This window comes from Astyanax mexicanus, chromosome 16 (assembly GCF_023375975.1).
Source record: "Astyanax mexicanus isolate ESR-SI-001 chromosome 16, AstMex3_surface, whole genome shotgun sequence".
In the NCBI taxonomy this organism is placed as follows: Eukaryota; Metazoa; Chordata; class Actinopteri; order Characiformes; family Acestrorhamphidae; genus Astyanax; species Astyanax mexicanus.
Genome location: NC_064423.1, coordinates 13,156,514 through 13,264,505, shown reverse-complemented (window position 1 = coordinate 13,264,505; position 107,992 = coordinate 13,156,514). Strand labels below are relative to the sequence as shown.

Genomic DNA, 107,992 nt, shown 5'->3' with positions numbered 1-107,992 from the left:
TAAGCTTCTCCATAACGTTATCTCTGAATTGTCTGGTAAGTTCTTTGGTCTTTATGATGCTGTTTGTTCACTAGCGTTCTCTAACAATCCACTTAGGTCTTCACGGAACAGGTGTATTTATACTAAGACTAAATCACGCACACAGCTGAACAGCTGAATTAACCAATTAAGAGACTTCTGAAGGCAATTAATTGCACTGGATTTTGTTAGGTGGTTTCAGAGTAAAGAGGGCTGAATACTTTTGTACTTCACACTTTTCAGATTTTTATTTGATTTAAAAATTTAAAAAACATGCATCATTTTTGTTTCACTTCACAGTTATGTGCTACTTTGTGTTGGTATATCATTTAAAATTTCCATAAGGTACATTTAAGTTTGTGGTTGTAAGGTGACAATATGTGGAATACTTTTGTAACCCACTGTATATTCATCTATTCCTTGATGGTTGACATTGAAACTGACACTGACGTTATTTATGTCACCTGTCAGTGGTTTCAGTGAGGCTGTACTGTATATCGTCGCTGTCCTATGAAAAACACTTATCTCCATTTTTGTCGATTTTTAGTTTACTACATAATTTGTACAGACAATCTGTCTTATACACTGTGCCAAAATTTCTTGATGAACGGACCAATAGAAACTCTTCAAAATTACCTGAAACAAACTCTTTTTACATTGACTTCCATTGAAAGTTTACAAGGTTTTTTCTCTCTCCTGTAAAGTTGCTGCTGGACAGCGACAATATGCAGACTGATTATATTAACAGAAAAATAAAAGAAAGTGATGGCATGTGATTTTTCCAGTGATTTAGGTAACAGTGTGTCCTTAGCAACAACGAAACTGAATGGCAGTAAATGTGGCATAGAGAAGCCAGTCCAGGCAGTTTATTGCGCATCCGCTTCTCCGAAATTACACACTTAATTAAACAATTGACGTAAATCATAGGGCATCTAATGACACCCAGTACATTAAATTGTTAGTCTTCTGAATGCGAGAGGTGTCTGATGTTAATAACCGGGTGTCATAAACCACAATTGAGTTCATGCCACTGAAAAAATGTGTCACATGGTTGCACATGAATAAATTACGCTGCATCAACACAGCTGCTGTTTTTCTGTTTGCTTCTTTTGGCAGGAATTGTGTTGATGTAACACATTTTATTCCTTATTATTCAACCGTCACGTTTGAATTACATAAATTCTAAATGACATATTTGTTCTTTTTTTAACTTGGTTGAAAGAGCTTACCTTTGTCCACAGTAGAGAGAAGACAAGTAGACAGTCCACACATTTTAAGGGCAAAAATGAAACACTTTAAAGTTTTGAACTGAAATAAATTGAGCCTTTTTTATGTAAAATTGGATATTTTCAAACATTACTTAACTACTTTGAGTTGGGATGAACATACAAACGTCAATTTTGAGTTGAACCAACTTATAATAACTTTTGTTGTTGTTGTACAGTAAGTTGTAGGTTGGCATTGGCAACTTATGTTCCATTGACATTTGGCACCATTATATACTGAGTGTCCCCCCACCCCCCAATGAAACTAAAACACCTGTCATTTTTGTTTGGGAGGTTCATGGCTAAATTAGAGCAGCCTGGTGGCCAATCTTCATTAATTGCACATTGCACCAGTAAGAGCAGAGTGTGAAGGTTCAATTAGCAGGGTAAGAGCACAGTTTTGCTCAAAATATTGCAATGAACACAACATTATGGGTGACATACCAGAGTTCAAAAGAAGACAAATTGTTGGTGCACGTCTTGCTGGCGCATCTGTGACCAAGACAGCAAGTCTTTGTGATGCATCAAAAGCCACGGTATCCAGGGTAATTACAGCATACCACCAAGAAGGAGGAACCACATCCAACAGGATTAACTGTGGACGCTGTAAGAGGAAGCTGTCTGAAAGAGACGTTCGGGTGCTAACCCGGATTGTATCCAAAGAACATAAAACCACGCCTGCCCAAATCACGGCAGAATTCAATGTGCACCTCAACTAACTCTCTTCCAGCAGAACTGTCTGTCGCCACAATAAATTAATGTGGTCTAAAACCAGGTGTTTCAGTTTTATTGTCCAACCCCTGTATTTACAATATACTAAATTACTTTTACAGTTTTTCAGGTTTTAGTTCAGTTTTAGTGTTCTAAAACCTTTGACCAGTAGTGTACAGAAAGGATCTAAGGATTTAAGGATCTGCTGCTCATATTAGCATTAGTTCCAGGTACAACAGGACATCTTCAGAGGTCTTGTAGAGTCCAAGTCTTGACAGGTCCAGGTCAGAGCTGTTTTGGCAACACAAGGTGGGTCTGCACAATATGAGTCAGGTGGTTATAATGTTACGGCTGAGCTGTAAAAGTGTTTATTATGACCAAAGTGAAGATTATTGGGTGGTGCTGAAACAACTCATGCTTCTACAACATACAATATGCGTTTTTATTGACTGATTTACGTATAATCACCTCATAACACATTTCTGTTAACACATGTTGTGCCAGGTACACCCCAGACAGCTCTACTAAGCCTGGCTTAATCAACACCAACGCTTCCATTTAAGTCTGCGATGCTGAGAAGTGCTGTCAGAACTGACGCGCGTAGAATAATGACATGCAGACAATAGCAGTATTACGAGGTTTTGTCTGTACGATATCTTCATCACATTATGCTCCATTAATCTAATTACAAGTTCAATTAAGTCATCTGTGATTATTTTCATTCATTTTGTATTGGTTAACTCCCATCACAGACAACCAACCCTGCCTGCTAATTACTTTGCATACGTACTGTAGGTTACCACATACAGGTGCATCTCAAAAAAATAGAATATAATTGAAAAGTTACTTTATTTCAGTAATTCAGTTAAAAATTGGAAACGTATATATCATATAGATGTGCAACACACAGAGGGATCTATTTTAAACATTTATTTCTTTTACTGTTGATGATTATCGCTTATATCATTGATATATCAGAAAATGTTAATATCATATAAGACCAATTGGTACTTTTGGCAGTGTGGGCAGTGTGCCAAGTCCTGCTGGAAAATGAAATTCACATCTCCATAAAAGTTGTCAGCAGAGGGAAGCATGAAGTGCTGTAAGATTTTGTGTGAAAACACTGCACTGACTTTGGACTTGATAATAAAACACAGTGGATCAACACCAGCAGATGACAGACATGACTCTCCAAAACATCACTGACCATCAGTAAATTTTACATTTCATTTAGAAAACAAGGGAGCAGAGTCCGGAGGAAGAGTGAAGAGACACACAGTCCAAGCTGCTTGAGGTCTAGTGTGAAGTTTCCACCAATCAGTGATGGTTTGGAAAGATGCAAGATTTAATTTTCCAGCAGGACTTCGGATACTGACTTCTGGGTTTTCATTGGCTGTAAGACATAATCATTAACAATAAAATAAATAAACATTTAAAATAGATCACTCTGTGTGTAATACATCTATATAACCTGACTTTCACATTTTGAACTGAATTACTGAAATAAAATTACTTTTAATTGATATTCTATTTTTTATAGATATGCCTGTAAATATGTTAATTCACAATTTTATCTCTTATATAAGTCCTAAAAATATACTCAAATAACTGAAATATTGCTCTTTCAATACTTTCCTGTATACACTTCACACATACAGTCATCCACTTACAAAACACACACACACACACGGGCAACAACAAACAGTTTCACTGTTCACTGCTCCACACGGCCTACACAATACAGTGAGGTGAGGTCATAATTAAATGGCAATTGCAGCAGTATTATGTAGACCATATATATAAACTGTATTGAGCAAATCAATGTGCCCAAAACAATTATTGAAGACCTTTCATTGTGGTGATCTATCATCCTGGAGATCTGATATGTAGAGCATCTTGCTTTCTGGAGTCTGTTATCCTGAAGATCTACCATACTGAAGATCTATTATCCTGGGGATATATAAACCTGGATATCTTTCATTCTGGGGATATATAAATCCGGATATCTTTCATTCTGGGGATATATAAACCTATATATCTTTCATTCTGGGGATATATAAACCTATATATCTTTCATTCTGGGGATATATAAATCTGGACATCTATCATCTTGAGGATCTATCAATCTGAGGATCTATTCACCTGGAGATATATTATCTTGATGATCTTTTAACCTGGGGATCTATTAATCTATATTGGGGATCTGTCAATCTGAATCTTTAATCTCCAGAAGATCTAGCAAACTGGAGATCTATCATTGTGAAGATCTATCAACCTGGGGATCTTTTATCTTGATGATCTATCATATTTAGAATCTGTAATTCTGAATATTATATATTATATATATATTATCGTCCAGGAGATCTATCAACCAGTAGATCTATCTTCTTGATGATCTATAAACCTGGGAATCTATCATTCTGGGAATCTAACATTCTGAACAACTATCGTACTGCAGATTATTCGACCTATCGCCCGGAGATGTGTTATTTTGGGATTTATCATTCTGGGGATCTATCATCCTGAGAATATATCTATGTGGATATCCATCATCCTGGTGATCTAAAATCTTGAACATGTATCATCATGAGGATTCATCATCCTTCAAATATATCATCCTGCAGATTGACCATTTCCTGGAAATCTAAAATCCTAGATATCTATCTTAGTAGGGCTCTACAAAAGGTTCTCCACCATGTAAGCATTCTATTAATTCATTGAGGCGTTATGGATCCATCTAGAATCATAACCTTTCCTAAAGAACTCTTACAGAACCTCTTTTACAGTGTAACAACAATGAAATGTTAACAATATTTTTGCTGATATTAAATACAATATTGACACTAATAAACATAGCTTCATTTTGTGTGCTTTGCCATATACTGCAATTTTATACTGCATTTTCTAGCAATAAAAATCTCCAAATCTAACTGTAAAAATGTCGAACAACAAACTCAGCGATCAAAACGGCCTTGTGAACACCCGTTACCCAGGAATTCATCCGATACCAGTTCCTACTTCCCTGGCTAGTGCACTAAATAAGCTGTCACCAAGACAGCAAAACAAACAAACTACTAAGCATAAAGAGCAAGTGTGCAAAAACTGTGATTCGTAACACAACCTAAACAGTTCAACAATCAAAAGTAGAGGCACTTCCTCCAGGGCCAGGGCTGAGGGGTTCTGGCTCTGGTCAGCCAGCGGAGAGCAGCCTGCAGACAGGCAGCATAGCAGGGTCATCCGTGAATGTATAAACGTCTGTCTAAGTGTCCAGTGCAAGTGCATTCCTCAGTCCTCCACCGTCCGTGTCCTCCTGCACTCCTCCGTGCAGCAGGGTGGTCAGGCAGAGTCCAGACTCAGGTGGGACAGCAACAGAGGGAGGAGGAGAGAGAGGGAGCGGAGGAGAGAGGACGAGTCCAGACTGCAGGCTGCTGCTGTAAGCACCTTCTTCGGTTGGGCTTTCACAATCGGGGGCTGGACAACCAGTACTGGACAGTTTAAAGAGGAACAGAGAAAAACAGAAAATATAGAGAGTCAATAACAGAATATAAACATAATACAACATTAGAAAATCACATTAGAAAAGATTTAGGTTAACATTCTCATTTTAAAGACAATATTTTAATCTGCATTAAAAGTTCACAATTTTACCTTCAACACAAAATGCTAAGAATGCAACAGCTAATTGATTAAATCAATAAAAAATAATTGTTAAAATTAATAAAATGTAATAATCTATTATTTGGCAGTGAGTTTTGAGCATCGCTACAACTCAAAACTGTTTACTGTTTTGTTTTCCTGATCTTGCTAATTAATAATGGATTTGCATGAACAGAGAGTACTGAGCTGAGTTTTAATTTCTGCCTTTTTTGTGTCTGTTATATATTTGCTGCACAGATTACTGAAAATTCAGTTGAAGTGGACTTAGTTGAAGACGATGGCCTTTCCTCTTGTGAAGATGATCAGTGTGCTCAGTCCGTGATACACATACCTTGCAAAAAAATTTTCAACAGGTTTTAATGCATATCAGTGGCGGATGCTGGTCTTTCAAGGAGGGGAAGCTCAATTTCGGCCTACATCTTAAAATGTCGGTTTATTTATATACGTTAATTCTACCCTCCCTGAGATGGTTTCATCAAGAGGCCAACAGTACATTTTATTTGTTACAGCACTTCAAGTCAGCCAGCTCACTTTGTCACACCAGGACAGCTGAAAAGACCTGTTACTTTTCCCCACCTTTTACACCAAATTAATCTGAGCAGTTGATCTGCCCTGCTGTTTAACTCTTAAGTTTTTCTTTGTAAGGAAGACTATCAAATGGCCTTGCCAAAATCCGTGCACAACATTAAAAATGTCTGCCATTATTTGCAGCTTGCTACCTATAGGGACTGGTGAGAGGTTAGTGTGAAGTTTGGCCGCCTGTGAGTGCTTTGTGGCGGTGAAGGGGCTGAAACTACGATAGAAGTCAGTCTCCAAACACAAGCAGCTACAAAAAAAACACCAGAAATAGAAGCTCGATTTGTCGCTATTCGTTTTAACAAAAAATATGCCGCTAAGAGGATTAGGAAAGCCTCCGGTTCAACTAAGAACAGAATGAAAATGAAATGCTCCCAGCACGGATGTTTACACCAAATGATCGCTGATTCGCTCATTTCGCTGTCAATCAAAAAGGTCAATCAAATTCAGCCTTAGACAGATCATCCAATCATCATGCAGAAGCTGAGCGTCCGGGCCGGCCGAGGCCTGCCCACTGCCCCATAGACCCCCAGAGACGCTGAGCGTCCGATGGGCGGGACAAAGCCCAGCATTTATCCAATGACTCGTCTCATTTCGCTGCACGCTGGACTCAGCTCTTCTGGATGAGAGGTGAAAAGATACATCAGAGCAAGTCTAATGTAATTATAATGACAAATGTGCATCACACACACACACACGCACGCACGTGTGTTGTTTTTATTCATTGTGACAGGAATTGGTGTATGAGCGGTACGTAACGTCTGCCTAAGGCACCGCAGGTGATAAGGGCCATATATCACAGCAAAGCTTAGCTCGGGCTGGGAGCTCATGAGCGCACGCACACACACACACACACACACACTTGTTTGGCTGAGACAGACCTAAGCTATCTTTGGTTGTATCAGGAATTTAACTCATTCATTTAACTTCCAACCAGAATTTAACAATGAAATCAGAGCAATAATACAATACTACTTTTTAAATGCTGTATAATATACAGTTTCCAGAAATCACAATAAAACACAGAAATAACACATTCCCTAAAGGCCTAAAAGTAAAGGTGAAAATCACAGGGCATCTCACTTTATGTTGTCCACGATAACATTTAAATCACAACACTCTGATTCTGTCATATTTAATATATTACGAGACAATTTTGTTCCATACTTTAAGCCATCTGTGCTACTAAAGAGGATAATACACTTCTAAGCAAGCCAATACCCGGAAATTGATATTGGTTTCAAGTTCACAGAATTTAACAACCAATATTCTTTACTGCAGGTTTACCCTATTCATTTGATAGGTGCCACCACGTGAAGTAATGAAGCAATAATTTAATAAGTCAAATTGGGTGGTGAGTTTACAGCAGGTTAGGGATGCCTTAATAAAAATATTGATATTTGACAGCACATATCGATAACGAGCTGCAAACGAAAAGTATATGATATATCATAATTCTAATATCTTGAGCCACCTCTACCTAGGAGACCCTGAATATCCTAATCCTGAATTATAGCTCTGTTTAGGTCTACTTGCCAACCAGTGCTTGTGCATTGCCCACGCTTATCACTTATCATTGCACATAGGACACCAAAAATTGTGGCTTATAGTAAAATCATCATAACAATAGTAATTATAATAATGCATGTAAATAAATATATAAGCAACACAAAAGTAGAAAATTTACATGAGAAAAAGATGAATAAAGTTGTGCATGTCTAAACTGTTCACAGCATTCACAGCGGAGCTGAGGGCGAAGCTGCTCACACTTCGAATGCTGAAACTAATCATGAAAAAAAAAAACATTTTTTGCAGCTTGATAAACATAATTTAAACAGATATACACCAGAAAGGCAACAACTACCTATCTGTAGAACATGTGTACCATTCTGGAAATGCAGACCTTTCTCTAACTAAAAATTAAATTCACCTGTATCTAACGTTGGACCTGTTGCCAACCCTGGTTCTTAACACCCCAACACCTGACGTGCGTACTCATAGACATCCATTCCGCAAAATCAAGGAAGACTCATCTTGCCTCAGAGACAAAGAAAGAAAGAGTGGAGGGAGGGAAAAAGAAGAGAAAATAGCAGACACACCTCTACTGTATGCAACTCGACACCAGTATGTGCACAATGGCCACTGTGCCATCTGCACAAAGCACAAAGGAGCCATTTATCTCCGATCTGTGCGAGGGGAGCCGTGTACGCTGATGAAAACAGAAAGTTTATCCGAGCCATATCACAGCAGAGGTGCGACGCCTCAGGGTCTTCTCGGTACTGGAAGGAGAGGTGTGAGGGGGATAATACTCTGTGCAATTGTATGTGTGTGTGTAACTTTGTCTTCCAGTTGAAACGGGGAAATCATATACAGTATATGATATCTCACTTACGAAACCACTAAATTTGCCTACGTTGTAAAGCTATTCTCACGGATATTCAGATCGGCTCTGTGCGGTCCCGAGGTTTACTTTGGCTAAATGCCTGAAGGCATGTGCTGTGTACCAGTACTACCTCCCAACAACCCACACAACAGACATACACACACACACACACACACACTCAATTCCTACCCACAGATGATTTATCATCATCAAACTACTGTTTGACATTGTGGCATTTTAAGCAATGACGTCGATTTAAGCTCCCTGCTGCTGGCCAGAATAACGGTATTTGCCTGGGTGAGTCTGTGTAGGTGAAAATGTTTGTTTATTTGAATCAATATAAAATTAATAAAACTAAAGGATACACATTTATTACACTGGCTATGGACAGTGTGACATTTGCGTCTGAGAAAGCTAAAACATTGTTAGCAGCACAATAGGCTGTTATTTCCCCCTTTTTCCCACCAAAACAACTTCGCCCCTAACCTGTTGAGGCATGTGTTCAACAAGACCTCTAAAGGTGTCTTGTGGTATCAGGCACCAACACCTTAAAGGTCTCATTACAGCATTTTTTTATTCATTTTAAAATGTCTTGTTGTGGTTTCAAGTATGAATGAATGCCATGTGAGACGTTTTTTGTATTAAAAAAAAAAGTGCTCCAGTGATCTGGTATAATGCTGCTTCAGTCTGGTGATGGAGTTTGGGGAAAAAATTTGAATATTATCCCCCCCAGGGATAATTTTTCCAACTGCCCCAGGTTGTGTGTGTAACTAGGTTTACATAGGATCTCCGGTGGATTTTGCGTTTTACAGAAAAAATTAATACTGTTATTAGTGTAAAAATGTGTTTATTTTAAAATGTTTCTAAATGCTGTTTGTTTCGCTGCCTCTCAGTGCTGTTAGCCAATCAGATTAGATTGAGATCTGGGGAATTCAGACACTTTCTAGATCTCTTGGGCAGTTTGTGAAGTGTTGGCAAATTCAGGATTTGACCTGGATGTGAGCTAAAAATTGGGATCAGAATCAAACCTAGACTCAAATCGGAGCTGGTCTGATGTAACTCAGGCTCTGCGTGGTGCTGGATTGAATCTAGCAAGTGCCAACACCCCGTTTGCTGAGTATGATATGGGAACTGGCCAATGCCCTTTTTACAAACCACATTCCTCCCAATGGCCAATGCCGAGTCTCAGCCCATACTACATCAGCCGAGCTCAGGCTGATTATTCATGTTGTCAGTCTCGGTAGGGCAACAACTAAAACTCTTCATTATGTTCCTCAAGTCCTTATCAAACAGTATCTGCAAAAAAAAAAGGCTGTGGCCATTAAGGACTGCACCTGCTCTGCATATGCACAACAATCAGGTAGGTGGTATATGTCACGATGATGCCCATGTATTAATGCCTGCACCCACATACTGCCAGGAAAACATTGCCTCCACCGTAGCTTGTTTTCTTTCCACATTGAAGCACTCAATCTCCATTAGTGTTGCACACATAGACACATGTCCTCCACCTTGCACGCACACGCATATATTAGATGCCTGGAGTGGTGTCTGGGAAACAGTTGGAGTGAAGTGTCTTGTTTACTTCAGTCAGGGATCAAACCGGCTGAAAAGGCATCTGATCACAAAGCCACTTCTCTAACCTTCAGGCCACCAAGCACCAAGATATTAGCAGCAGATCCTTTTAGTCCTGTATGTTGTTCTTAATACTTAGTACCAGCCAATCCCACAGATGCGTCATCAAATTAAGATCTGTTGAATCTGGAGACCAGGAAAACACCTTAAACTCTTCATTATGTTCTTTAAAGGTTTGTGGAACAGTGTCTGTAGAAGAGGACACCTTCATCACAGAGCACCACTGAAATGAAGTGGAGCACATGGTAAGTAACAATGTTCAGGTAGGTATCACTTGTCCGGTTGATGCCTACATAAATGCCTGGACCCATGGTTTCCCAGCCTCCATCACTTTGGCTTCTTCCAACAATCCATCCTGGTACTGTCCCAACCTTATGTAAGCAACTGTCCCAACCTCATGGACATTCCCTGCTGTCCACATGATCAAATAACTGTCTTTCATTGCTTTGTGGTCTAGTTTAGCCAAGACAGGATAGTCTCTGTTGCCCTAAAAAAATCGTTGAGCTTCGGCCATCAAAAAAACTGTCGCTGGTTTGTAGCCTATCCCTCTTTACACCATCGTCGATAAATACTCATTAATGCTGAACAGATGTCCCTTACAATCCTTGCAGTTCTGGATCCAAAGACTAAGGTAAAATGATGAACTAGAGATGAACCGATCATATTTTTTGGGCTGATACCAACTACCAAACTTCTTTCGGATGATCAATGGTGGTGCAGGAATCCAGCACATTTAACATATTGTGCAACTTCCAGCCCCAGTTGAGAGAGCTCTACGTTTGTCTATGGAACGAGTTGGCAAGTTGGCAGATGTAGTTGAAAGATATAAGCACTCAAATAATGAGTTTAAGCATGTTTTGCCTATTAACTAACTTGTTTATCTGCAATCCCCCTATACAAGCCTGATCACTGGAAATGTCTCACCTCGCAACATTACCAGAAGGCAGTTTAATCACCTCCATTAGACGATGCATCAATGCACGCTCCTACAGATCAAAGTCAGGCTGCATTGACCATGCTGCTGAGTTATGAACCGAAAGGACATCACGACTGGTCATTCTTCACGTTCTCTCAGAGCCCCTGAGCCACAGCCAAAACAAGCAGCCACTAATCACACGACAAATCCTCAAAAGGAAAAAGATGACACAGCAGGGACAATGCAGAAGATCGATACTTCAGTGCACAAAGCCTATAGTTTGGATTATCGCTGGGTGATTAATGTGTTTGTGTTTTTCTTGGGTCTTTCGGAATGATATTAGTGGCTAAAAATCTTAGGTATGAAGTTTAGGACTTGAAGAATGGACTAATAAACAAGAATAAAAAAAAGATATTGGTCTAAAGGTAGATATACAAATAATCAGAATAATCATTGGTGGTCTGATTCTACACCGGGTCTTGCAACAAGAGGCTGCTTTTAGGTAGTGTACCTCTTGGTGAGAGATCACTTAGTGCTAGACATGCCACTGCAAGATGATACTCTAAGATATTGCCTTTTGCACTGACGTTTGCAGTGGTGTCATGAACAAGAAACTTGAATTGCTGTGGATTGGAACCATATCATCTTTAGCAATGAATCTAGGTTCTGTTGAGCATCTGATGATGGTCAACTTAGAGTTTGAAGGTCTCGAATCTTGCTTTTGCTGTGGAGCAAGGCCAAAGGAGTGGATTTGACATTGAGGGGACACATTTGCTAAAATTAATCAAAGCCCACCTTACAGTGACTTTGAACAACATTTGTGGAATTACAGTAAAAAAAAAAACTTTCTGTACTTTTGACAAATACACACATGACAAAAAACTCAACCCAAGTTCCTGAAAGCGTCTAAAAATCACACAAATCTCAAGATATATCACGATATATCAGCAGATTTTTAAGTTTAAATGTCTCCCAGCTTTTAAATGTCTTATTTTTAATGGTTTCCTCTGCTTTTTGGTGATTGAGTGAAAACAAAACACAGAACAATGACTCTTTTCTTGTTCTTTACTTGATTTTTTACTTGAGATTTTCTGGTTAGGAGGGGTCTCCTCTCAGACAGCTCACAGACAAAGTTATCTATCAAAGAAATTCAATCCACTTCTTATTTAAAATATTTAAAAAAATAAACAAACATCACATTGGTAATCTTTTGAGTTTTTTTATTATGAAAAGACAAATATTTTTAGTTCAATGTACGATCTTCTATAATTCCATTAATTTCTGTTGTTTCAGGTTTTTTTCTTTGATATCGATTCAGTATTGAGATAGGAAGCTATCACATTGAAAGTCATTATTTTGATATCATGGCAACACTACTGGGAATACGCCTTAAGTCCAGTGTTTTCTATAACAACATTAGCCTAGCATCTCCTGTTCTGAGCTAAAGTAGCACACCGCTATTTCAGATGCCAACCGTGTCTCAGATGATCGACTAAATCTGGGGTCAGTGATTATTCATCTAATTTAGATTTTTATCTGAACTTTTCCTTTAAGAGAGCAGGCGTTTAGATTGATGCTTAAGCCACAGCAAATAGGATGAATGTAAGCCCATCCACACCAAAGGATACAGTGAGCAAGACTTTAATTCATTTTACAAAGAGACTCACCGTGACAGACAGTGGTGCGGAGTGTCAGACAAAGGCCTTTTGTTCGTACGTCCACCCACCGCACACGGCTAAGCCTGGCGTGATGGGTTAATAACACGCTTTGATATTCAATTAGACAAGACAAAATCTCATCCATTCATTCATAGCCACAGCAACTGCAGCAGGTGTTGAAAGATGACACCATTTTATGGCATACCGGTAATGCCAGCGTGATGCCAACCCGCAGCCGGACTGCCAGGAATTACAGTGAATTCTTCCAGGGTTTATAATCCTGGTTATGAAGAACACCACAAAAGAGACAGAGATATTCACACACACACAAGAACTATACATACTTAAAGGGTCAACATCAACATAACAGGGCTTTTGTGTCTGCAGCATTGTTGTTTTAATATTTAAGGGTATTTTTGTGATAGTATTTTGGTAATATGACAGAATCCTAAAAAAATTAAATATTAATTTCCAGAATATACTACTGTAACAAAATAAATATTACAAACATTCATCAGAAACAAAAAAAAATCTTTAAACATTTGATTATTTTGTTAACAAGGCTGCTTTTGTATAGAATATTACTAATTATATTAACAATAAAATAAAATAGACCAAAATACTAACCTGCAGAATATGCAAAGCATGTAAAATACCCATAAAGTTTCAAAGTACATAATGTGTAAAGTCTGTATTGAAGTTAAAAAATCTGATTTTCTAAATTACAGGGGCTCCCGCAGGCTAAGCGTTGCCACTATGATCAGGAGATCGCCGGTTCGAATCCTGTTCATGTAGCTTTCTATCAGTTACCGGAGCCCTGAGAGAGCACAATTGGCAGTGCTTTTTCTGGGTGGGTAGATGGTGATCTCTCCCCTCATCACTTCAAAGGGTGATGACGATCAGCAGAAGACTGTGTCTGTGAGCTGATGTATCAGAACCGAGTCGCTGCGCTTTCCTCCGAGTGCGCTGTGATGCTACTCTGCAATACTGCATCATCAGCAGCAGTTTAAAAAGAGGCGGTGGCATGTGCTGGTTTTCACCCTACTAGTGATAGGGGGAGTTCTAATGAGTGGGTTGGGTAATTGGCCATGTAAATTGGGGAGAAAAAAGTATATATTTATATTCTGTACAATACCTTACTTACAATTGCACTTCTAGGAAGGACACTTACAATTAATTTCTACACACAATCATTTACACAAAGCACTCAACCAAGCAACATGCAAAAGGTCAGAAGCAGTAGCCAATCGCACACAGCATACTCTCAACCGGAAATGACTGTCCATCCATCGGGCACCGAGGATGGGCACACACTACAATATGGTGTTAAGCAATTAGTCATATTTTTTCCCATTAATATTTATCATATTTTCTCCAATTTTATTTGAGGTGAAGCTTAAGCTGTGCACCTTGTTGTAATAAATATCATAGCAATTAAAATGTATTCATTACAAAATAGTAGCTCAGTGGTTAGAGCACTGGGCCATCAATTTATTTCTCCATCCAATTAGGGTGGGCGTTTGTATGACTGGAAAAAAAAGTTGTTAGGCTTGGAAATCAAGGCCCTTAGTGGTCCAGTGGTCTAAGCACTGATCACAGGTTTGAATCCTGATCATGCAGCTTGCCATCAGCAGTCGGAGCCCTGAAAGAGCACAATTGTCCTTGCTCTCTTTGGGTGGGTAGATGGTGCTCTTTCCCCACATCACTCCTAGCGTAAAGTGTTAATTAGCACAAGGCATCTAAGAGCTGATGTATCGGAACCGAAAAGCTGCGCTTTCCTCCGAGCACACTGTTGTGATGCTACTTAAGAAAGCAGCTTTAGCAGCAGTTTAAAAAGAGGCAGTCCACTAGTGATGGGGAATATACAGCTAAATTGAGGAGAAAATTAGAAATCTATATAAAAAAAGCTTGGAAATCAGGATTGATATATAGACTGAATTTACTTGTATTTTTTTTAAGGTAACCTCCTGAGACCCACACTTTTGCTTGGTGTGCATTTTTAATTTCTCGTAGCTATTTGGTATTTGTAGGACCAGTAGAACCAGTAGGCAAACTTTGTCTTTGTACAGGAAGTTATTTATTATTTTAATTTACATTTAAAAATGATCCATTGCCATTTGGGATCAGAAGGACCCAGTTAGTCTAAAACATTTTTTTTTTTGCTTTCTACATTAGGTAAATAAACTAGTTTCAACAGTAAAATTGGATGAGAATTTCTGTCTGGACTGGCTATAAAAACGTTTAACTGGGATTCCCAGTTAATTGAGTGTAATGATGTCATGTGACCACTAGATGATACGGGCAGTGTCTCCATATGAGACCAAAGGGTTTAATGTTTTAAGAAAAGAAGCATCCTGGTGCAGAAAAGCAGAAATGTAAGGTCCCCATATGAGGACACTGGGTCTTAAGAGGTTAAGAGAAGCCAAAAGGCACAGTATTCTGATAATGACCCTTGGGTTCATTTAACTCCTCCTCCCTCCCACTGAGATGAAACGCTCAGTGCAGTTGGTGGTACTATAATATGGAGCACAGTACTACTAACTTCAGCACTTTACTGCCAAAAACAACCATCATATAACATATTTTGGAAGCAGCCGTGGATATTAATATGCAATCATCAAGCACTACAGGGGTGCAGCGCTGCGGCAGATCAGCCGCAAACGGTCTCTATCGTGCTGCGTGCGGCTTATGAGATATGAATTTTAATTTGATTTTTTGTAAATTCATGTTAATTTCTTTCCTCCTTCCTTTGTAATGATTAGCTGCTGTGATGATGAGCTGCGGAACGTAAAATAAAACCAAACAGATAACAAGGAAAATTAATTTGAACCTGTTTTATTACATTACTGAATACGTGTAGGCCAAACAAATGACACCAATCACGTCCCAAATAAAACAAAAAAAAAACAGACACAGACGACTGTGAAGAAACGTGTGTTCTGCGCACTGTGTGAACCTGTTGTTATAAAAAGAGCTGGATCTGTTAGAAAGACACCAGAGATTAATCAACACTAGCCAACCAGGCATCCCAACATTTTTGTCCATATAGTGTATATCTTGTATACCATATACTGTACCTATAGTACATTTTGTCGCTGTCCAGGGAAAAACTTCTCTCCAAAACAGCAACTTTACAGGAGAGAGAAAAAACCTTGTAAACTTTCAATGGAAGTCAATGTAAAAAGAGTTTATTTCAGGTCATTTTAAAGAATTTCATTAAGAAATTGTGGCACAGTGTAAGGGACAGTTTATCTGCTCAAATTATGTAGAAAACTAAAAATCCGCAAAAACGGAGATAAGTGTTTTTCATAGGACAGCGACGATTTGCTTAATAAAGGTATAGAAATAAGTGTATCAAACAGAGAATTCCACTGTTTTGTTACTTTTTTAATTATATTAATCTATAATAATGCTGCCAAGCCATTCAAAACTAATGTAATTCAACAATTTTTGCTAAGAAAGCAACTGTAAATACTGTATATCTCTTACAACACTAGACCAGTTTGTATCGTTTATTATTATTATATTATTATAATTTATTAACCTAAAAAGTACAAGAACATTTTATAGAAGATGTTCACAGATGCAAGAGGTTATTTTTTAGTAGATTCTAGGCTACTCTAATACGCCTCATGGAGTAACTACACTGTAATATATTTTTTACACCAACAGCAAAAATATGTTGCTTTAAAATAATAAAATATACCAGCACTGTTTAAAACACTCAAATATATGTTTGACTATATAAAATATAACTTAGTTAAGTCCAAATAAAAAAAAGGAAAAAACATTTTTACACTACTAGTAAGAGGTCTGTGTGGATAACACCTGAACAGAACTCAAGCAGTGGCAAAGCAGCTGTTATACAAACAGTTCCATTTAAGTTCCATTTATATTATAAAGTTACTGAAGCTGAGGCTTTACAGAATGCCAGTTATCCCCAACTACTACCAGAGCCTTATTATTTATTCAATTTTGTATTTTACAATAATAAACATAAGAGTTGCTTTTTTATTATTATTTTATCTCTTGTGTTTGTAATTGTTTATATTTTGTATACAATTTTGTATTTTAGAAAAATAAAACGTAAAGGTTGTTTTAGTCCAGTTAAAAAAACAGTTATTATATAGTTATTATAATATATATAACAGTATTTTACAAGCAATGCGAGTTTCTTTTTTAATATTTTTTTAATTACAAACACAAGAGATAAAATAATAATAAAAAGCAAATCTGAAAAAACAATTATTTTGTACTTTCGTATTTTACAATAATAAACATTTATATTATTTTTATCTTGTGTAAAAAGCAACTCTTATGTTTATTGTTGTAAAAATATAAAAGTTGTATACAAAATATAAACAATAAACATAAGAGTTGCTTTTCACACAAGATAAAAATAATAATAAAAAAACAACTCATGTTTATTATTGTAAAATACAAAAGTACAAAAAAAGCTTTTTATTATTATTTTATCTCTATTTGTGTTTGTAATTGTTTATATTTGTATACAAGTTTGTATTTTAGAATAATAAACAAAAAAGGTGCTTTTCCGACAAGTTGAAAAATAATAATAAAAAAGCAACTCTGTTTATTACTGTAAACTACAAGTTGTATACAAAAAGTAAACAATAAACATAAAAGTTACTTTTCAGACAAGTTAAAAATAATAATAAAATAGCAACAGATAACAGATGAAGTAAATAATTGACTTTCATCATTAATTGTAATAGTGTAGTTGTGTGTGCAGCATCCCCCCGTACTGAGACATTAATTATTCAGTAAAGATCTCATACTGCTGCATCCCTACACGAACATTATGGAAACATCTGAAGTTACATTCCCAAAACTTAAAAATGTTGATACAACTGATACATAATCCTGTCGATATCCCATTATATATATATATATAAATGAATGAATGTGGGCTCAGAGTGGTCCATCACACTAAGCCCCTGCCAGTATGATCAGTATATCACTGGTTCGAATCCCGGTCATGTAGCTAGCCATCAGCAGCTGGAGTCAGAGAGAGCACAATTGGCCTTGCTCTCTCTTTCTCTTCACATCAAGGTGATGTCGATCAGCGTAGGCATCTGTTCGCTGATGTATCAGAGCTGGGGAGCTACGCTTTTTTTTTTTGATCCCGATGACTTTTTGTTTGAAAAGAGGCTGTGGCTGATTTTACGTGTATCGGTGTAATCTGCCTCCTGGTTAGGACTAGCACATTACAGGGGGAGTGCAGCTAACTGGGTGGGATAATTAGCATAGCTAAATTGGGAATAAATAAATGAGACATAAAATGTTCTTCAAATAAAAAAAAAAGTTATATCTTACAGTATAATGTTAAAAATCTATATATATATATATATATAAAAAAAACAGTCATGGACGACTGTGAAGAAATGTGTGTTCTGTGCACTGTGTGAACCTGCTCTAACAGAAAGAGCTGGCTCAGAAAGACACCAGCGATTAACCATTCGCCAAGTGCCACCCTTGGGAGCCAGCCTAATCCCCCCTTCCCCCCTCGCTGTCTGCCTGCCTGGGGGAAGGGTAAGCGGAGAAAGGGGCAGGAGGCAATCTTTATGATTCCTCCACCAACAGCTCCAATATCTTCTTTATTGCTGTAAAGCTAATGTTTCCATGTCCTAGTTCTGCACTGGAGTTCAGCTGCAGCTAACGTTTTAAACCCAACACTCCTGATTCTCCTCACAGACAGCTTCATCATCAGATAAGGGGCTTCAATCAGGTGTGTTACAGAGACAGAGGTGGGATTATAGCTACTCGCATTACAGCAGTACAGTTTACCCTGTGGGCAAACAGTACAAGTGGAACTTAACTGTGGTGTGTTTGATTTTACCTGATTTTGTATCAAATAAGATACTTAACTGTGATTCTAATACTAACTGCTACAAAGCTCATAATACTCTATTTAATTCCAAATCTCTGTGAATCTGTGAACACCCCTATTAATAATGGATTCACCAATAGCACTTTTTCCCTTCTGATACCAAAATCAATGCCAGATAGTGACCTTACTCCTTGAAAGGATTAATCTCAATATCTATATTACTTTGATAAAGGCAATATTCTGTAGAATAGAATATTTTTTGAATGTGTTCTGTGGGTTCAGTATGTTTGGGCAAGTGTAAAAACTGTTTTAAAGCATGGGGGCGGTTCCGAGCTTCAAAAAGAGATTCTGATGCAGAAAATATGAACGGTATCCGCTCCCATTGCCACGTGTAGGGTAGCGTGATTGGTTCACTGCTTTGAGTTATTGCATTACCTCCTCTTTTCATCAGCATATCCTATTAAAGCAGACTGTGATAGGCCTTTTTCCTGCACTCAGACATTTTATCATGTTACTGCTGTTAATTTATACTCATCCATGCTGCTACAGAAAAAGCGCCATATGCACTTGCACTCTACTGGATAATGTTGCTGTTACTTCTCAACTTTCATATTTATACAGTGGTCTTTAAAGATTTATTTTGTTTTGGCATATTTGTCATACTTACATTTTTTAGATTAGGAAACAAACTTTAATATCTGACAAATATAAGTTTGTTAATATAAAAAGCACATTTTAAATGATGATTTCATTTATTAAGGGAAAAAACTATCCAAACCAATCTAGCCCTTTGTGAAAAAGTGATTGGTAGTGGTGGTGGTAGTGTAATGGTATGGGGCTGCTCTGCTGCTGTAATAGATGGAACCAGGAATTCTGCTGCTGAAGGAGAATGTCCAGCTATCTGTTCATGACCTCAAGTTCAGGCGTACTTGGGTTCTGCAGCAGGACAATGATCCAAAACACACAAACAAGTCCACCTCTGGATGGCTTAAAAAAATGATTATGGAAGATTTTGGAGTGGCCTAGTCAAAGTCTGATTGAGATGGTGTGGATGATCTTAAACAGGATGTTTATGCTCAAAAACCCTCCAATGTGTCTGAATTAAAACTTTTTGGTAAGTAGAGAGTTAAAACTCATCTGTTTGAGTTAAGTAAAATGTGTTCAGAATGATGTTAATTAAACACTGCAACACTGAAGAAGCATATACCTATTATTTAAGAACAATGTCTAATAGACCAAGAACAATAACATAATATACAATTACTTTCATCTACTCTAATATAATTAACAATGTTTTAGAATATAAAATACTTACTGAACAAATTATTTTTTATTTTTTTATTTATGCATATAGCCTACATGCAAAACACATAAAACGACAACATCTGCACTTCCAGAGCTGCGTGATTATAGCATTCTAACTTGTGCAATGTTTTTTTAAAACACAGTTTGATTTGTTACTTTTCTCTATTGTGATTATCCATATGCCATATCATTATAGAAAATAAAAATAGCATTAAAAAACAGAGCCTGACCCGACTTGGCCCGAGGAAAATGGTGGTAAATCTCTGGTCGGTCCTCGGTTTGGGTCGGGTTCGGGCAGAGAATCTAAGCTCTACTCTAGTAAAGCTCTAGTAAAATCAGAGAAACCGATCATTCTGAAGTGATCTTTTTGTGATCATTTTTGTTTTCCAGAAATTAATAATTTAAATACAAAAAACATAGATTTCATCATTTTAAGATGGCAGGTTGAAGAAAGAAGGCCTTTAAAACAGGTGTGTGTCGATGCGGTGAGGACGGTGTGTGTCAGGGCACATTCACTACAGATGAGGTCACCTTAATCACAGTTTACCAAGCTGTCAAAGCACGCCTGCTCTGCTGTTTGATGCTGGGAAACTAATCTGGTAATTACCAAGCCAGACACATAGGAATGCCAAGTCAATATGAGAGCAGGCAGTCAGCGCGACGTGCAAACGAGCAAAAGACAGGGAATTCTTTTTATAAGCGTGTGATTCGATATTCGCAGGATCAAGACAATAGAGCACTGTGTGATACGGCATTACATTTGAACAATTTTAGACCTACATACCCCTCCCCCTTTTCTCACAAACACACACACACAGCTACGGTTTGACCTTCACTGGAGGCTTGAGGTAGACATTATAAAGGTATCTGTCTCCCTGCAATCCTAGTTGAATCACTAATGAGTTCTTTCTTCATTATCCAGGCCACAATTCCCCTGAAAGAAAAAAGATCCACACACACACACACACACACACACACACATATATACTCAATCTCACACAGCAAACCAAACATATATACTCAGAACAAAGCACTATCCCAAACACACATTTATACACACAAGCATACACACACATACATTTACAAGCACAAATAACAGACAGACACACAGACTCATCAAACTCACAAAATCCACACAGTCCCGAACACACACACACACACATATCTATGTAATGTACTGCATATACTCAAATATTCCGGCTTTATTAGGGCCAGGTTTCTCTATTAGGCCGCAGGGCTCTCTCTAGTTGGCAGTTTGAGTGATGGCCCCTCACCCCCAGACCCCGCGCTACCCATGCAGTCCCAATTAATCACTACAGTGTCTGACACACACCACGTCTTCCATCTACCTATTCTGCCTACTGGCACTGGCAAGTTAATGACTTACACTGGACGCATACACATACACACACACACACACACACACACACATACTCTTGAATGCAATGTAGTTTACTGTACAGGACCTACCTCTAATGATAATATGCCCCACATGTATCATACATCTGTAAATGCAAATGTCAATGACAATGCACATGTAAAAAGGATGGTGTAATGATATTTAACATTACATTATATTAAATGTACTGTAAGTGCCTATAAATATTAATAGGCTCCATGTATATTCTGTATATGTAAGTATGTACATTTAAAAATGTTAAAATTTGTACATTTTAAAATTTAAGATTCTAATCATCATCAGAAAGCCTGTAATTGTTTTAAATGAGTTTTTTTATTCGTTTCTTTTTCTTATTTTAATTTTTAATTTATTTTAATTAATTTATGATTAATTTTATTTTATTTCTAATGTTTTATATTTCCATTCTTGTTCTTAGTTCTATTATTCATTTTATCATTTTTTATCATTCTTAACATTTTACTTTACTTTTACTATCATCTTTTTAGTTATTTCATATTTGATACATTTTTTACTTTTTGTGTGTCAGTTTGTTTTTTCTGGTTATTTTAGAATGTTATGTTTTAGATATATATTTTATTTATATATATTAAACACTGATGTAAAATTAGTACATTTTTTTTCTTTTTTATTATTTATTACTATTTTATTCCTTATTATTTCTAATTTATTATTAAATGCTTTTAGTCCCTTTGATGTTGCACATGCTCAGCAATATTGTAAATGAGGGTCACCCTCAATGTTTTTCCCCCCGAGTGAAAATAAAGATTGATTCATTGATTGATTGATATGCAATAATCAGTCCAAAATTTAATCTACACAGTTTTTTTTTACTTTAACAAATTTTCACATTAACAAACATACAAGATTCACATTTTTATCCTACTCTGTAGCTTTTCTGCTTGTTTTCCCAGCTTTGTGCTTCTTAGCACATGGCCCTGTGTTCTCCCTCTTATTTGTAGCTTTGCCCCCTCATTACCTATCCCAGGTGTTTCCTGTTTCCCTGTGTATTCATAGCCCCTTTGTTTCGGTGTTTCCTTGTCAGTTCTTGTGCGTGTTCTTTGTCTATTTAGTTGCTAGTGATTCTTTGTTTTCTGTCTCAGTTTATTACTTGTTATTTTCTAGTTTAATTCCTGTCCTAGTTTATTTCATGTTCTCTTCGTTAAAGTCCTGTTAGTTTGTTTTTCTTGTTTTGTGTTTAATTTCGGTTTCCTGTTTTATTAAAAATCTACTTGCATTTACGTCAGCCTTCACATCTCTCTGCTGCACCCTGACAACTTGGTTGTGCCACTCTTAGCAGCAACAACTGCAATCAAGCTTTACTGATAACAGACAACAAGTCTTTCACATCTCTGTGGAGAAATTTACATTGCCTTTTCATCTGATCTCATTACTTGATTATCTATAAGAAACTACAGGGCTATTAAGCTGATCATCTTTTTTTTTTTCCTCTCTTTTTGGTCTGGGTTTTGTTTTTGTACCAAATCGTGATTATAGTTCCCAGCTGACATCACCTGTTTGTAATCATTATATATATATATATATATTTTTTTTTTACCTTATTACCAGCCTGTGAACTCAGACAAGCTGGAGCCCCCACCACTCCCATCATGAGCATATCTGTGTTGTTGTATTTTACATTTTGTGTCTCTGATTCTTATATATTTATATTTTTATCTTGCTGTACTTGTTGTAACTTTGGGAAGTAGGGTAACCTAATTTCAATCCCTTGTATGTCCAGTACTGACAATAAAACTACTATATTTTAACCAATTAAATGAATCCAACCAGGTAAAACATGAAATATCTTTCTCACAGTGGAAACTGACAGGTTAAATATCTGAGACAACTTTTTGTATCCTTCCTTTGAACAACTATGTTGAACAATCTTTGTTTTTAGATCATTTGAGAGTTGTTTTGATGAGCCCATGACGCCACTCTTCAGAGGAGATTCAAATAGGAGAACAACTTGCAATTGGCCACCTTAAATACCTTTTCTCATGATTGGATACACCTGGCTATGAAGTTCAAAGCTCAATGAGGTTACCAAACCAATTTTGTGCTTCAGTAAGTCAGTAAAAAGGAGTTAGGAGTATTCAAATCAATAAAATGATAAGGGTGCCCATACTTTTGCACCGGTCAAATTTTGGTTTAATGCATATTGCACATTTTCTGTTAGTACAATAAACCTCATTTCAATCCTGAAATATTACTGTGTCCATCAGTTATTAGATATATCAAACTGAAATGGCTGTTACAAACACCCAAATATTTAGAACTAAAAATGATTAAGATTAATAGGGGTGCCCAAACTTTTTCATATGACTGTAAGTTTATGGCGTCTGCAATAATCACAGTTTTTTTCTTAATTGTTTAATAAGCAATATGGTTTTGCTTTCATTCAAAACAACTCAATGCATGAAGTCAACCCTGATATGGTACAGTACGTAGCACATTGTCCTAACATTGAGCAAAAACAAACACAAATACAAACACACACTCCCGCAAACACACAAAGCGCAAACGTCTTTTTCTGCTATTTTATTACAGCAGATCCCATATTTCAGCCTCAGCAACTACTTATCAGACTCCAGCTCTATAAACATCTATATAGTGTTACAGTCCAAATACCACATCCGCCTCACACACTGCCGAGTCAGGGAGGAGGATGAGGATGAGCAGAGGGGCAAAGACAGACAGGAATAAACCTACAGGAAGCTTACAGGAGCGGGTCACGTCTCCCCTCTCCTCAGACTGTAAGGTCAAAGCGGACTGAAGGCCAGAGGAAGCACTCTCAGGGTCGCTGCATTTTGGGAGCCCGTCTGGGAGGAACCCTCTCAGTTTCCTGTGTTCAGACTCATTAGCATTATTGACACGGAGACAGAGAGAGAGTACGGCCCTGCTCTGAGGCTCTGCGCGTGTCCGGGGGGGGAAACATCGATGGCTAATCCCAGGTGGAATCTCCAAAGAGATGCACATGGAATTTACTCACTGGCGCTGCACAGCTACAGGCCTGGAATGAGTAAAAACCTCCCTTTAAAGTGATAGTTCAGCAGAAAACCCCCTAACTCAAACTGTAGTCGATTAGCTAATGCCTGTTTTTCTGGGTCTGGAGTCTGCTTCTGTTGTTTTTCACTGCCGCTAAGAGGCTAATGTATCTAGCACCGTGTCAGTTAGCGGTTAGCACAGTGGAGCCGTTCCCTGTATGGCGTGGGAAACCAAAACCATGTCATAAAGATGGCCTGAAGCTCCAAAAGTGGGAATGCACACAGTTGACATAAAATTATAAACTTTTTTTTTTAGGTGCTTTATATAGAAAAAATAGAATTAATTAATTTAAAGATTTAATGGTTTTAAAAAACTGTATAAAACAGCCCCGGGATTACTATATACAGAACCAGTCAAAAAGTTTGGACACATCTTCAACAAATTCAATTGTTTTTTTTCATCATTTTCATCATTTAAATGTTCTGCATTGTAGATTAATACTAAAGCCATCCAAATAATGAAAAAAAAACAAATGCAATTATTTAGTAAACTGTATAAACATACCAGAATATGCTTTATAATATTACATTCTTCAAAGTAGCACCTCTTGCTTAGATAGAGACAGTTTTGCACATCTTGGCTGAATTTTCTCAGTCAGATTTATGAAGTAGAGTCTTATGGAATTAAGGCTTTCAGATAACAGCTGTGCTGAACTTGCCAAGAGTTAATTACTTAAATTCCTTGCCCTTTTATTGTGTTTAAAACATCAGTAGTGTTGTGAAGAGGTAGAGTTGGTATACAGTGAATAGAAAAAATACTTTAAGAAATGAAGGAAATTTTTCAAGAACTTTATATATATATAAAAAAAAAAGTAGTCGCAAAGACCATCAAAAACATTATGATGAAACTGGCTCTCATCAGGACAATCCCAGGAAAGGAAGTCCGGGAGGTACCTCTGTTGCACAGTATAAGTTAATCAGAGATACCACCCTAAACATCTGCCCAGATAAAAACACTTAAATGCTTCAAAGTATTTTGTCTTGTTTAAGTCTTTTAAGTTACTACATTTACAATTTAGAAAAAATAATAGAAAAAAATAAAAAACATGGAATCAGAAAGTGTGTCCAAACTTTTTAATGGTACTGTATATTACAGTACTGCGACATACAGCAATATATTGAATTAAAAAACCCTTTTAATTCTTTATTATTGTTATTCATTATTATTGTATAATATTGTCCTGTTCTTTCCAATACACTTGCATTGTCTCACAGTTAGCATTGATTCGAGTTAGCATTGTTAGCAAAAGCAGTTCATAACAATGCATTGTGCTTTATTTTGCACATCAAAACATTATGAGAACATGTCCACAGATAGAAAGTGGACAGTACTGCACTGCGTGTGTGACTAATTTAATGAGACACAAATATATAGACATGCTAATTAAATTATGTACACTTTAATGCTACTTATTTACTCTGTTTGATGTGTAGTGCAGCCATCTTGGATTCTGATTCTGGTAGGTGATTCTTTCCCAATGTTCCAAGTAGGAATTCCGACGTGTTGCCCGTTCCAGTTAAAATTTACTACATAGAGCTTAAAAATCTCAACAGCCTTCATGTAAATGGAATGAACTAAAATTAATAGGCTACACTTCCTCATCTGTATCTTTCTGCACATGGACAACAATCGGACATATGATCTAAACTAAACAGAACAATACAAATGGCTCTCAAGCTTTGCATGTTTTATCGCATGCTATCAGGCCCTGGGTCACAGAGGTAAAGAGACAGGCAGGTGTGACTGAGGATGATATTAAAATCTATTAGCTGAGATAACCAGCCTTTTATAAAATGAATAGAGTAGCTGATTGATAGCATCAGAAGCTGTGTGGGACCCGCTTGTAAAAAAAAAAAAAAAAGCTAGGTATCCTACTGAGGTCTTATTTTAGTTTTATTCATCCAAATGAAAAAAGGGTTTCAGATTCACAGTAATCTCTTAGATCTACAATCTTCAAATTGATCTGTATTCATTATAAAAATAAAAAATCAGAGTTTCACTGATTAAATCCAATGTGGTGATAATTTTATACAAATTTTAATGCAGTAAAACAAGAAATTAATAGTCACTGGTTTGCCACAGTAAAAAGGCATATATAATTTAGCATTCACACCAACCAGATTTGGAAAGGTGTGATTTCTCAGCATAAAATGGCTTTTGTTGAACAAACTACTTGCTTTAAAGCAGCAGTCTGTAAGTTTATGGAATTTGGGGATTCAAAGACCTCTCTGGTGAGAACGTGTAATTGCACAGAGAATGTGGAAAACTATTTTTGGAATATAGAAATTGTGTGTTTTAACCATACTGTTTACATGTAGAAAAATTTTAATTTCACAAACCTACTAGACCACTCTTTCAAAAACAACTACAGTGGTGTGAAATAGTATTTGCCCCCTTACAGATTTCATTTTGCATTTTTGTAATTTTTAAAATTTTCAGATGATCAAACAATCTTAAATATCAGACAAATATAAAAAGTAAATAAACAAATTGTGATTAATCAACATTTTGGGATTACTGCCAGACCTGTAGAATCAAGAAATTACTTAAATAGAACCTGCCTGACAACATGAAGCAGCTAAAATATCTTAAAAAGCAACACGTAATGCCCCGATCTGAAGAAATTCAAAAATAGATGAGAAAATAAAGTAATTGATCATCTGTCAGTCTGGAAAAGGTTACAAAATCATTTCTAAGGCTTTGGGACTCCAGCGGACCAGAGTTAGAGCTATTATACACCAAAATTAAACCAAAAGGGCATGGACAACTCATCCTGGAGGTCACAAAAGAACGCAGAACAACATTTAAAGAACTGCAGTTGCCTTAGTTAAGGTCAGTGTTAATGATTCACAATAATAAGATAGAGACTGGTTGAAAATAGTCTCCATGGGAGAGTTCCAAGGCAAAAACTCTGGAAACCAAAAAATCTCACATTTATTAAAAAACATCTTGATGAACCCCAGGACTTTGGGTAAATATTCTATGAACTGACATGACAAAAAGTCAAAAAGTTTAACTTTTTGGAAGGTGTGTGTCCCGTCACATCTGGCATAAAACTATCATACAATTCCAGAAAAAAGAACATCATACTGAGTGTAAAACATGGTGGTGGTAGTGTAATGGTCTGGGGCTGCTCTGCTGCTTCAGGCCCTGGATAACGTCCTGTAAAAGCTTGAACCAGGAATTCTGCTGTTTATCAGACAAATCCTGAATAAGAATGTCCGTCTATCTGTTTGTGACCTTGAGCTCAGGAGTACTTGGGTTCTGCAGCAGGACAATGATCCAAAGCAGACAAACAACCAAACTTTTTCACACCACTGTTTATTAATTACAAGACACTGATACAATTAATTTGTATATTTTGTCCCCTTACACTTTTTTACACCATTTTACACCATCAACAAAATCTAAAACTGAACAGGACAGTGCTTATATCCAAGGGCTAATCTCTTATTTATATTTTCCATTAAGAGGTCTGTTTGTAATGAGCTAGAATGTGGGTTTAACGGCTGTTCCTGAATTTAACGGCCCGTCCTTTTCCACTTCTGGGCTTTGAGTTTGGAATAAAAAGCCACTTATTTCCAACATGGACCTCCTTGGCAACTGCTTTAATCACCACAGTCGCCCAGAACTACTTACAGAATTACTAACATGCCGCAGAGAGAGAGAGAGAGAGAGAGAGAGAGAGAGCATGCGGGTATTGCTTCAGCAGGTGCAGTCTCATAGCTTTGTTATTGTTCAAAAGCCAATCTGGTTCCCCCGTCCCAGTGATTACTGATTGCTGCAGAAATTAGATAGTTAAGGATATCCCAGCTGGCTCTGATAATGAACTGATTCCTTCCACAGACTCGTTTGGCTTTGTTTGGTGGTGCCCTGAGAGCAAGCCTGGAAAAATATCTTAGAAAATTCTTAAACGGCACAGCGGCCGAAATGTGGAAAGCCAACACCATGAAAAGCCATAGAGACTGGCTTTCAGTTCCAATTCTAGGAGTTCAGTTCCAATTCCAGAGCACTCTAGTGCTAAAAGCTTATCGTTAGCCTGTTAAATTTCCAAGAGGTGCAAGAGTGTAACAAGGCATCGTTGTGTCATGATGCATCAGTTCTGAGGAAGTTATTTCACTAGAATCAGTTATAAGGAATTACAATGATACCCAGAAGTCTCTGAGTTTATTAAGTTCAGTTTGGTTTTGTCTAGAGATGTCAAATCAGATCTGAATCTCTTAACGGTGCTTTAAATCATTTAAACCCAAATTTAAACTGTAATATATACAGGTCGATATGTCGCTCATTAGTGAAGAACATACAGTTGCTAGAAAAAGTATGTGAACACTTTGGGATTACTTGAATTCCTGCAAAAAATTGTCAATAAATGTGTTCTGATCTTCATCAAAGTCACAACAAAAGACAAACACAGTCGGCGTAAACTAATACCACACAAAAAATTGTATGTTTGCATGGTTTTATTTAACACACAACATGTTAACAGTCACAGTGAGGGTGGAAAAAGTATGTGAACGCCTGGGTGCCAGAATGTGATGGAATTGGATGTGTTGGTTAAACACACACTTCAGTTTTGAGTTTGCTGTTCTTAAGAAGCATTGCTTGATGTGAATCATGTCTCGCACAAAAGATCAAGCTCTCAGAGAACGTACGGTCAAGAATTGTTGACTTGCATGAAGCTGGAAAGGGTTAAAAAAGTATCTCTAAAGGCCTTGATGTTCATGTGTCCACGGTAAGACAAACGATCTGCAAATGTAGAAAGCTCAGCACTGTAGCTACTCTCCCTAGACACGGTCGTCCTGTAAAGATGACTGCAAGAGCACAGCGCAGAATTATCAATGAGGTGAGGAAGAATCCTACAGTCTCAACTGAAGACTTACAGAAATCTCTGGCACATGTTAAACTTTTTGTTGACAAATCTACAATAAAGAAAACATTAAGCAAGAATGGAGTTCATCGGAGGACACCACGGAGGAAGCCACTGCTGTCCAAAAAACACATTGCAGCACATTTGAAGTTTGCAAATAAGCACCTGGATGTTCCACAGCAGTACTGGCTAAATATTAGGGGTGTGACGAGATCTCGTGGCACGATATCTCGCGAGATTAAACGTGACGATATTTCTCGTCAAGCTTAAACCTGTCTCGCGGGAAGAAAAAAATAGTGTAGTGTGGACTTTTTAAGAGGGATCTGGCAACCCAGTAGCGATACAGCGAGCGGCTGAGGAGTGAGAGCAGCTCTCAGCAGAAGAGTAAAATTCGGGTATTTGCATAGAACATTGGTCATTAATGGGCGGACCGCGGTCCGGGTCCGGATCCAAACATTGTCCAATGCGGACCCAAACCAACTTAGAAGGTTTTACTTGTATACACGCTTGCGGGCGCAGTAAATCACAGACCAATCACGTGTGGGGTAAGATCACCAAACGCTCTCTTCAGTCAATCAGATCTGTGCAGATGCGGTAAGGAAAAAATAAATAAATAAACACACCGCTCCTCACGCGGGATCGAACCCGTGTTATCAGGGTCGCGGCCGTGAAAAAACACCTTTATAAGGAGATAGGGAGCCCGAAAACGGGCGGAAAAACGAGACTGGACCATACTGAATTCTAATTAAATAACTTACTCCTGGCATAGAAGATGCTTCTGCTACTTTTAAGTTGTATGTCTGGCTGCATTTTGGCTCCAGTGGAAACAATAAACAGTAACAGTGACCAACAAGACACAAAACATATGTAAATACTGTAAGTAAATTGTACACATGACTGTTTCATAGGCAGGTGTACTAATCCCTTAGCTCTGTACTGTATTAAAAAAAAAGTTCTGTTTCTGTTTGCACTTCAAGCATAGTTTTAATAACTGGTTATGGTTATGCATAGTTAAATTACAAGAGATTTAGGAGAACAAAACACAAACCCTAGGCTTAATATGACTGGTTGTGGTTTGCACTTATTGTTTGCTCTATATAGAAAAGTTTTTTTTTTTTTTAATCTTATTTTTATTTCTATTTCCTATAAAATCAATGTGTGAGAGAAACCAGTCTGTTAATTGTGTGTTGTATGATTTTGTCAAATAAAACTCTAGTTTTCATTTTTGACATTTTCTTTAAAATTTTATTTTTAAATCTCGTTCTCGTGAACCCAATATCGTGTCTCGTCTCGTCTCGTGAGATAAGTGTCTTGTCACACCCCTACTAAATATACTGTGGGCAGATGACGTCAGGAACAGATGTTTGATAATCTAAAAAATGCAAAAACATAATTTGCAGGCATCAAGGAGACACCCTGAACTTCCGTGAGAGGTGGGACCTCTGTAGCACAATACACTGTATCAATATACAGTACTTTAGTGCAGCAAGATTAAAAAATTATTCAGTGTATTTTTAATAAGTCTCATTCAATTGTTTTTTCCTGCATTTTAAAATGTCAAACCGTGCTTCACTAGTGTATTTTTAAGGTCTTCGTAAAACGCAGAATCAACCAGAGATCCGATTTAAACCTACAGTTACTTACACAAGATAGCTAATGCTAACTAGCTCTGTAAACAAAGCTGAAAACAGAGTAAACAGAAACTGTAAGCTCCACCTCGGCTCAGGACCCCCTGTGGGTGGTTCCGAGCCAAGGTGGGCGTGGCCATGAACTCACTGGTTGACGTAGACACCATAACATCTTTATCAACTTGTATTTCTGAGGATTTTCTTTTACCAGCTACTACCAGTGGAGGCTGAGGAAGAGTTTAATATGCAGACCTACATTATTTTACAAAGAACAAGAAAAAGTGGATTTTAGCAGAATGAGACCTTTAAATAAACAATTGAATAATTTCCTAATAATCACTATTAAATACGATCTCCTTTGTTTACACTCCCTTGCATTTCTAGTTCCATTAATTCTGTGCATTAAACACAGTGCTACCACAGTTCAGCACCATTATTTCAGGAGCATCAGCACATCGTTTATTTATTACTATGCGCAACAGAGAGCTAAAGTGAAGCTGAATATTTCTGTAGGCTGTATTCTGCTCACACACTTGCTTTTAGGTCAGGGGTTAAATCTGGAGGACTTGAGAAGTGAAAGAAGAGCAGCGGCCTATCCTGACCTCCAAAAGATCAATTTCAACCCTCCGCTTTCTTTTTAATAAGCCATTGATTACCTATTGAGAGTGGTGTGCCACACTAAAGATGACCAAACATGACCCCATTATCGGCCTTGTGCTACTAGAATCATTAGAAGGGTGCAGATATGGATCTGGATGTTTTTGTATGATCCATATTAAAGTACCAACCTGACCTATGCCTCCTGTACTGAGAAGGTAAAATTAATATTGCATTAGAAATGTATTGGCATGGTGTATAAATATATACTGTAATAATGTGATTGGGTGTGGATCTAATGTTATCTAATGGATTCCATTACGCCCGTTCGGTTTCTGCCACCCTCTGTCTAGAAAAGGAGAACATAATGAGAACAATATCACACAATGGCACACAAAGGAAAAGAGGATAAACAGCGGATCGATGTCCAACAAGCACATAATGGGCCTTCAGCACTTATTGTATGCAAAATGTCTTTGTTGTGAACAGAACCTGGTCAGATGCTGTGTCAGCAGCACAGCGGCGCAGAGCACCACATTTAGCACAACAATACACAGTTCAGAACGGCAATGCACCAAATGAAATGGCTGTTATTACTGCGCTGGGTCCAGCATACAACTCTATAAAGACATGAAGATTGCTTCTTCATTTTGCTGAGGTAATGGAAGCAATGAGAGCTTAAGCCCCACCAATTAGCGCCAAGCTAACGACACACTTTAATCATCACAACAGATACAGACAGTCCTGAAACTCTGTTATCTGGTTGAGTTGTCTGGTAATCTTCTATCTCACCCTACTCAACTAAGTAAAGAAGGTCATTCAATCAGAAATATTTCAAGAATTTAGTAGAAGTGTACTCAAGTGTAGTCACAAAGACCACCAAAAACATTATGATGAAACTGGCTCTCATTAGGAAGAGTTATCTCTGTTGCACTGGATAAGTTTGTCAGAGTTACCAGTCTCAGAAATCGCATGTTACCAGCAGAGTATTTTGGTTTGTTTAACACTTAAAATCCTTTAATTTACCCAAAAATCCTCAGTGCACCTTATAATCTGGCATCTTATGTATGAATTTTATGAGTCAATTTTTAAGGATCAATAAAGCCACTCTGATGAAGTGCAGGGTTATAGTTTAGTTCTATGGTTTACCCACTAACCGCGCTGAGTGCTAGTTAGCTCTTTCGCTGTTCAGAGGCAAGTATGTCGGACTGTAGCTTGCTGCTAATCCTGGCTAGCACCACTGGAGCAGCATTAGCATTACCCGCTAACCGTGCTAGTTAGCTCTTTTGCCATTCAGAGGTGAGTGTTATCAGTCTGTAGCCAGCTGCTAACCCTGGGTAGTACTACTAGAGGAGCATTAGCATTACCCGCTAAGTTCTAGCTCTTTTGCCGTTCAGAGGCGAATATTGTCATTCTGTAGCCTGCTGCTAACCCTGGCTAGCACTGCTAGAGCAGCATTAGTATTACCTGCTAACTGCACAAAGCACTACTAGTTAGCTCTTTCGCCATTCAGAGGTGAGTATATCGGACTGTAGCCTTCCCATTTACTTGTTGTAAAACAAGCTATGTGGGATGAACCACTAGCTAATCAGGAAATCTAAGTTTACTGTAAATAAACAGAAGCACTTTAATCACCCAAATAAAGAGCTTTCAGAAAAGAAATCTGTGAAGATTAACATCCAGCGCTCGTATGAAAATAGACCATAAAATAGATGTTTATTTATAGTGCGCCTTATAATCCGGTGCAAAAAATACAGCAATGACTTCAGCATTGTAGGAAGATAAAATAAAAATAAACTAAAATCATTGAATGAGAAGGTGAACCCAGATATACTTACTTATTGCATCTTCATCATCCCCTGAACCATGACAGCCATCTTCATCATCACAGTCACCGCTGATTTCCGCAGGACTGCCGCTGCCCACCTCCATGTGTTTCTGCCCATCAGCCCCCAGTCCCAACTCCGCCCACATCTCCTACAACAAACCACAACCGTCTCCATCAGTACTGATTACAACAGGGTTACAAATACATGATTAATAAAGACAGTCTCAATAACTATACAACAATACCACACGGCAGTGTCTACAACATACTGTCGATTCATACTGGAACAAAATCTACACTGATTACTGTTAGGCTGCAAGAAAAAAAACATAGCAGATTCATAGTAAATTCAAATAAAAGCATAATAATTGCTGTCAGACTGTAAAAACTACATACTGCAGATTCATACTGGACTAAAACTAATGGAATATTATTACTGCCAGACTATAAGAACTACACATATTACAAATTCATACTCGATTAAAATAAATATGAAAATATTACATTTAGAATATAAAATTAATAGAATCCCAGTATCACAATATCACAATCAGTTGCCCATGATAATGATCATATCACAGTACTCTGATTCTGCGATACTCAAAATATCGAAAGATAATTCTCTACAATACTTTACAACATCCGTGTTACTGTTATCTTGTCCCCCTCCACCCCTATTGAGGATTCATGCTGGATTAAAATCATTCCACAATTATTGTTCGGCTATGAAACTCATTTACACTGACGATTTAAACAATTTAAAAATATATACACACTAAAAATTCATAGTGGATTAAAATCACTCCACAATTATTACTTTTAGACTTGTAAAATACATACATACTAAAGATTCATACTGGATTAATATCACTCCACAATTATTACTGTTAAGATTCACATACATTGAGGTTTTATATTGGATTAAAAATAACAATTGCTGTCAGACTGTTTAGCCATACACACTGCAGATTCATACTGGATTAAAATGTCTCTACAGTCATTACTGCTAGGCTTTAAAAAACATACACAAGTTGAGTATTCATACTGCACAATTATTTCTGTCAGACTATAAGTCATACACACTGAAAATTCATACTGGATTAAAATAAAGGCTTAATTATTACAATCAGACTGTAAAACATTACACACATTAGAATTTATACTGGATTAAAATGTACAAGTTTAATAATTACCCAATTTACAACACAATTTACGATTTATACTGAATTAAAATAATAGATCTCATAAATAATCACCTATATTAAAGCGTGTTCTTTGTTTCTAACCTGAGGTCTGTGTCTGAGAAGTGTTTTTAGAGCAGAGCATGCTTCTATATATAAAAATCAATCATGACCCTCTTCACTTTCTCCCGAGTGAAAGCTACTTCCTGCAGTTTAATGAAAAGAAACACTCCTCCAGGCCTTCTGGCCGTGCATTCTTACGCTGCAGATGATGGAGGAGATCTCCCTCTAGTATCTCGGGCGATGTTTTGCAATATACGGCATGTTATAAAGCCCTGCTATTAAAGCCTGAGGACAATGAATATTTTTGTTTGTGTCTGGATTTTGGTTGCAGATGTCTGAGTAGCCTCATTTCCCACCACCTCCAGCTCCCTGAATTGATTTGCTCTTGGCCGGTGTCCAGCTGTCCTCCGACTATTAATCTGGGTGCTAAAAATCAGTATTCCAATAAAAAGTTCGTAAAGCGTCCCTTTCCTTTACTCCACATTACTGGAGTTCACCTGCTACTGACCGAGCCGAATGGAAAAATCCGGCCGACTGTTTCTTTGAAGCAGGTAAGTCGAGTAAACCCACCCAGGCAGTCCAAATAAGCGCTTGTGCTAAAAACAAAGGCTTCCAGGCAGGGCAGTCATGCCTCATAAGCCCTGAAAGCCGGAATGCCAGCGCAGGGCAGGCAGCGCAGCAGCACATGGACTCGCTCAAGTGTGAACTCCACCTTCATAGCGGGAAAACTCTCAACACATGTAGCAGCAGAGAGATGAAGAATACGGCATAAATATAGAAACAAATACGAGAAATATAAAAATACATTCACCTGTACCATGTGGTCATGTTATAATGACAATAAATATCTCCTTTCAGCTTTTACATGAAAACCAACACTAAGAATAACACACTTCTGATTAGAGTTTACAATCTCTGCCTGAGCCCAAAACCGACACGATGCCCGCCCCTTTTTCACACCACTTTCCTCGGTCCGGGTCGAGTTCGGCTAAAGAAAATAGTCTGTGATGTAGGCGTCTGATTTTTAATGCTATTTTTATTGTATATGAAGCTATGGCACAGGCTGCAGGTTATATAAACAAAGAACAAGCTTTTCTATAGGCGATTATTGATGAGATCTATTATTTTAATTATACATAAATTGTGTTATTCATTTTCAAACACTTGTAGGCTAATTTACTGATGTTTAGACCTGTGTATCATTGTTTGCATTGTTTGTGTTTTAATCTTTCGGAGATCTGTTCTTAATAAACGTTGTTCTTAAATAATAGGTCTATGCTTCTTCAGTGCTGCAAACGTACATATGGATTTATCAGACAAGCTATAGTTATTACTGTCAGATTATTAAAAATTACAAATCACTCCACAATGATTACTGTTAGTCTTTAAATAGTAATCAATTATTATAATGATACCAAAGTTTAAAACTACTTTATTTCAAAATATGTGTTGGGTGCATTTAGGTCATTAGGTCATTTAATTTTGCTCCTTTGTGGGTTTGTATGATTGGGGAGAAAATAGGGACATTTTTTGAGCATAGATAGAAAAAACTAAAGATGTTCTCTAGTTATGTTTGCTTTTATTCTTGCTCTTGAATATAATATAATTAAAAAGTCTACAACTTCATACACTGCGGATTCAAAGCGGATTCAGTTTATCTCACCAGTCGTCTCTGGGATGCCTCTGAATAATGCTGTGGTAATTCAGCTCATTCACTGGCTTTGGGGAAGCAGGTTTGGAACGGCTTTCTAAAAGAACTTGAGACAATTAACTTGCACCACGCCACTGTCCGGATCATTCCCGAAGGATCCGCTAATTAACTGCTGAGTAATTAATTACGCCACATTTCAGACGGATGCCATGGCAACACAGCTGGAAAACGTCTGTCCTCTCAGCTGAAAAGAGCACATCGCCTGTTTAGATGCTTAAGAGGGCATGTCCTTTGTTTTAGCTGGAATGCTGATACACTAAATAGACAAAAGTATTGAGACACCTGCTCATACATTCATAAATTCATTCATTCATTCATGTTAATTCTAAAATCAAGGGTACTAAAAAGAGGTTGCACTTGCATTGCTACACTCTATTGTCCAGACTACACATTTTTTACAAAGCTTCTGAAGCATTGCTTTGATGATTTGACTGCATTCAGTGACTACAATCTGCTTATCTGCTTCTTCGGGGTCAAGAGTGCATTTAAAGTTACATGGAAACTCTAAGCACAGGGCAGGAAAAACACTTGGGTTAGGGATCATTCACTTACAGACTCACCACTACCAATATGCCAAGTATCACATTAGTAAATCCTAATCTTTGTCCTTGTTATCAGTGCATACACGTTTTTTCTCCAGAAATTTGAGGCTTATCTCTGTATTTCTTGGCAAATTCCAGTCTGGCTTTAGTATCCTTCTTGCAAATTAATGGTTTGCAACTCTTGAAAAAGCCTCTGTACTCTGTACTTTTGTTTATGAAGTGTTCTGCAAACACTAGATTGCGATTTTTGTCTTCACTTCTGCCCTCTAAAGGTTGTTGCTGGTGTCACTAACAGTTGTTTTAGGATAATTTCTTTGTAGCACTCACAATGTTTTTGTCCTCAACTGCTTTGTCATGTTGTTTGGTCTACTTGTTCAATATCTGTTACTTAGTACACCAGTGACGACTTTCTTCTTCAGCATATTCCGAATAGTTATACTGTATATTGCCAATGTTTGTGCGATGGCTCTGATTTATTTTTTATTTTTCATCTTCTCTCAGCTTCACAGTTACTTGTTTTTGTACCCATAGTCAGCTCTCTGGTTTTTGCATTTCTTACTTCTCTAACTACTGTATAAACGCACAGTCCGTACAGCAAAACACAAACCTGAAACTGAGCGTAGACTTTCAGTGCTATTTTGGTTTGAATAATCATGATATATGTAACAGGACAGTTTCAACAGTGATAGATACTAGGTATGTGCTTCTATTGCTTGTTAGCAACATTTGCCTTTTATCTCCACTGTAAAACCAAAGAAACAACATTTTCAACACTACAGATGTAGAATTTTCCAATCGATGATGTTTTGGGTTAAGAAGGAAACAGAAGCCTGAATTCGCACTTCAGCCCATCTCAGATACAAATTCCCTCATTAGTCTGGAAGGCTGCCGTGGGGCAGTGTGAGCTCCGGACAGGCTGAGCAGTGCTCACACACACACACACACACTTAGATCGATACCATAGCGAGCTGGATGTGGAAGGTTTTTGTTGCCAAACCCCGTCTCCTTGACGACAGGCCCATTCTGACAGCCTAACCTCATCACCTGGACGAAGGCGTGATTCAGACGCTTTAAAGAGAGCAGCATGACGGAGGATCGTTTAGAGACGGCCAGCCAGCAGCGCAGAACATATCACTCACACACACACACACTTCACCCTACAGCTCACACAACACCACTGAGATCTCCTGCACTACTAACACTGCATTACTCCACAGCATTATTCAAACACACACATCACACAAACCTGTGTGTGAGAGAGAACTAACAGTGAAAAAAGAGGGATAAACAGAGAGAAGACAAAGAGAATTAAAAAGGGAGGGAAAAAATGAGCGGTGGAGAGACATGGAGGAAAAGACATAAAAACACAGGGATAAAGAGGAAAGGTGAGAGAGTTGGAGGGAAAAGGGGAGTGGGCGAGAAAGAAAGAGGGAGAGAGAGAAAGAGGGGTAGATAAAAGGAAAACAGGATAGACTAGAAAAAATGAAGAAAAAAAGAAAAGTGGTAAAAAAGAGGGAAATAAAGAAGACAAAAAGAACCGAAAGGATAAGTAAGAAGAGAAGAGAAGGGTTACAGAGAGGGGAGTGAGGTGGTAAGAAAGGAAGGAAGGAAGGAAAGAAGGAAGAAAAAAAGAAAGAAAGAAAGAAAGAGGAAAAAATGGAAAGAAAAAGAAGTAGATAGAAAAGGGTTAGCTTGAGAGGAAGAGGAAGAGGGAAAGAAAGAAAGAAAGTAAGAAAGAAAGAAAGAAAAATATACAGCTTTGAAAAAATTAAGAGAGCCCCTCAGTTTCTGAATCAGTTTATTTATACGTATATACTTGCGTAAAATTAACATTGTTGTTTCGTTCTATAAACTACAGACATTTATCCCAGAAATCAATATTTGGTGGAATAACCCTGTTTTTTATCACAGTTTTCATTCATCTTGGCATGTTCTCCTCCACCAGTCTTACACACTGCTTTTGGATAACTTTATGCCACTCCTGGTGTAAAAACTCAAGCAGTTCAGTTTGGTTTGATGGCTTGTAATCATCCATCTTCCTCTTGATTATATTCTAGAGGTTTTCAATTTGGTAAAATCAAAGAAACTCATCATTTGTATTTGGTCTCTTATTTTTTTCCAGAGCTGTATATGCAAATGTCTTGGGACAGGAACTAGGAATATTACTATAACGTCCCATGGAAACTGAAAAGCGCTGCATTGAACTGTGGGATAGGCATGAGATTTGCTTGTCTGTTTGCATAGACAATTCTAGCCAGACACTGCCGGTCCTGATCATTGCCACCCACTTCGCTGAGCTGTCCACTGCAGGTGGTAATGCCTTCTTCTATGATGCATTACAAACGAAATGTGACACAAGTGTGGGAGCTCTATAGCCCTCTCCTGAGGTAATATTTCATGATCAATCTGCTTACTGCCATCTCATGCATGCCTCAGCTTCTTATCACATCCAGAACTGGCAGTAGAGCATCTAACAGAGAGCTGAACTAACCACCTAACCACTTGCTACAATAAGAAAGAGCTTTTAAACAAAGACGTTTCTTTAAAAGACTGTGTGAGAAAATGTCAAAAAGCTCCAGCGAGGAGCTAAATACACAGAATAATAATAATCTGGGAAAGGGGGTTCTTCAGAAGACGAGTGAAAACGAGCTTTAAACTGAGTCAACAGGCGCAACAGGCGCGAATGCAGCTCACAGCACCACAGCACCTCCAATGAACGTCGCCTCGCTTTGCCAAACACTCACACAAAGCAATCCAGACTGTTCTCATACAGAGTTCCCCAATGGTGGAACAAACTACCTTCAACTACCAGATCAGGAGAATCTCTCGCTATCTTTAATAAACTCCTGAAGACAGAGCTCTTCAAAGAGCACTTACTCTCCTAACACCTCTAACAAACTAACTAATTCTAACCTCATCTCCTTCTTCCTCTTCTCTACTCCTCTATCCCATTATTTCCCTCTGACCTCCTTAAGGCCCTATCTATAGATGCTTTATTTTTAACTTCTATTATTTTTGTACTTAACCTCTTCTATTATTTGCACTTCAATATTGTAAGTCGCTTTGGACAAAAGCGTCTGCCAAATGTAATGTAATGTAACTGTGGAACTGTGGAAGGGGTCACCAGCAGCAAATCTCCGAGATCATTTGTGAGAGAACTTGTGAACCTCCAGAGCAGGGTGAGATTAACAGCGCACGTTCTGGCCAAGAGTAAATAATTTACCGTATCAAAAGCCTCTGATAAATCTATAAAAGAGCAGCTCAGTGGCCGTGCCCCGGGTTCCGTAATGTGCCGTTTGAGCAAGAACTCCCATAAATAACTTGACTGCCTGCAAAAAGTGCAGTTACATCATAATCTCTGCTGGCTGCAGCGTTCAGAGTGAGGAATAACGGCCTTCTGGAGTAGATCCGTGCTCTCGGGGCATAAATTTCCTGCGCAGTCTAAGAGGATTCACCCCTGGGACAGAGCAGTGAAACGCTCGTTTCTCAACGAACCTTAAGTAGATAATGGTGCAAGCGGTGTAAGGCGAGGCTGTGGAACCACCCTTTGCGTAATTCACAATCAGAGCAATTATCACATTCTTCAGTCGGCAGAGCCGAGCGTGAAAAGGGGGAGCATCAAACAGCCATCAGGCACAAAGAGCGCGACCTCAAAGAACATGACCTAAAGCTTTTCTGTAGAGTGAAAATCATTCAAAGGCCAACTTACAGCTCATTACATTACAGAAGACTTACTTTACAACACTGCCAACACCAACGCACTGCCAGAACCAGAGAAGAAGGCCTAACGTGAGCTGTTACTGCTGTTTAATCTGCTTCCCTCTAACAACGTGATCATCACTGCTGCAGCGCTGCTGCATTTGTTTGACACGAAATTAATGTGTATGTGAATAGAAATACAGTGGCTCGCAAAAATATTCATTTTCCTTGAACCTTTTCACATTTTGTCACCCTACAACCACAAACTAAAATCCAGTTCAATCAATTGCATTTAGAAGTCTCTTAATTAGTTATCAGAGTCCCGCAGCTGTGTGTAATTTAGTCTCAGTATAAATACACCTGTTCTGTGAAGACCTCAGTGGTTTGTAAGAGAATACTACTGAAAAAACAGCATCATAAAGACCAAGAAACTCACCAGACAGGTCAGAGATAAAGTTGTGGAGAAGCGTAAAGCAGGGTAAGGTTATAAAAAAAAAACATATCCCAAGCTTTAAACATACCAAAGAGCACTTTGGTTTAAATAAACTATTCCATAGCTGAAAAGCTACCAAGACATCCAAGGCTGTCCACTCAAACTCACAGATCGAGCAAGGAGAGCACTAGTCAGAGAAGCTGCCAGAGAATAGGCCCATGGTCACTCTGGAGGAGCTGAAGAAATCCACAGCTCAGGTGGGAGAATCTGTGCACAGAACAACTATCATGCACTCTACAAATCTGGTCTTTATGGAAGAGCGATGAGAAGGAAACCATTGTTGAAAGAAAGACATAAGAAGTATCATTTGCAGTTTACTATAAGCCATGCAGGCCACACAGCAAACACGTGGATGAAGGTTCACAAACTTTCTGGCCTAAATGCAAAGCGCGATGCAATGTGTGGCGAAAAAAGAAACACTCCTTATCTCCCTGAACAGACCATCCTGTAAAACATGGTGGAGGCGGCATCATGCTGTGAGGATGCTTTATCTTCTTCGGCAGGGACAGGGAAGCTGGTCGGAGTTGATGGGAAGATGGATGGAGATAAATACAGGAATATCCTTGTTTAAAAAAAAAAAAAAAAAAAACCTGTTGGGGGCTGCAGAAGACTTGAGATTGAAAAGGAGATTCACCTTCCAGCAAGACAATGACCCTAAACATACAGCCAGAGCTCCAGTGGAATGATTTAGGTTAAAGAATATTCATGTGTTAGAATTACCTAAATCTCATTAATCATCTGTGGCAAGACATGAAAATTGCTGTTGACAGATGCTGTCCATGCAACCAGGCTGAGCCTGAGCTAATTTCTTTAGATGCGCAAAGCTGGTAGAGACATAAAAGTGGATAGTATTGATATAGGGGGAGCTCAAGACTTTTATACATCACATTTATTAAATGTATTTATTTAAATGATGTATCATTTTTATTCCACTTCACAATTATGTGCTACTTAGTGTTGGTCTTTCACGTAAAATCTTAATAAAATACATTTAATTTGGGGTTGTAAGGTGACAAAATGTGAATACTTGCAAGCCACTGTATACACTATAAAGACAAATGTACTGGGACACTTAATTTTTTTTGTATTAAAATCAAAGTTATTAGAAATAATTTATTCTGTGTTTGTCCGAGTAACTGTCTCTACTGTCCAGGAAAGGCTTATACTAAATTTTGGAGCACTACTAAAAGCATTTCATTGCATATAGTGACATATAGTGTAAGTCATATTTTATGTATTTCATGGTTACACAGATTGAACAAAAGAATCATAAGCTCTCATTGATCCAAACTGTTGATGAGGAAAAAAAACATAGGGCATCCATCAAGGACATAGGGCATCCATCAAGGAGAAAAGCCTTGTCGTTTTTTTTCTACAACATGAAGGAAAACATGGTTGCTTATAGCATATAATAAATAAATTTATAATAATATAATAAATAATTGCCAATGCTGAGATTGTACAGCAATTTTAGAAAAAAGAGTTTACAGCAACTGGGCTCCAGACTCCTGTAAACCTATAAACTGTGTGTAAACTCTGGTACATGGTATAGTACAAACCCCCTTTCTCATTACTTGCTGAAGTATTCACACATGTCCTTTTCCCTTTCATTGCTGTAATAAATCGGGTGTTCTGCGACTTTCAGTAAAAATGGCCAAGTGTAGCTGCTAGCCCTCTTCTAAATGTTCCACTGTGTGCTCTTAATTTCCCTTGCATGGTCTTTTCAGTGTCTGCCTTCGCTATCTAGCCCTTCATCAGTATTCTGACCACAGGATCACTGCCAGCTGGATATTTTTGGTTGGCAGATTCTTTGGAATTAGTTTAAGGTACACAGTCATTCTTTCCTACCAAGTCTTTTGGCATCATGTGAGAATCTGACAGCTCTTTCAGTACAAAGTGAGAAAGAGCATTTATTTTTTTAGATACTTCAGGACTTTTAAGCACTCAGGGAGGCACTATAACCCTGTCAAATTATACTATAGGTCAAATTTTTATCTTAGCAATGATGTTTTTTATTCCTACCCTACACCACATCAACAGCCTATTCACGCTGTTAAAATAGCCTCAGAGTTTAGGAATATATTTACACTAGGGGTGGTCTAAAACGTTGCCATATTGATCAGGAGATTGCTGGTTGAATCCCGGTCATTCAGCTTGCCATCAGCTGCCGGAGCCCTGAGAAATCATAATTGGGTTTGCTCTCTCTCTCTGGGTGGATAGATGGTGTTCTTTCCCCTCATCACTTCTAGGGTGATGTCGATCAGCACAAGGCATCTATGTGCTGATGTATCAAAACCGAGTCGCTGAGATGCTATTCGGCAATACTGCATCAGCAGCAGTTCGAAAAGAAAACAAAAAACAATTAACAATTAACAAAAAAATAAAAAATAAAATAAAATATTAAAAAATCTACACTGATGGGTGTGGTGGTTTGGAAATGAGGTGTGGTTAGGTACATTTCTGGCGAGATGCTTTTTTGGCGGTGGAAATCCCAGGTGCGCCACTGACCAGTTTAAACCCTGACAACTGTCCATAGTCACACCTCCATACCTGTCTTAGCCATGCACAAGGCACCCCCACTCTTTCCACACACGCACACTGACACATTGCAGAGTGTAAATACAGCTTTTATCTCAACAATAAACAAAATTAAGAATCAAATAACATTGCTGTAGGGCCCTAAGACTTCTTCAGTGTTAAGCTCAGATACAAGGTCATGTGAGTCACCTATTATACAAGCTATTGACTCTTGTTTAAGGTTTAATCTTGTCTTCTAATGCTGCAGTAGACATGAGCAGTGGTCCATCTAATGAAGGCTAAAACAGCTGGGAGCACAAACACCCCAGAAAAACAAGCAGTGAGTGTAAAGTCATTTTTTCAGAACAGCTTTGGATTCTTATAAAAGCTGTTCATCATCATTTGACTGAAATTAGGGCCTGTAGTTCCTCTAGTCACCGACCAGCTGTACTGTACTGTTAAGACAAATGACTGGCTTTCAACAAGCTGGGTATAAGGTAGAAGTTAAATATCATTTTAAGAGTGACATCAGTTAATCACTATGTATACACTGTATATCAAGTAATAAGAGGGAAATTAATGAAGAGGTATCACAGTATTGCAGCTTGATACATTGTCAATTAGAATTTTAATTTTCATTTAGAATTTATGTTTCCAAAAGTTGTAAAAAAAAAACTGTGTTCGCTTAATGCCCCCAGAACGATCTTTCTAAATTCTGTCTTCGATATCTGTTGAAAGTTTTAGAATACCCCAGTAGTGAACTGGAAGAGCTGTTAAACCTGCAGGTTCAAGTCTTCAGTTTACAGCTAAAACTATGACTTGCTCCAGGTTTAGCCTTACTAGGCCTATTATCTTCTGATGCTGTTGTGAATTTGAGTGTTTAGAACTCTTTGGTTTTCAAGAGACTTTGCGAGCAGTGGCCCATTTACAGAGGGCTCAAACATCTGGGAGCACAAACAGACCAGACAGTTCTGGGAAGGCAGTGAGTGCAAAGACATTTTTCATTTAATGTTTTATGCATATTTAAAAAAAAAATGCAAAAAATCCACAATGTGCACCAACACAATTTTTCAATTAGATAAAGGATTTGTTTGTTGTCAAAACCTAGTTTACACAAGGGGTGTTACGATTTCGATATTTTATCGAAATCGATCGAAATTATGTCATGGTCAAAGAGGATCGACGATCCCTCCCTCTAAGCTACGCAAGCACGCGCGCTTCGCAAATGGAGCAGCACACTGTAGCCGACGCCAAAGAGCAGCTCAAAGAGCAGCCTTTTCTCCAAAGAAAGTGGACATTCTCATCTTCTTAAAGAAAAACTTGAAAATATAAAAATAACAGTTGTTTTGTCTAGCCTCAAATATGTTAATAGTTTTGGTACCTTAAGGAGCATCTGTCTTTCAGATAAAGTTAATTATATATCTTTGTTAAAGAGAAAAACTTGTCATTCTCAGTGACCGAGTCTTTTTTTTCATGTTTAACTGTTATAGTAGGATAGAGTCCTAATTATTGTTCTATTATTTTGTACATGTTCCTGTATTTTTGGATGGTCCTGTATTTTTTTTTAATTTATTTTATGTTGCACATTTGCTGTTTTAATAGTGCACACTGCTGCTACAAAAAAAAGCCAGTGGATGGCATTACATATATATCTTAATTAAATGATTTAAATTTGACCATTAGTGCCTAATGTGGTGTATTACAGATCACTTGTATCCCTTTGCATCACTTATATCAAGCCCACCTTTTGAAATAAGATATTGTAAATTTGATGAATCAAACCAATGACTGACCATAGACTAATCTAAAACTGGCATAGGCCTCTCTGCTGTAAAAAAAAAAGAAAAGAAAAAAGAAAATCGAGAATGGAATCGAATCGTGACCCTAAAATCGGACATAAAATCGAATGGAGGATTTAGAGAATCGTGACACCCCTAGTTTACACTATTAATATACACCTAAATGAGCCCCATTTTGGTATTTATTCACAAATTATTCACCGTTTATTGCTTACCTTTGTATTATTTGAGATCATGGGACTTTCAGGCTATTCTCTGGACTAACTGTAAGTGCTTGAATTTTAATAAAAAGAGTGGAAAAAACGGGTGGTGTTCCAGAACTTCCATACCCAGGTAACGTATTTCTTTCCGAACTTTTCCGAGGCGTCACATGATGTGAACATAAACATGGTTGATGTAACCTAACGTTCTCCTCGACCTCTCCCCCAGACCTCTGGACTTCCCCAGCCTCCTGCCCGGTGGTGATGCAATAAGAACAGTGTACAGTAGACGGCCGGGTTGGCCGAGCCGGGGCGGACAGGGCTGGGTCGTAGTGTAGAACCAGAGTGTCTGGTTTTAATGGAGCAATGAAAGACATTATTAAACAGTCTCAGGGAGCCAAGTCGACGGCTCCCGTCCCCTCCCAAACCCAGCTGCTGGAGACAGAGGCCTGCTATTGACAGGCTAAGTGCTCTGTAGAGTGTTCCCAGCGGAAAACGCAGGGAGAAGGATCAGAGCACAAGGCCCGTGTTTAGAACCCACTCCAGGGATAAGGCCCTCTTGGTGTGGGAGGAGTTTCCAGTAGCTTTACAGTAGACTCCATTGGGATGCTTTGGTTGAAAGGGAACATGTACTGGTTTGAAGAGTGAAGGGGACATTGCTGTTTAATCCATTAAAGCGCAGGTTTAATATTCAATAATGAACACCATTTTAGTTTGGATTGCATTTAAAACTTAAAAAAAAACTTCTTGTCCAGTCAATTCTTTGTCTTTTCAGTCCTCTTAAGTTCAGTACCAGTCAAGTTTGGACACGTCTTTTTTTTTGTTCCTATATTAAAGGACTATAAAGGAACACATAAGGAATCATGTAATAATTTAAATTTAAATACTTTAGTTGACTCTCTGGGGTGTTGTTAACCCTCCCTTTCAGACCCGAATTATCTCCAGTGATGGAAAAAAAATGTAAGAATGCCGTTTTCAGTCTGTAATGCACAGAAAAGAAGACTCCACTATATTCCACTGTAAAATCTATACAGCAAAAAAAAATCCAATTAACTAAAATATTTAATTGTGTTTTTATTACCATTGCATTAGAATCCTGTGTGTAATGTTTTATATTTAAAATAAATTCTATGTAATAAACCATCCCTAAACATTAACAAATTAAAAATACGAATTAAAAAGTGTTCTAAATCACATTAAATTTGTAAAAGAAAAAAAAAACAAAAAGAAAAAAACAAAACTAGCTGTTTATTTGCCTGAATGGCTCTAGTAAGAAACTAATGTTTTTCCAGTGTTTTTTTTTAGTGCAGTGGGCAGAGCCAAGCTACTGTTTCATTGGTTTAAAACTCTTTCATTGGCTGGTTCATAGTCTATTCTGTATAAAAAAAATTAGGAATTTGTGGTTTCTTAGGCTGGTAACTCTTGCTTTTTCATTCCTGGGGCAGTTCTGATGAGTGCCAGTTTCATCATAACATTTTTTATGTTTTTTGCGACTGCACTCGAAGATCCTGAAAGCTCTTAAAGTATTTTTTTCTTTACTTAGTTGAGTATTTCTTGCAATTATATGGATTAGAACATTATTCAAATATATACTCTACCTCTTCACAACTTTACAAATGATGCTCTCAAACACATATTCTTTTTTTGTTTACTAAATAATTCCATGTTTTTCTTTCACAGTTTGGATAGACTTTTTAAAAGTAAAAACATTTTAAATAGGGATGTCAATGTTTAAACGGTAACACACGCTACAATAGCTTAAAATCAGTAACCCTTATTTTTTTTATTTAATTAATTAACGTCACCATGTTTGTCGCAGGAAATCTAAGCAATCAGATTCATGATCTACACTCCGGGGGCGGGGCCATGACTGTCCAACCCTTTCACCTTCTTGGCGCTCTGCTGAAGAGGCTACGCATTGCTTAGTGTAAAACGGAGCTCATGCTGGATTAGTTTAATAGTTAGCGAACTATCATGAAATTGCAACGGTAAATCAGACAGATATTGTGACATATCATATTAAAAAGCCTTTTTAAAAGCTGCCCTTCAATGTGAAACTAATTCACATTGAAGGAGGGGCGTTGCAGAAGGGGTACCCACTATATTAACTGCACGCCACTGCTAAAAGGTAAACTGCAGTTGAACTGCTATCAGTATTTCTCTGCAGACTTTCTGCCAGACAGAAAGTCTTCAATAGCCTATTGTTTTTTCTGTCATGAACCCTCTGACCAACACATCTGGCTCTGTTTTAGTCCTCTGTGCTCCTGGTCTAAGTCGTGGGATGCTTTTGGCCATGTCTGACCGAGGCGTTTCAGGATGAGGTCAGTTTTTACCTGATTAAAATGCTCCAGCATCACCTTCGTATTGACAAGGACTGGGTCCACTCCTCTGACCTTAATCTCAGGGTTGTACCTCTGGGCTTGTAGGCCATTCCCCACCACATGACCTGTGTAGCTGCAGGGGAGAAAAAAACAAGATGTGGAAAGGTAAGAGAGTTTTGGGCAATTGTGACTTTTTATTCCACAGTTCCAACCAGCAAGTGATGCACAGATTTTGTCATTCACTGTTTTGTCATAAATTAAGTTTCTTTTAAAATAAAGCTGTAATATTACGAGAATTAAGTTGTAACATTACGACACTAAAGTCGTAATATTTTGTGGGAAATTAATTCTAACTACTTGGGTGGGCAGTTTAAGAAGCTTGTAGGAAAAATGAGCATTTTCTGCTTATGATCGGTTACAGGGCTGCTGTGATTACCATCAGTTAGCTACATTTCTAACCTGCCGCTTATTAATGCTCTGTTGTTACAGTTAGACAATATAGTGTCCAGATTTTCCTGTGCTGTCATTGCTACGGCTTCCCTGCATGGAGATGCCTCTCATGACAAGTGAGGGGTCGTTTCTTGTGACTTTTCCTGATAGGCTTCTCTATTTTTTTTAACCAGCCTTGTCGCAGTACTGTTTTAAAAACGGAAAAAATTATATCTACATCGAAGCCTAGGGGAGGCACCTTAGTAAACAAAACTGGAATTCTTAAAAAAAAGTCAACTGTTGCACAGATTTCTCTCCTGAAAACTGTTTATTTGTAATATAAGTAAGTAAAGAGCTTCTGTTTATTTATATTAAGCTCAGATTTTCAATATTTTGCCAAAGGGTGGGTTTTCAGTTAAGTTTCTCCAGCAGCAGTGTTAGCATTAGCCATAGCACTCGACTATGGACACTATCAGCTAGCAGTCTGTCCCACATAGCTTGTTTTAACATGGCAAACATGCAGCGGCTAATGCTAAAGCTTGTAATGCTGTACTTCAGCGGAGTGGCTTTACTGCTCCCTAATACCAGACTAGTAGAACTCATACATAAATCACATCAGATTATAAGGTGCACTGTCGATTGGGAAAAAGTAAAGGATTTTAATTGAGCCTTACCTAGTTACTTTTTTCTTCTTAACATTAGTGGCTGGGGCTTTAATTCAGGTGCGCTCAATAGTCCGGAAAATACAGTAAACCTAATTAATGTATATATTTTTTATTTTAATCAACAACAAGCATGATAAGCATACAGACACCACGATGCTCACAAAAATATATGCCTACATATGAATATACTGCAGAAAATACAGCTTATATAACGTAATGACTGAGGAGGAGGAAGAGCGACCTTCTGTAATAATGCAAATTCAAGGCAATTCCGCACAATACTGTCCTCTTAATTCCATCTTTTCAGCCAGGCAAGAAAGCAAATGGGCTGTTTTGACTCACTCCTCTGTTGCAGGGGTAGCAATCAATGCAGTTCAGACTGCAATTTCAGTGACATTAATGATTCAGTATAAAGTCCAATGGCTCACTCACTGTGTAGCCTGCGGCACAAACAAGCTGCAAATCTAACTATTGACCTCGTGGCCCGTTCTGTTCCCGCGGACGGCGCGAGGGGAAGGCGAGTGGAATATGTTTGACACGGATAATAAGACTCATATGAGCTGCTTGGCTAAATCATTAGTGAGCAATGTGAAAAGAGCAGGACGGCAGCTCATTAGGTGAAGCTGGTGAAATAACTCTATAACGACACGTCTCAATGGAGTTAAATCCCGAGCTTTAAGGAATGAGATTGACGCATAGAAGCGTAGACGACTTCTCTTACTGGAGACTCAACATACTTCTCTTATTTCACCTGATGATTCGCTCGTCCTTTGGCAGACAGCATTCTCTTAAGGCTTGGTCAGTCTCTCATGAGTCTGATTACCCAGGCCAGACAGCACGATAACACGCAGTGATGTCAGAGCAAATGGGCTAGCCGACAACAATGACGAAGCTGCATTCATTCATGCTTACCGAGCGCTTCTGAATGCCAGCAAAACAATAGAGGTCATTGTTGACCTAAGCAGGCATGGAGGGAGTGATGCACCAAGGAGACTCGGAGGATCTCAGCTGATTCAGGTTCATCCAGGGTTTGGAGAACTCACAGGAACTGCAATTTTAAAAAAAAGCGTTGTAGCAGAAAGGTCTTCATATGAATGTCATTTGATCTCTTTGTCAACTCGACATCAAGATAGTCTGGGAAAGTTGGCCTCGTGCTCAAAACGCAAGAGACGAACTTCACGTGCGATTATGTCTGAGGAGAAGCAAAAGGAATGAGACGCCAGGGAACTTCCAAAAGACTCTTAAAAACAACATGACACTGTGCAAAAGGGTTCTTTGGAGAGATGCCAAAGAACCACCAACGTTAACTTGTAATAGGTGGGTGGTTGCTTTAGAGAAGTGTCATTGTGCAACAGGGAAAAAGCCTCTGAAGATCTTTTAATACCAAATAAAGCCACACATCTATTCCAGGAACTTTTCTATAGGACTACTCTGTAGAGCAAGTACTAGATGGCAAGCATCCATTCATTTCCTATGAGAAGAAGAGACGATTTCTATTTCGGATTTTGGCGACAAGCTGCAAGCCAAACGACACAATGAAAGCAACAGATTGAGCTGAGATGTTTCCAAATTTATGCAAGTATCCAAGAAGAATGCTAAGACCTTGTTAGAGTGGGAACCAACAAATGAAAGATTGATTAGAACTCGCTTCAACTAGACATTGCAAACCCACCATGCTGGAATGCTAACCAATTGCCAACCAATGAAGCTAAAGAAGAGGACAAAGACAGCTGGTATAAACATCTCAAAGGTTCCACAGCATGATTTGCTGTTGATCATGGGAGATATGAAAGCAAAGGTTGGGAATGACAGCACCCAGTTTAAGCATTCTATGGCAAATCATGGCTGTGGTGTAATAAATAAGATTGGGAAACTATTTGCCTGGAAAGCAACTACGTTATTGGTGGTGCATTATTTCCACACAAATTGACCACATTGTGACCAACAATCGGTGACAAATGGTGAAGATCCCTCCAAAATGTCAGAGTCCATTGTGAAGCTGATGTGTATAGTGACCACCACTTAGTCATCACAACCATCAGAATGAAGAAACACAATGTTGAAAACCAGCACTGATCAGCACAAAAAGCACATTGACATCACCAAACATGCCATACTTTGGTATACACTGTGGAATAATGTTCTAAACCATTTCTTTTGACCAATTATACCTAGCCTAGATCTACCAGGAGACTCACCATATCTTGACCAATCACCAGCTTCCAACTGCCCTCAAAAGACCTCTAATCACACTTGTCTTTCTGCTTTTAGAAGTGGATGGTTCATGTTCTTCTCCATCCTCCTACCTCCATCAGGTTGGTCCCATCCAACAGCCCAGGGGGTTGGCTCCACCCCTGCCTTTAACAGGGAAATACACACCCACATGCTACAATCCGTTTTTTTTAAAGATTTATTTCAAATTTTCTTCCATTTTCCTCCTACGATACATGTGAAGTCAGCCACCACCTCTTTTTAAACTGCTGCTAAAGAAAGCAGCATTGCCAAATAGCATCACAGTGTGCTCGGAGACAAGCACAGCGATTTGGTTCCAATACATCAGCTCACAGACGCCTTGTGCTGATCGACATCACCCTAGGAGTGTTAAGGGGAGAGAGCTTCATCTACCCACCCAGAAAGTGCAAGCCCAATTGGGCTCTCTCGGGACTCCGGCAGCTGATAGCAAGCAGCATGACCGGGATTCAAACCAGAGAACTCCCGGTCATAGCGCTTCAACCAGTTTTTGCCAGTTACAACATACCGCTGGCACACAGTTGGCATCTCAGTGTGTGTAAGAGCACAAAAGTTTGCAAGATTTGTTCAAAAGATCCATCTTAGTCCCACAAACGACTTCTTGTGTGGTACACACTGCTTAATTAATTATCTCTGTTGTGCACATTCTTATGTTAGTATTGTCAGTGCTGTTTTTCCACATTGGTTTGCTTACTGGCAATACTTTGCAAAGCCACAGCCTAGCTAATGCTAGTTAGCTTGCTCACATACAGATCCACCAAGTTTCAAACAGCCCAATGCAGCTACTGTTGGCTAACTATTGAGCTACCGACACAATGTCTCAGAAAGTACTGTCTAGCAACTGGTGTTGGAGTGACAAAAAGATGAAATGAGAAGAAGCAGAAGGAATGTGACACCAGGGAACTTCCAAAAAACAACATGAAGGTGTCCAAAAGGGTTCTTTGGAGAGAAGAAACAGAAGAAACACCGCTGTAGGTGGGTGGTTTCTTAAAAGAAGTGTCATTGTGCAACTGGGATGAACCCTCTGGAAATCTTTATTCCTAATAAAACCACAAATCTAAGCCAGAAACCACCCAGGAACCTCTCTATTCTGCTCAACACCACTGAGCTGAGAGTTGGCAGAACAGTGTGTAAAGTGTGTAGGGCCACACAAGTTTGCGAGAGTTGCGCAAATGAACATTGTCAGTCCAGAAACGACTCCCTATGTGGTACACAGTGCTTTATTATCTATGTTGCTCAAGCTGTTTGTGCTCAGATCACATGGACCACAGTGCAGATATTTTCTGAAGTAGAACATTGGTTCGTTATGCTACCACAACACAGAGTGGGGTGATGCTTTTCTTCATAGGCTTATGATTTAACAGCTGTACTGAACTTAACAAGAGTTAATTACTTGAATTTCTTGATTCTTAATGTGTTTGAGAGAATCAGTTGTAAAGTTGTGAAGAAGTAGAGTTTGTTAACAGTGAACAGACCTATTTTAGTTATATTGTAATCCATATTATGGCAAGAAAAAAGGAACTTTGTATATTTGAAAGTCACAAAGACTATCAAAAACATTATGATGAAACTGGCTCTCATCTGGACTGCCCAGGAAAACCCTAAGGATGTAGAGTTACATTCATTTGATCTGTTTGGTTATAAACACTCCACAAGTTAAAATAGTTCCATTGCTGCCCTGTTTGTAGCTGCGCTGTTTGGCTTGTAAGCGCTGCATCGTTGGTTACCTGTATGTGGTGGTATAATACATGGAGAGCTTCGGTTACAGTGCATTACCGGCTGATAAGGGCACTCATAAAATACCTCTCAGCCAATCACAATCCAAGGTCGTAACTAACTGTGGTATAATAGAGAATCATTTTATTTCACCTTTCAGTTCAATTGCATTTAATAGACATGCAGTAGAATGTTAGTTGAATGTCAGTTGTGCATCAATCAATGAGGCCGGCAAATGGATCCAAAAGTGTTACCAACTTTTTAGTAACTTTTTACTAATTTTAGTATTAATTTACACAAATTTTTGTTTATTCAATTTACACTGAAAGAAATATTATGTGAGACAGCTATACACATGCATTTGCTGACAAGCTGAAAGACACAAAATGGCATCTGAAGTGTATGAACTGTAGCACATTTTAAGTATAATTTATGTTTTTTTTAATATATTTTTTTATATATTTGCAGGACGAATGGTACAAAAAAACACCTAAAACACTTTATCGCTTAGTATTCTTGGTGGCAAAACTTAAAAATATATATTTTTAGTGTTAGATGTAATGGCAACATTACAAATTGGTAAATGCTTTACTATCATAACTAATTTAGAATGTTTTACAGGCTTCAAATGCAGAAACGGATACAAACCCAGGCAAAACATGAAATATCTTGGGTTTATACTTTCAGAAATGTAAAGAGTAACAAGTAAATATGAAACAAACACAACATTCCACATATTGTCCCATTTTTTTTTATAATTGGGGGTTTTACAAAAACTATTAGATGTTAATTGTATTGACATTATATAGAATAACATAGTATTATGAATATGTATTGACCTGTTGACATTATGGACATCCTTTGCCCATCCCATATGACTTATCCGTGATTCATTCAGTTGAACCAGTTTATCTCAGCCATGTTTTATTAGATGTACCCACCGTCATACTAACGACCATTCTACCAAGATAAGTTCATTAGTTCTTTAAAAGCTGAGGGATAGACTCAATGTAACTGCACACATGTTGTTTATTAGTACAAATAGGAGCAATGAGGTTCTTGTTTATTTCCAATTCCCACCCACAAGCTAGGATTCCCCCTATCACATGATGCCGCCAGCATGGGAGTGTGAAGGCTAACGTGTTCTTCTGAGTCAGATGAAGCTTTAGTGCAGCATCTCTGTTGTTAATCCAAGGTCTTTGGGCAGATATATATGCTTGGTGGAAAACATTAAATGGAATGTAACAGATGTTCATGCATCACACTAAGTGATGGGAAAGAAGGAGGGCCATCCTACCCATCTAGAGAGAATGAGGCAATTATTCTTACTGGAAGACCCAAGAACGGATGACTGTGGCATCGCCAGGAATCCAACTAAACCTATCCTTCTAAAAAAAATTCATTCACTTGTTAAACACTGTGCTCGCAGCAAAAGACTACTAGTATTCATTTTCTTCTGAAGTCAAGGGTAATTGAAAAAAAGAGTTTTTCCTGAATTCCTGAACCTTTTTTCTGTTTCTTCCGTCAAGGAAAGACTTATAAGGAATGACACTGCTGAGGTACATTTATGACAAAAACGTCACTGCTAAGGTAGAGTAGTGGCCTCTATTATAGACCATTTCAATGAAAACATTGGAAACAAACTTACTGTAAATAAACGGAATCGCTTTACTCACCAAAATAAATTGTTTTCAGAGAAATGTGTTGTAGATTATCCCCCAGGACTCAATTGACTTTGAAAGAAATTAGAAAGGATTTTTTTTGGAAGTTCTGTTTACTTTGGCGCCCCCAGTGTCAAGAACTGCTAAATAAAAGGGTCCCCTATCTTCGGCCACCATACTTTTTGTAAAAAAAAAAAAAAAAAAAATCCTATAACTATATATATATATATATATATATATATATATATATATATATATATATATATATATATATATATATATATATATATTTCTAAGCTTTTATTTTAATAATAACAAATCTTAAAATTATATTGGTGGCTGATAATGTGTGTAATAATGCGTATTTTTGAATCGCTGGACCGTATCTTTGCCTGCACCTAAGACATGGCATTTCTGCACTGTGACTACGGAATCCAGCAGCTCCCAATGTTGAACAGTGACATTGCATTTGTCCTGTGCCGGCATCCATACTCTGATCATGTCAGGAAAACATGGCAACACCCTTGTGTACATTTTAGCACTGCTGAGGTACACTCTAGCCACATTAACTTCAGTGACTAGAACAGCACTGCTGAAGTAAATTCACAAATAGAATATCGCTGCTGAGGTAAATATGTTGTTCTTTGGTTCTTTTGGTTGGTCCGCTGGGACAACTTTGGTTTGGTTTGCATCTCTAATTAGAAGGGGTGTCCACAAACATCTGGACTTGGAAGATGTATGTCCTCCGCTGCTCTTCAAGTGATGTACAGTACGTGACAGACACGTCAACAAGGGCACGGTGACGAGGGCACGTTCAAGGGCATGACAGCCGGAATGGCCCCTAGATCGGGCCCCTAGAGTCCCCATTTTTCTCCAGCACAGGTGATCCGTTTCATAAGGTATTTCACAAAGCATTTAGTAATATGTGTGCAGCAGAACATTTTAAACTCTAAAGCTGGGAAACACCTAGTTTGACTAAGCAGAAACGAAACAGAAGAAACAAAGTGGTTCTAGTCCTGTCTCTTACCATTCGAGCAATATCACAATTCATATTCTGACGAATGACAGCTGTACACATATAACTTCACACACAGATTCAGTCGGCGCTCTGTTTCCTGCTCAGCTCGTTATGAACGCTCCAGCACTTGATTGCCACCATCTCCCCTCATTACACATGCACCAACACCTGTTTCTAATTAATTATCCCACAGCAAGCTGTGCATAAATATCACCCCTCCGTCCGGAGTGTTAAAACCCACAACCATATTTCTCCACACACTCGTGGCCCTCAGGAATCTCCAACCTTAAACCCTGGCAAGGATTCAGGATGTTGAATGTGCCCTACACAGGGGCTCCTTTAGCCCCATCTATAAGCTAAAAACTCAAAGAGGTGCCAACCCCATCTGTAGTGCTCTATGGAAAAGGTCTGAAAATAACTGCTCCCACACCCAAACAGGAAATGATATGTCTAGCAACTGTAAGGGATTCAACCTTGTGTGAGCAATTCCCAACTGGGTACACACTGACATTCAAAATGTCAAAGTCAGAGTTAACTTCTTAGGGGATGACTCAGGAGTGCCAACACCTCTATAAGTTGTGAGGCAGTATCTTGTGAGGTTGACCATCACCACCTGGACAATATGCGTGCCAGGTGAGAGGAACATTCCATTGGCATTTAACATTTCACAATCCAGAGTGTGACAGAAATACTGGAAATATGTCATAGAAGGCTAATATTACCACCCACAGTGGCCCAATCCCATTTCTCTTTTGTACCTACCCCCTTCCGCTTGTTTAAACTTTTAACCGAGTTAAAAGTTTAAGAATTGAGACAACCTTTCAAGCACCCGATACAGATGTAGCTATAGCAGTGAAGCTCTAAAGTTCAGCAACCTAGCTGCTGTTTAACTAGTTAACTTTATGACATTTTATGTCTTCAGAAAAGGGGGAGATGGTGCAGCAATTCATTATTAATGTCTATATATTATTTCCTATGTGATGGGGGGCTGAAATTAGATTTTACTAACTTTTATTTTCTCTTATTTTTCCATTCCACCTTAAATGCTGCAGCGTCTGCCCTCTGTTAAACTATTTAAGGTGGAACAAGAAAGTTAGCTATCTAACTAGCTATGTGAACTGAGTTGAACCACTAGTGATTTTTTTTAAATGCTTTTTATCCTTGTTATGAACAAAATTGCCATAAAACATTGATACTACACATTAAACGATGGTAATATAGTGGTTATCAAAACTTTTAACAAGGAAATTTCAAATTTGTGGGTTTCTTTGTGCCGCCATCTTGCCAGTGACGTTCAAAGCCCTTTGTTTTGAGATTGCCTCTAAAAAATCTCTGTTTGAAGGGTCATGCTGCTTTAACAATTCCTCCTACCCCTCCAGCCTAACAAGAGACACTAATCGAGACACCACTACACTTAGATGAGGGTACAGAGTGGTAAGGCTAAGCAGTAGGACCAAGGGGTGAAATGGGACTGGGCCATAGTGACCAGCAGCTGGTTTCAGTTGCTCAGACTCGAAGAGAGGGCAGAGCTATGTTAGCGTTGTTATTGGTCAGGGTTCTGCTGACCTACTTCAAACCAGTCTTTGTTAGCTTCCATGGGATATGGCAAAAGTCATGGGATACGATGTTAAGCCACACAGATAAGCATGAACCTACCTGCACCATGCCTAATGTCAGAAGTGGGGTGGAGTTCATCCAACATTCTAACTTCACTAATGCTCCTGTCACCGAATGCAATCAAAATCTCACAGAAGTAAAAGTAGAAAGTCTTTCCTGTTTAAGAGACAAAGTTACTCAAAAAAAAGCAGGATAAACTTTTTTAAACCCTAGATTCTAAAGAAACAACAAATAAGCATGTGTTCAAATGTGTTTGTGTGTATATATAGGGTTTGTTTGTCCAGAATGGAAATCTCATACTTTGTTTGCATCTCAATCATTTATTCATGCAGAAAGTAAAAAAAAAATTGGTGCAGTTCACCTTTGGCCACCCATCACGACTGAACACTTCTCAAAAACCTCATAAATTTTCCTGCAGACAGAAACAGACCTAGGTCTGAATACTAATAGGAAACTACAAAACGATAAGACACCCTCAGAGCCGTATTTCTATTACATTACATTTGGGCTGGTGATGGACTGAGGCGTACCAAATCTTGATTACCGTAGAGACCCCTGTGTGAAATTGGGGGCACTCAAAACTGTCTGGTTTATCTAAACCTTCCCAGACCTTCTTTTTAATTTGGTTATTCTCTATGGGTAGGGCACCTTGCTGACGGTATCCATGACAACAGAAAAGGTAATGTACATTCTTCTTGTTGAGAGTTTTACCGCCCATTATCACCCTCTCAAAACACTGAAGCTCAGAGAGAAAAGAAAATACTGGAAAATACTTCATTTTTTCGCAGTTTGTTGTTATGGCTTTCTGGTTGGCCTTATATTGGGGACATTCCAGAATTTTGGTACATTTCAGGGGTGGTCACTTCTGAAAATCTGATCTTCAATTTGATATTTTTTAGTCATATATTTATTAAATACAGGTAATAGACTATCAAGAAGTTTGATTTGTCAAGCTCAGGTATCTAAGCAGTTTTTTATTTAGATTATGCAAAATATTTGGTAACTTACAGTAACAGGGTTGCGAGTAACAGGATTGCAAATCTAGGCTAAGTTGTGGTTTAACCCAGGAACAGATGCTAACTGTGAAATTTAGCTATGTATACAAGATCAAGGACAAACATGGTTATATAAGTATATAAAGAAAAATTTGACTCTACTCATTATTAGTCTTACAATATGAGTAACAGGGTTGCGTTCACTGAGTGACACACACAACTTGGACAAACATGTTAAGAAAAAAACTTTGTTAGAGCACTTACTCTTGGTCTTGCCATGTGGGCAGAAAATGTCCTTGTGATGTAACTTCCTTTGTGCCAGTAGACAAATATTTTTAACTCTTTCTCTGCCAGGTAAAATTTCTTATGGTAACAGGGTTGCGCGCATGTTGTGGGACACAAATTAATAGCATAAAAACTGTAACATGCAATGTTACAATGTACACCAAAGAAGTTGTTTTCATAAGTAAAGGAGATGCATATTAACAATATACAAGAGGAAGTCATTTATTTAGAGCTTATTTTAATTGTTAAATTTGCCAAAGGAGTTGGGTCACCCAATGTGTGGGACACGAGAAAACGGCCATTTTTTGAGGTGCTCCAAAGGTATTCGGTCTTTTGAATAATATCTAAGGAGCTTATTTTCCCACCATATTTTAGAGTTTGTCTTATAACAAGTACATTTTTCACAAAAAATAGTCATTTAGATATTTTGGATATGTACATTTGAAATTTACGTGGTGGGACAGAAAATGTGCCAAAATCCTGGAATGTCCCATTGACCTTTTGGGCTTCATTTGGGCTCATATGTGCTTGGACCCTAAAATCGGCACTTGTGACTATATTCTTCTTCTCCAGTAAAAGAGAGTGCAGGAAGTTCAGACATAAAACCTGGTCAATAGGCGATATGGCAAAGTGTCGAACTTCAAGGTTCATATCTCCTCCCCTTGTTTGTTTTCTAAGTCCCTACAAAAATCCTTAAGAATCATATCTCTCCTTAGATTTTGAGGTAAACAGGCATTATTCTCACAATATCACACATTTTGAAGCCCGAACTAGTCTCTGGATTTTAGGCTCACACACAGGAACCTAAGAACCTGGAGTGCTGCAGTGGTGTTGTTAAGTGATCGCTAGTTGCCTGCTATGATATCCCACGTAGTTTGCAGTTTTGCTGCTAAGTAGTTGCAATGACATCCCATGGGGTTGCTATGGTGCTGCCAGGTGAACAACAGATGGGTGCCACAGTGTGGTCAGGTCATAGCTATGGTATTTCAAGAGACCGTCATGACCTGCCTTTACAACATCGATAGGATAAGTAAGTAATTTTTATAAATTATTATCCCCTCACAACACTTAAGACTCACAGATGAAAGAAAAGAACTGGACTGGTAATAGGCAAATGAAGTGCTGAGCGTTGTTTCGCAGTTTGTTGTTATGGCTTTCCGGTTGGTGTGCAGAGTGCTGAGGTCAGCAGAGTAACCGATGTGACTGAAGGGCTGTGTGTAAAGGTCAGACAGCTCAAGACTTTAATTATGCATGCAGAGCCGACGCTAAGTACTGTTCCTAGAATAATAACAAAGGTTAATTACTATATGAATGACTTAGGCAAGCATGTTTGCGGTCAGATGCTTTCAATTTGATCTGCAATAAAAAACTCTAATTAAATTAAATTAACCCTTTAAGCTAAGTGATACATATTTGACTTTTAGAGGCCACTGCGACATCAGTTCAAAAATAAATAATGCATTATATTAAATAATAAAATGTCTTCAGTGATATAGAAACATAAAATATATTCAGTATATAAAAGTGGTAAAGCTGTTGCTACATGGTTTTCTCCAATAAATCTGTGCTGAATTCACTTATATACTTAAAAGGCTAACATGGATTTGCCCTTTCTTTGAGTCTGAGTAACCAAAACCAGTAAGCTGTCACTTAGGAGACAAATAACATGCAATGCAAATATTTACCAAGTTGTGCTTCTCTGTCTCAAACAAACAGGTTTATTTAAATAGTAGGACCATGCCCACACAGTTCTAAGGTCTGAAGTTATTTTTAAAAATTAGTTTTATCATATTTCTGCCTTGTGTTTTCTATGTAAACTTTGCTGAATTATTAAATTCCAAGTGGTTGATATAGGTGTTGCTATGGTTTTCCAGATGGTTCCTATAGCTGTAGTTTTTGGGCAATAGAAGCTTGGCAATTACAGCACTGGACAATTGATGACAAGGCCAAATTTGATCTGTACGAGGTGGCTGCTATGGTTTTAATGGTTACTATGGTATCCCGGGTTGTAGCCATAATATTGCTAAGTGCTTGCAAGGAACTTGCTGTGGCATCCCAGCTGAATGCTAGGCTGCTGCCAAATGGTTGCTAGGTAGTTGCTATTGTGGTTGTTAGGTGGTAACTTTGATATCTAAGGTTATACAGTAACAGTCATGTTTGAACACACCTTCTAATTCAATGTTTTTATTTTTATGTTTTTCCTACATTATAAATGAATACTAAAGTCATCCGAACACATAAGAAATCATGTAGTAACTTAAGAGTATCTAAAAGCTTCACAGAATATTTTGGTTTGTTTAACATGTTTATCTGGGGTGAAATTAATTTGCAGTGTCTGAGGCTGGTAACTCTGATTAACTTTTCCTGTGCAACAGAGGAAACTCTCAGTCTTTCCTTCCAGAGGCTGTCCTGATGAGAGCCAGTTTCATCATAATGTTTTAATGGTTTTTGTGACGGCACTTAAGGATATTTTTTTTAAAGTTCTTGAATTTTTTTCTGATTGACTGACCTTCATTTCTCATTTTTTCGTATTTTTTTCTTTACTTAGTTGAGTAGTTCTTTCCATAATATGGATTAGAACATTACTTAAATAGAGCTATTCACTGTATACCAACACATAAACATAATCCATATATGGTTACAAAGGGCGGAACTTAACAGCAATGACATCCCAGTGCAGTAAAGCATCTACAAGAAACCCATTGAGAAACACACTTATAAAAATAAAATCTCCTTCCCCAACCAATAGTATTTACCTTTAGTGTTCAAACATATTTATATGATGTTTCAAACCAAATAATATCAGTAAATTACTCAAAATTGTCCACAGAAAAAGTGTGAAACTACCTGCTTTACTCAAACTAAAGCTAGGTATGCTGCACACTACTTTATATAGTTTTAATTTTACTTGCACATTTTAACTAAGTCGTTATTTTGCACTAAACATTTTTATTTATTTAGACTACAAAGTTTACATTTTTGTATATAGTTTTGTTTGTGTGTCCTGATTAAAATACTGAAAGGCATAGGCTGCTCTGAGTGTCAGGTGGTTTTTAGTATCTACATGTATCCTAGAGGTGTGCTTATCAAAAAAAAGTCTGCCTGATGCTCTCCATGTCTTTTGTCAAAGTAATAATTAATAAGCCATGTAATGAACTATTATTACATCAATATTCTTATGCTTTTAACTTTTTAAACACTCTAGTCTAGCAATTTTTGAAAATATATCTTAGGTGAGAATATATTTAAAGTCTATACATTCAAAAATAAGTAAAAAAAAAAAAAAAAAAAAACAGGCGCTTGGTAAAATTTTGGCCAAAACATGATCAGTTCCAGAAAAAATATAACAATTCTGCTTCCTTTTAAATTTTAAGTGATTCCATTTTTGAGCAGCCGTATGGTCTCTGGAGTAAAAGAGCTCAGGGCATGTGACTGTCTGATATAATTACTGTGTTATACACCAAAACAGCCTAGGGTTCAAAGGGTTAACCGAAAAAAAATAAAGCTCATAAAGCTGACTGAGGTGTGCAAAGTTGACATCTAAGCAAGAGGTGCTACTTTGAAGAATCTAAAATATAAAACATATTCTGATTTGTTTAACAATTTTTTGTCAACTAAATAATTCCATATGTTTTTTTATCATAGTTTATTCATTAGTATTAATCTAAAATGCAGAGAATAGATATGCACATTTGATTGCATTTATATTTATATATGCATAAATATGCCCCCAGTGGATTATCTGTGCACTGCATTTACCAGAAAATTACACACAATTACATAGCAATGTAAAAATGTAAAAATTAGTTTGTCAAATCTGATACTAAATAAAAGTGCAAAGTGTTAGTTAATTTCTTTTTTAATATTTGTTCAAACAAACAAACGTAATTAATAAAATTTTGAAATGGTTTGTACTTTAAAGGCTGAGTTTTGTAAGGAATTGCAAACAATATTCACTAAAAAAGTCAAACTTTATATAGCGTATAATAATACCTCGACTTTCCTACAAAAAATAAGATATTTTTTATTCCTTCAAGTAAAAAAAAACAAAAAAAAAACAGGCACGATGCAGGAGCCATGTCTTAATGATTACATCTCCGAGGCTGTCAGACAGACAGATCAAAGGCTGAGTGGCGAAACAGCACACAGAGCTCTTCAGGAGGCCGCATAATGCAGCTCAGTGCCTGAGCATCAATAAATGCATGTTCATCAGCATGACTGCCCCGCTGCACCCTCTCCAGCTCATCTGCATGAATAAGTAATGAGCCCTGACGCTGTCTCTGCTTTACACACTAAACTGGTACAGGGCTGAACACAGCTCCCACTATGCCTGGTACTACAGTCTAGTATTTTCAGTGGAGAAGAAGAACTTATACAACACAAAAACGGGCTGCCTATTTCAGATTCTGGCCTCCTCTGGGGAATGGGAGGACCTTTTTTTTTGAGCTGTGGGTCAATTACCAAATATCTGCAAAAGCTTTGGTTGTTTGCTTTTTTTTTTCTATTCAACTATGATGAAAACACTCATACGGTGAGTGGCAGCAGCAGGAGCACTTCAGATAAAGTGCTGTTCTTATATCAAGTAATGTTTCTCCAGGTTAGACAGAGGGAGATGCTACCGTCACTCCAGTGTGTTAGTTTCTCATGCTAACTTGCTAGCGTTAACTAGCGAGCTGGTTCCATGGTTCCTTTGGCGATGCTGTTCTACACAGTGCTCTGTAGTGCCTCTAGTGGTGTGGCAGTATGTGAAAAATGCATACCGGAGGTTAAATAAAAACGGTATACTGGATGAAACAATATACCAGGGGTTTTTAATTAGATTTCAGTACGGCCAGTTGGAGAAAATTTCGTCAGTCCAAGGTCCGGACCGTCACCAATGTTATCTTGTGTTATGATTCAGTGCTACATTATCCTATATATATATATATATATATATATATATATATATATATATATATATATATATATATATATAACATCTGACCCGTGAGGTTGTCTTTAGTTTCCTTCCGTTCTCGGGATCCCTATCTCTTTATAAAGGCGTTTTTTTCCCGGCCGCATCACAATTCACTAGCTGGGGCAGCGGTCTGCACAGATCTGATTGGCAAATGAGAGCATATGGTGATCTTACATCACAGGTGATTGGTAGGTGCGTTTACTGCGCCGCAAAACACACACTGCGTCACCTCCCACTGTTTTCTATGGAGAGCGGCGGCAGAGAACAGAACAGAGAACGCTGACCGGTAGCGGCGCGAATGAGGCAAAGCGTTGAGATATTTATTGAGTTTCGCTGAGCGGTAGACAAACAGTGCCACACGGACAGGGCTTCAGCACCACACACACCACAGGGTGAACTACAGAGTGAGAAAACGGAGGCTTTTTTTTGTGTGCTTTAAGAAACTCCTTTGTAAGATAACAGAGACGGAGGACCAGCTGGTCCTGAACTGGATGTTTTAGCATGGTTCACCGATAAAAAAAAAAAAAAAAGAACAGCGTCTCGTTCATACACAGCACTGAACTACAACTCACTGCACATTCTTGCTGGTGGCAGATAAACTGCCCTAAAGCGGCGAAAGAAAGGTGGAGAAAGCGATTGGGAGTGAAGCCACGTCGCTGCAGTGTGAACAAGAAAAGTTCCGCCTCTTTAAATAAACACGGTCAAAATTAAATTCTTCTCAGTAGTTTATCGATTTGGGTCCACATTGGACAACGTCTGGGTCGGACCCAGACCACAGTCCACCTATTAGTGACCCCTGCAATATACTGTCCAGCACTAGTGAACTAGTGAACATTGCAAATTACTTTGAACTTTTTTCAATTTTAAAGGATTAATTTTATTTATTTCCCAAAGACTAACAGTTTAATTTGGACCCTTTTAGATGTCTTGTTCCCAAAAAAGACCCCCCTTTAAAAAAAATAAAATAAAACCATGATAGTTTACTGCTTACCTTGTTTAATTTAAGGTTATTCACTGGACGTAAAGAGTCAGTTTCCCAAAAAGGCATAAAATTTAGACCATAGACCAAAATTTCCTTTCAATAGTTCAAGACTTTTCTCAATTCCTCTCTGGAAAACTGCCTTAAAGTGCTTAAATATCAATAAACTCTACAAAATCAGGGCTGTTCTAAAACCTTTGACAGGTATTATACCCGAACACACAGGACTGAGTAGAAATGAGGCAAAAAACTGCGATGCTATCACAGCAAAGAACAAAGTTAAGCCGTAAAGCTAAAAACGATGTGTTGTGCTGTCGAGACATTTCTCACAGCAATTAGTCTGGGTCAGTGAGCTTAACGCAATGGGGCAAACGACTAAAATCAAGTAAACCATAAAAAATCCAGAGAAAAATATTTACTCAGCTCCAGACCAAAGAGTTTGGACATCCCCTTTGGCTAACGATCACTTGTTTTCCCATGGAAACCACATGCACACAGGCATACACACTCATACACACGTACACAAACACACTCTGTGAGGAGCACGGCTCCAATTAAACTCATCCGCTCAATTAGATTAGCTCATCTGTTTGCTTAGAAGGTTATGGAGCAAGGCACTTAATGAGAGGCCATATCCGTCATATCCTTCATCTGCAGCTACACAGAGCTCCTTCTCCTCCACCTCTCAAACACACAGTCACCAAGTCTACAGAACTTAACCCTTAAACCAAGATTGTATACCTTACTTTCAATGGTAAACACTACTGAGGTATAATTGGGTTTAATTATAACATTTCTGTTTGATTTACACTCTGTACTAACAAGTCTGTGTCAAGAACTTTGACTTTGTTTCAATGTTAAGAAATAATAATAATAGGGTAAAAGGTACAACAGTAAGGTAAAACAACTTAAGTCAATACTAATCACATTTTTCTTCCTAACACTGACACTAAATAATGGATATTTAAATTGAAAGAATCAATTAAAATATCAACACAATTGGACCTTATTTATATTCAAATATGTTTAATTGTATCTTTTTAACTTTGGTCAGGTTGTCATTTGTAAACAATATCAAGAACCAGGTGATGTTTAAAAAAGATTTTTAGAAAAGGCCACATCAATTCAAAATATGAAAGACAAGACATGACACGACATGACACGACACGACACGAGAAAAGAACACAAAATTTGAAAAGACAAGGCAGGACAAGACAAGAGAAGACAAGACAAGAGAAGACAAGAGAAGACAAGACAAAACAAGAGAAAAGAACACAAAATATGAAAAGGCAGGACAGGACAGGACAGGACAGGACAGGACAGGACAAGACAAGACAAGCTTCAATAACTTAATCATTAAGCAAACACCAATAACCATAACAAAAAAGCTAATATATCAAAGGGACAGCAAAATATGTAAAATGTAATGCTAAGACTGCAGTAGCAGGGTTGGATGAGGCTCTTAGCCAGCATGCTAACACTGTTCTAGTTCAGCCAGTTGTCAGTAAGGTGGAAGAAGGTCCATAGCCAGTGTGTTAAGCCCACAGTATCAATGTTGGTTGAGGCCAGTAGTAATGTTGCACTATTGCTACAGTAGCAGTGCTGACAGTGGCCAGTAATGATGTGAGACGAGGCCCGTAGCCAGTGTACTAACCCTACAGTAGTGATGTTGGATTGTAAAGCTCGCGGTTCTCCATTTTGCTTTTAGTTACAGTTTTTCTGGATTGTTTACACACAATTTCTGGTACTTGAGACACAATGACCACATGTAACTTATGCAGCAACTCCTTGAAACAGTTCTGCTAAACTACAAGCACAATTCCTGCTTTACATACAAACACACTTTTTCAAAACACTAAATACTACAACTTTAAATAATAAAATCTCTTGTTTTCACAAGGAACACACGGTTATTCAAAACTCTAAAGTTATTACCCTACTATGCACACTGACTGGTCACACGGGCAAATACCCTTCACACAGGTTTACAATCAGCAATCAGAGCTTTAGCAGACCAAAACAGAAGACAGGATGCAGCATAGTTTTTGTATATCATAGTTTACTGTAACTTTATACAATAAATTCTTCTCTTGTTTTGTATGTAAATCACTGCATCTTTGTGTTGGTTGCATTGTACACTGTGTACATTGTTTTTGTTGAAAAAATAAAATATATTTTTAATGTGTATTTGTGTGTTCTGAGTATAAAAACAATATTATTAAACATTTTACAACGCACTTATGTATTTACTGTCTGCAGTAACTGTAACACTAAACAAAAAAATGACTAAGTCAGTGTGATGAATGGAGAATGGTGTTTTACACTGACCACATCAGTGTTCATCTGCTTCTTTTGATTGTCTGTTCATATGATGGTTAACTATTTGTCCCTGCAATGGAAAAGAGGCCCAAAGTAACTGGCATACCCAAAGTATCTTTTTCACAGTAATACATGTGTGTTGCTGTTTCTCTTCAACACTTACAGCACCTTTAATCCAGTTTTGTTGATTTCTTCCTGCTGTTAGACTGTTATATACATTCTGAAGGGAGCAGAAGGTGTGGCCTTGAGTCATTCTGTAAGAGTCCTGCACAGCAACACATAATCTAATAGAGCTGTAATGGTGGGCATGAGCTGCGTGAGACCACAAGAGGAGGAGAAGGAGGAAAACAGAAGAACTCCTCTCTGAATTACAGATGAAAGCAGTGGGGAGGAAAAGACAAGCGTTTTCAGGAGGGGCACGTGGAAAACATTAGTCACGGTCGCCATGGAGGGAATGAAGTTACACTGCTGTGTTTGGGTCCAGAATGAGTCAGCAGTCACCACACTCCCTTATTGGTCTTACAGGGGAGTTCCGCTGAATTAACATAATTCGTCATTTATCTGATCATTAGGCAGTAAACAAAGTTGTTGTTGAGTGGTTTGATGATGTTCTGGTGAAGCATCCAGAAAATTACACAGAATGGGCCTCATTCACTAAGCGTCCATAAGAAGAAAAATCTTTTTAAAGCCCAATAATGCATACAGTTTACATGAAGATTCTTATTTGGGATTTGTTCAGTTTACTAAGACAACAGAATCCGCACTTATATCGTTTAAGGAAGGCTTTCTATTTAATTTCAGAGCATCTGAGATTAGATCTGAATTAAAATAAAGTAACGTACATTCTGAAGTCAACAGTAGTGAACAACACAGTGTTTACGTTGCTATATACCACTAAAAACCCAAATAGTTGTAATAAAGAGGATTTATGCAGGACATCCTGCAGCCAGATTTGTTGCCTGTCATGGCAGGTATTTCAAAGGGCAATTTTCAGCAGGATAATGCTCGGCCACACAGCAAATACCTAAAACTGTTTCAGTTGTATACTTTTCACTTTAATATCACTTAACATTTATCATTAAACTCAAACATATAAAGCTTTATTTCATTCCAACAACTGCTTTTATCAATGAGTTTAAATGCAACTCATGTGTAGGGCATGTGTAGGTTCACTGGTGGGTTTGGATAGTGAAAAAAAGGCTATATTTGAGTCGTTGTCATGGCAACTAACTAACTGCTCCATTCAGCACCAATGTAAAGAAATGTGAGTCTGTAATTTCTCTACAATGAACCGTTTCACACCAAACTCCCACTCACTCTGAATGACTGACTGAATGAATGTTTACATTTATTAAATTATGAGCGAGCATTGAATTATACAGAATGCGTGAAAAACAGATGATTTGTTGAATGTGTGGGCAGAGAGAGAGAGAGAGAGAGAGAGAGTGTAAGACAGTCAGAGAGAGAGAGAGAAATCATTGGACAGAGCAAAAGAGAGAGAGGGAATTAGAGAAAGAGGGAAGAGAGAGTCAGTCAGTAAGAGAGACATTAAATGAGAGAGTAAGAGTGAGAGGGAAGAGTCAAAAACAGTGAGAAAGAGAGAGAGAGATAGAGAGAGAGTCAGATAGTTAGAGAGAGGGAGGAATTAAGAGAGAGCAAGAGCAAGAGAGAGTCAGACAGATATTTGTGTATTTGTGTATTGTTTGTCTGCTTTGGCAACAGTGTACCTTGTGACAGTCATGCCAATAGAGCTTTATTGAACTTGAACTTGAACTAGAGAATGAGAGAGAGAGAGTCAGACAGAGTTATAGAGAGGACAGGACAGATAGAGAGAGTGAGAGAGACAGTCAGACAGAATTAGACAGAGGAAGGGATAATAAAAGAGAGAGTCAGACAGTGAGAGAAGGAGGCACAGAGAGAGAGAGAGAGAGTAAGAGAGAGAGTCAGATAGTTAGAGAGAGGGAGGAATTAAGAGAGAGCAAGAGCAAGAGAGAGTCAGACAGTTAAAGACAGGGAGGGATAGGCAGAGTCAGACAGTAGGTGTAAGAGGGAGGGATAGACAGAGAGAGAGAGAGAGAGAGAGAGAGAGAGAGAGTCAGACAGTTAAAGACAGGGAGGGATAGGCAGAGTCAGACAGTAGGTGGAAGAGGGAGGGATAGACAGAGAGAGAGAGAGAGAGAGTCAGACAGTTAAAGACAGGGAGGGATAGACAGAGTCAGACAGTTGGTCTAAGAGGGAGGGATAGACAGAGAGAGAGAGAGAGAGAGAGAGAGAGAGAGAGTCAGAGTTAGTGAGAGAGGAAAGAACGGAGAGAAAGAGAGTCAGAGTTACAGAGCGGGAGAAAGAGAGAGTCAGACAGAGTTAGTGAGAAAAGGACAGAGAGAGAGAGTTAAAGAGAAGGAGAGATAGAGTCAGACAGAGTTAGTGAGAGAAGGATGGATAGAGAGAGAGTCAGACAGAGTTAGAGAAAGGGAAGGATAGAGAGAGACAGACAGAGTTAGAGAAAGGGAAGGATAGAGAGAGTTAGAGAAAGGGAAGGATAGAGAGAGTCAGTCAGAGTTAGAGAAAGGGAGGGATAGAGAGAGTCAGACAGTTAGTATAAGTGGGCAGGATCGACAGAGATAGAGGGACAGATAGAGAGAGACAGACAGAGTTAGTGAGAGTGGGAGGGATAGACAGAGAGAGACAGGCAGTTAATGAGAGAGGGAGGATTAGACAGAGCGAGAGAGAGAGACAAGAGTTATAGAGAGGGAGGGATAATGAGAGAGTCAAACAATGAGAGAGGGAAGAATTAAGAGAGAGCAAGAGCAAGAGAGAGTCAGACAGTTAAAGACAGGGAGGGATAGACAGAGTTAGACAGTTGGTTTAAGAGGGAGGGATAAACAGAGAAAGAGAGAGAGAGATAGAGAGTCAGACAGAGTTAGTGAGAGAGGAAAAAACGGAGAGAAAAAGAGCGTCAGAGTTATAGAGAGGGAGTGAGAGAGTCAGACAGAGTTAGAGAAAGGAAGGGACAGAGAGAGAGTCAGACAGTTAGTATAAGAGGGAGGGATAGACAGAGAAAGAGGGACAGATAGAGAGACAGATAGAGTTGGTGAGAGAGAGAGAGAGACAGACAGTTAGTGAGAGAGGGACAGATAGAGAGAGAGAGAGACAGACAGAGTTAGTGGGAGAGTGAAGGATAGAGAGAGAGAGAGTCAGAGTTAATGAGAAAGAGAAAGAGAGAGAGAGAGAGAGAGAGAGAGAGAGAGAGTCTCTGTAACTAAAGCCTGGGCTGAATATAGGCCACACCGCTAGACTTTGACCGCGGCCGGCGCTCACCTAAAGTGTGGAAACAAAAACAGCGTTTCCATGGCAACTTCTCACATCCAGTCAGCTCCAGTGTGACCACAAAGGTCCAGATGGGACGTCCAAGAGGGCGGCTAACATTTGGTTTCAGCTACTGTAACATCTCTCGAGCTTCAGCACCCCTACAATTTACAGCAGCAGCAGTTCTGCGGTGAAGGAGTTTACCAAAACATACACGCTGTGTTTAAAACACTGATCCCTGTACAGTGCAACAGTCTTGGGGTTCTTTTGAGGACAAAAAATATGGTAATGATACAGTAAAGATGTGGTAGAAATTTAATATCATGATATTTAAAATATTTGTATAACTTTGCCACAAAAAGCCACACTGTACTACATAGCAAATTGTAAAACTGACACAAAAACTTTTGCCTTTTTTTAATTTTTCTCGCTGATGTTTTATACATTATGTTTACATAATTTATGGACAAAAGAAATTCTACAAAATTGCAAAATAATGTTTTTTTTATTGTTCTATTGTAAAGTTGTGATTTTGGAGATTGTTTAGTAGATCCAGGATTAAATTTCACTATTATTATTATTATTATCATTATTATTATTATTAAATGTAAAACTCTGCCCTTGTTTTCCAGTAGGACCATACACAAATGTGAATGGAGTCTGTTGTAGGTGCTCACGATGTCCAGATGGGGGCGGTGTTGACTCTTTTTTGGAATTACAGGACTCTTTATACTGTTCCCAAAAGGGCAATGTCCAGATAATACACCTGTTATAAATCACACTGCCTTTCAGATCTACCAGGTCTTTAATCTGAAATCATGGGTGAACTCCTCCTGATTTTGCTATTTTGCATTTATTTGCAGACAATGGCTGAAATAACAAAAATATGCTAAGCTTTCAGACCTCAAATAATGCAAAGAAAACAATTTCATATTCATAAAGTTAAAAGAGTTCAGAAATCAATATTTGGTGGAATAACCCTGTAAGATGCTGAGGTTTCATGCATCTTGGCATGTTCTTCTCCATCCAGTCTTACACACTGCTTTTGGATAACTTTATGCCACTCTTGTTGCAAAAATTGCGTGCATTGCTTAATGTAAAACGGACCTCATGCTGGATTAGTTCAATAGTTAGCTAACTATAATGGAATTGCAACAATAAATGAGAAAAATATTGTGTCATATCATAATAAAAAGGCTGCCCTTCAATGTGAAACTAACTCACAATAATAGGCCGTCTGACTGGTTTTTGCGTGTACTTAATGTTTTGGCTGACCTGGTGTCTTGTAGGCATACAAATGAGCAGAAGGGGTACCCACTATATTAACTGCACGCCACTGCTAGCTAATATCACCCTGGGTTACTGGAACAATAACAGTTTTGTTTACTTATTTTAGCTTACCTTTACTGAATAAAAAAAAACAGAGCAACAGACACCCATATTCCTTACTAGTGTCACCTAACGCACCTTATAATCCGGTGAGCCAAATGTATGAAAATAGACCAGTGGGTTTTATAGCGCGAAAAATATGAAAAAAATAACAGGAAAAAAAATGTATTAAATAAATAAGATAAAAAAAATTACATGAATAAAAAAGGTAAAAGGGCCAAAATGTAAAATTAAAAAATAAATAAAAGAACAAAGTAAATAAATTAAATAAAAAGGTAAAAAAAAAATCAACTAAAACTAATAGCTCTACACCAAGTGATCATAATATTTCACATTAACTCATAACTAAAGAAATAAAAAAATATATAAATATATTCATAGCTCCTCAACACTGTGACAACCTGGAGTGTAAGTCACCTCAGAAAACAACAGTCCAGCAGTCCAGTCCCGCACCTCCACCTCCAGTCTGTTTGCTCTGCTGGGTCAGGGGGCTGAACTGAGTTGCCAGGACTACGCTGTACTGGTGCCACCAGAGGCCCCCTCCATATGAATGGCGCCAATCCACATAACAGCCAGCGGGGGTGCAATGGGGGGATTTCTCCAGGGGCGTGAGCTGGGAGTCCGAGCCTGTCTCAAACTTCCCAGGCTGGGGCCAAAAGCAGGAGCCAGGGGCGCCAAGCTGGGCCTTTTCTCGCCCTCGCCAAAACAAGCCACACTGTTACCGCGAAGATTACCGCCATAGGGGGATGTCAGCCCTGTGCCATCTTCATCACCCCTCACAGCCGAAAGAGGCCAGCCAAGGAGGCGTTACACGTTTTTACAAGTTTTCCTGGGGTAACCACCCGTGTGCAGGACCATGAGGTGGACAAAGGCCAAGTAAAAAGATTGTGTCTGTGTGTGTGTGTGTGTGTGTGCACAAGAACATGGCCAAAAGACATCGGGTGTGTGTTCCGAGACAGAAATAGTGCGTGTATGCAAATGTTTGTTTTGAATGTGTGTTTTTCAAGGAATCTCATTTGTGTGACAATAGAGTTCCAGCACTTCCTGAATGAAGCTGCACTTCCAATGAGGTCCAGGCAAAGGCTCCCAAAAGCCATGGCAACTGTTGCCCCCCTTGGCCCCATGCTGTCTTATGAACCTCATAACCTCATGGAGAAAGTCTTCTTCTGGAAAATTTAAATGTTTTGACCTCATGCACTTATGCATCGGAGATAAAAGTTACCAGGAACAACAAAGGACTTATTTTATTTACATATGTCTCAGCATGGAGTTGTAGAGGTTCCTAATGGTGTCCTGCAATAATCCATTGCATGCAGCTCCAATATTCTCCTACAGTTGCTGCAGATTTTGCAGTAGGGCTGAAGTGTTGATAGTGCGTCCAAAAGCGTGCCAGCCATTTTCAATCAGACATACCGTGGCGTAAAAAAGTTTTTTTTGTCATACTTATATATTTTTACAATTATACTGTATGACTCATTATACTGCAATACTTATATTTCTTTTTCCAGAGCTGTACTTGTCTCTGATGTTAGCAATAGTAATTTGAGATGGGAATGGTCTTGAGAATGCTGACTAGCTCTTAATCCTTAAATTAGCCATGCACATGAGCTTAAAGGGGTCACAAAATGTCACACTGTATTTATCTAAGCTGGCATTGTTAAATGATGAGAGCTTAGTTAGTACATGAAAGTCACAAACTGTGAACCTCAATGCCTTTTAATCTGGTGCGCCTTATGTATAATTTTTTTTTACAAGTCAGATTGTAAAAAGCAGTAAACCCACTCCTCTGAAGTACAGCATTATACAGGAGTTTCAGTGAAGTTTCTCCAGCACCGAAGCTGGAGCAGTTTTAGCATTAGCCTCTATCATTAGCATTAGCACTGAGTATATCGGACTGTGGCCTGCCGCTAACCCCGGCGAGCACTGCTGGAGCAGCATTAGCATTAGCTGCTAACCGTGATAAGCACTAGGTTTTTTACCGTTCAGAAGTGAGTTTAACGGAGTAACCGCTAGCTAATATCACCCTGGCTTACCGGAACACTCAGTGTTCCTCAGTGCAGTGCTGTCTGTCAGCTGCTAATGCTAATGCTGCTGCACCCAGCCTTAGTGGAAATCTGGAAATCTAAGCTTAATGTAAGTGAACGGAAGCGCTTTACTCACCCAAATAAACAGTTTTCGGGCAGGAAATCTGTGTCGATTAACATCCACATGTCGTTTGACTTTAAGTTTTTTTTTTTTTTAATACAGTTTGGTTTACTTAGCTTAGCTTTACTTAACATTAGTTAAAACCCCACCCCTTCCCACCACCACCCAGTGGCGGGACCTGCTAAATTATAAGGAAAACATGGCAACACCCCTGTTCCTTACTAGTGTCAAATAATGCTCCTTATAATCCGATGTGTCTATATAATTAGAAAACTACACACTGTACCTCTCCACCACGTCCTCTCCACTCCAGCAAGAGTAGTCATCCACCACCGTCTCACCCTCACACAGCATCTCTGGTAACGTAGAGAAGAAGGACTTGTAGCGCTGAATGTAACGCATAAACTCCCTAAGAAAGATATCAGCTTTATTACTTCTGATTTGTGCAAGTACATTTTCAAATATTTTTCGTCATAAAAAAAAAAAAAATCTTCTTTCAGATTTTGTCTTGCAAACATTGCAAACATCTCTTCAATATGATTTATGATGACATGCACAAAAACACACACACACACAAGCTGATAGGGATATCGCATGTCAGACATGCAGCTCCATGCTTACTTAGAGATCTTCTTTAGACTTCTAGGTTTGTCATTCTTGGAAGGTTTCAGTGGCAACGACCTGCGAGGGTTAGAGATCAGGCTGTTAGCAGTAAATTACACAGTGGGAGAGTGAGAGCAGCAGTAGGGCATGATATCTGAATGTGGATTCAAAAACAGTCCAAGTGTAAACTGTGAATTTTGTAGCATTATTTACTAATGAAATGTATATTACTCAAATATGACTTGTAAAAAAAACCCACACCGTATGGTAACATTTTACACTAAGGGTTAATGCTGGGCAGTATAAACACATATAAAGCAGTATGTGTTTTTTACATACCGGCGTACCACTAGAGGCACTGCAGGGCACTGTGTAGAACAACACCGCTAAAGAATCTGATACGGCATGCTAGCTAACACTAACCAGTTAGAATAACCCTAACGCGCCAAAGTGACAGTAGTTTAGCTCTGTCCTGCCTGGAGAAAAATGAGAACAGCACTTTATCTGAGGAGCTCCTGCTGCTGTTCCTCACTGTATGAGTGTTTGTATCGAAGTGAAATAGAAAAACAACAGAAAACAGCAATTATTCCCTCAGAAAAGAGACAAATGGAATTACGCAATCAATCCACATCTCAGGAAAAAAAAAAAACTCTCTTCCCCCAGATGAGCCCAAAATCGGTCCTAGGTACACAATCATTTATTCAGCACAAGTGATAAAACTCCCTAAAACTCTGGATGCAAGGTGCAAAAAAATCTTCTAGAGCAGTAACTTTAGCCCTTTTAAACGTATTAATACTGCAACTTGAAGGATAGTATTAATGCACACTGAATGTAATTTATTTGTTTTATGGAGAAAAAAGGGAATTGTGGCTGATTTTAATATTGTAATGCCTCTAATGGCTTCAAGAATAACATATTGTAAATTGATATTAAACTTGTATCTTAATTGTGCTATAGGAGCTTTTGAATACTTAAACATTTTGAGTATATATTCGTTTTGTAAAGGAAGATGTGTTAAAGTTGTTGGCGTGTCTCTTTTTAATGTCTATTGTTTAAATTCTTCAGCTGTTTTTCTGCTACTGAAGTCTCATTCCTTCATATATTGTTTAATTTATGGGACAAAGTAAATACAACAGTAATCAAAGCCTTAATATAAAGCCTTAGTGTTTTATATTACATGTACTCCAAATTGTAGAGTAACTCACAAACCTATAATAATACCCAGTCATGCAAAAAGAAAATGGTCATAAATAAATGTACTTATGACAGTAATTAACACTGTTAAATGGCTTCGTAATGTCTCAACTAATTATTAACTGGTAATAAGACATTATATAATATTCATTCATTAATGCTTACTAACTAATGCTTAAGAGTATTGCACTTAATACTGACATAATAAGACATTGAGACAATAGTACAATAAATATTGCAAATAATGCAATAATGTTGCAAATAATTACTGTTTATTAATGTACTCTTATCGTTAAGTGTTACCCACCATATACACTACTGGTCAAAAGTTTTAGAACACTATTTTTTGCTGGCTATTTTTTGCAACTTCCGCTCTTTAGGTCTAGTGGATACATTTTAATGATACAAAAACTAACAAACTTAAACTGTATAAAGATTTGAAGTAAACTGTCAGGATTGTCAGAATTTGTAATAAAGAAAAATATAATATATTGTTAAAAAAGGTAGATGGTTGTTTTTTAGGGAACTTATTGATTAACAACTTGTAAAAAAAAAAAAAAGTGTAAAAAATACATTTTTAGAAATGGGTGCAAAAAAGTTGAATTTATTAAGCCTTTGTCTGTAGTAAAGCAGTGCTAAAACAGAGTGTGTTACAGCACACTCTACTGCAGCATTTACACACTTACGCACAGCACATTCACCTTTTCATCATACTAACTAGAGAAATACACAGAAACGCAGATAACTTTGTAACTATTAAAAGTAAAAGTCTTTTCTTTAGAGAAATTACAGATAATGCCAGAGTGTAGTGAATACAGCTTCCTACACCTTTAAAAGACTCTAAAACTACAAGGAGCTACAGGAAAGCTACAGGAAGCTACAGGAAGCTACAGGAAGAGTCAGATCTGGCTGACCCACATGGCAACAGCTTTAGCCTTTAGCTCAGCTTAACACTGGACTAAGTCTCAGTTTTAGAGTTGAAGCGAAAAATCAGAGGACTGACAGGTGAAGTGTGGTGCTACTGGACGACTAAAACATAGTGTTACTAATTACCAAAGCAATTTTAACATAGTTCCAACTGTAGTATATCTGTTTCTCCTTCTGCAGTAAATGTATAATATGGAGGTGGTTATAATACTGTAATGTGACTGTGTACATCACTGTTCACACCAAAACACAGCAATTTTTTTCTCTCACCTCTTTTTGAGTGTAAGTCTGCTGTGTTCCTGATCCTGTGTGTCGGCGCTGGGGGAGGGACTGGGGGTCAGCAGCTCTGTGATTGGCTGGACAGAAGCAGTAGAGCTCTCTGCTATAACACTCTCCTGAGTGGGTGAGGCAGACTGTGTGAGAGGACCACACACTTTATCCACCTGATGATCAGACAGAGTACAACTATATTGATATTATATCAGAAATAATTGTGATAAACAATATTGTTGCCATTTTTTAGAACATTTATGCCACTGATATATAATATAACAGAACAATATAATGTACAGCAACAGCATAATAATAATAAAATAGCATAATAAAGCCTCTAAACCCTTTTAAAGAGCAATACATATTTAAAAAGGTTTAAATATCTTACATAAACAAAAACAAATGAAGCCTGCTGTAATTAAATTATTGTTAAATTCATGTTAAAGGAGAAATCTGGTGTGAAATGGATTTGGGGTGTAGTAAAACATGATAAAGAGTACGAACTTTTAACAGAAAGCCCACCTCTGTTCACCCCCAGCATTCTGAAATACAGCGTTTTTAGCTGATGCTCCCAACTGGCTTACAATGCTAGTGATAGGGGCATAGAGTTAACCATACAAAAAAGTCACAACACAGTTTTTATACCATTAACCTTAACAGGCCATGACTCCTGACATTACACCACTAAATCTTGAGGATTTCTATTCAAACATACAGTAAAAAAATATTTAAGTAAATCTGCTAATGCCAAAAATATAATGAATCGGATTCATCCGCTCAGAGAGGAGACCGCATCACACCTGCCCAGTTTAAAATGATTCTTCCGCATGCTCGGTGGAATTATACATTCTCACCAGAAAGGCGAAACTTACAGACATCAGCTTTAAGAGAATTAGTACATGCCTTTTGCGCGTTTCGAGCTGTGCAAAGCATATTTTTGACACACAGTGATATCAAACACACACTGGAACATGCACGCTACATCCAGCTGTGTGGTGTGCAATTGTGTGCATCTCCCCTAAAGATTGCTAAAATAGGGTCATATAAGTTCAAATGTTTTTGGACACCATATCTAATGCATTCAGTTACTTTACACCCTGACATTGCTGACATAGTTGTGCAAAGGACACACATACATACACACACAACTTGTCTAAACTCCTATTACCGCTAATAAAACTCTATGCAGCAGATAAACATGAACCTATTGGCACTATCCCTAATGCCAGGCATGGTTTAGAGGGGTTTAAAGCCCCCAGCATTGAGCTGTGGAGCAGTGGAACTGAGTTCTAATCAAGTCTAGCCATTAGCACTGCCCAACACTAATGCTAATTGGTGTTAAATTAGCACTGAGAGTGTAAAATTGAAACTCTCGCAGTGTTAATTTAACAATTAAAGTGTTGATTGATTAAATGCTGGCAAATTCACTGTGTAGTTTAAATGTGATAGTAGTATCGGATATCTGTAGAGCTGTTATATCAGTGCATGACACTGCATTTCTTATAATAAGCTCCACTGCAGAAATAGAGCTGTGATTAAAACGGACACAGACGTCAACAGGTACAGACTGGGTCTTGGTCTGGGCCTGGGCCTAGAACAGGCAGTGACAAAATTAACTCTGCAACTGTAGCATCTCTGTATTTATATGTGTGTGTGTATGTGTGTGTGTCGATGTGTGTATCAGTGGGACGAGTATTCATTTAAGAAATCTTATTTATCAGAGGATTACCCGAGCTCTATCAGCCCCTCGCTGCGGCCCCTCGCTTGCTGCCCTGCTTTTGGGAAGGGGTTTGTCCAGCCAGTTGGAGCTGCCTTTGTCCAGAGGTGAATTTGCATGCAGGACAGAGGGCCGAACACAAGTATACAACACCCAAACAACTCACACTGAACCAGGACAGAGGCTCAGGACCAGCAGTGTGTGGACTCACACACAAACACATCTTTGCTTCACTGAGGAAACCCTTGCGGAAAGAAAAAACTACGGTACAACAACAAAAAGACAAAGACGAGGACTTCTGGAACAGTGTGTTTTGGACGAAGCGTTCCTTTTTTGACCATCTCTTATAAAAATAAAAAACTGATTTAATCTCTTTCTGAAGGTAGACGCTGCACTTTGACACCAAACTGTGGGAAGAGCTACTTCTAGGTCCCGTAATGACATTGTAGGATTTTTAGAGATTTTTTTTTGCGCATCTTCTGTTCAGCTCTTGGGTTAAACTTGCGAGGATGACCTGACATGATTATGTTATCAAAGGTGTGAAAAGTTGTCACATTCATCCCTCAGGTAGAAATATAGATAGTAGGGTTTAAAATACTTTTGTAGAAGTTGAAACATCAAAGTGTAAAATTACTGGTTTCAAAACTACTTCAAGTATAAAGGTAAAAGTAATGTAAGGAGAAAAAAAAAATCATTAATGACAATAGTTAGGCCCCCCGTCCCCAAAACACAACTTTCTAAAAGCCATAATAACTAACATTTTAATGTATCATCATAATGTTGAAAAAACTGGGATGCACTAGGCTCCTTGTTTCAGCTCTACCTGGACATAATAAAAACAGCAAACATTTGCATAACAACAATGAAATGACGACTTTAGAAATAAATGTATTTACTGGACTAAGAGCTTGCACAAAGTAGTGCATGTCCACATGTTTGTGGCCAACCTATTAAATATACAGTACCAGTCAAAAGTTTGGACACACCCATGTTTTTTTTCCCTAGATTATAAATTAATACTGTATTCATCCAGATTATGAAGTAGCAAATAAGGAATCATGTAGTGACTTAAAAGTGTTAAACCAAACCAAAATAATCTGTAAAGTATTTAGGTGGCTCTCATCTTAGGGGTTGTTAACTTGCAATTTCTGAGGCTGCTAACTTTGATGGACTTGCTCTTCCTTTTATGGGGCAGTCCTAAGTAAACAAAAGTGTAATTCTTAGAAAATTAATTTTTAAACGAACCCTTGATGTTAATCTGCACTGATTTCTCTCATGATAACTGTTTATTTGGGTGAGTAAAGCACTTCTGTTTATTTATAGTAAGCTTAGATTTTCAGTATTTTCTACATAGCGGTTAGCACCAGCGCTAGCTGTGGTTAGCTGCAGTGCTACTAAAATCTGATATACTCACCTCTAAATGAAGAGCTAGCACTATATATGTAGACATACTTCATTATCCTCCCTGTTATTTAATGATCAGGACTCCACAGAGCAGCTATTATATGGGTGGTTGGTTATTATCAGCACTGCAGTGACTGCACTAACATGGTTGTGGTTGTGGTTTGGTAGTGCGTGTGCTGGTACAAATGGATCAGACACAGGGGCGGTGGGTTAGGGGGTTAGGTAATAATATCCTATATTATAAGAGGCAGATCCACATTCCTCTCAGGCGGGTTTGTGAGAATGTGTCTCAAACTTAATCCACCCTCACACACAAACGCAGCTGTCAGCTGCAGAGCCCGGTCAGCTCAAAGCCAGGCCCAATCCCAATGATCCTTATGCGAATACAGATGCCAAATAACCAAAATATGTGGAATTAGAATGGTCCCTCTTCAATAATAAAGGCCCAGACAAGTCAAGCCAATATTAAAGCACTGACTTGGGAATAACTAAAAAATGCTGTATGTACTTCTCCAGAGCAAATGCTGACTCACTGCAGGTTCAGGAACTTCTAGAAAGTTCACATTTATACTATGTATCAGCTCTGAACAAAACCCCAACAACACTATTAAAGCTCAACCAGCCTCAATAAACCTTAACGAGTTTAAATTTAATATTTTAAACATTGATATAGCAGCTAACAGCACATTTCTATGTAAATATGTAGTGGACTTGCTGTGGAGTACGCTGTTCTCTAGCCTTGTAATTATTATACTTCAGCTTTAATGCAAAGTCAATAATGTGGCCTGCATATACCATGCTTAGTGAAACAATCACAGTTGTTGCGACACATAGTTACATTTCTGATGTGTTGTAAGTCAAGCTATAGCATAGGCGGCAGTATGAAAATTTTAGGTACAAGTATTCCTCCATCGAAACCTCTGATCTTTTATACTTAGTGCATCTCGAATAATTTGAATACAATTGTATACAAGTTACTTTATTTCAGTAATTCAGTTAAAAAAACTCATATTAAATAGCTGTATTCCACATTGAGTGATCTATTTTAAGCATTTATTTTTTTATTGTGGATGATTATGGCTTATAGCAAAAAAAAAAAAAAAAAACATCAGTATCTCAGACAATTACAATATTATATAAGACCAATTGTTACTTTTGGCAGTGTGGGCAATGTGCCAAGTCCTGCTGGAAAATGAAATCCTGCATCTCCATAAAAGTTGTCAGCACAGGGAAGCACAAGGTGCTGAAAGATTTTCCAGGAAAACACTGTACTGCTAACAACTTTCATAGAGATGCGAATTTCACTTTCCAGCAGGATTTGGCACATTGTTCATTGTTAACAGCTGGCCTTAGCAGAGGTCAGGCCAAGAACACTAACAGCAGCCAGACTCAGAAGGTTTGAAGAGGATTAGTTGCAATGCTAACTGGCGGCCCCCATAAAGCTAAAGCCACGATAGCAGCAGTAACAGACACAGCAAGGCTTGGAGGGTTAGGAACTGATTAGCTACAATGCTAACAGCTAGCCTTAGCACAGTTAGAGCCATAATACAACAACACAACACAGCTAGACAACAGTACCCTGAGCACTGTTAGAAACTGAGAGTAAATCCTCAGAGCCATTGTCAGACCTTGTGCATTAAAAATGCCCGGCTTCATGTGGCCAGGGTATGTACGCATTTCAAAAATGCGTACATACCCTCAGCAGATAGTGTGTACAAGATATGGGCTTCAACCCACAATGGGTCAGAAATGAGTCAGTAATAAGATCTTTTAAGGTGGAACGATCAGATCAGATCAAAACGTGTACCGAGGAACGCTTGTAATGTGGACAACCCTAGAACTCCAGTCCTGGAAATCTACAGCCCTGGGGATCCAATCCTCAGAATAATCATACGGTTAATAGGTTGGATAGTGAGTATGTGAACCTATCAATGGAGTGGATATCCAGGACTGGAGCTCAGAACCACCACCACAGATAATCAGACACCAGTATAACTCACAACAGCACTAAGGCGTGGCCCATTAAGTTGGGCATTCAGGATGGCGTCGTTAATCCTCTCGCGTATGCCCAGCAGGGCCAGCTCCAGCTCGTGCCCACCAGCCAACATCCCACTCAGATGCGCCAGCAGGTCAACGTAGCGGCTCCAGGGGGCCTGCAGCTCGGCCAGTCCGGCCAGGCAGCCCCGCATCACGTTCAGACAGAGCCCCCCACAGGGTCGGATCAGTGTCAGCCCCCTGCAGTGTGGACAGTAGAGCATGCGTACCAGTGCACGCCCGCACTCTTTCACCATTCCCGCAGATTCTATGGCATTCAAGACGTCGGTGCCAGCCAATAGCGCCCGGGTCAGCATCCGCCCGCCCACTAGTGCCTTTCCCAGGTCCCGTGCCAGAGCCTGCGGGTACGGGCCGAACGGGTTCACATCTGAACGAATGGCCCGGAGACAGTCATTACCTTCTCCTACCTTCCACGGGGATGAGGAGGATGAGCGCAGACCTGGGTTGACTAGGTAACGGTAGACCAATGGGAAGAGGTCATCATAGAAACGGTGGACAGATTGTTCCACAGAGATTGTGGGATCGCCGTGAAGATAGAGGGCGAGGTCAGAGAAGAGGTTGGTGACTAAAGGCCGGGACTCCTGGGCGATGGGCTCGTAGGCCAGGTCAAAGAGGGAGAGGGTGTGGTTGAGGGTGAACGTCAGGAGGGAATGGTAGGTTTCTGAAAGAGAGAGAGCGAGAGAGAAAAAGAGAGAGGGAATACTGAAGTCAGTACTGTGTATGCAACAGTAAGTACATATAGAACCATAAATACACAAATGAAAAACATAGATTACAATGGATTTCAATGGATTTCCAGTGGTGGTAATAATTTACCCAGCTTTACATAAGCTCATTGATTACCTCTATCAGTCTGGAAAAGGTTACATTTCTAAAGCTTTTGGACTCAAAGCAGACCACTGTGAGAGCTATTCACAAATATGCAAAACAAGGTACACTGCTGAACCCTCACAGAAGTGGCTGGCCGACCAACCAAAATTATTCCAAAAGGTCATGAACAACTCATCCAAGAGGTCACACAAGAACCCAGAACAACATTTAAAGCACTGCAGGTCTTACTTGCCTCAATTAATGTCAGTGTTAATGAATAAATAATAAGAGAGAGACTTAAAATGGTTAAAATGGTATCCATAGGAAAGTTCCAAAGCAAACACAAATGCTGGCCAAAAAGAAAACACAATGGCCCATCTCAAATTTGCCCAAAAAACATCTTGATGATCCCCAGAACTTTTTGGTAAATATTTTTTGGACTGACATGACAAAAGTCAAACTTTTTAGAAGTGTTTGTCCCGATACATCTGACGTAAAACTAACACACAATTTTAGAAAAAGAAACATCATACTGAACATAAAACATGGTGGTGGAGTGATGCTCTGGGGCTGCTTTGCTGCTTCAGGGCCTGAACAACTTGCTGTACTATATGGAACCAGGTATTGTGACCTCAAACTCAGGAGGACTTGGGTTCTGCAGCAGGAAAATGATCCAAAGCACACAAACAAGTCCACCTCTGATTTACTTTAAAAAGCAAAATGAAGGTTTTGGAGTGGCCTCATCAAAGTCTAATTGTGATGCTGCGGCATGATCTTAAACAGGCTGTTGGCCAAAATTCCTTCATAGAGATGTGAAAGACTCATTGTCAGTTATCGGCAAAGCTTAATTGCAGTTGTTGCTGCCAAGGGTGGCACAACCAAGTTATTAGGTTTAGGGGTCAAACATTTATTAACACAGGGCTTGATTGGTTAGGATAGTTTTTTTCCCCTTAATAAATAAAAATATAATTTAAAAAGTGTTTTTTTATTTACTCAGGTTATATTTATCTGATATTAAAGTTTGTTTGATAATCTGAAAGGTATCAGTGTGACAAAAAAAGCAAAATACTTTTTCATGTCACTGTATTTAGTAATTCACAGTTGATTGCGGATTATGTATGAGGTAAGAAATTGTACCAGCTAATTTTATGCACTGGTTACAGTGAGAATTTTAGAGCCACTATTTTTTCTTTAATGTTAGTAAAGGCAAACTGTTGGAACTTAGATGATTAAGAGGCGAATCCCCACAGTTCTATCAATTAAGTATACATTGCTGATGTCCTGAATTAAGAAAAAAAATACTACATTTCGTATAGCAACAAATATACCACTCAAATCCCAGTTCCACACTCCAGTGCACATCACAGCTGCAGTGATTCGGGTCATGCATGGCCTGCTACTTGTACAAATTTACACTAACACAACCTTTGTAATATGAGAAGAGAAACAATTGCTGCAATTGTGTTTGACATTTAGAAGGTTGGTTTAAAGGCCAGCTGATGTCAGCCTCTCTGTCACTGCTCTCATCTCGTCCCTATACATCTAATCTCCCTCCCCTGGCCTAATGAGAGCTGACAGCCCTTAATCCATGGGTCTTTTTGGGCTACAGTGCAGTTGGGAGGTATGTGACAGTAGCTTATAGAACCAGTTTTAGCGGTCAGGAGACGTCTCACGGCCGGGTCTGTGTGTGTGTTGACTGTGGAGGGGCTGATTATTCTGCTCCCAGATGGAGCTAGTTAGACTTTCTGGCTTTCTTCAGAAGCAGGTAGTCTCCTAACTAAAGCTACGTTTACACAACAGCTGAAAAAAGGCCCATATCTTCCATATTTTCCATAATATGTGACAGATGTTTCATTTGTGTGACGGTGTGAAAAACAAAAACACACTGAATGAGACATTTTCCATTAGAGGCCACTTCCATGTGTGTTACTAAAATCCAATACATTTAAATCAACATGACTAATGAGCCAGGTCAGGATCAGGATTCATGTGTCATTTACCTCAAAGAGAAGGAAAAACTCTGCTCCTATATAGAGCTAGACTTTCTGGCTTTCTTCAGAAGCAGGTATACTTCTAACTAAGGGTGATTGGGCAGGTGTGAAAACACAGGTGTGTAATTACACTTAGGTGTGATTCAAAACAACTGGATCGAGACCAGCTAGAGGAGGTAGTCTTGGTCCAGTCCCAAACAAACTCTAGAGCTCTAGAGATACTTCTTTTATTTGAGCTAAACTGCTGATAAGACGCAGTTTAATTTGATATATTAGCCGGAGAACGCTAATTACCACAGCTATGAACAAACGCTGTCTCTGCTGCTCCATGCTATTTACACGTGTGGTACGTGCTGCTGTTCACCTCTCACGTTTACTAAGTGTACATCTGAAATTTACACATTCAAGTCTTATTGAAAAAAAAAATACACTGTGTTTGACAGGGCTGCAGCAATTTTTCAGCATTCTGTCTTAAAGTGGACATGAAACACTTCAAGTATTTAGTATAATTCACAAGATGTATTTTCACTGTATTTTAACGAATCTTATAAGTTTAACAGTTGTCAGTGAAACTGAATTAAAATAACAAGCAATCTAAATGTCATTTTAGCGTCATCTTGTCCCAGCGCTGACGAGGTTGGTTCTCGAACGCCTAAGTAACATAAACTATGAGCCTACAGTTCCTCAATGGATAATAAAAGCCAAACCAAAAATCGTTACAAAGGGTGGGGGCACTTTTGTATTGCCCCTGGGTGAAGATAGGGTGAAGAATGAGAGAAAGCTCCACTTTCACTTTCTTATCTCGCATCTTAAGCGGACAGCTGTTCTTCGGCGGGGGCTAACGTTAGCGGCGCTGAAGTGCGAGAATCCTACGGTTAGCCGCAATACTAGGGTTAGAAGCGAGCACTTTCTAGACGAGGACTATGTGGAGGAGAGGGTTTTTGAGTCAGGACAAATAAGCTGAAGTCCAAAGCCTTTTTCCTCCGTTTTATTTTTTCCTCTGAACAGCTGGAATGTACAGACCATCCGACTGAGAGTACTATGAAAGCAGCAGCTGTGAGCCACAAGGAACGAGCCAAACTACGCGCCCACCCAGCAGAGCAGCGAGAGGTAACGTTACCGAAAGTCTAGATAAGCTGACAGTTAAAGATAATATAGCTAGCGTTAGCTAGTTAGCTAGCTAAGTTAGTTAGCTAAATAGCTAATGCTAGCCATGTTAAGATAGCTAGACAATGCTAGCTAGCTAGCTAACACTAACTAGATGAAGCTAGCGACCCAGCAAGCGTATGTTTCATTCAGTCTTAATGAACTCTGGACTTTAAATGCTTAATATCTAATGTTAAATGTATATAAACAAGCTAGTTAACGGGATGGCAGTACCTGCTGTTGACGGGCTGCTCCAGGGTTTCTGCACGGACTTTACGTAGAAAGAGCAGAGACACCTCCAACACGTCTCGCTCTCAGAAAAGCATCTGAAAAGTTCTGCTCAGGGTTCTGCAGGAAATATCTCTGAGCAAATGATCCACGTTAGCCTCCTGACAGCTAATCCACTCGGTTGCAGTCGGCATGGCAGTGCAGTGAGCGCATCTGCACCAGGTAAAGTTAGTGTTACCGTCCCTCTCCACCTGTACGGGCACTGCTGGAGCTTGTAGCATTATTCTGTCTCGTCTCCTCACCGGCTCGAACACATACGCCATTGGGTTTCTAGGAACCTGATCAAAACCCCGTTCAGCTTCGTCTTCATCCATAATCTCGACAAACAACGAGCTCTATTCCTTAACCGTGACCGCTAGCTATGTACCTGGGTCTTCAACCAACCAACCAACCAACCAACATTGTGACATCACCAGTGCTGCACGGGCAAAATGGCGGCACTTTAGCGCAAACGTTTAGAGTAGTACCAAACATAAATATATTATAATTTTTTTGTGAATATATTTATATTGTTTGTTCCTTTTTTCCAAAAAACAGGAACATATAGACACAAAATAAAACACCATTAATAACCCAACACACTGTGCACACACCCCTCCATCAAATAGATAAAATATCCATAGAATATATATAGCATAAATATATTATAATTTAGTGTGTAAACATTTTATAGAAAAAATTCCCCCCTAAATAAATTCCATCATATTTAATCCCTTAGAAAACTTGTACAAACTGAAATGTTGAACTGTCATGTCCACTTTAAAGCAGCTTCACACTGCACAGATATATGCGCTGGAACACAGAATCTTCTCGCTATATTTACTTTCTTGCTCCAGACAGCTCTGACCAATCAACAGAAACAATGTGATTGCGTGGTTTATTGGTGCATATTTTGGTGCGTTTAGGTTTGTGTCTGTGTGAAACCAAATAGAAAACCAAACAGAGTGAGAAAATGCTACAAGTGAACAGTCAAATAAGTCAAAAACTGGTTACACGACAGGTGTGAAAACACCCTAGGGCTACGTTCACACAGCAGGTGAAAGGAGCCCATGTCTGATCTTTTTCATAATATGTGACAGATTTTTCATTTGTGTGACAGTGTGAACAACAACAAACCCACTGAATAACCATATAATCTTTAGCAATGAAGCCAGGTTCTGTTTGGCATCTAATGATGGTCAGGTTAAAGTATGCATTTGAATATGCATTTTTCAGCAGGATAATGTTTGTCCATACACAGCAAGGGTTTCCTAGAAATGTCTCCACCAGATTGCAACACTTCCAGATTCATCGCAAATTGAGCATTTATAGGACCAGCTGTGATGCCAGCTTTGGCAGCCTACAGGTGTGCAGGATCTGCAGGCCCAGCTGCAACATCTGTTGGCATCTGTATGCCTCCATGTCCAACTGTATCTCGTCATGTAACCATGCTAGAGGTGACCCAACAGGGTAACATACAAAAAGCTTTAGTAAACACTTTTTTAAAGGCATTTATCTGATGCTCTTATCCAGAGCAACTTATAATGTAATTTCTGTTACAGAGGTGGGCCTACATAGTGCTAGGATTTATGCCCAAAGACACTTATTTCAGTCCCCCAGGCCAGGAATTGAACTGCAGTCTCCCACATGATATGGTAGTTCACTGGCAGGTAGTGCGCCTTACCAACCACTATGCATTCAAAGACAAAAGCATCAGAGTGGTCAGGACTTTGGATGATCATGACAGCCAACTCATCCAAAAGGTGTTGGATGGAGCACCATCATTCCAGAAAACACAGTTCCACTCCTCCATAGCTCAATGCTGGGGACTTTTAGCCAAGCCTGGCATCAGGCCTGGTGCCAATAGTTTCATGTTAATCTGCTCTGTCCTATGCTATTGGTAATTCTTATCATACTTACAGAGACTAGATTAGCTGTGTTTGCATTTGCACATCAGGGTCTTTTATACTGAGACTAAATTAGACACAGCTGCAGGACTCTAATAACTAATTAAGTAACTTCTGAAGCCAGTTGATTTCACTGTATATTATGGGGGGGTTTCAGAGTAAAGGGGGCTGGATAATTTTCAGATATTTATTTGTTTATAATTTTGACTGCCTGCTCTGGACTCTTATTCACACATCAAAGACTCCAATTCCCAGCATGCATTCACACTGGACCTTCCAGACGCCGCTGATCCTGTGATGCTATGGCATTCATGCTCTCCCAGCTTCTGATTGCTCACACCTGGTCTGTTTTTTTATACATACCCCTCTGCTCTTTTCCGAGTATTGAATCTACTTCACTAGCTTTTCTATGATGCGTTTTTTATTTTTATTGTTTTTCTTTTTTTGTGTTTTGTGTTTTTTGAGTACTCTCGTGCCTCTTTATCTTTTGTTATTTTGTTCTATATTTGTATTCTTACTACTCTTGCTCTTTTACCTTTATAACATCTACTATCAGTCAGGCCCTAGTACATGTCAGTGGAGGTTTCTGACATGCCTCACTATTTTTCCTGTCATCAGCAATCGTCCTGCTTTCTCTACAGCAACCCTGAAAGCAAACCCTACAGCAACCCCAGCATGTGTGTGAGTGTGGCCTTGTGCAGCATAGAAAGAGACCCATAACCAGCTCCTAAATAAACCACATGCCAGACCCGAGGCCCCAGGGGGTCTGATCTGGGTACGTGAGGTATTTTAATTTGGCCCCTGCAATGGTTCCAGTCTGCCAACTGAATGTGCCCTGTGAATACTGTTTGAACTTCACCACCAAAGTGCTGATCGTTGCTGTCACTCAAACACCTTGTGTGGCCTATTATGTTCTTTATTTAATAAAACCTACCATTTAATCCATGCAACTACTAGTATAAGCTGTGCACACTCTAACATGCCACATGTTATGGGACAGAGGCCTCCTGCATTCTGTTATTTGGAGTCTTTTGAACAATCGCAATGAGCATGAGCCAGTGTTCAACTGTACTCACAAGATAACATCTTAAAATGTATACATATACAGTGGTATGAAAACATTTGGGCACCCGTAATAATTTTCATGATTTTACTATATAAATCATTGCTTGTTTGGATGAGCAATTTTACATACAGACAAACATAGTGATATTTCAGAAGTGAAATTAAGTTCATAGGATTTACAGAAAGTGTGCAATAAAACAAAATTAGGCAGGTGCATCAATTTGGGCACCCTTGGTGTTTAATTGATTTGAATACATTTTCTCTGTTCTCAGTGTTTCTCTCAGTGTTTCTCTCAGTGTTTCTCTCAGTGTTTCTCTCAGTGTTTCTCTCAGTGTTTCTCTCCGTGTCTATCTTAGTTTAATCCTTATAATTATCCTTGCTCTGTTTAGTTCATAGTCTTGTTTCATTATTCATTTTGTTTTCCTTGTTTAGTCTCCCTCTTTGTTTGTAGTTTATATTTATCATTAGTATCTCTTGTTTGTTTCCGTGTTCCCTATTCACCTGCTTAGTGTTTAGTCTTTAGTTATTCCCTGTTTATGTTCTTAGCTCTGTTTAGTTTCTGGTTTAGTAGCCTCCCTATTTGTTTTAGTTTTATCTTGCCTCCGTTTCTTGTTTATTTCTTTGTTTCTTGTTTACTTGTTTATTTGTTTATTTAACATTAGTCTCTCTCTCTTGTTTATTCCTAGTTTATTTTCCAGCGTTTGTTTAGTTTTATGTTCTCTAGCCTCCCTCGTTTGTTTAGTTATTTTGTTGTTACGTGTTTACTTGTCTCTTTGTTTATTAAATTCTCACCTTACCTGCACTTACGTCCGCCTCCTCGTCTCTCTGCCTGGGTCAACCCTGACAAGCACTCATTTTTGGAAAACAAAATTTGTTTGGTAATTTGACCCTTGACCTACATACACAGGTGAATCCAGTTATGAGAAAGGGGCGTAAAGTGGCGTAAGATTAGACTGGTGGAGGACAACATGCCAAGATGCATAAAAACTGTTATTAAAAACCTGGGTTATTCTACCAAATATTAATGTCTGAACTCCTAAAACTTTACATTTTTATTTACATTATTTGAGGTCTGAAAGCTGTACAGTTTATATAATGATATATTCTGGACTGATATATTTAGTTGACCTCGCTGGCCATTCACATGTCAGTTATTGTGTGTATGTGTGTGTGTGTGTGTGTGTGTGTGTGTGTGTGTATGTGTGTGTGCATAGTAGTACACACTCTATACTGATCTGTTATTATTTGGTGACTACTGATGTGAAATATCTGAATCAGTTTGTCTGATTTTGCTATTTATAGGTATACGTTTGAGTAAATTAAACACTGTTGTTTTATTCTATAAACTACGGACAACATTTCTCCCAAATTCCAAATACCAATTTTGTCATTTAGAGCATTTAATTGCAGAAAATAACAAAAAATGCAGAGCTTTCAGTGCTCAAATAGTGTAAATAATAATGTAAAGTTTTAGGAGTTCAGAAATCAATATTTTGTAGAATAATCCTGCTGTTTAATCACAGTTTTCATGCTTCTCGGCATGGTCTCCTCCACCAGTCTAACACACTGCTTTTGGATAACTTTATGACACTCCTGGTGCACAAATTTAAGCAGTTCAGCTTGGCTTGATGGCCTGTGATCATCCATCTTCCTCTTGATTATATTCCAGAGGTTTTCAATTAGGTAAAATCAAAGAAATTCGTCATTTTTAGGTGGTCTCTTTATTTTTTCCAGAGCTGTATGTATTAACATTAGCATTAGGCTCCAGCCTTGGTTGGCTTGTACTGTATGTGTAAAATGTCACTCAAAGTTTGATTAAATGCGAGACATCAACTTTACTGTATTGGACACGTGTGTCAAGAGTGTTTACACATTTGTAAAAATATAAATCTGGTGTGCAGAACAATTTAAAACAAAATGCTAGTTTTTAAAATACCGTATTGACATGCAGAAGCTTAACGATTTCTGATCCGTGTCCTAGCAACCCCAACCAAGCAGTGAGGAATTGGGTGTCATAGCACAGGGAGATTTCACTGGAGTCATGTAACACTTTGGCCTGACCAGGCAATGCTGTCATGGGGGTGAGGTCAGTGGGGTCACAGCGGTCACAGAGGGCAAAACAGAGATACCGTGGTCGACCTTTAACACTGCAGACCAATACAAAATGCAGTGAAAGCCAGTCGGTGAGCAGTATCTTCAGAAGAGCTCAGGCCATGTGTGTGTTCAGCCCAGCAGCGCACTGTGGAGTATCAGTATCAGGAAACCACTGCGATCTCAAGCTGCGCCTGGTCCAACACTTAATTTAGATCTAGTGAATAGGTAGCTGGCAGTATTTTTAGTGCCGATGGGGTTGCTGAGGTTAGATGTGGTTTGCTGGTTGGGTGTGAGTAAATGGCATGTGGCTGGGGAGATTCCATGCTTTGAAGTAGAAGGGTGTTAGCCCAAGACGAATAAACGTGATCTCAGTTCCATCAGACATCACAGCATTAAGAACCATCATTCAACAATATGTGATAGAAACACATGAGTAAGGGATTACTTTGGCACAATTATGCCGGATCATTACAATACAGGGTTACATTCAAAAATGGCATTTAAAACTGTATTGTGCAAAACAGAAGCGCTATGTTAACCCTGTTATTTTCCTATAAAAAAAGAAGAGGTGGACTTGATGGTGTGTTTTGGATCATTGTCCTGCTGCAGAACCCAAGTTGGTTTCAGCTTGAGGTACCAAACAGATGCCAGAACATTCTCCTTTAGAAATTTTTGGTAGACAGCAGAATTCATGGTTCCATTTATCACAGCAGGTTTTTCAGGTCCTGTAGCAGCGAAACAGCCCCAGATCATCACACTACCACCACCATGTTTTACTGTAGGTATGATGATCTTTTTCTAAAATGTGAAACTTCCAAAAAGTTCAACGTTTTTCTTGTCATTCCACAGAGTATTTTCCTAAAAATCTTGGGGATCATCAGGATGTTTTCTACCAAACTGAGACAAGTGGTTTTCATCTTGGCACTCTGACATTTAGGCCATTTTTGCCCTTTAGTCTCTTACTTGTGGCCATGAGTTATAAACGCTGACTTATCTGGGGTAAGTGAGGCCTGCAGTTGTTTGGATGTTGTTGTGGGGTCTTTTGTGGCCTTTTGAATAAGTGGTTGCTGCGCTCTTGGGGTAATTTTGGTCGGCCAGCCACTCCTGGGAAGGTTCACCACTGTTCCACATTTTCTTTCTTTCTATCAAAGGCAAGAAAGTGATCATGGCTTGTCTTTCCATCGATTTCCTTGCAAGCTAGACACCCGTCGCCAGGGGATTGTCAAGATAAAAAGAGATGTTGGACCTTATTGTCACAGGGCAGCTCTCCAAACTCTTTTGCAACCTTATCCATTGGATGTCTGGTAGATGCTTGAAGTAGTTGGACCATTTGACAGGTGCTTCCAATAGCAGAAAGCTTTCCTGTAAGGTCATGGGCAAACTGATCACTTGGCAGAGGGGTTGGAATTGGGCAACAGAGGTTAGAAATGAAACTATCACAACATATTTTATATTTCTTTGGAAGGTGAGTTGCTATGGAAGGCTTTAATTTTGAGACTTTCACTGTATGACTAGGCTTTGAGCTTAAACCTAATGCACATAGTGAAATGTGCCAAGTTAACCCCTAACACACGATGCACCTTATAATCCAGTGCACTTTATGTATGAAAATAGACCAGAAAATAGACATTTATTGATAGTGCGCCTTATAGTGCAAAAAATACAGTAAGTTGCCATACATTAATGAAATGAATAACAGTTAAAACTTTACACTACAGAACAGAAGCCTTAGGTTAACCCTGTCCAATCTATCTATCTATTGTGCTTAGAAAAACTTGATTTTGGAAGAAATCTAACCTTTTTGAAAGTTTAGATGTGGCGAAATTCCACAATTTGTTAAATAATTCAAATCATTTGAAACAGCTGAATCATTTGGTCGTTTCATGAAGGCAGAGAACAAGGTGAGTGCCTGGATCTGGGCAAAAAATAAATAAACAACACTACTCACCCTAACTTTACAGGCGCCAAACGTTTCTGTCACTAATACCCTTTCATTAGTGATTACTGTACACTTGCACACACAAGGACAAAGACAAACATTACTCAGCGAGAGAGTAAAAACACATTACTGTCTAAATCTACACTCCTCTCCCACACGGTCATGAAAGCACTTTAGGAACTCGCTCTCCGTCGACCAGGCCACCAGCAACAATGCCATGAAAAGCACAAAGGGACACAAATGATCTTTTCTAGCCCATTCATCTGCACTCATTATAGCGCAATACACTGAGTCTAACATAGACGGATCTCCAAGGATACTCCGAGTATTTCAACATTTCCGTCTCTTTAGCTTTTTTAATATTCACTCTGTTGGCAGGGGAGAGACTGAGGACAGAGAAAAGTGTGACAGTGGTGAAGACTTGCTCTGAAAAGGCTGGGAAACAGATTAAATAAGCTTACCTGCACAGCTCTGACTTGTATAGAGATTTATACGGGCTTATATATCAGTGCTTATATATCAGTGCTGTCATCAAAAAAAATATATATATAATTTAAATGACAAATCTGACAGACTGGCATCATTTAAATAATGAGTAGACCACCTGAAATGCTTAAACATTACTACAATAAGTTTTAGATTGGATTCCACTTAGGATTCCTTTAAAAGTTTCCATTCTGAAGATTTGGAAAGCTGAGTTCAATTTCACACAACCAAGACTGATTACTACCAGACCTGTAGAATCAAGAAATCACTTAAATAGAATCTGTCTGACAACATTAAGCAGCTAAAAGATCTCAAAAAGCAACACATTAGGCCCCGATCTAAGGAAATTCAAAAACAGATACAAAACAAATTCATTAATCATCTATCAGTCTGGTAAAGGTAACAAATTAATGTCTAAGGCTTTGGGACTCCAGCGGACCACAGTGAGAGCTATTATTCACAAATGGAAAAAACATGGAACACTGGTGAACCTTTCCAGGAGTGGCCGCTGATCAAAATGATTCCAAAAGGGCATGGACAACTCATTCAGGAGGTTACTAAAGAACTTAGAACAACATTTAAAGAACTGCACTTTTGGTGAACAAACTTCTGTTTCTGTCCCCAGCACTACAGCTCTGGAAAAAATTAAGAGACCACTTCAGTTTCTAAATCAGTTTCTCTGAATTTGCTATTTATAAATTTGAGTAAAATGACCACTGTTTTATTCTATAAACTACAGACAACATTTCTCCCAAAAAAGAGTTCAGAAATCAATATTTGGTGAAATAACTGGATTTTTAATCACAGTTTTCATGCATCTTGGCATGTTTTCCTCCACCAGTCTTACACACTGCTTTTGGATAACTTTATTCCACTCCTGGTGCAAAAATGTCCAGCAGTTCAGCTTGGTTTGATGACTTTTGATCATCCATCTTCCTCTTGATTATATTCCAGAGGTTTTCAATTTGGTAAATTCAAAGAAACGCATCATTTAAGTGGTCTCTTTTTTTCTAGAGCTATATGTGTAGTACAAATTAGTGATGAGTCAACACTCAAATATTTATAATTGATTATGTCAATTAATTGTTGCAATAGTAACTCCCACAGCAATACACTATACAGTTTAAAGGGCCTAGTTGTGGACATGGTCTGTGTGCTATGTGTCTAAACGCTAAGTCAAATAAAGTAAACAATAATTATTGACCTTGGAAAATAAGTTTATGGCCTCTTGAGTAGATTCTAAACCATCACCCATGTCTGCTTGTTTCCAGCAAGTCTGTAAACTCAGTGATTTCTCGCTACTGTTACAACAACAAGAGCTCAGCGCACACAGCGAGTGATGGTGACATAGGAAGTCTGATATAAAACACAACCTGTCCCTGTGGAACAGAAGCTCCCATTCCCTCCAGTTTAACCAGTTCCCCAGAGTTTAGCTAATGCTCTCAGGACATGACAACCATCATGAGAGTCTCAGAGGCCCTGAGAACTTCATGACTGTGATGGACGGGGCAAAGAGAAAAAGGAGATGCATAATAAGAAACTGCCTTAAGGACTATCCCAAACATACATCTGCTACAGCTTCCTGTTTGTCAAAGGGTTTAGAAATTGATGGCACACATCATTTTTTTACACATTATTATTTTGATTTGAAAACAGTGGAGATGGTTATATATTTAATACAGTCCTGCTCTAGAAACTAAATTCCCTGTTTCTGGAATGGTTATTTTTTCAGAAGAAAGATGTTCTGAACTTTAGTGTTACCTCAAAAAAGGAGAGTTTTATAGTAGTGAAATAGGGTTCTTTGTCTTGTAACAATAGTGGAACCTATTTTGGTGCTAAACTTATGCATTTAGCTACTTTAAAGTTGACTCATAATTTTGGGGCCTTGGGCAAGTCACTTGATCCTCACTGCTCCAGGGGACCCTGGCTTTCTGTACTGCTAAACAAGACGAACTTTGCTTTACTGCACAAATATAAAGGCACTTATTAAATGACATGTCAAAAGTCAAAGAACAATTGCTATTATCATGTCCCATGATTTTTGCCATTTCCCACGAAAGCTGAAGAGCCCTTCACTAGGGCTGAAAAGAGAAAGTGTAAGAATGAGAGAGAGAGAGTGCGAGTGAGAGAAAAATAGCGTGAGTTAGCCATAAACAGCGCAAGTTAGTGAGAGACAGTGAAAGTTACTGAAAGACAGAGAGAGGGAGAGACAGCGCCAGTTAGCAAGAGACAGAGCGAGTGAGAGAGAGAGGGAGAGACATCACGAGTTAGCGAGCGAGGGAGAGCAAGTGTGAGAGAGAGAAACAGCGCGAGTTAGCGAGAGAGGGAGAGTGAGTGAGAGAGAGGGAGACACAGCGCGAGTTAGCTGAGGGAGAGCAAGTGAGAGAGAAAGACAGCACCAGTTAGTGAGAGACAGCGCCAGTTAGTGAAAGACAGCACGAGTTAGCGAGAGAGGAAGTGCGAGTGAGAAAAAGAGAAAGATTGCGAGAGTTAGTGAGAGACAGCGCAAGTTGGAGAGAAACAGTGCGAGTTAGAGAGAGACAGTGTGAGTTAGAGAGAGACAGCACGAGTGAGAAAAAGGGAAAGACAGTGTGAGTTATCAAGAGACAGCGAGAGACAGCGTGAGTTATCGAGAGACAGCGCGAGTTATTGAGAGACAGCGTGAGTTATCTAGAGACAGCGAGGGTTATCAAGAGACAGCGAGAGACAGCGTGAGTTATCGAGAGACAGCGTGAGTTATCGAGAGACAGCGAGAGACAGCGTGAGTTATCGAGAGACAGCGTGAGTTATCGAGAGACAGCGTGAGTAAGCGAGAGAGCCTATCTTTGTCTGCACCCACTATCAGGCCTCAACTTAAACTCAAACTCGATTAATTCACACGGCCTTGCCATGAGCACAGTGGCCAGTGTTTAACCTCACTCACAAGATAACACCACACAACTTCTACTGGTGAGGGCATTCCCGAAGCAAACCATGAGCTAACACTTCATGATCAGTTTACATACAGCTATCCCATGACTTTTTGCATGCCAAAAAACCTTCACACTGTAAAGGGTAGAGCTACATGGTGTTGGTTCAGGTTTTGGTCTAATTGCTGACACTTCTTTACCTGAAGACGTTGCAACTGAACGTCAAAATGTGTCCATAATTTTATTCATTACTATACTGGTGTAATTCAGAAACTTTCAAATCATCGCTTTAATTTGTTCAGTGGAAAAAAAATTATAGTTAAAGAAAAATGAAGGGGTAAAGAGCGCAAATTACTCTTTTAAATCACGCACTGAAGACTCTTGAAGATTCTTGTGTGACACACTTTTATGCGTATGTGTGTGTCTGATTCAGGCTCTGAAAGGCCTCGTCCCTAATTTGCAAAACGCAATCAATTCTTGTGACGTCCTCCACAGAGAGCATGGACACATTAACTGAGATTATATAAGAGACTCTTAAAGCCCCCTTTAAAATACCAGTCGATCAGTCATTCACTGCTCTAAGAAGAAAGTGTTCTTATGAATCACAAAGTGCTGTTACAATTCAGACAAATTACTGACTATGGATAAAGTCAATGACATTTTCACATAGAATTTCACATAGAAACTCGTTAAAGTGTCTTTTTATAATTTTTGTCTTATATAAATTGTTTAACTGATAGAGCAATGTTTGCATAAGACTTTCATGACAAGTGATATAAACTTACAAACATTTATAAAGGTTTAGTCCAACATTATTTTATTTCAGTTCAGTTCAGTGCTGTTGTTATAAGTCCTTTATTATATGCTTTTTAAATGAGCCTTTCTAATGTTTATGTACTGTGCACTTATGTCTGTTGTCATGACAGTATCATGCATGTGTCTAATGAACACTGTTCATTACCAATATCAGCACAACTCCGCAAATGGAATGTCTCATCAACCAAGCCTGTCGTCACTATCAGGCCTTGCCATGAGCACAATAGCCATAGTTCAAACTCACTCACAAGATAACACCTCAAAACTCACCAGATACCTAAAACAGATGAGGCCATTCCCAAGCTGTCCCATAAGGTAACAGTGTAGATCTATGGTCAGACAGTGGATATATATGGTCAGACAGTGGATATAAGTTAGATTGGTTAGTTAGCAAGCTATCTCCACTGGTCCAGCAGGCTAAGCTCTGCCACTATGATAGGGTTGAAGATCACAGGTTCGAATCCCGGTCATGCAGCTTGGCATCAACTGCCGGAGCTCTGAGAGAGCACAATTTACCTTGCTCTCTCTGGGTGGATAGATGGTGCTCTTTTCCCTCATCACTCCTAGGGTGATGTCGATCAGCACAAGGCATCTGTGAGCTGATGTATCGGAACCAAGTCGCTGCGCTTTCCTCCGAGCGCGATTTGATGCTACTCGGCAATGATGCATCAGCAGTAGTTCGAAAAGAATCGGTGGCTGACTTCACATGTCGTGACAAGGCACAATCTGCCGAGCTAAATTAGAAAATTAAACATAAATCTAATTTTAGATTGTCTAATTTTTACTTTATATGGTCTATGCCATAAAAGAACCACTTATACTGTAAAACAAGGACAGGAGCTGTAAATGTGCAGTACCTTTGGAAGAACTGGAGATAAACATTTAAATTGACATCTTTTTTTCTTCATAAATGGTTCCTTATACAACCAACATTTGTTTTTCCTTGGCAACTCTATTTGGAAAACTGCAGTTTAGCTTCACTTAAAGACATAGGATAAGAAGTATTTCTGGCCAGGCTACGTAATACTACATTATATTTTTATGCCTCCTCAAGTCAACCCTACTAAAAGCTTAGTACCAAACAGCTTGTTCATGTCTATTTAATAAAGAGAGGTTTGAAATCATTGTGTAGAAATGAGTTAGAACTGTTTACGGTAGATAAATAAGTAAGGTGAGCTCAGCGAAGAGAAAAGCTCAGTAGAAGAGTTTAGAATTTAGTGAAAAAATGTAAACAAAATTGGATTAAGAGCTTTACAGTTTGATTTATTTTAGAGGATTGCACGCTAATCTGATGGATAACTCACCAAGTGAGTTCAATGATCCAGTCAATACAACAGTAAGACCTGGAGCATCCTATGATCTGAGAGAAGCTGCAGGGACACACCTCTAATTCTGAGTGTTTAAGCTTTGTTAAGCTCAGGTCTTACCCTGGAAGTCCTCCGTGTGGCCGAGGATGAGATACTTGAGCTCGAAGCTGTAGGAGAGGATGTTCTGGAGGGTGTCTCGACGAGCAGCGTTGCGGTAGCTCTCCTCCATTTTGCGTGTGCAGCAGGTCGGACCCTGGTGCTTACAGATTTGGAGCTCAGCATCTGAAAACAAGACACACAGTTATTAATATTTATGATAATGCTGAAGCTGAGGCTTCCATCATAGCTCACACTGTTTCTGGTGGCAAAGGTGGGGATGGTAACTTTTGTTTTGATGGACGGTTGGATATATTGTTTATATACAGTGGCATGAAAAAAGTATTTGCCCCTTACAGATTTCTTTTGCTTTGGATTTTTTGTCGTACTTGCATTTTTCAGATTATCAAACAAACTTTAATATGTCATGGTAGTTGTGTGGAGTGCAGATGTATGTTTATTGTATCTGTTATTATAATAATAATAATAATAATAATAATAATAATAATAATAATTATTATTATTATTATTATTATTATTATTATTATTATTATTATTGTTGCTGCTGTTGTTATTACTATAATTGCATTATACTACATTGTTCTATTTTCATACTAACTATCCAACATACTTTACTATGTCTACCTTTTTGTATATGCATTCACTTTGTTATTGTTCTCAATATCTCAATTTTATGATTTACTTTGTTGTGGTGCGTCATTATGTATATACAAAATATGTTAGGAAAAAAAAACTTTAATATAAGACAAATATTACCTAAGTAAATATAAAAAGCACTTTTTAAATGATGATTTCATTTATTAATGAAAAAACATATCCAAATCAATCAAGCCCCCTAAATTGATTGTAATTAATCACACTTCTCTGGACTAAAATGACAAAAGTGGAACTTTTTGGAAGGTCTGTGTCCCGTTACGTCTGACACATGTGAAGTCAATCACCGCCTCTTTTCACAGTGCACTCGGAGGAAAGTGCAGCGACTCGGTTCTGATATATCAGCTCACAGACGCCTTGTGCTAATCGACATCACCCTAGGAGTGAGGAGGGGAAAGAGCGCCATCCACACACTCAAAAAGAGAGAGCAAGGCCAACTGTGCCCTCTTAGGGCTCCGGCAGATGATGGCAAGCTGCATGACAGGGATTCGATCCAGCGATCTCCTGATCATATTGGCAGCACTCAGCGTCCAGACTGCTGGCTTTACTCAGATTACAATCAATATTCTTACTCTTCAATGTTTCTACATTAAAATATCTCCAAACAGATATGAGTACACCTTTAGTCAAAGTAACAGCTAGTTTGGGGCTGGGGCTGCTACCTGGAAAACCTTTGGAATATAATCAAGAGAAAGGTGGATGATCACAAGCCATCATACCGAGCTGACCTGCTTAAATTTTTGCACCAGGAGTGGGATAAAGTTATCCAAAAGCAGTGTGTAAGACTGGTGGAGAAGAACATGCCAAGATGCATAAAATCTATAATTAAAAAACAGGGTTATTGCACCAAATATAGATTTGTAAAACTTAATGAATATGAACTTATTTTCTTCACATTATTTGAGGTCTGAAAGCTCTGCATCCTTTTTGTTATTTCAGCCATTTCTCATTTTCTGCAAATAAATGCTCTAAATGACAATATTTTTATTTGGAATTTGGGAGAAATGTTATCTGTAGTTTATAGAATAAAACCACAATATTTATTTTACTTAAACATTTACCTATAAATGTCAAAATCAGAGAAACTGATTTAGAAACTGAAGTGGTCTCTTAATTTTTTCCAGAGATGTACATAATATAATTGATGTAAACGGGCACAACTATTGATTAGGGTTCCTAGGGTTGGTATCTAGCACAGCTTGGGGTTTTGTGCATGTTTTTGAGATGGGAAATCACCCGATTGTGCCAGACACAGGCCCTCAAGGACCAGAATTGAAGACTTCTGAAGATGAATGGGAGAAGAGATTAAAGAGGGCAGCCAAAGAAAAGAAAACGCCATATTGTGCAAATATTGTGAAAGTTTTCTGTTTCACTAGAAGCTGATTTAAAGTCTGTGTCAGTATTGCATTGGTTTATTACTGGTTATTACTTAGAGTACAAACAGAACCCCCCAAAAAACCTGAAAAGTCGCTTGTGATGGAGCACATGCCCAGCCCGACACCCTAATACTGTCCTATGTGAAATATCTGTTACTGATACGGATCAGTAAACCACACATTACAACAGCTGACTGGGATCACTGCGACCTCCCTGACCTTTCACACACACTCTCTTATCACCCCTCTCTCTCTCTTTCTCTCTCTCTTTCTTAAGCCAAGAGATGTTAAGGTAGAAAGTACAAATATTTTGTTAGCTTAATTAGCTTTATTAGAAAACAATTTAAAATCTCAACTAAGGTCTTTAATATAAAATGCATTCATTTTATTATGGGTATGTGCTGTATGTGGCTGAAACAGGGAGCCTAGTGCATCCCAAATTTATTAACATTAACATTTTATCATTTTAATATAACAATATAACAGTAACAATATTATAGTTATTATCAGTTTTAGTAAAATGTGTTTTGGGAAAGGTGTTAGTACACTATAGGTCTCCTGTTTCACGGCCTGACGTTTTATCCTCAATGACATTTCCCCCCTTAAAATACTTTTACTTTTATGCTTTAAGTTCTAAAACCAGTATCATTTTTGATGATTTATCACAAAGCACTTAATTAATTGTATTTTTGTAGTCACCTGACTGCACTACTAAAAAAAGCAAAACAAATACAAATTCGCAAATATAGCTAATATCACAATATTAAGCATTTTATAAGGGCAAACATTTGTGTATAATATGATATGGCACTGCCCTACCCTGGACCATGGATTTTTTTTATTATATCATATAATATGATACATTATTACACTACTTTGGAGCCCAATATACAGTACATATTCAACTATTTGTGGACATCCCTTTAGTTTTTGTTTAGGTTTTTATACGTCTATATAATATTTGAGTTTCACATTTTCAACGGAATTCTTGAAATAAAGTAACTTTTTAATGATATTGTCATTTTTTAAGATGCACTAATAAGAGTTTGGTTTTAGCTGAGTATGATGGTGAAGTTGAGTATAATAGTTTAGCTGGTTCACCAGGATGACCACCAGCATGACAAACTGACAGTAAAGTGTATGTAATTTTTACAATCAAAAAGTGTACAGATTTGATTGTGCATCACTGAATTTAAATAAATATTTAACGCATGTGGAACTGACGTCTGGTGTCGGCTGTGACAGATCAGACTTTATTTTCAGGATTAAATAAAGAACAAGCAAATATTTTATAGATGGTGATTCACTTTTAGACCCCTTGCACAATACATCAGTTTCAGAGTCTGAAGTTTGACTCTGGACTAGGGGTGTTTATTCAGCCCCATAAAAAAAATATTATTATAATATTTTTGAAATAATGATATTCTTGGTAAAATTATAAAACATTTTAGTATTAAAATAAAAACTTCAAAAACATTACTGCAATACTGCAATTATAGTAGAAATATAACAAAACATCTATTAACATTTGTCTGTTTCGTAAACTTATCAACTTATCAAGACCTGGATTTTGTATAAAATAATAATAATAGTGCAGGAGAATAAAAAATGGTAGAAAAATAAAATGTTATAACAACAAAATTACTGAAATTACTAAAACAAAAAGAAGGTGCAGCTTATTTAGTCCATACAAATAAACTGTAAACAGTAAAAAGCAAAACAAATACAAATTCGCAAATATAGCTAATATTACAATATAAAGTATTTTATAAGGGCAAACATTTGACCATGGCTTTTTTTATTATATCATATAATATGATACATTATAACACTAAAACCAAACTCTTATTAGTGCATCTTAAAAAATGACAATATCATTAAAAAGTTATTTTATTTCAGTAATTCAGTTGAAAATGTGAAACTCAAATATTATATAGATGTATTATACATAGAGTGGTCTATTTTAAGTGTTTATTTACTTTATTGTGGATGATTAGGGCTTACAGACAATGAAAACCCAAAAATCAGTTTCTCAGAAAATTAGAATAATTACAAAAAGATTGACCAATTGCTACTTTTAGCAGTGTGCTGGAAGTCCTGCTTGAAAATGAAATCCGCATCTCCATAAAAGTTGTCAAACCATGAGTAAATGTTGCATTTCATTTGGAAATCAAGGAAGCAGAGTCTGGAGGAAGAGTGGAGAGACACACAGTCCAAACTGCTGGAGGTCTAGTGTGAAGTTTCACCAATCAGTGATGGTTTGGAGAGACATGTCATCTGCTGGTTGTTGATCCACTGTGTTATATCAAGTCTAAAGTCAGTGCACTTCATGTCTCTCTCTGCTGACAACTTTTATGAACACGCGGATTTCATTTTTCAGCAGGACTTAATATAATATTATAATATTCAAATTTTCTGAGACACTGACTTTTGGTTTTCATTGACTGTAAGTCATTGTCATTAACAAAAAAAGAAATAAACGCTTAAAATAGATCACTCTGTGTGTAATACATTTATATAATATATGACTTTTACATTTTCAACTGAATTACTGAAGTAAAGTAACTTTTCAGTAATATTCTATTATGGTCAATCAGCTAAACAAGCATAGTTTTAATGATCTTCTAGAGGTGCAGCCAGAGCTCTTCTTCATACCCACCTGCTGTTGCTGTCTCAGGGACCAATCTGAGAGGACCCACATGCCGCAGCTGGAAAGCAGTTTTGACCTCATGGCAGCTGTGGGCCTGACCCGTCCACGTCCAGCTCAGCGTGACCAGTAGCCAACAGATCCACGCGCGTCCTAAAGCCTCCCGCACCATCGCACCATTTCACTCCATAGTGCTCTGTGTGCACTGACTGAAAGTGAGGAGGAGGAGGAGGAGGAGGAGGAGGAGGAGGTGAAAGAGAGTATCTCAGAGCTCCCCCGCAGGATTCCTCTTAGGCGCTCCTCCGGGCTGAGGCATCGGGGCAGATTCTGAGAAGAGCGGCGAGCAGAAGCCTGGAGGCGCTTCTGAGTCTCACATGCTCCTGATCTCACCCCTCCTCAGCCGCGCAGATCTGCACCAGAGCTAAAAGCAGCGCTGCGTGCCCAATGCAGACAGAGAGAGAGAGAGAGTGAGAGTGAGGGGCAGCTGCCTGCACCCCTCTCACACACACATTCACCTACCCGCCAGCGGGGGGCGCGCCCTGCTATTACACTGCTGGCCAAAAGTATTGGCACCCCAGCAATTCTGTCAGAAAATGCTCAATTTCTCCCATAAATTGATCGCAATTACAAATGCGTTGACATTAAAATGTTCATTTAATTTGTCTTCAATGGAAAACCACCAAAAGAATTGTCAAAAAGCCAAATTGGACATAATTCCACACCAAACATAAAAAGGGGGTAGACAAAAGTATTGGCACCCTTTGAAAAATCATGTGATGCTTCTCTAATTTGTGTAATTAACAGCACCTGTTACTTACCTGTTGCACATAACAGGTGGTGGCAATAACTAAATCACACTTGCAGCCAGTTAAAATGGATTAAAGTTGACTCAACCTCTGTCCTGTGTCCTTGTGTGTATGAGCATGGAGTAAAGAAAAAAGACCAAAGAACTGTCTGAGAAGCAAAATTGTGAGGAAGCATGGGCAAACACCTGAATGTTTCTGTGTCTACCGTGCGCAGTGTCATCAAGAAGTTTAAAGCCCATGGCACTGTGCCTAACCTCCCTAGATGTGGACGGAAAAGAAAAATTGACGAGAGATTTCAACGAAAGATTGTGCGGATGGTGGATGGTGGGATTGTTTATTAAATATGTTTATAGAATTATGTGTTAAATAAAAAAATGTAAATGTATAAAAAAATAAATCCTTTTGTATAATATTAAATTTGAGACAATAATAAATAATAATTTGAGGAAACAATGTATCAGAGTGTTGGAACAATTAATTCAGCTGAGGGAATAGAATAAATTGATTGCTAAATTGAGGGAACAATTTCTCACAATTTTTAATTGAGAAAAAATATTGAAATAAAAGAATTATAAAATTAAATTGACTGAGTAATTATTAAACTGAGTTAATGATTTATTAAACTAATGAAACACTTCAGTGTAGAGATTTTTTTTAATGAGTCAATCATTAATTAAATTGAGTATTTAGTTAAATTGATAAAACACAATTTTAAGTTGAGAGAACAAAATATTGAAATGAGAGAATGTAAAAACAGCCAGTTTAAATCTAGAAGTTCAGTTTAAAAGAATACATTATATATTACATAGCATAACATAGTATATAGCGGACACTTTTATTTAAAGCGCCTTACAAATAATGTATATAATGTACATTAGTAAAGTAGAACATAAAAGTCCAAGGTAAAAACATTTAGTGTAGTCAAAAAGCCAGGCCAGCAAAGTAGCAGATATGGATGAAACAGGGACATGTCTAAACTTAACTTTATGCTCGGCTGAATAATATAATCCCTGGTTAATATATACAGTATGTTAGTGTGCTGTTTCTGGACTGAGCTCAGGATCATGAAGCTTAATGTGCGGTGGGACCAGCAGGGGACGGTATGACACCACTAACTGTCAATCAGACACTGAATAAAGACATGTTGTGGATGCTCCTGGGAGGAAACAGATCCATTAGAAACAGTTTTAGAAACAGATCCATTAGACTTTAATTCCATATTATGACTGTAGTAAAGGATTATATTTCCAGCATATAAAATAACATCACGGATGAAAAAGCTGTGCCCCGTGTGAGGCTCGAACTCACGACCTTCAGATTATGAGACTGACGCGCTGCCTACTGCGCCAAAGCTGGGGAACAATAGTCTGCTTTCCCGTGGGAAGAAGAAAAAATGGAGGGAAGAAGGGGGAAGAAGGGAAAAGGAAAGAAAGCGAGAAAAAGAAAAGTTAACCATCGAGCAAAAACTGAAAAATGAAATGGTTCTGCCTCTTTTAAAGAACTGCAGTGTTTATTTCGTTGAATATGTTTCTTTTTATATTATTATTGTCATTTTCTGAGCTAAAGGGAAGATCGGGGCAGATACAAAGGTCGCGAGTTCAAATCCCGGTGTGCTATCAAAGAACAGCAGCTTAGATTTTAAATGTAACTAGAATCTACTGATATTTAGAGGCATTTAAACACGTTTTTCTATACACTAATCTTAATTTACTGTTAATCTCCAAATTATGTGAAAAAAAAATACATTTTATGTACTATAAAAGGCTTATCACAAATTGTTACATAGTATAACATGTATACCACAGTGTTCTATATATTATAACCGGTATACCACAATATTTTACATAGTATAAAATGTATACCACAATATTGTAGATACCAGAATATTTTATATACTATTAAAGGTATACCACAATATTTTATACAGTATTAAAGTTATATCACAATATTTTATATGGTATAACAGGTATACCAGCATTTATTTTACATAGTATAATAAGTGTACCACTATATTTTATATAGTATAACAGATACCACAATATTTTATATAGTATAACAGATGCCACAATATTTTATATAGTATAACAGATGCCACAATATTTTATATAGTATTAAAGGTATACCACACAATTTTATATAGTATTAAAGGTATATCTCAATATTTTATATAGTATGACAGGTATACCAGCATTTATTTTACATAGTAAAACAGTTATACCACAATATTTTACATAGTATAACACGTGTACCACTATATTTTATATACTATAACAGATGCCACAATATTTATATAGTAAAAAAGATGCCACAATATTTTACATAGTATAACATGTATACCACAATATTTTATATAGTATAACAGACGCCACAATATTTTATATAGTGTAACAGGTGTACCACTATATTTTATATAGTATAACAGACGCCACAATAATTTAATATAGTATAACAGGTGTACCACTATTTTTTATATAGTATAACAGATACCATAATATTTTATATAGTGTAACAGGTGTACCACTATATTTTATATAGTATAACAGACGCCACAATATTTTATATAGTATAACAGGTGTACCACCATATTTTATATATTATAACAGGTGTACCACCAGATTTTATACAGTATAACAGAGGCCACAATATTTTAAATAGTATAACAGATACCATAATATTTTATATAGTGTAACAGATGCCACAATATTTTATTTTAAAATATTGAGATATACCTTTAATACTATTATTAAAGGTATATCTCAATATTTTATATATTATAACAGGTATACCAGCATTTATTTTACATAGTATAACACGTGTACCACAATATTTATATAGTAAAAAAGATGCCACAATATTTTACATAGTATAACAGGTGTACCTCTATATTTTACATAGTATAACAGATACCACAATATTTTATATAGTATAACAGACGCCACAATATTTTATATATTTGAAGGTGGTTTTTATAATATGTATTTTTTTTTACTAACCAGACTTAAATTATGAATTGAATTTCAAAGGAATTCGTTTGAATTCACACTCAAAATCAAAGAGTGTAATTTTTTAAAGAGTGTATCTCTTTAAGCCACGCTTTAAGGTGGCGAGGATTTTGATTGGTCAGAAATAGAAGTCCCGCGGTGGAGAAACATTTAATTGGTTAAAAATGGAAAGAGCGTCGGGCAAGCGCTGCGATTTGATAGGCAAGAAATGGAGACACGCCAGGGGTTTTGATTGGTAAGAAATGGACGGGATAAACGAGGAGTAGATTTCATTGGTAAGAAATGGACGCTGTGCCGTGAGCTGATTGGAGAGAAATGGAAGCGGCGTTGGAAGAAGAGTGACACGATTGGCGTGCTGAAAGCCGGCGCTTGTGTTCCAGGTAGCGCCAACGAGGCTGTGAAAGACCGTAGCTTAGAGCACCTCATATACTAACTACCATGTTTCAAGTCCTGACGAAGAGTTTATTCCAGTTTTTGGCATACCTGTCAAGTTTTGGACTTAAAAATAAGGGATTTTTTCCGCCGCCCCAACAGCCCAAACGAGGGGAAAAAAAAAAAATATATATATATATATATATATTTTTTTTTAATATATATTTTTTTTATTTATTTAATAGATTTAAAATTGAAATTGAAGGGTGCACAAATTTACAAAAAGGACATGGATCAGATATATTCCATAAGTAAATAATAGTCCTAAGGGGCCTACACAATTAATAATCTTTCATTAATACTTCTTTCTATCGTTCAGTCCACTCCTGATCAATTCAGTTAATTTCAGCCCTCTCCACATTTTCTCTCTCTCCAGCTCAACCATCTCTTCTACCCCTTCTAAATAATACATTACATTACATTATAATACATTA

The 107,992-nt window shown here is 38.3% G+C and overlaps 1 protein-coding gene across 2 annotated transcripts; it reads right to left on the bottom strand.

Moving 5' to 3' along the window:
* Window positions 1–2,422: 2,422 nt before the first annotated feature.
* Window positions 2,423–103,784, bottom strand: gpc5b (glypican 5b). 2 transcript variants are annotated; one of them, XR_007424806.1, is made up of 10 exons: window positions 103,331–103,784; window positions 98,645–98,806; window positions 81,733–82,448; window positions 76,609–76,781; window positions 74,236–74,295; window positions 73,901–74,023; window positions 47,896–48,016; window positions 33,368–33,506; window positions 4,057–5,479; window positions 2,423–4,024 (listed from the first exon to the last, which is right to left on the bottom strand). XR_007424806.1 is itself a non-coding variant. In XM_007252603.4 (9 exons), exons 1-9 carry the CDS (start codon window positions 103,488–103,490, stop codon window positions 5,331–5,333), a joined length of 1,803 nt encoding a protein of 600 aa, XP_007252665.3. In that variant the 5' UTR covers window positions 103,491–103,784; the 3' UTR covers window positions 2,423–5,330. The 2 variants fall into 2 exon arrangements, 1 of the variants encoding a protein (XP_007252665.3); XM_007252603.4 differs by having other exon boundaries at window positions 2,423–5,479.
* Window positions 103,785–107,992: the final 4,208 nt, after the last annotated feature.

What these genes read in the sequence shown, in the direction of transcription:
- gpc5b (XM_007252603.4), bottom strand. Translation starts at nt 103,490, where the DNA reads ATGGTGCGGGAGGCTTTAGGACGCGCGTGGATCTGTTGGCTACTGGTC. An exon ending in CCCTGAGACAGCAACAGCAG is followed by an intron (nt 98,807 to 103,330) that starts GTGGGTATGAAG and finishes TCTTGTTTTCAG; the next exon opens with ATGCTGAGCTCCAAATCTGT. An exon ending in GGAGAGGACGTGGTGGAGAG is followed by an intron (nt 48,017 to 73,900) that starts GTACAGTGTGTA and finishes TCTCCCCTGCAG; the next exon opens with CTACACAGGTCATGTGGTGG.